This window comes from Geotrypetes seraphini, chromosome 10 (genome assembly GCF_902459505.1).
Source record: "Geotrypetes seraphini chromosome 10, aGeoSer1.1, whole genome shotgun sequence".
Taxonomy (NCBI): domain Eukaryota; kingdom Metazoa; phylum Chordata; class Amphibia; order Gymnophiona; family Dermophiidae; genus Geotrypetes; species Geotrypetes seraphini.
In genome coordinates, this window is record NC_047093.1 from 142623202 (window position 1) to 142763627 (window position 140426).

Here is a 140426-nt window from a genome sequence, read left to right on the forward strand (position 1 = left end):
TAGAGGTAGAAGGCTTAGGCTTAGGACGAACGATTTCTCATGTTCAATTGTTTAGTAGCTGCCTCGATAGAGTCATCAAACAATTCATTGCCCTAAAGTTGTCTATAATTCAATTTACAGTACTTGAGCAAAAGATGAAAACAAGAAGACATGGCTTGTATAACTGAAAAGATGTAATCTCTGATGTCCTTAGAGTACTGTGTAAAATACAGGTTTGTTGTCTGTCAAATCCAAAGAAAAAAAAGAGGGTAGGGGTGAAGGGCCACTACTCGGAATGGAGGAGTGTCACGAGTGGTGTTCCGCAGGGCTCGGTGCTCGGGCCGCTGCTATTTAATATATTCATAAATGATCTAGAAACAGGACGAAGTGTGAGATAATAAAATTTGCGGACGACACTATTTAGTGGAGCTCGGACTAAAGAGGACTGCGAAGAATTGCAAAGGGGGCTGCTGGGCACGATGGACCTCAGGTCTGACCCAGCAGAGGCATTGCTTATGTTCTTATGTATGACAAGGGATGTTGGCTAGACGATCTTGAAGATTGGGGTCTATGTCTATAGTGCGGAGCCAGGCAAGCCTGCGCATTGCCACTGAAAAGGCAGTGACCCTCGAGGAACGTTCAAATGCATCATAGGAAGATTGAAGGAGATGCATGCGGAATTGAGTCAGAGTGGTGATCATCTTCTGAAACCCTGGAAGACGGTGTTGAGGAATATATTTGAAATATTCAGGCAGTGTGTCAACCAATTGCTTGAAATAAGAAATGAAAACAAAATTGTAATTCAAAACTCTAATTGCCATCAGAGAATTTTGATACAAACGGCGACCAAACTTGTCCATGGTCCTGCCCTCTCTTCCAGGAGGAACAGTGGCATAAACTTTGGCAGGATTGGTCTTTTTCAGAGAAGACTCCAGGAATGGAATAAGGTGTCTCAAGATTTCTCTTGAAGGTTTGAGAAAGAAATCCATTGGTCATTGGTAAGGCCCCACTTGGAGTATTGTGTTCAATTTTGGAGACCGTATCTGGCGAAGGATGTAAGACTCGAGGCGGTCCAGAGGAGGGCGACGAAAATGATAGGAGGCTTGCGCCAGAAGACGTATGAGGAGAGACTGGAAGCCCTGAATATGTATACCCTAGAGGAAAGGAGAGACAGGGGAAATATGATTCAGACGTTCAAATGCTTGAAGGGTATTAACGTAGAACAAAATCTTTTTCGAGAAAGGAAAATGGTAAAACCAGAGGACATAATTTGAGGTTGAGGGGTGGTAGATTCAGGGGCAATGTTAGGAAATTCTACTTTACGGAGAGGGTAGTGGATGCCTGGAATGCGCTCCAGAGAGAGGTGGTGGAGAGTTCAAAGAAGTGTGGGATGAACACAAAGGATTTAGAATCAGAAAATAATATTAAATATTGAACTAAGGCCAGTACTGGGCAGACTTGCACGGTCTGTGTCTGTATATGGCTGTTTGGTGGAGGATGGGCTGGGGAGGGCTTCAATGGCTGGGAGGGTGTAGATGGGCTGGAGTAAATCTTAACAGAGATTTCGGCAGTTGGAACCCAAGCACAGTACAGGGTAAAGCTTTGGATTCTTGCCCAGAAATAGCTAAGAAGAAAAAATTAAAAAATTTAAATTGAATCAGGTTGGGCAGATTGGATGGACCATTCGGGTCTTTATCGGCTGTCATCTACTATGTTACTATGTTACTATTGATGGGTAATTTGAGAGACTCAGCAGGAGGACGAGACATACATAAGTACATAAGTACATAAGTAGTCGCCTCCGCCGGGGCAGACCAGAGGTCCATCCAGCCCAGCGGTCCGCTCACGTGGCGGCCCATCAGGCATATTGCCTGGTCAGCGGTCCCTGATTAATTTTATGCCTACCTCTACACTTATCTCTAAACCTTCCACTGCTCTTATCTGTACCCCTCAATCCCTTTGTCTTCCAGGAACCTATCCAGGTCATCTTTGAAACCCTGTACTGTGCTATTTCTTATCACGGCCTCCGGAAGGGTGTTCCATGTGTCCACCACCCTCTGTGTGAAAAAGAACTTCCTTGCGTTTGTTTTAAATCTGTCCCCCTTCAATTTCATCGAGTGTCCCCTTGTTCTTGTGGTTTCTTTCAAATTGAAAAATCTGTCTTTGTCAATCTTTTCGATGCCCCTCAGGATCTTGAAGGTCTCTATCATATCTCCTCTGAGTCTCCGCTTTTCCAGGGAGAACAGCCCCAGCTTCTTCAGTCTGTCAGTGTATGTAAGGTTTTCCATACCCTTAATCAGTTTAGTTGCTCTTCTCTGGACTCCCTCAAGCATTGCCATGTCCTTTTTGAGGTACGGTGACCAGTACTGTACACAGTATTCCAGATGCGGGCGCACCATAGCCCGGTACAGTGGCAGGATGACTTCCTTCGTTCTGGTCGAGATACCCTTCTTAATGATACCTAACATTTGGTTTGCTTTCCTCGAGGCTGTGGCGCATTGTGCCGACGCCTTCAATGTCGTGTCTACCATCACTCCCAAGTCTCTTTCCAGATTACTGACCCGTAGCATTGATCCCCCCATTTTGTAAGTGAACATCGGGTTCCTTCTCCCTATATGCATGACCTTGCATTTCCCTACATTGAAGCTCATTTGCCACTTTTTCGCCCATTCTTCCAATGTCGTAAGATCTCTTTGGAGATTCTCGCAGTCAACCGTGGTTTCAACCTTGCTGAATAGTTTGGTGTCATCTGCGAATTTGATGACCTCGCATTTTGTTCCCGCCTCCAGGTCGTCAATGAATATGTTAAACAGGAGCGGTCCCAGCACCGATCCTTGAGTAACCCCGCTCGTGACCTCTTGCCAGTCCGAGTAATGGCCCTTTACACCAACCCTCTGCTTCCTGTCTGCCAGCCAGTTTTTGATCCATCGGTGGACCTCCCCGTGCACCCCATGATTCCATAGCTTCCTGAGCAACCGCTCATGTGGTACCTTATCGAAGGCTTTCTGGAAGTCTAGGTAAATTATGTCTATGGGTTCTCCTTTGTCCACCTGGTTATTTACCCCCTCAAAGAAGTACAACAAGTTTGTGAGGCACGACCTACCCTTGCAGAACCCATGCTGGCTCGACCTTAGCTGTCCATTTTTTTCGATATGGTCACAGATGCTGTCCTTAATCAGTGCCTCCATCATCTTTCCCGGGACCGATGTGAGGCTTACCGGCCTATAGTTTCCCGGGTCGCCCCTCGAACCCTTCTTGAAGATGGGCGTGACATTAGCTATTTTCCAGTCCTCCGGGATCTCTCCAGTTTTTAGGGATAGGTTGCATATTTGCTGAAGTGTCTCTGCTATTTCATTCCTTAATTCCTTGAGCACCCTTGGGTGAATGCCGTCCGGACCTGGCGACTTGTCGCTCTTTAGCTTGTCTATCTGCCTGAGGACTTCCTCCTGGCTCACCTCTAATTGGACCAGCTTGCTATCTTGATCTCCATTTTCTATTTCCTCTGGTTCCGGAATGTTGGATGTGTCCTCCCTCGTGAAGACCGACGTAAAGAAGTCATTTAACTTGTCAGCTATTTCTTTTTCCTCCCTCACTACTCCCTTTCTATCCCCATCATCCAAGGGCCCCACTTCCTCCCTCGCTGGTTGCTTTCCCTTTACGTACCTGAAGAATGATTTGAAATTTTTTGCCTCTCCCGCTAGTCTCTCTTCATATTCCCTCTTTGCTCTCCTAACCACTCGGTGGCATTCCTTCTGGCTTTCCTTGTGTTTCTTCTAAATATTCCTGAGAGTATTTGGAATCAGAGTTCAAAGTAATAGTGAGGTCCTTACTCATTTGATGTAGGAAAGAAGAAAAAGATATCTGCTCCAAGGAAGGTTGACCTCGAGGAAAAGGTGACCTCAAGGCGCCTCGCAAGGCAGAGAACAAAGGTGAAGCTTCTCTGGAGTACTGATACCTGAAGTCTGAATATGCAGGTATAGATGACTCATTGAGAGAATGGATAGAATCCCTCGCGGAGAAGAAGCATAGGTATAAGGGTTTGGAAGTGGTGTCCTCGACTTGAGTTGGAGGCCTCGAAGAGTCTCGAGGTCTTAAGAGACGAGGCCTGGCTCGAGAAGAGGATCTGTTCCACAATGGATGCCTCAACTGATGTGGAGAACTGTGCCTCGAACCAGGCAGGTCTTGCTGAGAGGAACGTCGATGAGTCTTTGCACTATGCCTCAGGAAGGGTGATGCCTTATGTGAGGAGGGAGGGCTGGAGATCGAGATCAAGACACCAAAAGGGATTGAACCCCTGGTATTGAGGTATCTCGAGGAATTGACAAGGACTTGGCTCCTTCAGTAGCGTGCTTATGCTCCAGACGAGACATTCGCAAAGACTCGACTCCTTGCATAGAGTGTGTAGAATCCTGTTGAGGCACTCCCAAGGACTCAACTCCTTGTATAGACTGAGTCTGGTTCAGCTCAAGGCACAGGCAAGGATTCGACTCCTTGTGATACTGCTAAGTGCTCAGGCTGAACTGCAGGAAGCAGAGTCGAGGGAGGAGTATGTTTGGCAAGCATATTACCAAACTGGCGATCTAAAATGGTCTGGATCATAGCCTCCAAATGTGACACCGAGACTTGAGGATCTGGTATATTTGGTGTGGCTATAGTCGCCGAGGAAGAATGACTCTTCGACTTGGAGTGTTTCTTGGGTAGTTTGATAACCACTGCTGGGACCTGACCTGAGGGAGGCAGCGAGGCAAGCGTCTCATCAGGAGAAGACTTAGCCGATTTGCTCGAGGACAAGGACCCGCCGAATGAGGAAGGTTTGATTAAGGTCTAGGCCGAGGTCGAAGAAGAAGGCGGAATCTCGGTGAGAAGCTTGACCGGATTTGAGGTCGAGGTCGAGACCGGGGAAAGTTGATCCATACCATCAAAGAGTTTTACCACCTGAACTTGACGACGTTTGAGGGCTCAAGGTTGAAGAGTAGCACAGCGGGCACATGACTCCAGACGATGGTCAGGTCCCAAATATTGCACACACTACCTATATGGGTCAGTGAGGGAGATCGCACATTGACAACGGCTATACTTCTTGAAGCCTGTGAACAGCCAGGACATAAACGGAAAAATAGCCTCAGCAAGATTGTAGCCTGCAGGCTGAGGCCGCGAGGCAGGCCCTGCCATGACAGAAAAGAAAAATCAAATTGTCTTTTTTTTTTTTTAATAAAACATGGAAGAAAAACACTGCGACCCTGTAAAGAAATAAAACACAAGCCGCGGTGAGAGAACGCACAAAGTAGAACTGAGTCTAGTGCAGAGCATCGAAATAGGACTTCTCAGCTCCACGGAAAACTGAGAATTGAGAAGATGCGCGCCCTGCACTGGGCGGGAAGGCACTCGCGCATGTGCAGTGCAGCAATTGCAAATTTTCTAAAGTTCTACAAGCAAGACTGCTTGCGAAGCTGTCCGCATCCGGGCTCCATGGATAATGTCACCCACATGTTGAGAATAGGCTGCCTGCTTGTCCTGGGATAATGCAGAATCAGTGGGAGCCCTGAGCTTGATTCCCTGCAACTAGACAGTCCCATCTGGGGATGAGGGGAGACAGAGACAACTAAAGTGTGTTCCCCATGTCCACTTTACTCCTTAACCTTGTTTGAAGGTTTTGTGGCTTCGCTGGATAGCCAGTCACCACATATTATACTGAACACACTTGAAGAATGTGAATCACCTGTTGCAATGAATCCGTAATTTAAGTAGGCCTCTTGGTATTTTCTTAATGCAGTTCTCTTTTTGTTGGCAATAAATAAAATAAAACATTTTTTATTCTATGTAGCCTGGTTCGGCACAGCCCAGTAACAGTGGTTGGGGACCCCCTGCATTAGGGGATACAATTAGCGGGGATCGTAAGCTACTGGTTAGGATGGTGAGCAGAGGGGAATAGGGTTAAGAGTTGAAAGCTATCTCAAATGGTGGGTTTTCAGCTGCTCCGGGGGCCCCCGTGACCCGGGATGCCCCTCCCTTCTCCCTACCCATTCCAAAGGCCCTCCACCTCTGCACAAATATAAGGAGGCCGCCAATGTGGCAGTGATTCTCTCACGCTGCCTTTTGCCTCCTTGGCTCTGTTCCTCTGCTGCAGTCCGCCCAAGAAAAAACAGGAAGCTGCATCAGAGGGGAGCAGACCGTGGAAAAAGAACAGAACTAAAGGGAAGTGCACAAAACTGTTAGTGCCATCCCAAAATCGCAAAACAAAGGAACCGTTTATAGGAGGCATGAATCGGAACATGTAAGTAGGTCTCCGTCAGATCAAGAGAAGTCAAGAATTTCCCCGGCTGAACCGCTAGAATGACAGATCTCAGGGACTTCATGCGAAAAGAAAGCCTGTTGACCCCCTTCAGATCCCAAATGGGCCAAAAAGACTCCTCTTTCTTGGGCACTATGAAGTAAATAGAATACCTGCCGGTGCAAAACTCCTGAAGAAGCACTGGAACTATTGCTTTGAGTCCAGCAACTATTGCAGCATCTGACAAAAGGCCTGCTTCTTCCAAGCCACCTGACAAGGAATCAATCTGGCAAGGGCCAGGAAAACTCCAGAGCATATCCATCTCTAATCACCTCCAGGACCCACTGATCAGTCATGATCTTGGCCCACCCCTGGGAAAACTCCAGCAACCTTGTGCCTACCGACACTAGGGGAAGAGCCCGCATTGGGCGGGACAGGCGGCAGAAGACTCACACACACACACCCTTGGACTGCATGCGCTGAAAGAAACAGCCCTGGGGAGACCCGGTGGAAGGAAAGGCATCGGTGAAAATCATGCCAACGCCCCCGAGCAACGCCACCCCATTCAGGCAGGCGAGCATGGTCTTCAGGAAGACGGGGCACCTTAGAGTCAGTCAAGGTTTATACCAACTTGTCCAGATCCTCACCAAAAAGAAAGACCCTTGAAAGGGAAATTTTGTAAGTTTCACCTTCAATGCCGCATCCAACCAAGCCCGGAGCCACAGGGTACGACACACGGTCACACCAAGAGCCATGGACTTGGCCAAAGCCTACAAGAGATCATACATGGCATCTGAAAGATAAGAAGCACCCATCTCAATCTTAACTAACTCCTGATCCACCAAGGACCAGTCATCAGACTCCCGATCAAGGAGACACTCAGACCACCGAAAACATGCCTTAGCCAACAGACCACACATCGCCACCTGGACTGCCAGGGTGGTCACATCAAAACTCTGCTTAAGAAGGGACTCCTACCTACACTCTTCAGAGTCCCGGAACGCCGAGCCACCCTCAACTGACACCTTATGCCGTTTCGCAATGGCCGAAACCACCGAATCCAACACAGGCAACTTCAATATATCCCTATCTCCCTTCGGGATGAGATACTGACAGGCCATAGACCGCGCAAAACGAAAAGGCATTTCCAGCACCTTCCATTGTACCAGCACAATATCCTGAATATCCTGATGCATAGGAAAAGAGCAGAAGGCCGAGAGGATCCCCCAAAGCAAGGGGTCCACCACAAACGGGGGCTCCTTTCGTCCTCGAATTGCAAAACTGAAGAAACCTGAAGAATAAGCTCCTGGAACTCATCCTGCTGAAAAATGCGCACCACCGACGCATCCTAGCCAAAAGGGCGGTTCCAAGAAATCTCTGCCAGCAGCATCCATCTCCCTGAAAGAATCCTGGAGGTCCAGCAAGGGGTCCAAGTCCTCCTCAAGCAAAAACGGTTCCCCAAACAAAAACTACTCATCCCAAGAGACCCTCAGCCACTTGGACAAAAATGGGAGGGGCCGAATAGGGGTGGATGCTAAAGGAACCCCCCTCCCCCCAAAAAAAAAACCCAAGACCCCTGTGGCAGAAGCAGGACCCCCGGCCATCTAAAGATAAGCCTTGCACAAGGCTAAAGCAAAATCAGGGGGGGAACCCCCTGGTGGCTCAATGGGATTCACTGCCAAAGCAGGAGACCCAGCAGAAACATGCCCTGTATCGCCAATACAGGGGGGAAGGTCACCTGAGGCTGCAGACAAAATGGAGGAGCTTCCCGCCAAAACCGGAGCAAAACCTGCTGAAAAATTCCCAAGGCCTGCAGAAGCAGAGAGGCCAGAACCACCCCAGCTGATAAAGCAGGCAAGCTGGCAGCAGCAAGGGAGTCCCCAGCACTATTGGCGGTAAGAGAAACCTTATTTCCCTGAACCATCGGCGGTTGGGGGAATCCCTGTGTGGGCAGCAAGGGAAGCCCGGGCTTCCCCATTACCTGCTGCTGGCATGCGAGGCACTTGCGAAGGGGATCCCTGGAAACCAGCACCCAAAGCGGATGAGGACTCCCCTTCGTGGCAGCCGGCACACCGTGAGCACAGGCTGACCGAATTGACCTCACATCTGGAGCACAATAAGCATTTTTTCCCTTTAAAAGTGCTCATTGCGCCAACCGCGACCAAGCTAAAAGAAAAGTGCCGGTTAACAATAAAATTCAATTTCAGTCAATTGAAGGCTTCCCTTCAGACCAGCACTGCCTCAGGATTTTTTTTTTTTTTTTTAACAGACTCCACTGGCTCTCTAAGACATATGCCTTGCCGGTATCGGTGGCAAGGTTTACAGCTGAGGCACCTTTACAGAAAAAAATTGGGGGAGGTGGAGGAAATGGGAGGAGGGACTCGACCCATTGAGTGTAACATCCCCCAAGGTCAGAAGGACCCCCGAAATGGTCCCCCAAGCTCAGTCCGGCACCAGACGAGGACCAGAAGGCCACTAAACAACTTCCAACAGTCCTACACTAAACCAGGGAACACTGCAACAGCTTACCACACCTGCTGGTGACTGAGAACAGACTGGGGTATAGGGACTACACAGCCACTTGTACTACAGCCAAAAGTTTGTCTCAGTCTCCACCTGCTGGTCATGGTGAGCTATTACCCATCAGTGAGCTTTGCCAGTCTGGAGAGGCTCTGAAGAATGGACATTTTGCCACTGCCGACTTTGGGCAACTAGTGCTGTTTGTCCAAATTGGACTTAAGATGTATTTTTTGATTATGGCCCTCTAAGGCTCTTAGCACCTGCATTGTGAGGTCACAAAGCTTTATGGTTATAGAAACTGATAAAGGCCAAATGGCCCCTCCAGACCATCCACTATCTCCTCCTTTCCCTAAGAGATCCCACATGCCAGTCCTACGCTTTCTTGAATTCAGTCTTTGTCTCCACCACCTATAGTGGAAGACTATTCCACACATCTCTACTACCCTTTCCGTAAAAAAAGTATTTCCTTAGATTACTCCTGAGCCTTTCACCTCTTAACTTCATCCTATGCCCTCATTACAGAGTTTCCTTTCAAATGAAAGACTTGACTCATGCACATTTACATCATGTAGTTATTTAAATGTCTCTATCATATCTTCCCTCTCCCGCCTTTCCTTCAAAGTATACAGATTGAGATCTTTAAGTCTGTCCCCATACGCCTTATCACGAAGACCACACACCATTTTAGTAGCCTTCCCCATCCTTTTTATATCTTTTTGAAGGTCTCCAGAATTGTACACAATATTATAAATGAGGTCTCACCAGAGTCTTATACAGGGACATCAATACCTCCTTTTTCCTACTGGTCATACCTCTCCCTATGCAACCTCGCATCCTTCTAGCTTTCGCCATACCTTTTCAACCTGTTTTGCTACCTTAAGATCATCACATACAATCACACCCAAGTCCCGCTCTTCTGTCATGCACATAAGCTTTTCACCCCCTAAACTGTACCATTCCCTCAGGTTTTTGCAACCCAAATGCACCATCTTACATTTCTTAGCATTAAATCTTAGCTGCCAAATTCAGACCAATCTTCAAGCTTTGCTAGGTTCTTCTTCATATTATTCATACCATCAGGGATGTCTATTGCAGATTTAGGTATCATCTGTAGAGAGGCAAATCTTACCTGACAGTTAAGACCTGGCTTTTTGGAAAAGCCTATGGAACTTTAGTGTAGGGCCTTCAGCTAATTCCTTTGCTACACCTGTATTGACTGAGTGCCAGAAAGCGAAGTTTTGTCTCTATCTGAAGATGGATAGTATTGCCAATTTGTCTGAAGTATGGATGGTGGGAGGCTGCATTCCCCTGCTGTCTACGGAGAGCCCCCATTAGAGGTAAGCAACTTCACTTTCTCTGGAGACAAGCAGGGAGAGATTGCAGACACACTTGTTGGCGAGTCCCTAGCTACTTCTTGTAAAAGGGTGGTGGTGACAGATCAAGGAGCAAATAGATGTTTAATTACAGAGTGTTGAACACATGTGCAGAGAAAAAACAGTCAGCGTTTCTTTGTATTTATTTATTTATGCTTAGTATTTATATACCACTTATAGCCTGTGGGCTCACACTCTATCTAATGTAACTGGGGTAAAGGGGGATTAAGTGACTTACCCAGGATCACAAAGAGCAGCGTGGGATTTGAACCCACAACCTCAGGATGCTGAGGCTGTAGTTCTGACCACTGCTTTTGTTTGTAAGGGATCCTGAAGAACTATTTTAATTAAAAAAAAAAAAAAAAGACCTGAAATTTTTTTGCAAAAAATTATGGTTTTATCTTTATATCTAAAAGGAGAAACAATAAATATATATATATATATATATATTTAAATTTGTGTGTAAGAGAGAGGGAAGAGCTGCAACCTGACAGGAACAGCTAAGAAAAAAAACTGACAAGACAGGGGAGGTGCTACAGGAGGCATGGAAGAACTAGGGGAGAGCACTGACACACAGGATCTGTCTAGGACTTCACAAACTAGGGCTGCCGTATTTTTGATTAAAAAAAAAAAAGAGAGAGAGAGAGAGGACATGTGGCCCCCAGCCCCACACAAACCTCATCTGCACTTCTTCCTGGAGCTCGAGGCTACATCTTGAAAGCATGCAACATCAGGTCACTTCCACGCATGCTTGGAAGCCTTCCAGATGGGACCGTGCAAAACCCGGACAAAGTGCCAGGCTTGCAAAATCTATCCACACAGTCCTCTAAAAAGAGGACAGGTCCGGGTAATAAGTTGCTCTGGAGAAATTACACTTAGCTTGGATGAGTACATACTTTCCGTCTTAAGCTGTATTTCCTTTTCTCTTCTATTTTATTAGTTTGTACACCAGAAGCGGTACAGTAAGTTTGGAATAAATAAATCTTCTTGTCAAAATTCTAACAAAGGTGTTGGTCTCTAAAGCCGAGTAATTTTATAAGTGATGTGGTGCGTACAGAGCAGTTGGATTTCATCCCAGACAGAACAGCGGGAGATAGTGTTAGGAAGCTGGTACATTTCTTGGTGGCCAAGAGATATCATTCCCCACCAAAAAGACATTCAACCAGGTAAGAGCAGTACTGTGAAGGTTAGGTTTTGACTAGAGAATGACATGGTGGTTGTTACCCGCAGCTAGCTGCGGGTAACCCGCCAAAACGGTGACCAAAAAAAAAGGTCACCGCGAGTTCGAGGACAAGGCCATTCACTGCCCGTGGAGCGGTGAATGGTAGCATGGGGCGGTGAACAAGTAGTGAAAGCGCGGTGAACAAGGGTTCGATCTGGCAGCCCACTCTCTCCCGCCGGCCGTCCATGCATCTCCCTCCCTCCTTTTCCCTTACATAGTAACATAGTAGATGACGGCAGATGAAGACCCGAATGGTCCATCCAGTCTGCCCAACCTGATTTAATTTAAATTTTTTTTTATTTTTAGCTATTTCTGGGCAAGAATCCAAAGCTTTACCCGGTACTGTGCTTGGGTTCCATCTGCTGAAATCTCTGTTAAGACTTACTCCAGCCCATCTACACCCTCCCAGCCATTGAAGCCCTCCCCTGCCCATCCTCCACCAAACGGCCATACACAGACACAGACCGTGCAAGTCTGTCCAGTAACTGGCCTTAGTTCAATATTTAATATTATTTTCTTTTTTTTTTTTAGTTCAATATTTTTTATTGAGTTTTTTGAAAAAATATAAGAAACAGTTCAAGTACAAGATATCAAAAAATAAAACAAAACATTTAGTATAACAAATATTCAGTTACAGTGTGCAATGTAGAATTGAATCGTTTTATCTAAAGGACTGTTCATGAAAAAATAATAAAAGAAAAGATAAGAGGAAAGAGAAATTGAAGGAAGAAAGAAAAAGAATAAAATGAGGAAAAAGATGAATATTATTTTCTGATTCTAAATCCTCTGTGTTCATCCCACGCTTCTTTGAACTCAGTCACAGTTTTACTCTCCACCACCTCTCTCGGGAGCGCATTCCAGGCATCCACTACCCTCTCCGTAAAGTAGAATTTCCTAACATTGCCCCTGAATCTACCACCCCTCAACCTCAAATTATGTCCTCTGGTTTTACCATTTTGCTTTCTCTGGAAAAGATTTTGTTCTACGTTAATACCCTTCAAGTATCTCCCCTGTCTCTCCTTTCCTCTAGGGCAGGGGTGCCCAACACGTCGATCGCGATCGACCAGTAGTTCAGGAAGGCAACGCGAGTCGATCGCGGAGCCCATCCCGGGCTCCGTGATAGACTCGTGTTGCCGTCCTGATCTACCGGGCCGATCAGCCTTTCTCTCCAGTGTTCTCTCTAGGGCCTTTTAGCTGGGCGGTCCGCCCAGCTGTCATCTGCTGCAGCCGCCGCTGCTGAACATTTAAAAAAAAAAAAACCGGCTTGGAGATTTCAGCCCGTAGCGAACTTATGCTCCGTGGCTCTAACGTGTGCGTGCCGGCTTCCCTTCTCTTCTCTTCCCTCCGAAACCGGAAGTTATGTCCGGGGGGGGGGGAGAAGGGAAACCAGCACGCACATGTTGAGAGCCCTGAAGCAAGCGTTCGCCATGGGCTAAGGCGGGAGACAGGTTAGTGAAGTATTTGCTCTTCTTGCTGCCGGGTCCTGCCTACTTTCTGTTTCCGCGAAGGCAGGACCCGGCAGCATTTCCCCCAATAGCTCGATCACGATTTTGGGCCAATCAGCCTTCCTCTCCCCGACGGCAGAATTGACGTCGGGGAGAGGAATGCTGGTCGGCCGAAGCAGGGAGAGCCTGGGGCAGCGTCGGCTTTCGGGCCTGTTATTGGTGGCGGTTTGGGTCCTGGTCCCCGATGGCAGTGGCAGTGGCTTGGGGGAGGGCAGGGAGAAAGAAAGAAAAAGGGCAGGCAGGGAGACAGAAGGAAAGAAGAGAAACATAAAAAAAGAAAGGGAGGCAGAGAGAAAGAAAGAAAGGGCAGGGAGAGAGGAAGGAAAAGTTGGGGGAGGGAATGAAGTCTAGAGGAGAGGAAGCATACAGGCTAAAAGAAGGGAAGAAAGATTGGATGCACAGTCAGAAGAAGAAAGTGCAACCAGAGACTCATGAAATCACCAGACAAGGTAGGAAAAATGATTTTATTTTAAATTTAGTGATCAAAATGTGTCTGAATTTATATCTGCTGGCTATATTTTACACTAAGGATCCCTTTTACTAAACCGCAATAGAGTTTTTTAGCGCAGGGAGCCTATGAGCGTCGAGAGCAGCGCTGGGCATTCAGCGCAGCTCCCTGCGCTCTAAAAACTGCTATCGTGGTGTAGTAAAAAGGGAGGGGGGTATATTTGTCTATTTTTGTATGGTTGTTACTGAGGTGATAGTGCATAGAGTCATCTGCTTTGACCTCTTTAGAAAACCCTGGAATAGGAATGATAATTAATATTTTCTATGCGTACATTGTGCGTTGTGTTTTTTTTAAATTTTATTGTTGGTAGATCATTTTGACTTGGTCATTTTAAAAGTAACTCGCAAGCCCAAAAAGTGTGGGCACCCCTGCTCTAGGGTATACATATTCAGGGCTTCCAGTCTCTCCTCATACGTCTTCTGGCGCAAGCCTCCTATCATTTTCGTCGTCCTCCTCTGGACCGCCTCAAGCCTTCTTACGTCTTTCGCCAGATACGGTCTCCAAAACTGAACACAATACTCCAAGTGGGGCCTCACCAATGACCTGTACAGGGGCGTCAACACCTTCTTCCTTCTACTGACTACGCCTCTCTTTATACAGCCCAGCATCCTTCTGGCAGCAGCCACTGCCTTGTCACACTGTTTTTTCGCCTTTAGATCTTCGGACACTATAACCCCAAGGTCCCTCTCCCCGTCCGTGCATATCAGCTTCTCTCCTCCCAGCATATACGGTTCCTTCCTATTATTAATCTCCAAATGCATTACTCTGCATTTCTTTGCATTGAATTTTAGTTGCCAGGCATTAGACCATTCCTCTAACTTTTGCAGATCCTTTTTCATATTTTCCACTCCCTCTTCGGTGTCTACTCTGTTACAAATCTTGGTATCATCTGCAAAAAGGCACACTTTTCCTTCTAACCCTTCAGCAATGTCACTCACAAACATATTGAACAGGATTGGCCACAGCACCGAACCCTGAGGGACTCCATACTCACCTTTCCTTCCTTCGAGTGACTTCCATTAACCACCACCCTCTGGCGCATGTCCGACAGCCAGTTTCTGACCCAGTTCACCACTTTGGGTCCTAACTTCAGCCCTTCAAGTTTGTTCAACAGCCTCCTATGAGGAACTGTATCAAAGGCTTTGCTGAAATCCAAGTAAATTACATCTAGCATATGTCCTTGATCCAGCTCTCTGGTCACCCAATCAAAAAATTCAATCAGGTTCGTTTGGCACGATTTACCTTTTGTAAAGCCATGTTGCCTCGGATCCTGTAACCCATTAGATTCAAGGAAGTACACTATCCTTTCTTTCAGCAACACTTCCATTATTTTTCCAACAACTGAAGTGAGGCTCACCGGCCTGTAGTTTCCTGCTTCATCCCTGTGACCACTTTTATGAATAGGGACCACATCCGCTCTCCTCCAATCCCCAGGAATCACTCCCGTCTCCAGAGATTTGTTGAACAAGTCTTTAATAGGACTCGGCAGAACCTCTCTGAGCTCCCTTAGTATCCTGGGATGGATCCCGTCTGGTCTCATCACTTTGTCCACCTTCAGTTTTTCAAGTTGCTCATAAACACCCTCCTCCGTGAACGGCGCAGAATCTACTCCATTTTCTCGTGTAACTTTGCCAGACAATCTCGGTCCTTCTCCAGGATTTTCTTCTGTGAACACAGAACAAAAGTATTTGTTTAGCACATTTGCTTTCTCCTCATCACTCTCCACATATTTGTTCCCAGCATCTTTTAGCCTAGCAATTCCATTTATTATCTTCCTCCTTTCACTAATATATCTGAAAAAAATTTTATCTCCCTTTTTTACATTTTTAGCCATTTGTTCTTCCGCCTGTGCCTTCGCCAAACGTATCTCTCTCTTGGCTTCTTTCAGTTTCACCCTGTAGTCCTTTCTGCTCTCCTCTTCTTGGGTGTTTTTATATTTCATGAACGCCAACTCTTTCGCCTTTATTTTCTCAGCCACTAGGTTGGAGAACCATATTGGCTTCCTTTTTCTCTTGTTTTTATTGATTTTCTTCACATAAAGGTCCGTAGCCATATTTATCGCTCCTTTCAGCTTAGACCACTGTCTTTCCACTTCTCTTATGTCCTCCCATCCTAACAGCTCTTTCTTCAGGTACTTTCCCATTGCATTAAAGTTCGTACGTTTGAAATGTAGGACTTTTAAGTATCGTGCGGCCGCTCTCCACTTTAGCCGTTATATCAAACCAAACCGTTTGATGATCGCTACTTCCCAGGTGAGCACCCACTCGAACATTAGAGATACTCTCTCCATTTGTGAGGACCAGATCCAATATCGCTTTTTCCCTTGTGGGTTCCGTCACCATTTATCTGAGCAGAGCCTCTTGAAAGGCATCCACAATTTCCCTACTTCTTTCCGATTCCGCAGACGGAACATTCCAGTCTGCATCCGGCAGGTTGAAATCTCCCAACAGCAGAACCTCCTCTTTCCTTCCAAACTTTTGGATATCCACAATCAGATCCTTATCAATTTGCTGCGATTGAGTCGGAGGTCTGTAGATTACACCCACGTTTCTTCTTGAAACTGGCAATTTCTATAAGGCTACGAGCTGTATTACAGCCGGAGCCTTGAAGTCACGTCGAGTTGCCTGCTGGAAAAAGTCTCCTCTGAAGCAACTTCCTGTTTCTGGTTGCATCGGAGGAGACTTTTCTAGCAGGCAACCCAACGCGACTTCAAGGCTCCAGCTGTAATACAGCTCGTAGCCTTATAGAAATCGCCAGTTTCAAAAAGAAAAGGTAAGGGAAAAGGAGGGAGGGAAATGCACAGCTGGCCGGCGGGAGGGAGCTGCTGGACCGCGTGAAGGGTGCTGGGGATGGGGGGATGGAGAAGAGAAGACGCTGAAGACGGGGACGGTGACGGGGCAGTGAAAGAGACAGCGGGGATAGTGACGGGGCGGTGAAGGGGACGGCAGAAGTAGGGACGGGGCGGTGAAAGGACCAGCGGGGACGGGGCGGTGCAGAGGATGGTAGTCCGGGGGACGGGACGGTGACAGAATTTTTCCCCGTGTCATTCTCTAGTTTTGACATCTATTTTGGGGAGATAGGATCTTCAATCTAAGTACAGTGATACCTTGGATTACGAGCATAATCCGTTCCAGGAGCATGCTCGTAATCCAAAACGCTCGTTTATCAAAGCAAAGTTCCCCATAGGATATAATGGAGACTCAGACGATTCGTTGCTACGGCTACCAGCGACCGACATAAACATGACAGAACTGGGGCTCTGGGGCTCTTTCCACAGCTGAACCAAACAACCTTCTTTTTCGTTCGTTTTGTGCCGTGGGTGCCTACCTTCGTGCCGGCTTTCTCTTCTTTTTTGCCACAGTGCTCGTTTAAAGCCACGGGTAGTGATTCCCATGTGCCCCCCGCGGCCAACCCGGAAGCCCTCCTTCTGCTGCCCTTGGATGATTGCCTTCTTGCCGGCTCCCTCCTCCTTGCTGTGGTGTTCGCTTGGGGTCGCGAGTGGCAGCTCCTGCATGCCCCCCTGAGTTCGACCCAGAAGCCCTCCTTCTGCCGCCCCTGGATGATTGCCTTCTTGCCGGCTCCCTCCTCCTTGCTGTGGTGTTCGCTTGGGGCCGCGAGTGGCAGCTCCTGCATGCCCCCCCGCGGTCGACCCGGAAGCCCTCCTTCTGCCGCCCCTGGATGATTGCCTTCTTGCCGGCTCCCTCCTCCTTTCTGTAGTGTTCGCTCGGGGCCGCGGGCGGCAGCTCCTGCATGCCCCCCGCGGCCGACCCGGAAGCCCTCCCTCTGACGTTGCACCGTCAGAGGAAACGTCTCCGGGCCAGTCACAGGAGGCATGCAGGAGCTGCCGCCCGCTGCCCCGAGTGAACACCACAGCAAGGAGGAGAGAGCCGGCAAGAAGGCAATCATCCAGGGGCGGCAGAGGGAACAAACGCATTGCCCTCAAGCGGGCCGCACAGGGCCTTACTTTGGGACACGCTCGTATAGCGAGTCAAGCTCGGTTTACGAATCGCAGATTTTACAAAATGTTTTGCTCGTCTTGCAAAACATTCGTAAACCGCAGTACTCGTAAACCGAGGTTTGACTGTAGTATATTTAAAACAAACCGGAGAAAATATTTCTTCACACGTGTAATTAAAACTATGGAATTTATTGCAAGAGAATGTGGTGAAATCAGTTAGCTTAGCAGGGTTTTAAAAAGGTTTGGATAATTTCCTAAAAGAAGCCCATGGGCCATTATTGAGATGGGTTTGCGCATATCCACTGCTTATTCCTAGTATAAGCAGCATAAAATCAAGTTTCAAGTTTATTAAAATTTGATATCCCGCCAATCTGACTTCTAAGCAGTATACACTTCTCCCTCCGGATTCACGAGGGATAGGGGCAGAGCCGGACCGTGAATGGTAAAATACCGTGAATATCTTTTGGTCTGGCTGACCCACCCCCACCTCCTTCCCGCCAGCATCCCAGCCTTACTTGGTGGTCTAGCGGGCTTTCGGGGCAAGAGCGATCCTCCTACGCTCCTGCCCCGTGCAGATCGCCAATAGGAAATGGCTGCTGTGAGTTCCCGTAGTAACTCCCCACAGCCATTTCCTATTGGCAAGCTACACGGGGCAGGAGCGTAGGAAGATCACTCCTGGCCCGAAAACCCACTAGACCACCAGGTAAAGCCGGGACGCTGGGGGAAGGCTAAACTATGTTGTTGTTTTATTCTTTTTTTCCCCCTCCCCAAAAAAATCACGTATATGTAAAATTGCGATTGCCGAAACCGCGAATGGGGAGGGGAAAGTGTACATCTAATATATAAAAAATAATAAGTAAAATCAGGGAGCACAGACAATTCAACAAACATACACACTGGAACATAAAGGTGGAGGGGGAGAACTACCTGTTGGATAGGATAGAAAGACAGAAAAGGGTTACACATTTGGAAGGGGCCCTTCTGTACAAAAGTGTCTCTAAATAAATAAATAAAACCTGTTTTACTACTTGGGATCTGGCTAGGTACTTGGGACCTGGGTTGGCCACTGTTGGAAATGGAAACAGGATACTGGGCTTGATGGACCTTCGGTCTGTCTCAGTATGACAATTCTTAAGTTTTCAAGTTTTATGAAATTTTAATATACCGATCATCAACAAGTATCTAGCTGGTTTACAAATTAAGATAGGATAAAACTAATACAATAAATAAGATATTTGGAGTGGGGTTGTGAACATTCAGACTTTAACTGGACATACTAGATCAGTGGTCTCAAACTCAAACCCTTTGCAGGGCCACATTCTGGATTTGTAGGTACTTGGAGGGCCGCAGAAAAAATAGTTAATGTCTTATTAAAGAAATGACAATTTTGCATGAGGTAAAATTCTTTATAGTTCATAAATCTTTCCTTTTGGTTAAGTCTTAATAATAATATTGTAATTTATAGCTAAAGAGACATGATGAAGATACTGTTTTATTTTACTTTTGTGATTATGATAAACATACCGAGGGCCTCAAAATAGTACCTGGCGGGCCGCTTGTTTTAGACCACTGTACTAGATAGTGATGGTAAGGAAGAAAGCGGGGAAGGGAAAAGTTACATTGTTAAAAGTTGAATTAAAAAAAAACAAACAAAGGAAATGGAAAAGGGAAGGATAAAACATTAGGAATGGGATCGCTTCATGAAAGCGGTTGGAGTGTTTAAGAATAGATTATGTTCAAGAGCAAGAAAACGCGTCTTGAAATAAGAATGTTTTAAATTTGGTCTTAAATTTATCGACTGATTTCTCGTGGCGGATTTGAGATGGCAATGCGTTCCATAAAGTAGGAGCGACTACAGAAAAGTTGGTTTTCCTGGTGTAGAAAAATTCCTTAATAGAGGGAACGGAAAGCAGGTTCTGATTTGCCGGTCTAAGGGTCCGTGAGGGACAGAAAGGGATTAGAAGTTTATCTAGAAAAGAAGGTTGATTGGTAAGTTTGATTTTGAAAACTAGCATGATTGTTTTATATGTGATGTGATGAGTTAAGGGTAGCCAATGAGCTTCTTTCAGGAGAGGTGTGACATGATCAAATTTCCCTAACTTGTATATAAGTTTTATGGCCGTATTTTGTATAAGTTGTAGTCGTCATAGTTCTTTTTGAGGGATTCCATTGTAGAGAGAGTTGCAATAATCAAGATGAGAGATGACAAGTGAATGAATTAGAGTAGTAATTGCTGCAGTGTCAAGGATAGATGATAGGGAACGTATAAGCCGAAGTTTGTAGAAGCAGGTTTTTACTACTGTACTGATTTGATCATGAAAGGTAAGATCCTTATCTATGGTAACCCCAAGTAGTTTTATTTTGGTTTCCATTTTTACAGGATGAGTTTTAATAAAAATCTTTCCGATAATAGTTTCATTCTTTTTAGTAGGGAAAAGTAGGCCACATGATTTATTAATATTTAGGGAGAGTTTATTTGCGTAGAGCCAGTCACTTATTTTGTCTAGTTTCTTATCCTAGGTCGTGGGTGTAAATAAATGGGAGATAGGCCTCGATATTCCTTTTACCAGGGTTGCCCCCTGTCCTCCTTACTTTAGAAACCGAACCCTTGGCAACAGGGTTTGACTGGGATCATTTAAGATCTCTCTTCTTATATGATATTATCAGTGAGAAATCTGCAACATTCAATACGCAGCATCATGAAAGTGTCTGAGTCGGGTAGTGGAAGTTTAGAAAAATGCTTTCCTAGATATAGCGTAGGTGATCTCCTAGGATTGCACAGCAGACAGTAATGATAGGATTTGAAGAAGGAGGGGGGGTGGGGATGGGAACATCTCATTTGATGATATTTTCAGGCGGTAAAGCTAAGGGCCCCTTTGCAATGGAAAGGTCATCCTCAGCAGTGGATGCTTATGATGCAACTTTGCCTGCTAGAGTTCATTTGACTCCAGATAAGACAGCTTAAGAAGGCCCAGGGAGGAGTTTTTCATGTACAGAATTGACAAATCGAGCCTGGGTAAGGGTGTGAGGACAGAGTTTTCTGGTCATATACTTCACTCTAGGAAAGACAGGGGCTGGGAATAATCCAAATAGGATATTTAAAATATGTGCAGAACTGTGGGAGAATCATCAGATCCCCAGAGCAGATTTTTTTTTCTCTTATATGAAAAGATCTGGCAACAGTGTAATGTGCAATATTAAGACATTGTTTGGATTCTTTACTGTATGATTTTGGCAGCCTTCCAGTAGCTTTCCTAATTTTGATTTGACTCCCTTTTGAAAAAGATCCTGAAGGGAGGGGCAGAAGAGAGGAGGTTCATTTCTACTTTATACAAGGCTTTAGATTTGGACAACCAAGGAAACCCCCAAAAAGTGGGAATCAGGCCTGGAGGAAGATGCACAATTTAAACATTTGGTCAAAATCACAAAGAAGTTATTGGTGTCAGTGACTTCATACTTCAGGGGCCACTAAGGACATTCCAATCAATATCAGATCATTTTTGGAGGAGATGTGAGCAGCTGAAAACATGCAGGAGCATTTTCTATACAACATCTAAGTCTGACTTTGGACATTTTTGGGGAAAAAAAGTCCACAAATCGAGTGGAGAAAATGTCCATTTTCGAACCTGCAAGATGGTTTTTCTTTTAAAAAATGACTGTTTTTTTGTTTTGCCATTATCGAAAAAAACGTCCAAAACAAGCCAGTTTTAATTGGCTGGCCACACAGACATGCCAGCAGAGCAGTGGGGCACTGCTGTGAACTTCACATTAAGGGTGCCAGGTACACATCTCACCATAGGGCAGAGGCAGGCAGGCAAGAATTCAGCTGGGGTAGCGGCGAGAGGAAGCTCCGCCCACCCCCCCGCGTCAGAGGCAGAGTCAGCGCCCGGTCTCCCCCTTATAGGAGTCGAGCCGAGCGCGACCTGCACTCTGACCGCGTGTTGCAGGAGAGGCTCAGCGGACCAGAGGGGAGGTAGGAGAAGCCGCCGAAGGAGTCGGGCAGAGGCAGGCAGGCAAGAATTCAGCTGGGGTAGCGGCGAGAGGAAGCTCCGCCCACCCACCCCGCGTCAGAGGCAGAGTCGGCGCCCGGGCTCCCCCTTAAAGGAGTCGAGCCGAGCGCGACCTGCACTCTGACCGCGTGTTGCAGGAGAGGCTCAGCGGACCAGAGGGGAGGTAGGAGAAGCCGCCGAAGGAGTCGGGCAGAGGCAGGCAGGCAAGAATTCAGCTGGAGTAGCGGCGAGAGGAAGCTCCGCCCACCCCCCCGCGTCAGAGGCAGTCAGCGCCCGGGCTCCCCCTTAAAAGGGGGCGAGCCAACAGCGCGTGGCCGTTCGGCGCGCGTCAAAGGTGCTCGCCTTAGCGAGAGCGCCTTTGCGAAGAGCCTTAAGAAGAGCCAAACAGAACACCGTAGGGCATATCCTTCATTCTAACCACCCTATTGCTCAGATCTCTCTAACTCCTAACTCTCTAACACCTAACTCTTCAACTTTACTCCTCAGAGGCCCTAACCTCACATATTCTCATACTATCTCTCATACTCCCATACTATCTCTCATACCATCTCTCTCTCTCACATTTACTCTCTCATACTATCTCTCATACTCTTTCTCATACCATCTCTTATACTCTCACATTTACTCTCTCCCTTTTTATTGTTATGGCAGGGCGGACAAGGAGTGTGAAACCTACAAGCAAGGTCGGCATCCCCTGCACTGAGGTGATCCGGGAGATGACCTCAACCTACGTACAGACGGAGGAGAACACAGCACCAGGAAAGGACGTCTCCGTGCAGACCGAGACCATCCCACAGCAGTACATTACGGCTTCCACACAGACAGAGGAGGTCAGCCAGCAGGATGACGACATCATGCAGGAACTCAGGAGCCTCAGGGAGGAGGTGAAACGTCTGAGAGGCATTAGAGAGGATGAGGCCTATATCGATGGGATAGTGCAGGAACTGTCCCAAATCACAGAACGGGCCCGTGACGGATCTCCCATGGTGACGCCAGGGCCGTCACCACAGAAATCAACTGTTGGAGTTCAGGAGATGGATGGAGACACTGACTCCTGGCAGTTGGTGACCTCATCGACAGGTAAACGTAGGAGACCCCGCCCATTTACAAACTCTTCACCTTCTTACTCTTTCTCTCACCAGGACAGCTCCACATCGACTCCACATCTGAACCTGAAGAACAGATTCCAGGACTTGCAGGAGGAGACTACCGACGTGGAGCAAGACCAGGATCAACACATATCTCCTTCTCCGGGGACAATGGATCGACACACCCAAAAGAAGCGTAGAGTCATAGTCATTGGGGACTCCATGTTGAGGGCATGCAGTCGAGGGAAGTCTGCTGTCTTCCTGGAGCCAGAATACGAGATGTGACCACCTGTCTTGATAGACTTCTCAAGCCCCAGGACCATTTCCCCATGCTGCTCATCCACTTCGGAACGAATGACACTGCCAAGAACACCCTGGAGGACATAGCCAGAGATTTCGGAGCTCTGGGAAAGAGGCTGAAGCAGACAGGAGCACAGGTAGTATTCTCTTCAATTCTTCCTGTTAGGGGCAGAGGAAGGGACAGGGACGAACGTATCCTGAAGACGATTGAGTGGCTACAACGATGGTGCTGGGAGATGAACTTCGGATTCCTGAATCACGGAGAGACACTACAGGGACTACAGGGACCAGACGGACTCCACTTGACCAACAGAGGTAAGAACGTCTTCGGACACCGACTAGCCCACCTACTTCGAAAGGCTTTAAACTAGGTAAGTCGGGGGTGGGTACCCACTTTTACACCAGAGCAGTAACAATCCTGATGTGGCGAACCAAAACTCCGCTTCTAAGTCTAAGGTAAGTACCCTTACTGCAAAAGAATCGCTAGGAGACACTTTAACTCAAATGGGTGGCTCTCTGCATGAGCTTAGTAAACAAAAAGAGTGGCGAGCTATGTATGTTAACGCACACAGCCTAGGGAATAAATTTCTAGAACTGGAAACAGAAATAGTTAATGCAGACCTAGACGTAGTAGCAATTTCAGAAACATGGTTCACAGACTCTCATGGGTGGGATATAACTATACCAGGATACAACCTGCTTCGCCAAGACAGAGAGGGTAAGTTAGGAGGAGGGGTAGCACTTTACATCAAAGAAAACATCAAGACAACCAGAATCACGGATATCAAGTATACTGAGGAATCCATCTGGGTAAAAACCTGGCAAGAGGCGGAGAAAAATGCCTGTATCTTGGTGTGGTGTACAGACCTCCAAGACAATCGGAGCACAAGGACATTGAATTAAGAACATACATAAGAACATAAGAAGTTGCCTCCGCTGAGGCAGACCATAGGTCCATCCTGCTCAGCGGTCCGCTCCCGCGGCGGCCCATCAGGCCCATTGTCTGAGCAATGGTCTATACCTATCTATACCCCCCAATCCCTTTTTCTTCTAGGAATCTATCCAAACCTTCTTTGAAACCATTTAATGTTTTCTTGTCTACAACAGCCTCTGGAAGCGCGTTCCATGTGTCCACTACCCTCTGAGTGAAAAAGAACTTCCTAGCGTTTGTTCTAAACCTGTCTCCTTTCAATTTCTCCAAGTGCCCCCTTGTACTTGTGGTGCCCCTTAATTTAAAAAATCTGTCCCTGTCTACTTTTTCTATGCCCTTCAGGATCTTGAAGGTTTCTATCATGTCTCCTCTAAGTCTTCGCTTTTCCAGGGAGAAAAGTCCCAACTGCTTCAATCTGTCAGAATATGGGAGATTTTCCATTCCCTTTATCAGTTTGGTTGCTCTTCTTTGTACTCCCTCAAGTACCGCCATGTCTTTCTTGAGGTACGGCGACCAGTACTGGACACAGTACTCCAGATGCGGCCGTACCATTGCACGATACAGCGGCATGATGACTTCCTTCGTCCTGGTCGTAATACCCTTCTTAATGATACCCAGCATTCTGTTTGCTTTCCTAGAGGCTGTGGCGCATTGCACCTATGCCTTCAGTGTTGCGTCTACCATCACTCCCAGGTCTCTCTCCAGGTTACTAACCCCTAGTGGTGTTCCCCCCATTTTGTATGTGAACATCGGGTTCTTTTTCCCCACGTGCATGACCTTGCATTTCCCCACGTTGAAGCTCATCTGCCACTTTTCGGCCCACTTTTCCAGCCGCGTTAGATCCTTTTGTAGATCCTCGCAGTCTTCCTTGGTTTGAGCCCTGCTGTATAGTTTGGTGTCATCTGCAAATTTAATGACTTCACACTTAGTTCCCGCCTCTAGGTCATTTATGTAGATATTGAACAAGAGTGGTCCCAGCACCGACCCCTGCGGAACTCCGCTCGTGACCCCTTTCCAGTCTGAGTAGTGGCCCTTTACGCCAACCCTCTGCTTCCTGTTTGCCAGCCAGTTTTTGATCCATCGGTGGACCTCCCCTTGTACCCCGTGGTTCCATATCTTTTTAAGCAGTCTCTCGTGTGGCACCTTGTCGAAGGCTTTTTGGAAGTCAAGGTAAATGATGTCTATAGATTCCCCTTTATCTACCTGGCTGTTCACTCCCTCAAAGAAGTACAATAAGTTTGTGAGGCATGACCTACCCTTACAGAAGCCATGTTGACTCGGTTTTAGCTGCCCATTTTTTTCGATGTGCTCATAGATGCTGTCTTTAATCAGTGCCTCCATCATCTTTCCCGGGACTGAGGTCAGGCTCACCGGCCTGTAGTTTCCCGGGTCCCCCCTTGCGCCCTTCTTGAATTGAAGACATTGAGAATATCACCCTACGGGGAGACGTTGTTCTGTTGGGAGACTTTAACATGCCTGATGTAGATTGGAACACACTTTCAGCGACTACTTGTGATAGCAGGAGGATATTAACGTCCATGAAGGGAGTACGGCTCAAACAATTGGTATTAGAGCCCACTAGGGCCCAGGCCATCCTGGACCTGGTACTTACGAACGGGGAAAGCGTCTCAGAGATCTCGGTGGGAAAACCGCTAGCCACCAGTGACCATAACATGGTATGGTTCAACCTTAGGAAAGGCTACCCTAGATCACAAACAAAAACAAGGGTACTCAATTTCCGGGGCACTGACTTCACACGCATGGGAGACTTCGTCCATCAGACCCTTCAGGTTCAAGAAGTAACGGATAATGTGGAGGTTATGTGGTCAACCTTGAAATCGACCCTTCATGAGGCAACTATCCGCTACATAAAATCAGTAACTAAACAACAAAGAAAAAAGAAACCCCAATGGTTCACTGATGAGGTCTCGTACCTCGTCAAGGATAAGAAAAGAGCGTTTCTCTTGTACAAACGCACGTGGGAAAAAGAAGCAAACATTGAATACAAGACAAAGTCTGCAGCGGTCAAAACAGCAGTCAGGGAGGCCAAACTTCGAATGGAAGAAACTCTAGCGAAGAACATTCAGAAAGGGGACAAATCCTTCTTCAGGTACATTAGCGACAGGAAAAAGAACGCAGACGGGATAGTACGCCTTAGAACGCCAGACGGGAATTATGTGGAAACAGATTCTGAAAAAGCCAAACTACTGAACGATTACTTCTGTTCAGTCTTTACCTGCGAGGCACCAGGGCACGGGCCACGGCTGGAAGCAAAGGAAAGCAAGGAAGACCCATTTCTGAATTTTGAGTTCACACCAGCTGATGTTTACAGAGAACTTTCAAGACTCAAGGTGAACAAAGCCATGGGACCGGACAATTTGCACCCAAGAGTGCTCAGAGAGCTGTGCGATGTTCTGGCGGAACCGTTAGCCATGTTCTTCAATCTCTCCCTAAGTACGGGGAGAGTCCCCCTGGACTGGAAAACAGCTAACGTCGTTCCTCTGCACAAAAAGGGTTGCAGAGCAGAGGCTGCAAATTACAGACCAGTGAGTCTCACATCAATAGTGTGTAAATTCATGGAAACTCTACTTAAAGGTAGATTAGACATGATAATGGATGAAGGGAATCTAAGGGATCCCTGTCAACATGGATTCACCAGAGGCAGGTCATGCCAATTCAATCTTATAAGCTTCTTCGATTGGGTGACAGGAAAGCTAGACTTGGGAGAATCTCTGGACATAGTGTACTTGGATTTCAGTAAAGCTTTCGACAGTGTCCCACACCGTAGACTATTAAACAAGATGAAATCGATGGGTTTGGGTGAGAAACTAACTGCATGGGTCAGTGATTGGCTGAGTGGAAGACTTCAGAGGGTGGTGGTCAACGGCACCCTCTCTGAGACATCGGAGGTGACTAGCGGAGTGCTGCAGGGCTCAGTCCTGGGACCATCCCTTTTCAACATATTCATAGGGGACTTGACCCGTGGGCTTCAGGGTAAAGTAGCACTGTTCGTCGACGATGCCAAACTGTGTAACATAGTAAGTGAAAGCAACCTCCAGGATAGTATGATACAAGATCTGATCATGTTGGAAAACTGGTCCTCGACATGGCAGCTAGGCTTCAACGCTAAAAAATGTAAGGTCATGCATCTCGGCAGCGGAAATCCATGCAGAACATACTCCTTGAATGGAGAAACGCTAGCTAGGACTTCAGAGGAACGGGACTTGGGGGTAATCATCAGTGCAGACATGAAGGCTGCCAAACAAGTAGAGAAGGCCTCATCAAAGGCAAGGCAAATGATGGGATGCTTCGTCAGCCGTAAACCTGAAGTCATAATGCCACTCTACAGAACCATGGTGAGACCCGATCTGGAATACTGTGTGCAATTCTGGAGGCCACATTACCGGAAAGATGTGCTTCGAGCTGAGTCGGTCCAACGGATGGCCACTAGGATGGTCGCGGGGCTCAAGGGTCTCTCATACGAAGAAAGACTGGGCAAACTGCAGCTCTATACCCTAGAGGAGCGCAGGGAAAGGGGTGACATGATTGAGACATTTAAGTACGTCACGGGTCGTGTCGAGGTGGAAAACGATATATTCTTTCCCAAGGGACCCTCGGTCACAAGGGGGCACCCGCTCAAACTCAGAGGAGGGAAATTTAGTGGTGACACCAGGAAGCATTTCTTCACAGAAAGGATGGTAGATAACTGGAACAGACTTCCGGTGCAGGTGATCAAGGCCACCAGCGTGCTCGACTTTAAGAATAAATGGGACATCCACATGGGATCCCTACGAGGATCGAGTTAAGGAACTAGGTCATTAGCATTCAGACTTAATGGGGTGGGTCAATAGAGTGGGCAGACTTGATGGGCTGTAGCCCTTTTCTGCCGTCATCTTTCTATGTTTCTATAACTACCGTACATTAAATGGTGAGTCCTCCAAAATCTACTGTACCCACCTGTCTACAACCCCAATAGCCCTTATGCCAGCAAATGTCACCTATATGGCAGTACACTGTGATCACCTCTTCTGCCACTAGTTAGGGTGGCATGTGGGCCTGGGTCTCCTTCTCTGCAGCTCACCAGGCTACTCCAGAGACCCTGCTTGCAGCTCTGCTAGGACTGGCCATAGTATCTGCAGCTATCATAGACAGATTATGTACTGTTTCATGCAGATATTTTGGGAGTGGGAGAGGGTCAGTGACCACAAGGGAGCATGTGGGGGCCATATTTTCATCCCTCCAGCAGTCATCTGGTCAGTTTGGGTACCTTTTTGGCCCTTATTTGTTTAAAAAACAGATCTAGCCCAAATTGTGCCACGTGCTAAGCCCGCTCTAATCACACCCCCTTAAGATTTTGATGCACTGGAGACAAAACGACCAGATTAAGAGCGTGTTGTGATTTCAAGAAGAAAAATCCCTGGACATAGGAAAGGAATGGTTCTTGGAGCAACTGGTCCAGGAACTGACATAAGAAAGAGCTCTTTTAGACCTAGGAAAGCACCAGCCTTGAAATGAACATTTTCACTAATTTTACTTTAAATGGCAGATGGTGAAACCAGCTGCTTTACATAACTTGATGCTGAACAAGAGCACCAGTGCCAAGTAACAGGTATTTGGAGATGCAGCTCTCCCATAAGAGCCACAGAAGTGTTAATGTGCATTTTAGCCAAGAGAACACTTTTCTAGCAGAGTTGGTTATCGTAATAAAAGCACAATGAGATTAAACACTCCCTTTTTTTCATGCCTATGAGGAGGGATGGACAGGGGAATGAAGGCGGCAGGATGTCGCTGTGCCAGTAGGAATGATGTATTGATGCAGAACAGGTAACAAGCAAGTGGTTCAGTCTGTATTCTGGAAAGTACACACAGGAGGGCAGCACTGAGCACTCCAGCAGCTACAATGATTCTTAAAGCAAATGCGCCCTCCTGAGCCGGTATTTGAATTCCACATTCAAAATCTAGTGATAAAAAAGCACATGCTCTGAAACCACATACATAGAAAGTAATTTAAAGAAAATGATGATTAGAAGGGGTAGGGAGGGTAATGTTCTGAATGAATCTTGTAAAGTTATAAGTGATATATATTCTATGTTGTTTACACTTATTGTAAGTGTTTCAATATGAATAAAGATTATAAAAAAAAAAAGAAAAAAAGAAAATCAAAGTTCTATGAAGGCAAAGTAATTCTGTGAATAACGGCAAGCTGGGCAAAGGGATCCAACAGCAGAGCTGAACAGCGAGGCAGGAAGTAGAAGGAGAAATTAGGTTCTTATATGCTAATTTTCTTTCTGTTAGCCTGTAGACTGGTATAGTCCTTACAAATGGATTATATACCTCACTGCTGCCAGCAGGTGGAGACATTACATTACTGGCTTATATTCCGCCTGTACCTTGCAGTTCTAAGCGGATTACATCAGAAAGATAACTGGACATTTCCATAATACAATTAAAGAAGTTGGACCTAGTACAACAAAAAAGATAGCTGGACTTTTCCAGTAAAAGCAATTTTGATGAGAGGATTCTAAGAGGGGGTGAGAGGGGAAAAGGGAGGGATTAGGACGTTTGGGTGAATTTCTTGAATAGTAGGGTCTTGATTTCTTTGCGGAAAGCCTTGAGGTCAGTTGAAGCTGTCAGTAGGTTGGTGATGGTGGGATCCAATTTAGCTGCATGTGTTGCTAGTAAGTTGTCATACATCTTTTTGCATTTAGTTCCTTTAAAAGGGGGGTAGGAGAAAGGAGATTGGGTTCTCCTCTGTCTGGTTGAGAGGTTCCTGTTTAGACGGTTGTTTAGGTGGGTGGGTGCCGTTCCGTTTAATGTTTTGAATAACATGCAGTATAGTTTGAATTGGATACGGGCTTGTATTGGAAGCCAGTGTGAGTCTAGGAAGGCGTTGGTGATGTGGTCAAATTTTCCAAGGGAATAGATCATTCTGAGGGCAGTGTTCTGCACGGTCTGTAGTTGTTTTATTAGGTAGGTGGGACAAGAAAGGTAGAGGATATAGCAATAATCCAATAGACTTAGGACTAGGTATTGGACTATGAGTCTGAATTGTTCTTTTTCAAAGAATTTTCTGATTTTGCGAAGGTTGCGCATGGTGAAGAATGCTTTTTGTGTGATTTTGTTGATTTGCACCTGAAGAGTGCAACCTCTGTCTATTGTTACTCCAAGGAGTTTGAGAGTGGGTTGTAAGGGATATTTGGTGGTTTTTATTTCTAGCTCAGTTATAGAAGGGGTTTTGTCCTTTTCAAGCAGTAGAAATTTAGTTTTATCTGGGTTGAGCTTCAGTTTGTGTTCTGTCATCCGTTTTTCCACTACTTTTTTGGTCGGATATGAACCGACTCTACAACAAATACAGCCATGCCTCCAGCGAACTAAATAATTGCCCCACCTACCTGTTATCAAACGCCTCCACCACATTCAAAACCAACTTTATGTTATGGATTCAAACCACACTAACAGAAGGCCAATTCCCACAGGACTTAGGAGAGATCTTAATCACCCCAATCATGAAAGATCACAAAGGCCCAATAGATAGCCCCTCCAACTACAGACCTATCGCTTCAATTCCAATATACGTCAAAATAATAGAAGGCCTAGTCACACAATACCTCACAATCTACCTGGAAAAACATAACCTACTCCACCCCTCACAATCAGGATTTCGAACCAACCATAGTACAGAAACACTACTTGTCTCTCTTCTAGATACAGCCCGGCAACACATCAGTAAAGGAAAAAAGATGATACTAATACAACTTGACCTCTCTGCTGCATTTGACCTAGTTGACCACACCATATTACTACAGATACTCGACGCCATAGGGATCTCTGGCAAAGTTTACAACTGGTTTCAAGGGTTCCTCAAATCAAGAACCTATAGGGTAAAATACAATGATATCAAATCAGAGCCATGGGCAAATCCCTGCGGAGTTCCACAAGGATCACCTCTCTCACCTACACTCTTCAACCTCTTTATCTCCTCCCTAGGAGCCACCTTAGATAACCTAAATGTCACATCCTTTAGCTACGCAGACGACATCACCATACTCCTCCCCTTCGACCCTTCAGAGCCCACCACCACCGCAAAACTGGAAACAACCCTAGATACAGTAGAAAAATGGATGATGGATCATAAACTAAAACTAAACTCAGAAAAAACAAAATTCCTCCTGCTCGAAAAAGCCAAATCTCCTACCATCACAGAACTGACAATCAAAAATACCAAATACCCAATACAACCCGAACTAAAACTACTAGGAGTCACCATAGACAGATGTTGCACAATGCAGTCCCAAATCAACAAGACGACCCAGAAAGCTTTCCTAACCATGAGAAACCTACGCAAAATCAGAAAATTCTTCAACCAAACACAATTCAGACTAGTCGTACAATCCCTAGTCTTAGGTCTGCTGGACTATTGCAACTCCCTATATCTTCCTTGTCCAGCCATTATAATAAAGCAACTCCAGACCATACAAAACACCGCCCTCAGACTGATCTACTCACTTAGAAAATATGATCACATAACAACCGCCTTCTTAGACTCCCACTGGCTACCCATACAAGCACGAATTCAATTCAAATTCCTTTGCCTATTATTCAAAGCAATACAAGGCTCTTCCCCATCCTACCTAAACAATCGCTTAAACCAGATCTCCACCACAAGACAAAGAAGAACCCCAAATCCTTTTGCCTTCCCTCCACTCAAAGGCACACAACGCAAGAAAATGTTTGACAACCTTCTGGCAACACAAGCAGCAAAACTCAACCATTCCATCTCCAACCTGCTGACAACATCGGACGACTTCAAAACATTCCGTAAAGAAATCAAAACCCTGCTTTTTAAAAAATTCATCCAAAAACCTTAAACCACTTCACCTACCTCCAGCCAAGTTCACCTACCTCCAGAAAATTCACCTACCTCGACTGAACTCATCTACCACCAGACAATCCTCCCCCAAGTATCACACCTAATCACCCTTCATATAAACAGACCATATAAAGATTGTAATCTTGCCTACTCTAACTGTGTTCCATTTCCATTTGCTAATATCACACTGCTAGGCACTGTTCAGTTTTCTATCCAACCCATAAGATCCCCAAGAAAAAAAAAAAAAATTTTGTATCCTCACTGGAAAATGTCCAGTAAAATCCTCTGTAATGTGATCATCTCTGGAAATGTCCAGTCAAATCTTTTGTAATCCGCCTTGAACTGCAAGGTATAGGCGGAATAGAAATCCGTAATGTAATGTAATGTAATGTACTTCTAGTTTTTTCCAGGATGCCTGATTTGGTGGGGTCTTCTGTGTCAAAGGGGAGGAGTATGGTGATATCGTCTGCATAGCTGAATGAAGTTACTTTGAGTTTGTCTAACAGGGTACCGAGGGAGGAAATGTAAAGATTGAAGAGCATGGGTGACAGTGGGGAACCTTGGGGTACTCCGCAGGGATTGGTCCAAGGCTCCGATATAAGATCCTTTGTTTTTACTCTGTATGTTCTTGTTTTAAGGAATCCTTGAAACCAGTTGTATACTTCAGTTGGAGACTAAGAACAAACTTGTATATCAGGATAGCTTCCAGGATATCCAGTCTGTCAAATAGCCAAGCAGAACCTAGGAAAGTCTTCAACTGAAAACAGTAAACCACACTCCAAACAGGAGTGTAAAAACAACAAACACTGGTAAACAACTGTTGGAACATGTGTAGAACTAAACCCTGGTAAAGAAAATATCCCCACAGCTCACCAGCTAAGCCATAGCCACTGTTCTTAATTCTCCCCAGCCTTAGAAAAATTCTAGAACCCGCAGAAAACAAACAAAATCTGCACACGAGCAAAACAAAACCCCGCAATCACCAAACAAAGACAGACAGGGTGGGGGACTATACCAGTCAACAGGCTAACAGAAAGAAAATTAGCAGGTAAGAACCTAATTTCTCCTTCTGTAGCGCCTGGTAGACTGGTATAGTCCTTACGAATGGGACGTACCAAAGCAGTACCCATTAAGGGAGGGACCCCCGAAAGGCCGACACCAGAACACATTCACCGAATACCGCGTCCCAACGCTCTTGAACATCCACATGGTATTGACTGACAAAGGAATGCAGAGAAGACCAAACTGCAGCCTTGCAAATATCCACTGGAGGCGCCAGAGAAGACTCAGCCCAAGAAGCTGCCTGACCCTGAGTGGAATGAGCCTTGAGAAATTCTGGAACAGATTTTTTCTTCAGAAGATAAGCAGAAGTAATAGCCTCCTTAATCCAGCACGCAATACTAGCCGTAGATGCGCCATCCCCCATACAAGAAAGACAAATAAATGATCTGATTTCCTGATCTCCCGGGTCCTCTACAGAGAAAAGAGAAGGACCTGAATGACATCCAACTTGCACAACTGTCTCTGCTCGGAAGAACCCTCCCGGTAACCCAACACCGTGAAAACCACAGTCTGATTGACATGAAAAGGAGAAACTATCTTAGGCAGAAAAGAAGGAATAGGCCTCAAGACAACCCGCTCCCTAGAAAACTCCAAGAAGAGAGTCCAAACAAGAGAAAGCCTGCAGCTCAGAAACACATCTAGCAGAAGTAAAGGCCACCAAGAAGACCGCTTTAAGAGTAAGGTCCTTCAAAGAGCAGTTGCCCAACGGTTCAAAAGGTGGGCACACAAGAACAGCCAGAACCAGATTCAGATCCCAAGATGGAAAAGAGGGCCGCACGGGAGCCTTGAGCAATTTGGCCGCCAGCAAGAAGCGAATCAGATCAGGAATGGCAGTCAAATGCTGACCTTTCAACAACTCACGAAAGGCTGACAAGGTCACAAGCTGAACCCGGAGAGAAGTCCCCTGTCCAGGCCATCCTGCAAGAACTCTAAGATGGCAGGCAAGGAAGCACAAAAAGAGACCACTGCACATGCAGCACACCACTCATCAAACAGAGGCCAACCCTCACATAAGCCCAAGAGGTAGAAAGCCTCTGGGACCCCAAGAGAGTTATAATAATAATAATAACTTTATTCTTCTATATCGCCACAATCTTGCGACTTCTAGGCGGTTTACAGTCAAGAGAGCTGGACATTCAGCGAGTTACAATATCCAGATAGTCAGAGGAAATACAGAGTACAGAAACTTTAAGAAAGCGAAAAAATAAAATATACAGTTTGCTAAGAAATTTCCGAGAGGACCTGTTTGAGAGAGGTCACGAATTACAAAAAATACAGCAAAAATTATAATATACAGCGAAAATTACAAAAATAAAGCATAAATTACAATATACAGTTTGTTAAGGATTTTCAGAGGGGACATATTAGGTGAAAGGTCCCGAAATTACGAGATACAGTTTGATTAGGATTTCAGAGGGGGCATATTGGGAAGACGAGAAAAGAAAAAAGTGTTTGGAGAAGATTCTGTTTAGGTGATATATCTATCGAATAAGGCAGTTTTTATGAGTTTTCTAAAAGCGTTGTAGGTCAGTCTAGTTTTATGTGTGAGATAATAAAATTTACGGACGACACCAAACTATTTAGTAGAGCTCGGACAAAGGAGGACTGCGAAGAATTGCAAAGAGACTTGGACAAACTAGGGGAATGGGCAGAGAGATGGCAGATGAAATTCAATGTTGGGAAGTGTAAAGTATTGCATGTGGGAAGCAAAAACTCGAGGTATAATTATGCGATGGGAGGGATGTTTTTGAATGAGAGTACCCAAGAAAGGGACTTGGGGGTGATGGTGGACATGACAATGAAGCCGACAGCACAGTGCGCAGCTGCCACTAAGAGAGCGAATAGAATGCTAGGTATAATCAAGAAAGGTATTACAACCAGAACGAAAGAAGTTATCCTGCCGCTGTATCGGGCAATGGTGCGTCCACATCTTGAGTACTGCGTCCAGTATTGGTCACCGTACCTTAAGAAGGATATGGCATTGCTCGAGAGAGTTCAGAGGAGAGCAACACGACTGATTAAGGGGATGGAAAGCCTTTCATACGCTGAGAGATTGGAAAAACTGGGACTCTTTTCCCTAGAAAAAAGAAGATTAAGAGGGGATATGATAGAGACTTACAAGATCATGAAGGGCATAGAGAGAGTAGAGAGGGACAGATTCTTCAAACTTTCAGAAAATAAAAAAACAAGAGGGCATTCGGAAAAGTTGAAAGGAGGCAAATTCAAAACTAATGCTAGGAAGTTCTTCTTTACACAACGTGTGGTGGACACCTGGAATACAATTCCAGAGGAAGTTATAGGGCAGAGTACAGTACTGGGGTTTAAGAAAGGTTTGGACAAATTCCTGCTGGAAAAGGGGATAGAGGGGTATAGATAGAAATTTACTGCACAGGTCCTGGACCTGTTGGGCCGCCGCGTGAGCGGACTGCTGAGCGCGATGGACCTCGGGTCTGACCCAGCGGAGGCATTTCTTATGTTCTTATTAATGTAGTTGTCTAGCCAATGTTGTTGTTTGTTTGTTTGGTACGCGAAAGTTCTATCCAGAAAGGTTTTGTATTTACAATTAATAATGCTTGGGTATGCAAAAAGATAGCAGTTTCTGGTTTGTCTTATAGGGCTGTAGAATACGAAGTGAGATTGCAAGTACGTAGGTACTAAAATTTTACTCTTCCAAGATTTTTCTGCTGCTGTCTGAATGCACCCCAATGCTATAGCACTCTTTTGTAACAAATTGTATCAACGTGGGATACACATCAATCTCATGTACCCTGCCAGGGCCCGAGTGCTAATAACAATAAGGTACTTTATATGGACTCTCCTAAGGAATTGAAGCTTTTTGTCAATAGCCTCCCAGCACTCGCCTTGAAGCCCAGTGGGGCCTTAATGGCTTCTCAGAAGCCTTGACCTCTTCCACATTCATACGGCCATCTGTTTTCTTACTCGAATTATGTACCCTCTGCTTTTGAGTGACCTCATACATTAAATTACATTGGTATTTTGGTCATGCCATGGTTTTGGTAGTGCGGGCACTCACTGTTGGATTATGCATGGACTTCCTAAGAATCTCCATTCCAAATCCGCTGCTCACAACTTTTGTGGGAAGCTGCGAGATTACAGCAGAGACACGGAAGATAGCATTCTCAGAGATCCTGCCAGTACCAAGGGCAGATGTGAAGAGGCAAACCGAGCTACAAGCAATAAACGCATGGCTGAGGAGAAGGTGCGACGAGGAAGGTTTCCACTTTGTGAGGAACTGGACAACTTTTTTGGGGAAGAACAAGCTCTACAGGAGGGACGGACTACACCTGAGTTGAGATCACTTTATCCGAATATCCCTTCTTACCTAGGCAATCCCTTTCAAAAGCCAAGCCGTAAGACAGAAGGGACCCGGACTGAACATTGGAATGGGACCCCGAGTCAGAAGGTCATCCAATAGAGGCAGAGGAAGAGGATCTGCCACCCGATGCCGCACTAGATCTGTATACCAGTCGCCTGAGCCAAACCAGAGCCATCAAAACCACAAGGCCTAGATGTCGAACTATGCGGAAAAGAACTCTGCCCACTAATGGTCACGGAGGGAACACATACAATAGCCCCTCCATTAGCAATGGTTGAACCAGAGCATCCAGGCCCTTGGCATGACCGTCCCTACATCGACAGAAGAAGCAGGGTGTTTTGGCATTAACATTTGTGGCCATCAGGTCCACGAAGGGCTGACCCAAGACTGCACTATCAATTGAAAGGTCATGGGGGCATAGACACCACTCTCCGTGATATAACACGTGATGACTGAGAAAGTCCGCTTGAACATTCTCCACTCCGGCTATGTGGGACGCTGAAATGTCCTGAAGATGAGACGCCACCCAGACCATAAGCAGAGCCACCTCCTGTGCCACCAAAGTGCTCCTGGTGCCCCCCTGATGAGTGACATAGGCCACCGCCGTGGCATTGTCTGAAAGAACCCTGGCTGACTTGCTCATCAGAAAAGGCTGGAAGGCTAACGCCAGACGAATGGCTCTGGTCTGCAAGACATTGATCGACCAAGAAGCTTCTCCGTGAACCAGGTGCCATGAGCTGAGTGGCCTAGACACTGAGCTTCCCAACCGAGAAGACTGGCATCCATGTGGCTGGTCCAGACTCACCCCTTGTATAAGATGGGAGGTCTGGAGCCACCAAGAAAGACTGCACCGAGCCAAACCCAGAAGCAGAACAGGTTGATCCAGACTGTGCCTCTGAGGCGACCACCTCCGAAGAAGAGCATACTGAGGAGGATGCATGTGGACCTAAGCCAACCTCACTACATCGAGGGAAGCCGCCATCGACTTCAAGACTTGGAGGAAATCCTGCGCCCGAGGACACCGGAATGCCATAAGCAGGTGAAACAGTGCATTTTGCTTACCCGGGCCTCCGGAAGGAAGACCTTCCTCAAGGAGGTGTCGAACAGCACTCCAAGATACTCCAGGCGCTGAGATGGAGACAACCAGCTCTTGGAAAGGTTGACCACCTATCCCAGCGACTGTAGAAACTCCACCACCCGAGCCATGACCCGGGTGATTTCCTGGAACGACTTTGCATGAATCAACCAGTTGTCCAGGTAAGGATGAAATAGAATACCCTCTTTTCGGAACGCCACCATGACCACAATCACCTTGGTGAATGTCTGCAGAGCCGTGGCCAGACCAAAGGGAAGTGCACAGAACTGATAATGTTGCCCCAAGACCGCAAAGGGCAGGAAGTGATGATGGGAGGCTCAAATAGGAATGTGCAAGTAGGCCTCCGTCAGATCTAGAGAGGTCAGAAACTCCCCCGGCTGAACCGTCAGAATCACAGACCGAAGAGTTTCCATGGGGCAGGAAGATACGTGAAGAACAATGTTGACCCCCTTCAAATCTAGGAGGGGCCGAAAGGTCCCTTCTTTCTTGGGCACCACAAAGTAAATCAAGTATCAACCTGTGCCCCACTCCTGCGGGGGAACTGACTGATTGGACGTGATGTCTGCCCACTTTGGAAAAAAATCTCGCAGTCTGGCGCCCACCGGAACCAAGACAGGCGCCAGCAAGGAGACATTGGGCAGGACGGGTGGCAGGGGACCCAGCGGGAGCACTGCCTGCACCTGGCGGGCCCCACAAAAGGACTGCATGTGCTGAAAGAACCTGCCTCTAGAAAGCCCAGGAGACTGAAAGGAGGCAGCCCCTTGACCAGGGCCAAAGCGGCAGAAATCACGCCCACGCCCACCTCGAGCCAGCGACCTAGGCCGATCCTCAGGCAAACAAGGCACTTTAGAATCAGTTAGGGTCTGAACCAAATTGTCCAAGTTCTCACCAAACAAAACAGACCCTTTAAAGGGAAACTTTGTCAACTTAGTGTTGGATGCCGTATTCCCCGACAGAGCGCGAAGCCACGAGGTACAGCTTGTTGCCACTCCAAAAACCAACGACTTGGCAGAAGCTCACAAGAGGTCATACATTGCATCTGAAAGATAAGAAGCACCCAATTCAATCTTTGCCACTTCGCGCTTTAACAATTCCCAATCCTCAGATTTACTGTCAAGCACATGCTCGGCCCAGCGAAAACACGCCCGAGCCACCAACCTGCCACACATTGCCACCTGGACCGCCAGAGCTGTCACATCAAAACTCTGTTTAAGGAGAGATTCCAACTTACGCTCCTCAGGGTCCTTCAACAGGCACGGTATGTCCCTTAGAGAGGGCCGAGACCACCACGTCCACCACAGGCGACTTCAGTATGTCCCTATACCCTTCAGGAATGGGATACAGGCAGGCCATAGAGTGCGCAAAACGAAAAAGAACTTCCAGCACCTGCCACTGTGCGAGCATAATGTCCCAAATATCCTGATGCATAGGAAAAGAGCGGGAAGCAGAGTGGATCCCCTTAAGAAAGGGGTCCTCTGACAAAGTGTCCACAAATTGCAAAACCGAGGAGACCTGAAGAATTAACTCATAAAGCTCTTCCAGCTGAAAAATGCAAATCACAGACACATCCTCACCATCAGGGGGGTGCTCAAACCCCTCGCTGGCGGAATCCGGCCCCCAAGAAGATCCTAGAAATCTCCCCAAAGGTCCAGGTCCACATCAATACCATCTTGCTCCTCAGGGCAAAAATCCTCATCTCAAAAGACCCTTGAGCACTTAGATGAGAGAGGAGCAGAGGGGGGCAAAAACTGCCGCTGTATGGGGCCGCACAGGGGAAGACATCGGGGGAAGACATCGGGGGCAAACCCTCCCCCGAGACCCCTGGAGTGGATACAGAACCTCCAGCCACTGGCACATAAGCTTTACATAGTGCCAACATAAATTCAGGGAGGAAAACCCCAGGCGACCCCCCAAGGGACTCCCTGCCCCAGCAGGGGACCCTGCCATACCTTGCCCCTGTATTTCCAGAACAGGGGGAAGGTTACCTGAGGTAACAGAAATGAAGGAGGAGGTTCCCGCAGAAATTGGACCTGAACCCGCAAAATCAGAGCTCCTACAGCCTGTCCTGTCTGAAAAGCCTGGGACTTTCCTGACGCTGATGCCGAGGAACCGACCGATGTGAAAAGGGAATCCCCAGCCGCTCTAGCAGTAAGGGAATCCTTCACGAGGTGCATGCGGCAGGGTGTCCTGGCCGCCGGCCACCGTTGCCAATGAGACTCCTCCACTGCTCCGGCCTGCACAACACTTGCACATCCGAAGCACAATGAGCTGAAAAATGCCCTATCTGTAATAAAAGTGCCAGTTAGATGAGAAAAAAAACCAATACAAATGGCAGTTTTAAAGGGAATTGAGCCCTTTACACCGGCACATCTCAGGATTTCCCCTCCCCCCCCACACTTATTCAGAACAGACTCCACAGCTCTCAAAGCTGGAGGGCTGACCATGCAGGGGGCCAGGCCGCCGGCTAAGGCACCTCTACAAAAATGAGGGGAGGTGGAGAAAGGTGGGGGGAGGGACCCAGCACGAGACCTGCCGAGGTCGGACGGATCCCCAAACAGGACCCGTCCAAGCTCTATCCGGCACAAAAGGGGAACCCAGGAGTCCAAAACAAAATTCCAACAGTACTGAGAGGAGAGCCAAATTAGTCTTACCACCTGCTTTAATGGAGGCTGAGGAAGACTGGATTACAAGAGAGGAAGCTATCCTGATATACAAGTTTGTTCTCAGTCTCCACCTGCTGGTAGCAGTGAGGTATATAACCCATTCGTAAGGATTATACAAGTCTACCAGGCGCTACAGAATAAGGATTGCTAAATAGTACTGTCTTGTCTGCTTTTCGTTTAGCAACACCCAGACCATGCAGCACTGGAACAAGGTGCACAATGATTCCAAAAGCAACCCTTTTCAAACACAACTACACCACACATGAGACTGAGACAGCCTGCGTATGGAATAATCACTCAGGAGCCGTTTACTAAGGGGCTTGACTGGTGCTGCCGTTTCTGTTGTCCTTTTAATGTTACAGATTAACTAGAGCATCCACAGAGAGCATGCATGGCAAAGCATAGGCCCAATATTGAACCCTGAGCTAGCCATCTAACTTACACATTTAGTGCTGTTGCATATTGCTTGTGACTGACCAGACACAGCTGGGTTGGTGCCATGGTGGTCCGCGGATGAGCAGGATCTGGTTAGTGATGATCGTCAATCTGCTGACTGGCTAAGGACAGTAAAAAGACTGTCCTGACTTTATCCGCTGAGATAATTGGGAACATCTTTACTTATCCGCAATTGCTCACTACCTATTACATAACAAGTCCAATTTCTCTTCTGTTAGAGCCTTACATCATGATATGCCTCCTTACCTTGCTTCTTCCAACAGCGCAAGGGAAGAGGAATTCCTAGAGGCTGTGAGGGATTGCTTCATGGAACAGCTAGTCAAGGGACCAACGCGAGGGGACGCCACTCTCGACCTAATCAATGGATTAGGGGGACCTGCAAAGGAGGTGAAGTAGTAGGGCCTCTAGGCAACAGCGATCACAACATGATCCGGTATAAATTAGAAGTAGGGACCTCAAGGGTGAAGAGAACCACATCAACAGCGCTCAACTTCAGGAAAGGGAACTACGATGCTATGAGGAAAATGGTGAGAAAGAAACTCAGAAACAGCTCTAGAAAGATGGGGACCGTAGAGGAACAATGGTCCCTTCTCAGGGACACGGTGCAAGAAGCACAAAACCTGTACATCCCCAGGTTTAGGAAAGGGTGCAAAAAAAAAATCAAACAAAAGACCCGGTATGGATAACAAAAGAAGTAAAGAAGGCGATAGGTGACAAGAAAGTGTCTTTCCGAACATGGAAAAAGGACCAAACTGAGGAAAACCGGAAGGAACACAAAAAACACCAAAAGGAATGTCACCGAGTGGTTAGAAATGCTAAGAGACGATACGAAGAGAGGCTTGCTGGGGAAGCAAGGAACTTCAAAGCGTTCTTCAGATACGTGAAAGGGAAACAACCAGCAAGGGAGGAGGTGGGTCCGTTAGATGATGGAGACAGAAAGGGAGTGGTTAAAGAGGAAAAAGAGGTAGCCGATAGGCTAAACCGGTTCTTCTCGTTAATCTTCACAAGTGAGGACATCTCCAATGTACCGGAACCCGAGGAGACCATAAGTGGGGATCAGGATGAAAAATTGGAGACCTTAGAGGTAAGCTATGAAGAAGTCCTCCGACAGATAGACAGACTAAAAAGTGACAAATCACCGGGCCCGGACGGAATCCACCCAAGGGTACTAAAAGAACTGAGGACGGAAATAGCGGACACACTTTGACAAATCTGTAATCTATCCTTAAGCACTGGGAAGGTACTGGAGGACTGGAAGCTAGCGAATGTCACACCTATCTTTAAAAAGGGATCGAGGGGTGACCCGGGGAACTACAGGCCGGTGAGCTTGACTTCGGTTCCGGGCAAAATGATGGAAGCATTAATAAAGGATAGCATCTGTGAACACATAGAAAGAAATGGACAGCTGAAACCGAGCCAACATGGCTTCTGCAAGGGAAGATCATGTCAAACAAACCTACTGCACTTCTTTGAAGGGATAAACAGCCAGATGGACAAAGGGGAATCCATAGATATCATTTATCTCGACTTCCAAAAGGCCTTTGACAAGGTACCCCATGAGCGACTACTTAAGAAGCTGTGAAACCACGGGGTGGGAGGGGATGTACACAGATGGATCAGGCACTGGTTGGCCGGCAGAAAGCAAAGGGTTGGAGTGAAGGGCAAATACTCCGACTGGCAGAGAGTCACGAGCGGTGTTCCACAGGGGTCGGTGCTGGGACCACTGCTGTTCAATATATTTATCGACGACTTGGAAACGGGGACGAGGTGTGAAGTTATAAGATTTGCTGATGACACCAAACTCTGCAGCAGAGTTAGGAACACAGAGGAGTGCGAAGACCTGCAAAGTGACCTAAGCAAACTGGAAGAGTGGGCAAACAAATGGCAAATGTGCTTTAACATAGAAAAATGCAAGGTCATGCATATAGGGAAAAGAAACCCGAGGTTCAGCTACAAAATGGGGGGAACATTGCTGGGGCAGAGTAATCTTGAAAAGGGCTTGTATGGACACAACAATGAAATCATCAGCGCAATGTGCAGCGGCCTCGAAGAAAGCAAACATAATGCTGGGCATCATTAAGAAGGGAATTACAACCAGGACGAAGGAGGTCATCATGCCACTGTATCGTGCAATGGTGCGCCCGCATCTGGAGTACTGTGTCCAGTATTGGTCGCCGTACCTCAAGAAAGACATGGCGATTCTTGAGAAGGTCAAGAGAAGAGCTACAAAAATGATAATTGGTATGGAGTACTGTTCATACACTGACAGGCTGGACAAGCTGGGGCTCTTCTCCCTGGAAAAGAGGAGGCTTAGGGGAGACATGATAGAAACTTTCAAGATCATGAAAGGCATGGAGAAGGTAGACAAGGATAGATTCTTCAAACAACGGGGAACCACAAACACAAGAGGGCACTCGGAGAAACTCGAAGGGGACAAGTTTAAAACCAATGCCAGGAGGTTCTTCTTCACACTTGTGGACCTATGGAACGCGCTCCCGGAGGAAATGGTCGGGCAGAGTATGCTACGGGGATTCAAAGAGGGATTGGATGGATTCCTGAAGGATAGGAGGATTGAGGGATACAGATAGGGGTAGATATCAGCATGGAAAGAGTATAGATAAAAACAAGGGGGCTATAGGTCTAAATCATGATAACCTGATAGGTCATGGACCTGATGGGCCGTCGCAGGTGCGGACTGCTGGGCGCGATGGACCTTTGGTCTGACCCAGCGGAGGCAAATTCTTATGTTCTTATGTTCTGTTCTTATGTTCCAATGTCCCTTATGCGCCCCCAGACTTCTCCGCTCCTTGAACGATCATCGGTTACAAATTCCTTCATCTCAAATAGCAAGTTTAGATGCAACCACCTTCGATTACATTGTTTTCCCTTTGGAATTCCCTTCCCCCTCAGATTCAAGATTTTAAAAGCTTTCCTATTTCAGGCAACCTGTGGCGATTAGTTATCGTCTACTGGCGTGATGTCCTGAACTGACCGAGCCATCACATATGTGCATTTCTCTGTTGGTTTTGGGTAGGTTTTGCTGCCTGGTGTCATAGCTGTACTTAGTGGAAGTCATGATGGTGATTTCATTTTCCCTTTCAACTTAAACAAGTTGAAAGGGAAATCACCGTTCTGTAATGCTTGCAGTGCCTGGTTAACTTCCAGGTGACCAAACACACCCAGATATTCACTGCTGTTGCTGGAAATGGCCCAGCACTGAACATCTGGGGTTAATTCAGCTGAGAAATCTCTGACTGGGGGCTGAATTATCTACCCCGCCACTTTCATCCTACGAGCTCCAGCCTAAGCAAGCAGCACACACTCATCGGGGACCGTTTGTTTAAAAAGCTTTTATTCAGTATTCTTAAAAAGAACAGTTAAGGAATACAGAGTGGATCAGTGTAAGGGAACATAGCCTGAGACTGGCAGCACACTTACATTTTTTTATCTCGTTTTTATGGGCTAATGGAGGCCATATGGCTCAAAACTTATAGCCTCCTGGTCTCAGGCCAAATCTACAGTGGGTGGCCCCCTCCCACACCTCTCCTACAGCCTTCCTAACTTATGACACTTGCTCATCCTTCTAGTTGAATGTCCCTAGATGAACCCTAATGGACAGAACAAGACCAAAATCCATTGGTGCAGCTTCTTTCAGACCACGAATAGTTTTCCAAGGCAAGCTGGCATCCTCTAGCTCTGGTCCTAGCGCAAGAAGGGTGCGTTACTGAGACTGACTGCAAGTCCATGCATGGAACCAGCACGATACCCCCTGTCCAGACAGGAGCACAAAAGCAGGGCACATCCACCAGCGCATCACATCAAAGACTGTCCTATTGCTACAATTTTCTGCAACCAAAGTACAACGGAATGGAAAATTCACACTCTGAAAAAGTCATGGCACTGCAATGGCTGGAAATGTATTTAGCTTTTCCAGAAGACGTCAGTGTTTAATAAGAGAGGGGTAGTTGCAGGTCCCAAGTGCTCTACAGTGGGCACACTACAGTCATCTGGACTGTTTCACCTTAGAAAGCCCAACCTAAGAGAACCATGTGAAAATTCAAACTTAAAGACCTACTGCCAGGTCGGGAAAAGCCACTTGGGCCTTGCCAAGATTTTCTCTCTGGTAAAACCAATGACTTCATCTTTGGGTAGGAAAGAAAGATGGAATAAGAAAAAGGAGATAGGGTAAGCAAGTAAATGGCCACAGTATGGTGTAAGAATTCAGTACCGCACCTAACTGCAATGTGACATGTCTATGTTCAAGTATGCGAAATCTCGTCTTGGATTCGAAGATCAACTGTTCGTAACAAAATTCTTAGCACCCTTCCCTCCATTCAAAATGTCTCACTTTAAAGAGCATTAACCTCCACAGCGGAGGAAGGAGAGCGGCGGCTAACAGAGGAAGAAAGCAGGCAAAGGAGAGAGGGGGAGTAAACAGTGAGAAGTGGAGGACAGAGAGAGAGCTAGGGGAGGCGGCGAGAGTAATGCATGTCGGTAACAAAAATCTCATGCACAAATACAGGATGTCCGGGGCGGTACTTGGAGACACCTCCCAGGAAAGAGACTTGGGAGTTTTGATCGACAAGTCAATGAAGCCGTCCACACAATGCGCAGTGGCAGCGAAAAGGGCGAACAGAATGCTAGGAATGATAAAGAAGGGAGTCACAAACAGATCAGAGAAGGTTATCATGCCGCTGTACCGGGCCATGGTGCGCCCTCACCTGGAGTACTGCATCCAGCACTGGTCGCTATACATGAAGGAGGACACCGTACTACTCGAAAGGGTCCAGAGAAGAGCGACTAAAATGGTTAAGGGGCTGGAGGAGTTGCCGTACAGCGAGAGATTAGAGAAACTGGGTCTCTTCTTCCTTGAAAAGAGAGATTGAGAGGGGACATGATCGAAACATTCAAGATACTGAAGGGGATAGACTTAGTAGATAGACAGGTTGTTCACCCTCTCCAATGAAGAGAGAATGAGAGGGTACTTTCTAAAGTTGAAAGGGGATAGATTTCGTACAAACGTAAAGAAGTTCTTCTTCACCCAGAGAGTGGTAGAAAACCGGAACTCTCTTCCGGAGTCTGTCGTAGGGGAAAACACCCTCCAGGGATTCAAGACAAAGTTGGACAAGTTCCTGCTCAACTGGAAAGAACGCAGGTAAGGCTGGGCTCATTTAGAGCACTGGTCTTTGACCTGGGGCCGCCGCAGGAGCGGACTGCTGGGCACGATGGACCACTGGTCTGACCCAGCAGCAGCAATTCTTATGTACCACATTACATAGGCAAGGCCAGGCTTTTACAAACAATGACATGGGAGAGAGGGCAATTACTAAGTCTAGCTGTCGAACTTAACATGAAAACAAAGTGGTAGTCCCAGAGGCAGAAAGAAGCTAGCTGCAAAATCCCACCTTCAAGCTGTCAGGGATTTTGGAAATTCTCTGTGTTAAGGACAAGGATGCAAGTGGACTGCACCCAACAAGAATTATTCTTCCTTCCACTTGAAGATATAAAAGAAGATATTGGCATCAGAGATGCTCCAGCTGAATGTGCTTCTCCCACACAAAACACTCTAGCTCCATGCTTCTCAAACCTGTCTTTGGGGACCTCTGAGCCAGTCAGGGTTTAAGGATATCCCTAGTGAATATGCACGAGACAGATTTGAATACCTGTCACTTCCATTATATGCAAATCTCTCTCGTGCATATTCACTAGGGATATCCTGAAAACCCGACTGGCTGTGGATCCCCCAGGACAGGTTTAAGAACTACTGCTCTGGGATTTCAGCACAATGTCAGAAAGTTTCCATTCCCCTCCCCTGAAAAAAAAAAAAACTCTTGTGGCTCTCGAAAGTAACACCTGAAAAGAATGAATCAGTGTAGGCCAAGAAAGTTCATTTCAGGACTCAGTGAATCAAAGCAGGACTCGACATCTGCACAATTGTCAGGATAAACAATGTTAACTTTTTTTTTTTTAAAGTGCCTCTGCCCCATCTCACAGTATGAAGCAGAAGGAAGAGAAGTTTGGCCATAGCCCACCGCAGGATGGTCTCTCTGCTTGGTTGCTATGACTTTAAAATAAATCTCCCATAAAATGTTGCCACAACCAGCTTGTGCAAAGATCAGACAGTGGAAAGTAAAGTATCACTGCATCCCATCAAGCCAGTTGATAAACGAGCATGAAAACCTACGACCAGACCATTCACAGATACCACCTCAAAGTCCTGTGGCTGCAAACTTGAAACAAGTAAACGAAAGTCTCTCTCACAAGTGTACAATCCAAAAAGAAGTGCTATGTATTCCACTCCACCCCATTGAAAGTTACTCGTGTCTTTCTAAACACCTTCTCTCAGCTCCAGATTTTAGCTGGCTCTTGGGGAAGGGGTATGGACATCAAAAAAACATATGAAAGAGGGGAGGATGTTACCACCTGAGCTAAGGGAAAATCTCTCCTAGAGGCAATATTTTCCTGTGGTGGAGAAAAAGAAACATGCTCTCTCTCAACTTCAAAGCAATCTTTAAAAACAACACACAATGAGAAAATAATTTGTGGGAATAAAAAGAAGTTTTTATGCTTATTACAGCCAGAAATATTATCAGTTTGCTGAGTTCTAAAATCTGGGTTTTTTCGGGTTCATTTTCCAACAGGGGCCTTCAGCAATTAAGGTAGAAAGGAAGTCAAGGGGACCAAATGTTAATCATCATGTTTTGGCTATAATATTTCCCTTATTCAATTTCTGCTTTCAGCCAGCAGAAGGGGAGAGGGCAATGGGAAAAAATGGATTACAGAGTTGTCCTGACTATTAAAACAAAACAGTAAGGAAAATAGCGAGATGGGATATTTAGGGGGCAAAATGGTAGGATATGTGATGAAGCAGGAAAAACTGAGCCAAAATTCAAGTGCCAGAAATCCGGTCATCAGTCCTCCCTACAAGCTATTAATCCTCAGTGAGAGCCCATCAGATCACTAAAGCCCAAATGACTCTGTCACCTCCCTGTCAATGAGTGTTAGCACCATATGAGAGGGAGAGAGGACAGAGGAGAAGAAAGACAGAGAGACAGGGCAGCGATGTTTGGAGACAGTTGCTTTCCTCAAGAGGAATTGCACCCTCTTGCACCTGGAGATTGCCAGCCAATTCTTTTTCTGTATGCTGGCACACAACTCTTCCAGCAAGGACAACATGGACTGGTGTTTTCAATGTGCTTAGGAGAAAGAGAGTGCATAAAAGGACAGAGGAAAACACACACATTCTACATTTTTCAACTGAAAAAAAAAAAAAAAAGTCAATTGCATATTACTACTCAAACACACTGTCCTCCCATTTCTGATGCTGTCTCAATTTGTTCATGGCATTTTATTTAATAAGATACTCTGGGGGAGGGGCAGGCTCATGGCTCTTTGCACTCTGAAATGTTTACAACGGATGGAAAGATTAAAAATCACAAAATTAATATAAAGCACCGAGGTTTGGCCCTTCATTTAGATTCTTCGCTGGTCGTGGAGACAGTATCGAGGTCAATCGAGCCATGGCTAACCACCAGCCGCAGACGCTTGCATGGAGTGAAGGGGTTGAAAGCAACCGTTCTTTTTGTCCTGTCCTCAGGACCAGCTCGGGCCAGCTCGGGCTCTGTCCTGCCCTGGAAGTCTGCTCGGGAGCAGCTCCTCCTCCAGTTTTGCCCCACATTGAGGTTTACATAGGCTTCTGAGGTCAGCTTGGGGTCCAGCTCCATCTCTACAGTCAGCCACTTTTGGATGTTCCTAGGAGGGTCATATGGAGCTACCTTTCCTGTGGGCATATCATGCCCAGGTTGGATCTTACTATTCTGGGTCTCAGCAGCTTCCAAGGGCTTTCTCCGTGTGGCTCTCCTGGAGGGGACTATGGTATTTCTTTCCATTCGTGCTCTTAAAATGAGACGTCTGGCCTTGCAGGACATTTGGGAGGTGGGCTGGGATGCTCCTTCTGCATCTTTACCAGTTTCAAGGGAAGCCCTGGACTGCGGCATAGTCTGTATCGAGCTTTCCTCAGAGCCCACCTCCATGCTCTTTCTTGTTTCCTGAATGGCAGGAGACCTTGGCATCTCTGCAGAAGCTGCCAAAGACTTACTCAGGTCCACTCTGATGTAGTGGGTCAAGCCAAGCTGCTTAAGCAAGTCAAGATCCAGCCTTTCGAAAGAGCACCGATTCGTCTCCGAATTCACGTTAACAGGTTCTGTCGCGGCAACCAGGGGACTCCAGCTGGTTTCTGTCCATGTTACTGAAGGAGAAGCAAGCTCCTGTGACACGCAATCAGCATCTTTTAATATTAGGGACTCTGTCCCAGCAGCTGATCCCTGAGAGTCCAAAAGTGACAACACTACTGGCAGCTCGCTCACATGTGACAGGGTACCCAGGCTGTCCAATAGGAGGGCTGGGCTAGAGCTCTGAGTAAAAGCAGAACTCTCCTCTTCTGAGCTACAAACAGTAAGAACAGTTTCTTTGGTGGTCGTCGAAATCACTGCCTGATCAGAACTGGAGGCTGCTGGGGCCCAGACCTGGCTTTCAGCCACAGTGTCCTCCCTTTCCTCGTTGGGAACTGCTTGCTGCCGCACAAGGTTGACTACAGGAATCCTGATCTTACAGCAGCTACTGCGGCAAAGAGAGACCAGGGGAACCTTCTTCTGCCAGCTTCTCCCATGCTTCGAATGGTTATTCGAGCCACTCAAAGCCGCTTTACGACCTGCTCCTTTGCTGGGGATTGGCAACAGCAGATTTCCTGGGACCAGCCTCTTTCCAACTGCGGAACAGGAACATGCATAATGAGGTGTGGAGGGTGACCTGAGTCTTGGAGAACGTGCCCTGCTGCTGAATTTTGAATGTCTTTTCAGAGACAGTCCATGCTGTGCGCCTGCAAGAGAACAGCAAAGATCATCAGTGTAAAGTAAGAGGACCAGTACTGAGCTGCGTAATGCATTCAACCTGTACAGATAACCTGCTTTTAAGAGTTCAAATGATTAACTCCAAATAACAACTGAGGTTCAGCTAGGCCTCTCTTTTCCCCCTTTTCTTGGAAACAGATGCCAAAGATGGAGCTGGACAGTACTACTCTATTCCAGGAGATGTTCAAGGGGGGGAGTTGGGTAAAATGAAGCCACAGATGTTTCTTAACCAATCAAAGTCACTGGTTTTTACAACAGATGTGCAAGCTTGTTTTGATTCTGTTCTATTCTCTGCATTTGTAGTCTGCCAGCTCCCTGCATAGGTCCAAAGTGGATAAGAGGAAAAACATTGTGACAGTATCCAGTTGGGTTTTATCACAGAGCAGACTAAGCTAAGTCTGTACCCGAGGCAGTGGAAGGTTAAGATCACGAGGCTCAGCAATAGCATTTAAAGCCTGGCTTCCCTGGTACTGTCCCCTCCCTTAACTATTAAACTCCTCCTCTGCTATTCTGCTTTATAAAGACGAGTGTAAGCATTGTGCTCACTGGGATTCATGTCTCAAAAAATACCTCCCATACCCGATGCTATACTCAAAAATCCCTTCCCCAGTAGTGCAGCAATCAGCTGCCACCTTACCCTGCCTCTTGCGATTAGCACGGTGCAGGGCCTGCTTGCTGCGCTGTCCCAGCAATCTCCGCAGCCGGCTGTCTGTCTCCCGCAGCTGGTACTTCTCCTGTGAGGTAGATTCCAACTTCTCTTTTCTCCTTAGCCTGAAGGCTCCCTCACCTTTCCTTGAGACACAAAAGGCAGTGGGGACAGTGGTGAGCAGATTCTAAGAGAATCCGAGGCAAACAGTAAGAGCTGATGCACTGACAGGAACAGGTGGGAATCATATTGTGGTCAGAGGGAGGAAACAAGGGTTAAGCGTGTGAATTTATAATATAGATGAAAGAGAGGACACCAAGACAGCTGCTGCTGCCGCCAGGACGCAGTTAGGACAAGCAATTGTTTTTAAGGTGGGAATGGGGGTACAATTATCCGTGGAGGTCACGCTCCTCCTCACCTTTCACATGTGCGGCATTCACATGCCTCATTCTGCTCCCCAAAAAAGCCATCACCGTAAAAGCACGTTATCTCCTCTCCTGGTTGGATGTCCCTGAGAACTTTCACGCATGCCGCATTCCCTTCTGTCGGCACAAACTGGAATCAAAAGAGAAAGACTGGCTGATCTGGAGAGCCAATATGCGGGAAATCAGATTACAGAACAGCAGCAAAATGTCTGCAAAGTTAGGATTCGGATGGAGTGGTTTCCTTTGGTGTGCAGGGCTTCTGGACCAGCTCAGTTAGGTGGCCCTGTAACAGACCAGTCTGCCAGGAGTTTCCTGCAACCTACCTTGCAGTTTGGCCTGCAGTCTTAGGAGCCACCAGAAGGAGAAAAAGGCAGTCATCCGCAAGCAAAATGAGGAAAAAAAAAAGAGAGATGAGATCAGTTTTTAGGAAGCATCCCAGACATCCCACGATACTGAGCGGCGTTCATACCCCATACTTTATGGATGCAGCCTCTACTACCCTGCCCCCCCAACCAGTTCCTCATGCTGAGGACGAACAAGCTCTGTGCTAATGCTGATCGGGGGTGATGCAGCTGAATCTTGGGCTTGAGGCAAACACCCGTCGGCGCCTCCACTCTTGCAGCTTGTTTTAGCTTAATGCTCTCAAAAAACATTAAGGGGGAGAATCTATAAAGGGTGCTCGCCCTCACAGAATAGCGCTCGACACCATTCCAAACGTATGCCTGCTGAAACCTGAAGCCCAAAGTCAGATGCTGGGAAGCAGCATTCTATAATTATGCATGCAACTTTTCAGAACACCCCCTTTTTGAGTTACACACCATGCCTTATAGAATAGCACCAATTAGCACCTAATCACCGATAGTTAAGGGTTTCCTATGCATAACAAGAATGTATTATGGAATATGCATAGAAAGAATGTAATATGGTATAAATATGGTAAGCTTGGGTATTGTAACATTTATGTAGACCACTCTGAATTGACCATCCAGTCATTAGTAGTAGTATAGAAGCTTTCAATAAATAAATAAACAAATATATAGGATTGGGGGTAAACATCTTATCGATTTTGCTGTGCATTTATACTCGATTATCTGCGCCTACTTGCTGTCTATCCATTGGATGACGCATGTCCACGTCCTCTCTCCTTGCGCACTGCATGAAGCTCATCACCTCTCTACTCTCTTCTTCCTCCCTGAACTTTCACCACTCACCCAACTGGATGACACAGACTGATGCAGGCTAGGCTTACCGTGATTGATGAAAGCGGCAGGACCCAGCCAGAGCTGGGCACATTTCTTGCGTGTGGAGTACATGATGCTAAAGTCGTTTTCACCTAGCCGCAGCAGGCTCTCGTCTGCTTCCATCAGCTCAGCAATGCAGCCCACCAGCAGTTCGATCTTGTCATTCTTAGCCCTGTGGGAGAGGACACAAAAGAGGTGCGGGAGGAAACCTCATCAACCTATCTTCTATTGCCATCTTCGGGTATTGTGAGCTTATTCTCTACACTAACACAGACTTTTTCATTTCCATTGCCTAGGACACAAAATACAGCACTGGGATCTGGTCTCAGTTACTTAACATCCCCTGATCCATGTTCAGCTTCACACAAATACAGCACTGGGATCTGGTCACAGTTACTTAACATCCCCTGATCCATGTTCAGCTTCACACAAATACAGCACTGGGATCTGGTCTCAGTTACTTAACATCACCTGATCCACGCTCAGTTTCACACTTCATGGAGCCCTCACAGCCCTACCACATGCTCTGTGGATTTATCTTCTGCCCCGAACCCAGCTCAGCCCCCAATCCCATTTCTTCTACTGCTGGCTTCTGTATCTGCGTTGAGTGCCAGCTTAGACTTTGCCAGGCATTGGGTCACTCCAGCATCCACTGCTGTCTCATGGGAGAAGAGACTCCTTTGAGTTTCTCCCCCCCATCTTTTCACCACATGTTACAGGTCTTGGGCTCTCCACTATCCCATGGAGTTCGGCCATCCACATATGCACAAATCTTTCTTTCAAGGCTACAGTCAGAACATTTTCCCAGTCACAGCCCCTAAGATAGAAGGTCCTGGGGAGTAACTCTCATCATTATCTCCCTGGGGCTCTGTCCCCTTCTCCAGCCTGTATTCCATTCTGTACATTGCTGTTTAACCCACACAATTTATGTGTTCTAGGCTCTCCTGCTCCTTCCACTCCAAGCTCTGCCCAGTCCCGGAAGAGAAGCCCAGTTAGGCTTTAAATTTCATACCTCGATTAGTGTTAGTGTATTGGGAGTTCTGGGGGGGGGGGGGGCAAAGGGTTCTTTCTGTTTGAAGATGGAAACTTCATTCTTCATGTTTTCCATTGTTCACTGGTGTTTTCTCTTTAATAAAAAATGTTTTAATCTAAACTTCATACCTCTAGTGGCACGTGCAGGTGCCAAAGAAGAACACATAAGGAGCAGGTCATGCACCCTCAAGTGCATACCCAATAGAAGCTTGATGGCATATAAAGACCAAATGGCCCATCTAGTCTGCCCATCCACAGTAACCATGATCTTTCTCTCTCCTCCCTTTACATCTTCCTATTCCCTTCTTCCTCAACTGTGCAGCTCAGCCATGTGCTTCCCTATTGTGGTCATCTGAGGCCGCCGACCACTCTTCTCAAAATTCCGCCTACTCCCCAACTAGTTAGTCCAGACTATACTCCAAATACTGCAGGCCTTCTTAATTGTCACTCCCTCAAAAACTAGGTTCATTAAATCTCACAATCTGGATCTGTTAATCTTAACAGAAACCTGGATTACTGCCACAGACTTTGCTTATCTTCACCAAGCTATACCTCCAGCTTGCTTGAATTAATGCAGCAATAGGCCTACATGCCATGGGGACAGGCTCACTCCGATTTACTCCCCTCAAATCTCCCTTGCAGGCTTTCATTCCCACCCCAATTCCCTGGTTGAATCCCTTCAGGGCAGATTCCCTGCCTCAATTTTTTTGCTCATCTATCACCCTCGCTCTTTTGAAATGCTTCAGACTATAGTGACCAATCACTGTGTTCCCTCTTCTCACCCAATTATACTAAGAGACTTCGTTCAACTTCCATTTGGATGCTCTCTCTTCCTCCCTCACCAAAGATTTTGCTCAACTAGCAACTGATCTTGATCTAATTATATACCCCACCTGGGGACCATTTGGCTTTGGCTGAGCAGACTTGCCACAAGAACAGCAGTGTGTATGAAAGACATGTGGGCCTGATTCAACACAGCGCTGGGAAAGATAAGTGTTTATCATAACAGTATTAGTAACATTATTTACTGAAGGTAGGAATACTGAGGTAACTCTAATAGTAGCCTGAATGCTTATAAAATTAGCAAAGGCACGAGTTTGAGGCTTTTTCTCCCCCTTTATAAAAGATTCCTGAAGCATAGTAGTGGCTTTTTGAGTTTTAAGCCAACAGTGCGTTGTTGAGCCTTAGGAAGAGGTTTAAAATTATGCTATTGTAAAGGAGTACAAAGTGAAATCTCTTTTCTTGAGAACAGGATTTGCACTAATGGTATTTGAGGTTTTTGACCATATTCTGGACCACATCCTCTTTCATTCCACCTCACTATATCCATTAAGATCACTTTTCAATTCAACTTTTTGACTGTGCCACATCAGGCTCAACTTTTCCCCAACCGCATAAGTTCTCTCCAGACTCCCTCTTCTCACACTCACACAGACTCCTTTTCCTGGCTGTCACTTAATGACAAAGCTAATCTCTGGAAAGTCTCCCTGCAATCTGCCGTGGACACTTTTGCGCCCATTCTCACCTGTCCCCCAGGTTCTAACACCAGATGCTACTGACTTACGTCACCATAAGAGACAGCTCAGACAAGTTCAGTGGAAATGGAAATGGAGAGGGTTCACTCAAACCCTCTTCCAAAATCAATCTTTTAACACACAACAGTTTTGTACAAATAATCCCACTTAAATGCCAAAAAAATTATATTCGAAGAAGATCCCTAGGGTTTCCAAATCCACCACACTGTATGAGAGTCTCAAATCGCTCACCATCCCTGTAATTTAAAGGCTAATGACCCCACTTTGCCCTCTTCCTAGGACCTTGCAAATTGCTTCAGAACTAAACTAAATTGACTTGCACAAAAAGCTCCTTGCTCCCCCTATTTCACACAATCCGGACACACAAAGTCCTACCACCCTCTCCTGCTGTACCCTCACCACTTTCAACGGCCCTTCTCCCTCTGAACTCTCTGCCATAGTAGCTCAATGAAAATCTTGCTTCGCCCTGTGACCCCATCCCTTCAAGTTTCCTTAAGCAATCCTTCATACTCTATAATCCATTTCCTCTGTCTACAATTTCCACAAGTGTGAATGATGGCCATGTTCCTACTGCGCTATTGACCTTTTGAAACAAAGATTGCAAAATCTATAGCTCACACCCAGTTGCAAGACTTTCTAGACAAAACTAACAGTTGTCACCCTAATCAGACAGGATTCAGGCACCACCACAGCACCAAAACTATCCTATAAGGCACATGTATTAAATACAAGACCCAAAGCCCGAATCTGGCCCGCCTGACTGTTTTATGTGACCCATGGCAGTGTTCCCAGAACTTCCCCTTCTCACTGCCCAGCATGTCACCATCATGCTGAAAAATCTGCCAGCCTTGGCAGTGATTCAGCAAAGTTGTCTATGGCTCCCCTTCCTGTTTTCCATCTGCCGTGGTCCACCCGGACAGAAACAGAAGTTGCGACCAGGTCGGAGAGGGTTGTCATGCCGCTGTACCAGGCCATGGTGCACCCTCACCTGGAGTACTGCGTCCGGCACTGGTCGCCGTACATGAAGGACACGGTACTACTTGAAAGGGTCCAGAGAAGAGTGACTAAAATAGTAAAGGGGCTGGAGGAGTTGCCATACAGTGAGATATTAGAGAAACTGGGCCTCTTCTCCCTTGAAAATAGGAGACTGAGAGGGGACATGATAGAAACACTTAAGATACTGAAGGGAATAGACTTAGTAGATAAACACAGGTTGTTCACCCTCTCCAAGGTAGAGAGAACAAGACGGCACTCTCTAAAGTTGAAAGGGGATAGATTCCGTACAAACGTGAGGAAGTTCTTCTTCACCCAGAGTGGTGGAAAACTGGAACACTCTTCCGGAAGCTGTTATAGGGGAAAACACCCTCCAGGGATTTAAGACAAAGTTGGACGGGTTCCTGTTGAACCAGTACGTAAGCAGGTAGGGCTGGTCTTTGACCTGGGGGCCACCGCGGGAGCGGACTGCTGGGCACGATAGACCACTGGTCTGACCCAGAGCGGCAAATTCTTATGTTCTTATGTCATTGGAGACAGACCACAGCAGACGGAAAGCAGGAAGGGGAGCCGCGGACAACGTTGTTGAATCACTGCCAAGGCCAGCAGATTTTTCAGCATGATGGCAACATCGGACCGCACGGAGAGAAGGGGGAGGACATGCTGGGCCGAGGAAGCCTCCTGGACTAAATGCTTCTTTGTTTTTTGTTGTTTTTTTTAAAGTAGGAAGGGGGAGGGTATTAAAAGCAGTGCCATTGGGCAGAAGACGAGAGAGAGAGAGAGAGATGGTGGGCAATGTTCTGAAGGGAGAGAAGTTGGACCTGGAGTGGAGGAAGAGGGAAAGAGATACTTGAAGGGAGAACTGCTACGAAGAGAAATGGTGGACCTGGGGGGAGGAAGGCAGGCAGACAGAGGGAGAGATGGGATGGGGGCAGTTGGGAAGAGAAAGGAAGAGAAGTTGGATCTGGAAATGGAAGGAAGGGAGAAATGTTAGGCCTGGGGGTGGAAGGGATAGAGAGATGCATCTCTTTTTTTTCCTTCAATCTCATTGCTCAGCATCAAGGGGGGAGGGAAGTATAACAGAAAAGATAGGAAGCAAAATGTTGGACCACAGGGAGAGATGCGGTAATGGGGAGTAATAGGAGGCTAGGAAAGGAGTGAGATGGGAAGTGGGAGAGCTAGGGACTGAGAGGAGATGGAGAACTGAGAGGCAGCTGAAAATTTAAAAAGAAGGGTGAGATTTGAGTGGACAGAGACAAAAAAGAAAAGAAAAAAAGTTAAGAAAGCTGAATGGGAAAAATCAATATGTTGGAGACAGATATAAAGAGGGAATGGAAAAAATGGACAGTAGACACTGGAAAGCAGACACTGGAAAGAAAATTAGTAGAAGATAGACAAAAAGCAGAAAGAGAAACTGGGACAATGATGATGGAAAAACAAAATGACCAGACAACAAAAGGTAGAAAAAATAATTTTATTTTCTATTTTGTGATTACAGTATGTCAGATTTGAAATTTATATCCTGCCAGAGCTGGTGTTAAGACAGAAAGCGTGAACTAGGACCTAAAAAGAGAAAGGAAAAGTCTTTTTTATTTATTTTGTTTACACCACAGAGCCGACTTGGGGTTGGAAAAGTTGTAACCCTTTAACTTCTAAGAATAAGGGGTCCTTGTATTAAGATGCGCTAACCGATTTACCGCATGCTAAATGCTAAGATGCCCATAGGAATATAATGGATGCCTTAGCATTTAACGTGTGCTAAATCGATTAGTGCACCTTAATAAGGACACTTAAGTATCTTAATACTAAATTCAGCCCGCGACTTAGCCTGTGTTTTACATATTGGCCCCTTATGTGATCGAGTTTGACATCCCTGCTATAAGGTACCACATCACCTAGGTGAGGCCAAATCAGTTCTTCCTTTGTCAATTGACCTGTCCGCGCAGCCTTTTACTTTCTTGACCATTCTGCAAGAGTTTGGACTAAGAGACGCTGAATTAGACTGGCTTTTCTTTTATCTTCTAATTGCTCTTATACAGTTAAAACTGGACAAAACACATTGTCAAAAGTGACACAGACAAGAGGTCATGGACTGAAGCTGAGGGGCAGCAGGCTCAGGACAAATGTCAGGAAGTTCTGTTTCACACAGCGAGTGGTGGAAGCTTGGAACGCTCTCCCAGAGGAGGTGGTGACGGAGACTACCATTCTGGGTTTCAAGCGTAAGTTGGATGCACACCTCCTTGCAAATCACATTGAGGGATACGGGTAATCAGAGTCTCCATTTGGGAGCACCTGGCTTGGCCTCCGCGTGTGCGGGTCGCCGGAATAGATGGACCTAAGGTCTGATCCGGTGAAGGCGTTTCTTATGTTCTTATGCAATCTTTTATCCTGCCTCAGGGATCCATTTTTGTCCCAATTCTATTTAATATCTACCTAGCACCACCATTAACTCTCTTTTAGTCCCTAGACTTTACATCATATGTTTACGCTGAGGAAATTCAGGTCTTATGCACCCTTGATCCCACTGACCAAGCTCTTATCACTTCCATAAACACAAAATTAAGATGCTTAACAAACCTAGAAACATGACGGCCCATCCTTATCTCCTCCTCTCCCCATAGGCTAAGGCTCTTTCCATCTGCATTATGAGGTCTTAAAGATTTATTATAGAAACATAGAAAACACCAAAATGTCCAATAAGACAGAGAACCCATGGTATAAAACAGTACAAAAAGAAGTGGCAACGGACAATGAGCACTCCATTGAAGAACACTGATGTAAAACCAACTTGTTTATTTCATAAAAGGACACAAGCAGAAGCTGTGGACCCAAACAGAAACATAATGGTAGATAAAGGCCAGTCTGCCCATCCATAGCATCCACTATCTCCTCCTCTCCCTAAGAGATCCCACGTGCTTTCTTGAATTCAGACACAGTCTCTGTCCCACCACCTCTGGGAATCTATTCCACACATCTACCACCCTTTCTGTAAAAAAGTATTTGCTTAGATTACTCCGGAGCCTATCACCTCTTCACTTCATCCTATGCCCTCTCATTCCGGAGCTTCTTTTCAACTGAAAGAGATTCGCTCATGCATATTTATGACATGGCTGGCTGATAATAAGACTACTTCTTAATCCTAAGAAATCCAAATCATTACTTTTCTCCAAACATCATAACGCGACACTCTCCTTCCCCAAGTTCCTGGAGGAAAAGTCCACAGTCTGCTGTTGAGACAGACATAATAATAATAATAATAATAGATCCAAGATGGCTGCTGCCTGAACGATCGGGTTAATGCTCCGAGTACCTGGCTTTCTTGCCGGTGACGGTTGTTTCCAGCCGGGTTTCACTTTTTTCTTTGGAGCGATGCCAAAGAGGAGAGGCAGGAGCGTTGCTGGTGCCTCGTGGCTCTCCAAGGGTCCCTCCCTCGGCAACATCGAGGAGCTGCTAAGGAGGATGCAGGGAGCTGCGCCGCAGAGTCCGGAAGCCAGTCCGCTGAGGATCCCGCGAGTGAGTGAGACCGACGGGATACCTCTTGGGCCAGATACCACTCTGAGCCCGGATGTCAGAGTACCGCCTCCTCCACCACAGTTGGCTAGCTCTCCCAGGGGTCAGGAAACCCCGGAAGAAGGGGTAGTACTCTCCCTGGAGGCAGGAGATTTAACATCGTAGAGCCTGAAAACGGAGATCCCAGTTCGGACTATCTCCGGAGAAGAAACCGTGGGGAATTTAACAGCTGGCGGAGGATTGAAACAGAGAGAACAGAAACCAGAATACCTTAAGGAAGGTGAGAGATTCTGCACTCCTGTGCAAGCTTCTTTCTGGGATAGGCCTCCTCAGGTGACCCTAGAAGCCCTTTGGGACTTGGTGGCAAATTTAAGGAAAGTAATTAGTACTAAATTTCCAAAAGATTGAAAATAAACTTATTTGCCATTCAGAAGAATTGGAAAAATTAAAAGTGGATATGACTTCTTCAAAAAATTTACTTCAAAAGACTCAGCAGGATATGGTTTCAGCAAAACAACTCCAGGAAACCATAATTAAAGATAATTTGAATCTTAGAAGAAAAGCGAAGCTATTAGAGAATCAGGCACGTAGTAATAACTTGCGACTGATAAATTTTCCGAGAATAACTACGATTACACCTAGAGATATGCTTAGGAGATATCTAATAGAAATATTGGGAGTTCCGGAAGATAATCTTCCACCATTTTCTCAAGTCTTATTATCTTCCCAGTAAAAAGTCGCATCAACAGCAACCTGCTCCTACTGAAGGACAAATATTGAATATTTCTGAGATATTGGAGAAGTCAGACAAAGAAGTGGTAACACCTGCAACATTAGTAGCTACTTTAGATAAAAATTGGTTATTGAGACTATTCTTTAAGAATAAACAGAAGGAATTTCTTGGTTGTAAAATTCAAATGTTCCCTGATGTTTCAAGGGAAACTCAAAAATGTAGATGTGATTTTCTTCTTTTGAAACCGGGGGTCACCTCGTTGGGGGCTACCTTTTATTTAAACATCCTTGTAAGTGCATTGTCTGTTATCATTCCATTAAATATGTATTCTTTGAGCCTCAACATTTGATTAATTTTCTGGCTATGTCCCCTCTGGACAAGGAGAAAATTCAACTTGAGCTCCAAAGAAAATAGTAACTCCCAACCCGATCTATAGGCACACTTTTACTTCTTTTGGTTGTTTTCTTGTTTTTTCTCGCAAACTAATTCTTGGACCTAAAGAGGACTTGAGCTAATTTCACCATAATAGTTTTTCTTGTAAACTACTTAATTTGTTAAGTATGGATTTATATGATTGTAGTATGTTTGGTTAAATTTGCTTTCTGTATAAGTTTTACTTGATATATTGAAATCTTTAAAAAGGGATCAAGAGGTGACCCTACAGACCAGTGAGTCTGACCTCGGTTCCGGGGAAAATGGCGGAAGCCCTGATTAAACAACACATCGATGAACATTTGGAAAGAAACGAACTTCTGATAACAAGCCAACATGGTTTCTGCAGGGGGAGGATCATGCCTAACGAACTTATTGCACTTCTTCGAAGGAATTAACAAACGGATGGACAGAGGAGACCCCATAGACATCATATACCTTGATTTCCAAAAAGCCTTTGACAAGGTGCCTCACGAGCTTCTACTCCGGAAACTGAAGAACCATGGAGTGGACGGAGACGTACATAGATGGATCAGAAACTGGTTGGCGGGTAGGAAACAGAGGGTAGGGGTAAAGGGCCACTACTCGGACTGGATGAGTGTCACGAGTGGTGTTCCGCAGGGCTCGGTGCTCGGGCCGCTGCTATTTAATATATTCATAAATGATCTAGAAACAGGCATGAAGTGTGAGATAATAAAATTTGCGGACGATACAAAACTATTTAGTGGAGCTGGGACTAAAGAGGAATGTGAAGAATTGCAAAGGGACTTTAACAAACTGGGGGAATGGGCGGCGAGATGGCAGATGAAGTTCAACGTTGAGAAATGTAAAGTATTGCATGTGGGAAGCGGAAACCCGAGGTACAACCATACAATGGGAGGGATATTATTGAATGAGAGTAGCCAAGAAAGGAACTTGGGGGTAATGGTGGACATGACAATGAAGCCGACGGCACAGTGCGCAGCGGCCGCTAAGAAAGCAAATAGAATGCTAGGCATAATCAAGAAGGGTATTACAACAAGGACGGTAGAAGTTATCCTGCCATTGTATCGGGTGATGGTGCGCCCGCATCTGGAATACTGCGTCCAATATTGGTCGCCGTACCTTAAGAAGGATATGGTGTTACTCGAGAGGGTTCAGAGGAGAGTGACACGTTTGATAAAAGGGATGGAAAACCTCTCATACGCTGAGAGATTGGAGAAACTGGGTCTCTTTTCCCTGGAGAAGAGGAGACTTAGAGGGGATATGATAGAGACTTATAAGATCATGAAGGGCATAGAGAGAGTAGAGAGGGACAGATTCTTCAAACTTTCAGAAAATGAAAAAACAAGAGGACATTCGGAAAAGTTGAAAGGGGACAGATTCAAAACTAATGCTAGGAAGTTCTTCTTTACCCAACGTGTGGGGGATATCTGGAATGCACTTCCAGAGGACGTTATAGGGCAGAGTACAGTACTTGGGTTTAAGAAAGGATTGGACAATTTCCTGCTGAAAAGGGGATAGAAGGGTATAGATAGAGGTTTACTGCACAGGTCCTGGACCTGTTGGGCCGCCGCGTGAGAGGACTGCTGGGCATGATGGACCTCAGGTCTGACCCAGCGGAGGCATTGCTTATGTTCTTATGTTCTTAATAAAATACTTAAATATAAAAAATAATAATAACAGTTTATATACCGCAGGACCGTGAAGTTCTATGCGGTTTACAATGATTATAAAAAATGTTACAAATTGAGTAGAATTGACATAGTTAATATCTATTGTTTAGCAGTTCTAGAGATCTGGTATTGAGAGAGAGATTGTGCGAATCAGTTTCCTATGTACTTTAGGAACAGATATGTTTTCAGTTGTCTCCTAAATTCCCTATATGTATTGGCAAGCGTAAGTAGTTGTTTCAGATCGTTGCCCCATAATCGTTGCTTGATAAGAGAGAAGATGTTGGTGATGAATTTTGAATTTACATCCTCAAACAAGGGGGGGAAACAAAATTCAAGTTTGAGCTTCTTTTATGTCTATTAGTTGAAAAGGAGAATAGGTCAGTTATGTATTTAGGGACTAGACCGAATAGAACCTTGAAGCAAAAGCAGCCAAACTTAAACCTCACGCGCGCCTCCATCGGTAGGAGGGAGTTATGTGATCGAACTTCTTCAACCCGAAGATCAGCCTGACTGCTGCATTCTGCACCAGTTGCAATCGCCACATATTCTTCTGGGAAATTGACGGGCGATATTGCAGTAATCCAGTTTGCTCAGTATGAGGGATTGTACCAGGATTTTAAATGACGGTGCGTCAAAATATGCTCTAATGGACCAAAGCTTCCAGAGAGTAAAAAAAAACTTTTTTGACCAAAGAGTCTACCTGGTCTTTCATGGTTAGGCCCTGGTCCAGCGTTACGCCCAGAACCTTCAGAGTGGGTTGAATGGGGTAACTAAGATTGTTGATGCATAGTAGAGTTTTAGTATCTAGTGGGTGTAGCGAAGCTATGAATAATTTTGTTTTTTCTGAATTGAGCTTCAGTCTAAATTCAGTCATCCATTGTTCCATCGAGTTTAGTGCTTCTGTTGCCATGGGAGTAACTTCTGAGAGAGAGGTGGCGAATGGGATGATGATCGTAAAGTCGTCTGCATAACTGAATAATTTTATTCCTAGTTGGGACAGTTGTGCACCTAATGTTGACATGTAAACACTGAAAAGTAATGGAGATACTGGTGACCCCTGTGGGACGCCAGATGGGTTACTCCAGGTATCCAAGAGATTGCAATCAAAACGAACTTGATAGGTGCAGGATATAAGGAAGCCTCGGAACCAGTCTAACATCTCTCCTCTGATACCAATTGCATCTAAGCATTGTAGCAATTTCCCATGGTCTACTAAGTCAAAGGTGGAACTCGTATCAAATTGCATAATCAGGTCATTGAGGCTTCTACTAAACAAGGAGCGTAAGTTATCTAATAAGGCTGCAATTACTGTCTCAGTGCTAAATAAAGGTCTGAAACCACATTGGGTTTCATGTAGGAGAGAGAACTGGTCAAGATATTCCATCAATTGGGTGTGCACTAATCCTTCCATGATTTTTCCATCATGGAAGGATTAGTGCACACCCAATTGATGGAATATCTTGACCAGTTCTCTCACCTACATGAAACCCAATCTGGTTTCAGACCTTTATTTAGCACTGAGACAGTAATTGCAGCCTTATTAAATAACTTACGCTCCTTGCTACTGGTCTGCAGTTGGTTACTAATGCTAGTGATTCTTTACGATTTTTTAGAATTGGGGTTATTATAATGTGACCATTATTAGTAGGGAATTTTCCATTTTTTAAATTTTCGGACAAATAATTCAACAATGTTAGTTTAAAGTCTAATGGGGCTGTTTTCATAATTTCTGGGAGACAGGAGTCCAAAACGCAGTACGATTTTGTGTACTTGTATAATTTGATGTAATTATTCCATTCTAAATTTTGAAAGGAGCTCCAGATCATATCCACTGGCATTTCATTTTCTTGTCTGTTAACTATTTGATGTTCATGTATGTCATTTGCTGAGCAGTTATTCCTTAAGTTTTTAATTTTTGAGTCAAAGTGTTGTGCTAGATCGTTTGCTGAAGGTAACTTAATGTTATGCATGGGTTGAGTGTGGCGTGTGGTTTCAAATAAATTTGTAACCAAGTTGAACAATTCTTTTGTATTGGTTCCTGTCGAGCTAGTATTGGATGGGTCAATTTTGGATGAGTAGAATGCTTTGAGTTTATCTTTTATCAATTGTTTGTAACTTTTTATGTTGATCTCCAGATATTCCGGTCTGACAGTTTTCCTGATTTTTTCCAGATCCTTTCAAAGGTGTCTTACTACTTGTTTCATTTTTTTTTTTTTAATTCTTTATTCATTTTTAATCTTACATCAAGTGTACAAATAATAAAACATTTGATATTAAATACATCACTTGAATTTCTTTCTAATATAACATCAAATATATAAATTTATTCCCTTCCCACCCCCCCTTTCCTTTAACATTTAATCAAAAATATACAATATAAATATTCTTTTTCTTTTGATTAAACCCACAGTAAACTATAAACCACTCTCCTCCCCCCATTTGCAAATATACTTTCACTTGTTTCATTTTTAAAAGTTCAGCGTCAAACCATTTATTATGTTTATTTGGGCGGCGTTCACTATTACTTTTAGGGGCAATATTATCTAGGATGGCTGTACTCGTTTTCATCCAGTGATCCCAGAAATCAACCCCCTCTTCTATTTCTGCTCGCAGTTCATATTGAGACCAATATTCCTCTGGGTTGATATGGCCCCTTGAGAGATGGTATTTTTAATCTTTGGTTGTGTTTTAGAATTTAGATGAGTCCAGGATAGGGTAAAATAGTAAGTGAAATGATCAGACTAGATGTCACGACGCCAGGTGCCCTGGATCGGTAGCATGGAATCTTGCAACTCTTTGGGGATTCCCCATGGCATGTTGCTACTATGTGGGATTCCAGAACCGTGCTACTCTTTGGGGTTCTGGAATGTTCCTACGATCTGGTTTTTTGCCAGGTACTTGTGACCTAGATTGGCCTCCATGAAGACGGGATACTGGGCTGGATGGACCATTGGTCTGCCCCAGTAAGCTATTCTTATGCTACTTTGCTCCATGCTGTCCCTTTGGTAACCATTGCCCAAGTATTGAAGGTTACTCTTGACTCGACCCTCTCTTTCACACTCCCAATTTCAGTGATTACTTTACAAATTATGGCTGACCTGCTCCACATCCTGCTGCTCTTATATCCTCCTACTCCATATCCTGACCTGCTCTTACATCCTTTTGCCTTCAATGTACTGCACCAGAAAGAAAGATTGCAAAACTCTTCCAGATCTTACAGAATATTGCCACTAAATTAATCGCCAGCCATTGCAAATTCGATCAATTTACTCCGCTGCTTAAGTCTGTTCATTGGCTCCCCACCTCTCATCATATTACATAAGATTTTACTTCTCATCTTTAAGGTCTGCACTGCCAAAGCATAGAAACATAGAAAAAGAAAGGCAGATAAGGAGAAATTAGGTTTTTACCTACTAATTTACTTTCTTTTAGCTTCTCCAGAGGTTAAATCTTACAAGTGGGTATATATCTCATCATGACCAGCAGGTGGAGACTGAAACAAAACTGTGGAATAGAACATAAAAGATACCTTCCCCTATTCCTATCAGTCTACCGAATAGCCAAGCAGAACTAAGAACTGGAAACAGAAATAAACAATACTCCGAACAGGAGTAATAACTAACATACCCAAATGCTGTTGGAAAATGCAGAGGAGAGATAACACAAAGAAAATGTCCCCACAGCTCGCCAGCTAAGCCAGACGAGCCACAGCCACTGTTCTTCAATTCTCTCCAGCCCTAGAAAACTACTAGAACCCGCAGCAAAAAACAAAAACTGCCCGCGCCATAACAACAACAACACAACAAACAGGGTGGGGACCAGTGTTCCCTCTAAGCGGGCGGGTGTTGTGAGCAAACTTTTTTCACTGTGAGCTAAAAATATCGGGCGCCAGCAAGTTATGAGCCAAATAAATATGTTGCTTTCTACCACAGAACTTCCTTACGTTTGTATGGAATCTATCCCCTTTCAACTTTAGAGAGTGCCCTCTCGTTCTCCCTGCCTTAGCTACTAAGTCTATTCCCTTCAGTACCTTGAATGTTTCTATCATGTCCCCTCTCAATCTCCTCTGCTCAAGGGAGAAGAGGCCCAGTTTCTCTAATCTTTCGCTGTACGGCAACTCCTCCAGCCCCTTAACCATTTTAGTTGCTCTTCTCTGGATCCTTTCGAGTAGTACCGTGTCCTTCTTAAAGTACCAGTGCTGGACGCAGTACTCCAGGTGAGGGCGTACCATGGCCCGGTACAGCAGCATGATAACCTTCTCTGTCTCTTCAGTCCAGCATCTGCCCCTTCCATTCACTGTCTGTCTTTCCCTGCCATCTCTCCTCCTGCCCCCCCCCACCCCCCAATTTGGTCTAGCATCCATCATCTTCCTTCTGTTCCCCTCATGGTCTGGCATCTCTATCCTTCCCTCCCCCCTGTGGTTTTTAGCATATCTCTCTTCTCATTTCCTCCACTCAGATCTGATCATTCTCTGCTCTCTCTTCCCTTTTCTTCTCTGGTCTTCCTTCTCTATTTTCTGCCTCCATCTAAATTAAATTCTTTCTTACTATTTAGTCCCGTTTCCCTCTTTTCACTGTGTCTACACACAGCTTGTCACCCCTTTCCCTCACCCCTCCATTATCTTACTATTTTCTTCCCCCTTTATTTATCTCCTCCTTCCATCCAGTATGTGTTCTTTCCCCACTTCCATTCAGCATCTGCTCTCCCTTCTCAACTGACATCTATCTGCCTTCTGCTCTCTCTCCCTTCTTCTCACTTCCATCATCTGTCCCCTTCTCTCTCTCTCTCATCTCCTCCATTCCATCATCTGCCCCTTCTCTCTCTCTCTCTCTCCCCCCCCCCAACTTCCATCATCTGCCCCCCTTCCCCTCACCTTTGTGGGTCACTTTCTTTCCCCTGAGGGTGGCTCATGTCACAGGGGAAGCTTTGGCCGAGCAGAACCGCTTGATTGACAGTGGAACTTACTTGATTGATGTCGATGCTGGGGCCCGTTGCCGTTTGAAGGAAAAAAAAAAGGTGGAAAAAAGGAACCTGTAAAGGCGAGAGGAAGGGAAACCTCCAGGACAGCTGCTTTTTGCCCTCCTTCAGCGGCCCAAGAGTTAAGACCAGCAGCGGCAGCTCTGTATGCTTTTAACTTCGGCACAGAGCTGCCCCTAATCAATAGTTTAGCGCGGTTTCATGAGGCAGCCTCGGGGCCTTTGATAGCCGGCCCGCTTCGATGATGCGATGTGGGCCGGCCTAGCAAAGGCCCCGAGGCTGCCTTATGAAACCGCGCTAAACTATTGATTAGGGGCAGCTCTGTGCCGAAGTTAAAAGCATACACAGCTGCCGCTGCTGGTCTGGAGGTGCGGAGACAAGGCAGGAGGCAAACGCGGTGGAAGGCAGGAGTCCCGGCGAAGGCAGGAGTCCCGGCACAGCGACTGCAACAGGAAGTTGCAAGTCAGCTGACGCCGGCCTTTCGTTGCGGCGGGGACCGAATCCTTCGCGGACCGGCAAGATTTTGTTTGCGGACCGGCGGTTGAAGAACTGTGCTCTACACTGTGTGCGCTGTGACGAGAAACTTGTGCGCTGCGAGGTGATATTTTGTGCGTCAGCGCACCCCAGCGCAGCTTAGCGGGAACACTGGTGGGGACCTCTACCGGTCTGAAGAAGCTAAAAGAAAGTAAATTAGCAGGTAAAAACCTAATTTCTCCTTCTTTTGGACTCTCCAGACCAGTAGAGATTAAATCTTACAAGTGGGACGTAAACAAAGCAGTCCCCATCATGGGCGGGACCTCCGAAAGGCCGACACCAGAACACGCTCACCGAACACCGCATCCCAATGCGCTTGAATGTCTACCCGGTAATGTCTGACAAATGAAAGCAAGGAAAAACTGCAGCCTTACAAATACCCACTGGAGGCACGAGCGAAGACTCAGCCCAAGAAGCTGCCTGACTCCGAGTGGAGTGAGCCTTGAGAAACTCTAGAACAGGCTTTTTCTGAAGTAGATACGTGGAAGAAGTGCTGTGGAGTCTGAGTCGGAGTCGATGAGTCGGAGGAAATTTCGGGTACCTGGAGTCGGAGTTGCCAAACAATGCACCGACTCCAACTAAATTTAGATTGGAACTTAAAAAAAGCAAGTTTAAATGTCCCAATTCACAAAAAGTTATAATTAATGACTTCTCTACTGTAAGAATAAAGACCAATGCATGCAGTGCCTCACGTAACCGCAAAACAAACACGTGCTTCACTATATGGCACGCAATGCACAATTCGGAGCACCAATACTTATAAATGTATTCTCCCTTGTTGTTGTTTACAACTTATTTCCAACGTTCAACAAGGTTTTCAATACCTCGTTGGTAGAAATCACCTGGTGTAGACTCGAAAAATTCATCCAACCAAGCTCTCCCACCATACGCACAACATCTTTTTACGCGGATGAAGATCTTGTTTCACGCGCGGGGTCGTTTGTTTACCGGGGCTAAGCCATTCCTTACGCTGCTTCATATTGATGTACAGGCACCATTTTTCGTCGCCAGTAATGATTCGGTAAAGAAATCGTTCTTTGTATCCATGAGTTGAACGGTGACGAGCAAGCAAACCAGCGGAGATTGTGGCTCGTTGATTTTTGTTGTCGTCACTTAAAGCATGCGGAACTCATACTCCACACTTCTGAACCTTTCCCATCGAGTGAAGATTCTTCTCTATAGCAGTGTGAAAGCATTCCATTTTCTCTGCCAGTTCCCTTGTCGTTTGACGCGGATTTTCGTGCAAAAGTTGGTTTAATCGCTCTTCATCGAACTCAACTGGACGGCCAGAACGAGGTGCGTCTTTTGAGGTCAAAATTTCCATTTTTGAACTTGGCATACCAATCACGAGCGATTCGTTCAGCTATAGCACCCACTATATACACAGCACAAATGTTTTACAGAGTTTGATTTTGGTTCATATAGATAAGCTTTGTTTTTGTTCCCAAAACAACCAAATAATGTGGTTTTTATCTTTGAACTGGTAAAGTTCCTGTTCCTGATGTTTATGTCTACAGCCATTTGATTAATTAATAACAAAATTAATAAAACTTTGTTTTCATTGTGTTTGTCTTTTGCTTAAACTGTTCAATACAGTAGACTGTTGGCTTCCCAGCCAGTAGTTTCTGTGGTCATGTCATGTATGTTGCCTTTCTTTCCTTCAAGGAATGTATAAAATACATTCACATATTAATACAGAGGAGTGGGAGTCGGAGTCAGAGTCAGAAGTACAAAAAACTGAGGAGTCGGAACATTTATCTACCGACTCCACAGCCCTGCGTGGAAGCAATAGTCTCCTTGATCCAGTGTACAATAGTAGCCTTATAAGCACCATCCCCCTTACGAGGACCCGCTAGAAGGACAAAGATGATCTGATTTCCTGATCTCCTCGGTCCTCTGCACATAAGAGCGAAGAATCCAATCAAAATCCAATTTGCACAACTGCTTCTGCTCAGAAGAGCCCTCCCAACTACCCAACACCAGAAAGACCACTGCCTGATTGACATGAAAAGGAGAAACTACCTTTGGCAGAAAGGAAGGAACAGGCCTCAAGACAACCTGCTCCCTAGAAAACTCCAAGAAGGGAGCCCTACAAGAGAAAGCCTGCACTTCACGTCTAGCAGAAGTAAAGGCCACCAAGAAGACCGTTTTAAGAGTTAGGTCCTTCAAAGAGCAGGCGCCCAACGGTTCAAAGGGAGGGTGCACTAGCACTGAAAGAACCAGATTCAGATCCCAAGATGGAACAGAGGGTCATACAGGAGGCTTGAGCAATTTGGCCGCCCACAAGAAGCGAATCACATCAGGAATGGCAGTCAAACGTTGACCTTTCAACAACCCAGGAAAGGCTTACAAGGCCGCAAGCTGAACCCGGAGAGAAGACCAAGCCAGTCCCCTATCCAGGCCATCCTGCAAGAACTCTAAGATGTTAGGCAGGGAAGCGCGAAAGAAGACCACTCCACGCGCAGCACACCACTCCACATAAGCCCGAGAGGTAGAAAGCCTCCAGGACTCCAAGAAAGGCGAGATCACTTTATCTGAATACCCATTCTTACTTAGGCGACTCTTTTCAAGAGCCAAGCTGTAAGACAGAAGGGACCTGGATCGAACATGGGAATGGGACCCTGTGTCAGTAGGTCGTCCAAGAGAGGCAGAGGAAGAGGATCCGCCACCAGATGCCTCACCAGATCCACATACCATGGATGTCGAGGCCAATCCGGAAACACCAGAACCACAAGACCCTGATGGCGAATGATATGGAGAAGAACTCTGCTCACTAATGGCCACAGAGGGAACACATACAACAGCTCCACATACAACATCCCACAGAGGGAACACATACAACATACAACAGAGGGAACACATACAACATACAACAGAGGGAACACATACAACAGACCATAGTTGAACCAGAGTATCCAGACCCTCAGCCCAACCATCTCTGCGATGACTGAATAAGAGGGGCAGTTTGGCGTTGCCACTCATGGCCATCAGGGGCTGACCCCCAAGCCTGCACTATCAACTGAAAGGCCCCGGGGATTAGACACCACTCTCCGAGATTTAATGTGTGACGACTGAGGAAGTCCGCTTGAACATTCTCCACTCCGGCTATATGGGAGGCCAAGATGTCCTGAAGATGCGACTCTACCCAGAGCATGAGTCCTTCGCTACCTGAGTGTTCTTGGTGCCTCCCCTACGACTGACATAAGCCACCGCCGTGGCAATGTCCGACAGAACTCTGACTGACTTGCCCAACAAGAAGGAGCGGAAGGCTAACAGCGCCAGAGGGACGGCTCTGGTCTCCAACACACTGATCAACCAGAACACCTCCTCTGTGGACCAGGTGCCCTGAGCTGAGTGACCTAGACACTGAGCTCCCCCAACCGAGGAGACTGGCATCCATGAGAAGCACTGTCCACTGTGGTTGATCCAGACTCGTTCCCCCGAATAAGATGAGAGGTCTGGAGCCACCAACGAAGACTGCAGCGTGCCAAGCCTTGCAGAGGAACAGGGAGATCCAAACTGTGCCTCTAGGGCGACCACCTCACTACTTCTAGGGAATCCGCCATCGACCCCAAGACTTGGAGGAAATCCTGCACCCGAGGACACCGTGACGCCAAAAGTAGGCGAATCTGAGATTTGTTTACCCAGGCCTCCGGAAGGAAGACCTTCCCCAAGGAGGTGTCGAACAGCACCCCAAGGTACTCCAGACGCTGAGATGGGACCAACCGACTCTTGGCAAGGTTGACCACCCATCCCAGCGACTGTAGAAACTCCACCACCTGAGCAGTAACCCGAGTGCTCTCCTGCAATGACCTCGCCCGAATCAACCAGTCATCCAGGTAGGGATGCACCAGAATGCCCTCCGACCTCAAGGCTGCCGCAACGACCACCATCACCTTAGTGAACGTCCGGGGCCGGGGCCAGGCCAAAGGGAAGTACTGACCCAAGATCGCAAAGCAAAGAAAGCGCTGATGGGAAGCCCGAATGGGAACATGCAAGTAGGCCTCCATTAGATCGAGAGAAGTCAGGAACTCCCCTGGCTGAACCGCTAGAATGACAAACCGCAGTGTCTCCATGCGAAAAGAGGGAATTCTGAGAGCCCTGTTGACCCCTTTTAAATCTAGGATGGGCCGAAAGGTCCCCTCCTTCTTGGGCACCACAAAGTAAATCGAGTACCTACTGGTGCCACACTCCTGAGGAGGCACTGAAACAACCAATTTGAGATCTAGCAAGCGTTGAAGAGTCTGGCGAAAGGCCTGTGTCTTCCATGCCGCCTGACATGGAGAGGCTAGAAAATGATCTGGCAGAGAGCGGGCAAACTCCAGAGCATAATCGTCCCGTACCACCTCCAGGACCCACTGATCGGTCATGATCTCGGCCCACTTTGGAAAAAATTTGTGTAGCCAGCCACCGGAACCAAAGGGGGCACCAGCAATAAGCCAGCGGAGGAATTCTCAGCCCCCCGATGGGCCTCCCGAAAGGACTGCATGCGCTGATAAAACCGACCCCGAAAACCCCCAAAGCCTAGAAAGAAGCAGCCCCACGCCCAGGGCGATACTAGCAAAACTCCTGCAGACGCCCACAAGCAGTGCCACCCCGAAACGCCGGGTGGGCACGATCCTCAGGCAGGCGGGGCACCTTAGAGTCCATCAGAGTCTGAACCAACTTATCTAAGTCCTCTCCAAACAAAACGACTTCTGAAAGGGAAATTTGGTAAGCTTAGTCTTAGACGCGGCATCTGCCAAACAAACGAGAAGCCATAAGGTACGCCGCACGGCCACTCCAAAGGCCATAGATTTAGCCAAGGTCCGCAACAAGTCATAAAGAGCATCCGAGAGGAATAAGGCAGCCATCTCAATCTTTGCCACCTCCTGATCCGCCAAGAATCAGTCATCAGATTCACGATCCAGGAACGCTCAGCCCACCGAAATATGACGCGAGCCACCAGCCACCCCCCTCCCCCAAATAGCCACCTGGAACCCCAAGACAGAGACAACAAAATTCTGCTTAAAAATGGTCTCCACCTTACGCTCCTCAGAGTCCTGTAAAGCAGAACCACCCTCAACAGGCACAGTATGCCGCTTAGCTATCGCTGAGACCACCGCATCCACAACTGGTGACTTTAAAAAGTAACCCTATCCCCCTCCGGGATGGTTGTACAAGAATGCTTTTGAGATCTAATTATTGGAGTCTCTATTGATCCCATTCTTTGCTTAAACTCATTAGTCCTCTGTCTTAGGCTCTGAGAAAATGAATTAAAAAAAAAAAAATTCTTAAATTTCTATTATACTTTAAAAGTTTTTTACCCTCCATTTGTATTTTCCTTGTATGTTTCCTTTACTATACTTATTGTAATTCTCCCTACTTCCCTTATGTATTGGTACGTCAGATCCGTTTGTGTTGGTTTTAGTTAATAATTAAGACCCTGTTTTAAATTGTAAATCGCTTTGAATTAATGATATTTGAGATATATCAAAATTTTAATAAAACTTTAAACTTGATACAAACAAGCCAAGGCGCTCACTAACTGAAACCTAATTTGATATCTTGGAATGTGGGGGGGATACACTCACCGATTAAACGGTATAAAATTTTGCAAGCCTTGAATCGTAGGAGGGCCTCTATTGCTTTTCTCCAGGAGACCTGGTTGTCCTCTGTGGAGCATGCTAAGCTCTGTTCTTAGTGGGTGGGTACACACTTGGAGGCTCCGGCTCTGGGGGGGGAGGGAGGGGTGGTGATACTTTTTCGCAAGGGCCTTCACCTCCAAACTCGCAAGGTGCTTCGGGATCCTGAAGGTCGGTACCTTATTGCTTCGGTCTCTCTAAACAATAAACCCTTATTGCTATGTAATCTGTATGCTCCTAACAATCCCTCTGCCAAATTTTTTCAGAAGTTGCGTAACCTTTTGTTGCAGTTTGGGGATATTCCTTTGATTCTCGGGGGTGACTTCAACGAGGTCCCTGATCCACGGCTGGATCGTTCTTCTTCGGTGGGACGGGAATCATTGAGGGCCTGTACTGGGGCTGGCCTGCTTGCTTCCTCTTTGAACTTATTGGATGTTTGGAGGGTTCTTCACCCGGTGGAGCGGGATTATTCCCATCTGTCTCGCGCACATGGGACGCTTTCACGCATTGATCTTATTCTCCTTTCCAGGGATCTCCTTCCTATGGTTCGGGAAGCCATCTTGGGTCCGATTGAGATCTCGGATCATGCATGGGTGGGCTTGCGTTGGCTTTGGGGAGCGCCTCGGGGGGGAGGTGTTTCTTGGCGGTTCCCCTGTCATTTATACCGTAATACCCGCTTTCACGACTTTTTGTTGGCTAAATGGAGGGATTTCCAAACCACAAATCTGCAGCATCGAGAGGATCCCATCCTCTATTGGGAGGCTGCGAAGGCCGTGTTGCGTGGGGAAATCATGTCGTTTGTTGCCTTTGAGGCTAGAGCGCGTCATAGAGAGATTCTGGCCTGGGAGCATAGGGTTCGGATTCTGCGGCGCCGTTTTGCTAGCGCCGCCACATTGGCGCTTAAGACGCAGCTTTTGGAGGTGCAACAGGCCTTGAATGAACTTCTGCATAGGGGGGCTCAGAGATCTCGGGAACATTATCATTTTCAGCTTTTCCGGTTCGCCAATAAGAGTAGCAGGATGTTGACGCGTTTAGCTCGCTCCTCTCGTGGGTCCGCGGGGGTCACAGCTTTGCGCGATGCACAGGGCACGCTTCACCATAAGACTGAGGATCTTAGTCGTATTTTGCGGGACTTTTTCGCTGACTTGTATGCTTCGCCGGGCCCGGATGATCTTGCTGGGGAGGTCTATTTGGACAGCTTGGATTTGCCCCATCTCTCTCCTGCTGACGCGGCGTTGTTGGAGCGCCCTGTGGGGGCGGAGGAAGTGGCGTGGGTGATTCGTGCTAGCCCGTTGGGCAAGGCTCCGGGACCCGATGGTTACCGTGGTGAATTTTATAAGTTGCTGGTGGATGAGGTCGCTCCGTTGTTGTCTGAAATCTTTAATTTGAATGTGGCAAAGGGGTTTTTGCCCCGTTACTTGAACTCAGCTCAGATCATTGTTCTTCCTAAGCCGGGTAGGGACCCCACTCTGCCGGACTCCTATAGACCCATTTCCCTGCTGAACTTTGAGACGAAATTGATGGCTAAGGTGTTGGCGAATCGCTTGGCCCGTGTGCTGCCTTCCTTAGTGTCGGACCAGCAGGTAGGTTTTGTGCGTGCTCGGCCGGTATCTAAGAACCTTCGTCGTATCTTGCTGGCCCTGGAGAAGTCTGGAGTGGATGGCACCCCCGCTTTACTTGTAAGTTTTGATGCCGAAAAGGCTTTTGACCGGGTGCGGTGGGGGTTCCTCTTTGCTACGCTGCAGGCATATGGTTTTGGCCCTTTTTTTCTTAACGCCCTTTTAGCGCTTTATAGTGATCCGGTGGCGAGGATCTCGGTGAATGGGGGCTTTTCGGAGCCCTTTTCCATTAATAGGGGGACCCGTCAGGGCTGTCCCCTGTAGCCTTTGCTGTTTGTGCTTTCCTTGGATCCCTTGATCAGGGAGCTGCAATCCAATGTAGACATTAGTGGTCTTCATATGGGTGCCTCTCATTTTAAGATTGCGGCCTTCGCCGATGATCTTTTGGTCTTTCTGACTGACCCGCAGCATTCGTTATCTACTCTCTTGGAGAGTGTTCGGGAGTATGGGGATTTTTCCGGGTTCACCTTAAATTTAAAGAAATCGGAGGCGTTGGCCTCTGACGAGGGTCTGCGGCGTTCTTGGAGGGGGGCCTTTCCCTTGCACTGGGCGGATTCCTCCTTTCGCTATTTGGGCGTTCAGCTGTCTATGGATGTTCGGGAGCTTTACTGGTTGAACGTCGCTCGTTTGCTCTCCACTACAGGTTCCGTGTTGGCCGCCTGGCGTAATCTGCCTCTTTATTTGATGGGGAGGGTGCAACTTTTTCGGATGGTTTTATTCCCTAAGTGGCTTTATGTTTTACAGACTTTACCTTTGTTTCTCTTGCGTAAGGATATCCGGGCTCTCTCCTCCTTGTTGTCCAGGTTCTTTTGGGGAGGTCGGAGACCTAAGTTGCGGTGGCAGTTGCTGGTGGGCTCCTGGGGCCGGGGTGGTTTTGGGGTGCCAGATATTGCTCTTTATAATCAGGCGTGTCTTTTACGCCACGTCAGGGACTGGGTCTTGGGTACTGCCCTTTATACTGATGTTTTCCTGGAGCGAGATTATTTTTATCCTTCTCATCTTCTCTCTCTATTGCAGTCTCGGTTGGCGGCTCTGCCGGTTTTCTGTCGCCGTAGTGTTTTGTTTCGCCCCCTTTGGGAAGTGTGGCGACAGGTGCTGCCTTTTTGGCGGCAGGATCCTCATGTTAGTGTGTTATTGCCTCTGACCGGTAATCCTTCCTTTCTTCCAGGGCTCCTTCCCTCTGTCTTCGGGCGCTGGCGGGCTCGCGGGTTTGAGTTTCTTTTTCATATGATGCGGGATGATGGGACATTGCTCTCTTGCAATGAGTTGCTGCGTTGTGGTTTGCCTTCTTCGGGTCTTATCTTTGCTCATTGTCAACTCCGGCATTATGTACAGTCCCTTCCTCGGAGTTCTCTTTCTTTGGATTTTGGGATTAGTTTTCGCGCCTTTTTGGAGGGGGGGGAGGACTCTGTCTCGGGGATCTCGGTCTCCTTATATCATAAACAGCTTGGGGCTCTTGGGCCTCTGAGGGATTTTACCTTGGTGCTGAGGGCTTGGCAGAGGGATTTGGGGCGGGAGCTCGGGGTGGGTTTTTTGCTTCGGGCTATTCGCCGTATTCCTACTTTGGTGTATAGTGCGGAGCTTCGAGAGTGCCACTTCAGGACCTTGTTGAGAGCGTATGCCTCCCAGAGCCGGGCCTACCATATGGGATGTGTTGATACCCAATACTGTCTCACCTGTCATGTGGAGGTGAACTCTTATTTTCATGGTCTCTGGGAGTGTGAGAGTATTCAGAGCTTTTGGGGAGCTCTGGCTTCCTTTCTTCAGGGTCTCCTACAGGTTTCTGTTCCTGTCTCTGCATACCATATGCTGTTCGCTCATTTTTCTTTGTTTTCTGTGTATACCTCTGCGGAAAAACTGTTTTTGAGCAAATGTTATATTTTGGGGAAAAAGTGTATATTGAATTTCTGGCTGGCGGATGTCCCTCCCTCCTTCTGGTACTGGAGGAATAAACTACATGCTCTTCTAGGATGGGAGGCCGCGCTGGCTTCTTCCTCCCGTCGACGGAGCAGAGACTTTGTTCATATTTGGACAGTTTGTCTCCCCGGGTTCGTAGTCGTATCTTAAATAGACTGCAGTTGTATTCCCTTTCACCTGTCTGAGCTGGGGGGTGGGGGGGTTTGGGGGTGTTGGGAGGGGTCTGCTTTTGGGGGGGATTAGGGGGGTGGGGCGTTTTGTAACCTGAGAGGACATAAGAGTCCAGTTCTCTTGGGGGAGGGGAGCCCTGTTTTTACATATGACTTTGCCTGCTGTTTGTACCTGTTGTGGTTTGTTGCTTAATAAAAAACAGATTTCACCTAAAAAAAAGACAGGCAGGCCTGTCAAAAACCTGCATTTGACAATAATTGTTAGAATGTCAAGTGATTTGTACGAATTATCTGATTGAATTTTGTACACTTGTTGCAAGAGTTAAAACTGAATAAAGAATTTTAAAAAACAACAATAAAAACGTGCAGACCTGACAGTAACTCAGTTACCAACAGGTCTGCAGCAGTCAGGTTTGCTACTAGTAAAACCTGACTCAAAATAGCCAGCTGACCTGAACAACCGGCTGAGACACGCTGACCTGAACAACCGGCTGAAAAGCAGGCAGAAGGCAGAGAGGAGGTAAGAAGACCTCAGGAGAGAGACAGGAGACAAAAGGCAGGGAATAAAAGCGATCTACAGCAGGGGCAGCGGCGAGAATTAGCTCCGCCCACCCCCAAGCGTCAGCGAGGTCAGAGCCCGAACTCCCCCTTGAAAGGGGGCGGAGCCAACGGCGCCCAGCACACGCTGACCTGAACAACCGGCTGAAAAGCAGGCAGAAGGCAGAGAGGAGGTAAGAAGACCTCAGGAGAGAGACAGGAGACAAAAGGCAGGGAATAAAAGCGATCTACAGCAGGGGCAGCGGCGAGAGTTAGCTCCGCCCACCCCCAAGCGTCAGCGAGGTCAGAGCCCGAACTCCCCCTTGAAAGGGGGCGGAGCCAACGGCGCCCAGCACACGCTGACTTGAACAACCGGCTGAAAAGCAGGCAGAAGGCAGAGAGGAGGTAAGAAGACCTCAGGAGAGAGACAGGAGACAAAAGGCAGGGAATAAAAGCGATCTACAGCAGGGGCAGCGGCGAGAGTTAGCTCCGCCCACCCCCAAGCGTCAGCGAGGTCAGAACCCGAACTCCCCCTTGAAAGGGGGAGGAGCCAACGGCGCCCAGCCGTTCGGCGAGCGGCGCCTTTGCGAAGGGCCTTGCAAGGGACGAGTATCTACTATCAAGTATCTACTATCAAGAACACCGAGGAGGACTGAACGGTAAGGAAGCGACAAACACAGAAGGTAAGGAAGAGACAGACGCCAAGGGAACAAACCCACACATACAATCAAGGTGAGGTAGAGCGGAGACAGCACACACAAAAGACACAGCAAGGCAAGCAACATAAGGAAGCAGCAGGCAAGGGACACAAGCACACACGAGGGAAGCAAGAAATGGAAGCCCAAGGAAGTCAGAAGGTGAGCTTTCCGGTCTTCTGTATCGGCTGCAATATGTATGACTACCTCCCTTCGGGGATCCAGGCATACATTTGCAATCGATGCATGGAGATGGATAGCTTGAAATGCCAGGTAAGACTATTGGAAGGAACAGTGATGGAACTCGAAGACAGAATCCGAGCACAGGAGAAGATTCTAGTGGAGTACAGCCCAAACGACGAGGTCAAGGAACTAGAAATGTTCATAGAGGAAGCTCATCAGCACCACGTAGAGATCCCAGGGCTGGAAAACTGTACTCAGGAAACCCATGTGAGGAGAGAAGACACCCATGCAAACACAGAAGAAACCGAAGACGAGGTAGGAGACAACCGCACACCAGGAGGAATAGTGAGAGCACAGGAAGACATCCCCCCACCCGAAGAACAGGAAACAATTTCAAGAGTATCATTGGAGGAAGAAGACTGGCCCTACTCCAAGGACGTGGACCTACGCCCCCCAAGGAACTCCCAAATAAAGAAGATGGGGATCATCGTAGGCGACTCCATTATACGACATGTGGACAGCCACACCGCAGGAGGAAGAGAGGACAGAGTCGTCACCTGTCTGCCTGGAGCAAGAGTGAAGGATGTGACCAACAGGATCACCAGGATCATAGATGGCGCAGGGGGAGAGGACACCGCTGTGCTTATCCACGTGGGAACAAATGATGTGAGCGGGCGGAAGTATGACAGGGAAGAGCTGAAGGGCCAGCTCCGCTCACTCGGAAGACAACTGAAGATCAGGGAGGTGAAGGTAGCCTTCTCTGAGATCCTCCCAGTACCAAGAGCGGATGGAAAGAGACAAGGGGAATTGCAAGTAATCAACGCCTGGATGAGACGATGGTGCGAAGAAGAAGGCTTCGACTTCGTGCGCAACTGGACGGCGTTCTGGGGAAAAAGCAAGTACTAATAAGAACATAAGAAGTTGCCTCCGCTGAGGCAGACCATAGGTCCATCCTGCTCAGCGGTCTGCTCCCGTGGCGGCCCATCAGGCCCATTGCCTGAGCAATGGTCTATACCTATCTATACCCCCCAATCCCTTTTTCTTCTAGGAATCTATCCAAACCTTCTTTGAAACCATTTAGTGTTTTCTTGTCTACAACAGCCTCTGGAAGCGCATTCCATGTATCTACCACCCTCTGAGTGAAAAAGTACTTCCTAGCGTTTGTTCTAAACCTGTCCCCTTTCAATTTCTACAGAAGGGACGGACTACACCTCAACAAGGAAGGAGCACGAGTTTTGGCAGGCAACATGAAGAAGGCAATCGAGAAGGCTTTAAACTGAAAGATAGGGGAAAGCCGACAGTCGACCACCGGTCGATGGCACGGATAGCAGGATGCCCCGACGAAGAAGCCAAGGACTACTACTCCTACACAAGAGAAGACGACCTCACAGCCAATAAGGGAGAAAAAGCAGGAAGGGACAACTCAGACACAGGAGAGGACGACCACACAGCAAACAAGGGTGATAACACAGGAGCAGTAAAGGATACCGTAATTGAAACTATAGGGACGGCCAAAAGTAGAAGGTCCAAAAAGGTAACACGAAGGGAACTTAGATGTATGTATACGAATGCTAGAAGTCTAGGTAACAAAATGGGGGAACTAGAGACAATAGCGAGACATGACATATTGGATATCATTGGCATAACAGAAACATGGTGGAATGAAGAAAACAAATGGGACACAGTACTACAGGGATACAAACTGTATAGAAGAGATCGAGTAGGGCAGAAAGGTGGAGGTATTGCTCTATATGTTAAGGAGGGAATAGATTCTGTTGAAATGGTTACAACAGAAATGAAAGAGAAGCTTGAGTCACTCTGGATCAAAATTCCTGGTCAATATGGCGCAGATACGAAAATTGGCCTTTACTATCGTCCCCCAGGACAGGCGGAGGAAACTGACTCAGAAATGATGGAGGAAATCAAACAAGAATGCAAGACGGGCAATGTAATTATATTGGGAGACTTCAATTTCTCAGGGATAGACTGGAAACTAGCAACTAGAGAATGACACGGTGACGGTTTACCCGCGGCCACCGCATTTAAGCCGCGGGTCACCGCCGAAAACGGGGAAGAAAACTAGCAGTCGCTGCGGTGACGGGGACAAGGCCATTCACCGACCGCGGAAACGGTGAACAGGTTTGTCCCCGCGGGCCAATGTACCCCCTTCTAGGAACCGCTATTTACCTGTGTTTCACCGTGCTCCTCATTTGTCAGATCAACCCTTCCTGCCAATCGCAGCAGAAGGGTACCCAACCCCTCCTGCCGGTCCTCCCAATGGCCTCCCCTAAGATCGCCGGCAGGAGGGTACCCAACCCCTCCTGCTGGACCCCCCCCCAACGAACCCTCCCACCCCGGAACCCCCTTGGTCTTACTTTCCAAGTTGGACCGGACAGCTCCTCGCTCGTCTGGCCAGCAGGCCTGCCTCCGTCCAAATGAGGCGGGCCCGCCCCTCCCCTCCCCTGCCTCCCAATGGCCTCCCCTAAGATCGCCGGCAGGAGGGTACCCAACCCCTCCTGCTGGACCCCCCCCAACGAACCCTCCCACCCCGGAACCCCCTTAGTCTTACTTTCCAAGTTGGACCGGACAGCTCCTCGCTCGTCTGGCCAGCAGGCCTGCCTCCGTCCAAATGAGGCGGGCCCGCCCCTCCCCTCCCCTGCCTAACCCACAGGATCCTAGGGCCTGATTGGCCCAAGCACCTAAGGCCCCTCCTATAGCGGGAGTGGCTTTAGGTGCCTAGACCAATCAGGCCCTAGGATCCTGTGGGTTGGGCAGGGTAGGGGCGGGCCCGCCTCATTTGGACGGAGGCAAGCCTGCTGGCCATACGTGTGAGGAGCCGTCCGGTCCAACTTGGAAAGTAAGACTAAGGGGGTTCCGGGGTGGGAGGGTTCGTTGGGGGGGGGGTCCAGCAGGAGGGGTTGGGTACCCTCCTGCCGGCGATCTTAGGGGAGGCCATTGGGAGGACCGGCAGGAGGGGTTGGGTACCCTTCTGCTGCGATTGTCGGGAGGGCCGTTGGGGGGGTCTACAGGAGGGGTTGGGTGCCCTCCTGCCGTGATCGCTGGGGGGAGGGGAGACTTGCAGCCGTAGCCGCGGTCACTATGCTAATCACGGCAGCATTTAAAGTACATGTCGTGTTTGTTTTTGCATTGCTAGCCCCAGGGGTGGTGGAAGATTAGTGATTGGGATTGCAGTGGCGGTGACGGGGCGGTGAATGGGGTGGCAGTGGCGGTGACGGGGCGGTGAAGAGGATGGTGAGACGGGGACGGGGCGGTGACGGGGATGGTGAGACGGGGACGGGGCGGTGACGGGGACCAATTTTTTCACCGTGTCATTCTCTACTAGCAACCTCCAACTGCGGCAAGGAGGCCAAGTTCCTGGAGGTGCTAGGGGATTGCTTCCTGGAACAAATGGTAAAAGAGCCGACAAGAGGCAACGCCACCTTGGACTTGGTCCTAAATGGCCTCACGGGACCGATAACAGAAGTGGAAGTCGTGGTTCCACTGGGAACGAGTGATCACAATGTAATCAACTTTAAACTTGACATCGGGAAAGGGAAACATGCCAAAACCTTAACCACCACCTTAAACTTTAAAAAGGGTAAATACGATCGCATGAGGGCCATGGTAGAAAAACGACTAGAGAAGATGGTGGACAAACTTGAAACGGTAGATCAGGCATGGTCCCTACTGAAAAATACTATCACAGAAGCACAAGATCTCTACATTCCGAGGATTTCCAAAGATCGGAGAACAAAGAGCAAAAGAGAACCGGCATGGCTTACCATACAGGTGAAGGAAGCCATAAAAGAAAAGAAGGACTCTTTCAAAAAATGGAAATGCATAATGACAACCGAAGCCTGGAACAAACATAAAGATGATCAGAAGAAATGTCACAAGGCGGTGAGGGATGCCAAACAGGATTATGAGGAAAAAATAGCCCAGGAGGCCAAAAACTTCAAGCCCTTCTTTAGATACGTGAAAGGGAAAAAACCTGCAAAAGAGGCAGTGGGACCCCTGGACGACCAGGGAAGAAAAGGGTACATCAAGGAAGATAAACAAATCGCAGACAAACTAAATTCCTTCTTTGCGTCTGTCTTTACGAAGGAAGACACCTCAACAATACCTGAAGCGGAGAAAGTGTTCCCAGGAGAAATAGAAGACAGCCTCACCACAGTTGAAGTGGACTTAGACCAGATATACTATCAGATCGACAAACTTAAAAGTGACAAATCCCCTGGACTGGATGGAATTCACCCGAGAGTCTTAAAGGAATTGAAGGTTGAAATCGGAGAGTTATTGCAAAAACTTGCAAACCTGACAATCAGAACTGGACAGATACCGGACGACTGGAGGATAGCGAACGTCACGCCAATTTTCAAAAAAGGATCGAGAGGGGAACTGGGCAACTATAGGCCTGTGAGTCTTACGTCAGTCCCCGGCAAGATGGTTGAAGCACTGATCAAGGATAGCATAGTCCGGCACTTGGACGCACACGACTTGATGAAACCCAGTCAACATGGATTCAGGAAAGGGAAATCATGTTTGACGAATTTACTCCAATTTTTTGAGACCGTAAACAAGCAAATTGATAGTGGGAAGCCTGTGGACATAATATACTTGGACTTCCAGAAAGCGTTCGACAAAGTTCCACACGAAAGACTTCTCAGGAAACTACAAAGCCATGGCATAGAGGGAGATATACAAAGATGGATAGGCAAATGGCTGGAAAACCGAAAGCAGAGAGTGGGCATAAATGGGAAGTTCACCGATTGGGAGAAAGTGACTAGTGGTGTACCCCAGGGCTCGGTACTTGGGTCGATCCTTTTTAATATTTATATCAATGACCTGGAGGAAGGAACATTCAGTGAGATCATCAAGTTTGCAGACGATACAAAACTATGCCGGGCAATCAGATCGCAGGAGGATAGAGAGGAACTCCAGAGCGACTTGTGTCGGTTAGAAACATGGGCGGAGAAATGGCAGATGAAGTTCAATGTGGAGAAATGCAAGGTAATGCATTTAGGCAATAAAAATAAGGAATACGAGTATACAATGTCAGGTGCAACTCTGGGGAAGAGTGAACAAGAAAAGGACCTGGGTGTACTGATAGATAGGACCCTGAAGCCGTCGGCACAATGCGCGGCAGCGGCAAAGAAGGCAAATAGAATGTTGGGCATGATAAAGAAAGGAATCTCGAGTAGATCGGAGAAAGTTATAATGCCGCTTTATAGGGTCAGACCACACTTGGAATACTGCGTCCAACATTGGTCTCCCTACCTAAAGAAGGATATAAAACTGCTGGAGAGGGTGCAGAGACGAGCAACAAAACTGGTGAAGGGTATGGAGAGACTGGAATATGAGGATAGACTTATAACACTAGGATTGTTCTCCCTTGAGAAAAGGAGACTGCGTGGGGATATGATCGAGACCTTCAAAATACTGAAAGGAATCGACAAAATAGAGCAGAGAAGATTATTTACACTGTCCAAATTGACACAGACTAGAGGACATGTAATGAAGCTAAGGGGGGACAGGTTCAGGACTAATGTCAGGAAGTTCTGCTTCACTCAGAGAGTGGTTGACACCTGGAATGCCCTCCCAGAGGAGATTATTGCGGAATCGACCGTCCTAGGCTTCAAGAGCAAACTAGATGCATATCTCCTTAAGAGAGGCATATAAAGATATGGTGGACTATAAACTACGCCAGGTGTACACCTGGCAGGGCCTCCGCGTGTGCGGATCGCTGGACTTGATGGACCGAAGGTCTGATCCGGAGATGGCAGTTCTTATGTTCTTATGAGATTTTGCTAATTTGCATGGGAGGGTCGAGATCGGATTGCTACAGGCATTAGTGAATGGGGTTGGAGGGAAATTTGGTTGCAAAGGGCTCGCAAACCGATCGGTACATGATCGGTTTGCTTAGTGAATCTGGGCCTTTATCACCACTAAACCCTGCTCCACTTGCTGGTTTTTTTCTCCAGACAACATCACTGCAAACATCTTCCACCTTTCTCTTTACCACTCTTACAACACTGGTCTCCCGTAATTTCGCATGCCCTTGCTCTTTCTTTCAGAACTTGCTATCTAGAGTAAGCTCTCTCGACCTTAAAAATGCCAAACACCATTTCTTCCAACTGAAGTACCTCAATGACTAACTTCCCTCAGCTTCTGCACCACTTCCCTTTCAGCTCTTTCCATTTACTGACCTTCACAGTTGTAAGATGCCAAATTTAAAAAAAAATTAACACACATTCCTAATAAGGAAACATGGTTGAACATCAATCTCCAGGTGCAGATCCACTTGTCTTTTGAACGTACCATGACTTTGATGAGATGACCTTGGCCCCGTTGGTTTCAAGAGAGTAGCGGCCACAAGGCAGGATCATGAAGCCGCTCTCTGGCAAGAACATGCGCAGGTATCTAAAAATCTGGGGTGGGGGTTGGAATTAAAAGCAAGAGAAGAACAGGTCAGATCTACGCTGCACTAGGTCAAGGTAATAATAAACTTGAAGGACTGGAAGGGAGATGAGGAGGAGTTGGGAATAGGAAGGAGCTTTCTTCCTTCCATAGCAGAGGTCTAAGAGAAAAGGGGTGGGGTGCACGGCCTGCATTCCACAGAAGGGGACTTCAAAGCCCCAGTCATTTTAACATAACCAACAAAGCTAACAGTATGCTCAAGCACAGCAGGAGAAGTAACAAGGAGTCAGCAGTCAGGCTCTACCTTAAGTGCTATGGTCAATTCTTTGTAATCATTTTGAGAACACAGCAGGAATTTAGAGAACGGCCACTAAAATGATACAAGGCCTACTATGCAAACCCTAGATAACACAGTTACTTACCGTAAAGCACAGTTACTTACCGTAACAGGTGTTATCCAGGAACAGCAGGCAGATATTCTCAACACTTGCTTGAAGATCTTTTAAGAGCCCATGAGTGCTGCACCGCGCATGCGCGAGTGCCCTCCCGCCCGAGTTAGGGCACGCGTCTCCTGTGAGGTACCTCAGTTCAGATAGCTAGCTAAGAAGCCAACCAGGGGAGGTGGGTGGGTTGTGAGAATATCTGCCTGCTGTCCCTGGATAACAACTGTTACGGTAAGAAGGGGGGAGGCATAGCACTATATATAAAGGACTCTATCCACTCGGTCGGGATGGATATGGCAACGAAGGCAGAGGGGCTGGAATCGCTATGGGTCAAATTGCTGGGAAACAAGGGTGCAGGCATAAAACTGGGGCTGTACTATCGCCCACCTGGTACACCTGAAGGAGTCGGACACAACTTGGAAGCGGAACTGAGACAGGAATGCAGGACTGGAAGTGTAACAGTGATGGGGGACTTCAAATACCCGGGAATAGACTGGAGTACGGGTCACTCAACTGCACTAGGGAAACAGGATTTGTAGAAGCTGTGAGGGACTGCTTCATGGAGCAAATAGTCAAAGAACCGACACGAAGGGGTGCTACTCTTGACCTCATCCTAAACGGATTAGGGGGGCCTGCAAGAGGGGTAGAAGTGGGAGGACCACTAGGCAACAGTGATCACAACGCGATCAGATTCACATTAGAAAGGGGGACACCCATAGTAAGGAGGACCGCAACAACTGCGCTCAACTTCAAGAAAGGGAACTATGTTGCTATGAGGGAAATGGTGGGGAGGAAGCTCAGAAACATCTTTAGGATGGGGACTGTGGGAAGCACCTGGACCCTATTCAGGGACACCCTGCAGGAAGCACAAAGAATGTACGTCCCCAGTTTCAGGAAAGGCTGCAAGAACAAGCGATCAAAGGACCCGGTTTGGATGTCAACTGAAGTAAAGAGGGCAATAAATGACAAAAAAGTATCCTTCCGGAGATGGAAAAAGGACCCAACGGAGGAAAATCACCAGGCGCACAGGAAATGCCAAAAGGAATGCCACCGAGAGGTTAGAAAAGCGAAAGGGGAATACGAAGAGGGGCTGGTCAGGGAGGTGAAAAACTTCAAGGCATTTTTCAGTTATGTAAAGGGGAAGCGACCAGCGAGAGAGGAGGTGGGGCCGTTGGACGATGGGGATAGGAAGGGAGTGATTAAGGAGGATAAAGAGGTAGCTGAGAGGTTGAACACGTTCTTCTCGTCGGTTTTCACGAGTGAAGACACATCTAATATACCGGACTCAGAGGAGCTCATGAGTGGGGAACAGGCCGAAAAATTGGAGCACATAGAGGTAAGTAAGGAGGATGTCCTCAAACAGATAGACAGGTTAAAATGCGGTAAATCACCGGGCCCGGATGGGATCCACCCAAGGGTTCTGAAGGAACTAAGACAAGAAATAGCGGGCACAATCCAGCATGTTTGCAACCTATCCTTGAAAACTGGTGAGGTACCAGAGGACTGGAAATTGGCGAATGTCACACCTATCTTCAAGAAGGGATCGAGGGGTGATCCCGGGAACTACAGGCCGGTGAGCCTGACTTCAATTATAGGGAAGATGGTGGAAGCTATGATCAAGGACGGCATTTGCGAGCACATCGAGAGAAATGGCCTACTGAGAACAAGCCAGCACGGATTCTGTAAGGGAAGGTCGTGCCTAACGAACCTTCTGTACTTCTTTGAGGGAATAAGCAGTCGGGTGGACAATGGGGAACCCATAGACATCATTTACCTCGATTTTCAAAAGGCTTTCGACAAGGTGCCACATGAAAGGCTGCTTAGGAAGCTGTGGAACCACGGGGTGGGAGGGGATGTGCACAGATAGATCAAGCACTGGTTGTCGGGTAGACTGCAGAGGGTCGGAGTGAAGGGCCAATATTCTGACTGGCGGGGAGTCACAAGCGGTGCTGGGGCCGTTACTCTTCAACATATTTATCAATGACCTGGAAAAGGAGGCAAAGTGCGAGGTTATAAAATTTACAGACGATACCAAACTGTGCAGCAGAGTTAGGTCCAGGGAGGAGTGTGAGGACCTGCAAAGGGACCTGGACAAGCTGGAAGACTGGGCAAACAAATGGCAAATGCGCTTTAACGTGGAAAAATGCAAGGTCATGCATATAGGGAACAAGAACCCATTGTTCAACTACAAATTGGGGGGGGCATTGTTGGGAGACAGCAGACTTGAGAGAGACTTGGGTGTGCTGGTGGATGCATCACTGAAGCCATCTGCACAGTGTGCAGCAGCCTCGAAAAAATCCAACAGGATGCTGGGCATCATAAAGAGGGGCATAACAACCAGGAAGCGGGAAGTCATCATGCCATTGTATCAAGCGATGGTGCGTCCACATCTGGAATACTGCATTCAGTATTGGTCGCCGCACCTCAAGAAGGACATGGCGGTACTTGAGAGAGTCCAAAGGAGAGCAACGAAACTGGTAAAAGGGCTGGAACACTGCCCATACGCCGAGAGGTTGGATAGGCTGGGGCTCTTCTCTCTGGAAAAAAGGAGGCTCAGGGGAGATATGATAGAGACCTTCAAGATCATGAGGGGCATAGAGAGGGTGGATAGGGACAGATTCTTCAGACTGAAGGGGACAACAAGTACGAGGGGGCATTCGGAGAAACTGAAGGGAGATAGGTTCAAAACAAATGCAAGGAAGTTTTTTTTCACCCAAAGGGTCGTGGACACTTGGAATGCGCTACCGGAGGAAGTGATCAGGCAGAGTACAGGGATTCAAACAGGGATTGGACGGATTCCTGAGGGATAAAGGGATCGTGGGATACTGAGGGAGGAGCTGGGATGTAACACAAGTATAGAAAGCTAACCAGGTGATAAGTATAGAAACCCAACCAGGTCGTGCATGTGCAAGACCGGAGGGTTAGGACTTCGATGGGAAGATAGGACTTCAATGAGAAACCAAGGTGGCAAGGGAGCCCCTTCTGGTGATTCAGACAGGTCGTGACCTGTTTGGGCCGCCGCGGGAGCGGACTGCCGGGCAGGATGGACCTATGATCTGACCCGGCGGAGGCACTGCTTATGTTCTTAAGTAACTGTGCTTTATCCCAGGAGAAGCAGGCAGCATATTCTCAACATGTGGGTGACCTCCAAGCTAAGCATAATGGGATGAAGGGAGTGTTGGCAAGTTAGGAGAACAAATTTTATAAAACGGACTGGCCAAAATGGCTGTCCCTTCTGGAGAAAGTATCCAGACAATAATGAGAGGTGAATGTATGAACCGAGGACCAAGTGGCAGCCTTGCAGATTTTCTCAATAGGAGTTGATCTGAGGAAAGCTACAGACGCCGCCATAGCTCTAACTCTGTGGCCCGTGACTCGACCCTACAGAGAGAGATCAGCCTGAGCGTAGCAGAAAGAGATGCAAGCAGCCATCCAGTTGGAGATAGTTCGCTTCAAGACAGGATGCCCCAACTTATTGTTCAATATATTTTTATTGAGCACAACAGAAGAGCCAAAAAAAACCAAACAAACAGAGATACAAAACACAAGATCCCCCCCTAATCTACCCCGCCCCCCATCCCTCAATCCCCTCACATAAGAGGTACTCCATACAAAGAAAACAAGGAATCATAGACAAAAGGATACTAAACAAAACAGAGTTACACAGTTAACAAGGCTAACAATTCAACAGATGGCTACGGGCCACCGGTGTCATAGTAGAAACATAGAAAGATGACGGCAGAAAAGGGCTATAGCCAATCAAGTCTGCCCACTCTAATGACCCACCCCATTAAGTCTGAGTACTAATGACCTATTTCCTAAATTCGACCCTCGTAAGGGATCCCACTAGGGCATCCCATTTATTCTTAAAGTCAAGCATGCTGGTGGCCTTGATCACCTGCTCTGGAAGCTTGTTCCAGTGATCTACAACCCTTTCTGTGAAGAAATACTTCCTTACGTCACTATCGAATTTCCCTCCTCTGAGTTTGAGCGGATGCCCCCTTGTGATCGAGGGTCCTTTGAGAAAGAAGATGTCTTCTTCCACCTCGACACGTCCCGTGATGTATTTAAATGTCTCAATCATGTCCCCCCTCTCCCTGCGTTCCTCCAGAGTGTAGAGCTGCAATTTATTTAGTCTTTCTTCATACGAGAGACCCTTGAGCCCCAAGATCATCCTAGTGGCCATCCGCTGAACCGACTCAATTCTAAGCACGTCTTTACGGTAATGTGGCCTCCAGAATTGCACACAGTACTCCAGATGAGGTATCACCATGGTTCTGTACAGTGGCATTATGACTTCAGATTTGCGGCTAACGAAGCTTCTATTGATACATCCCATAAGTTGCCTTGCTTTGGATGAGGCCTTCTCCACTTGTTTGGCTGCCTTCATGTCTGCACTGATGATTACTCCCAAGTCTCTTTCTTCTGAAGTCCTAGCTAGTGTTTCTCCATTTAAGGTGTAAGGTTTGCATGGATTTCTGCTACCGAAATGCATAACCTTACATTTCTTAGCGTTGAAGCCCAGCTGCCATGTCGAGGACCAGTTTTCCAACGTAAGCAGATCCTGCATCATACTATCCTGCAGATTGCTTTCACTTACTATATTACATAGTTTGGCGTCATCAGCGAATAGAGTTACTTTACCCTGAAGCCCTCGGGTCAAGTCCCTTATGAATATGTTAAAAAGGAGTGGACCCAGGACCGAGCCCTGTGGCACTCCGCTGGTCACCTCCGATGTCTCAGAGAAGGTGCCGTTGACCACCACCCTCTGACGTCTTCCACTCAGCCAATCATTGACCAGTAGACCAAAAGGGTTCTCAAGTGCGCTGGAAGACCCGTCCAGGTAAAGAAGAAATATCTTGCACTCCCATGAGAGGAGCGTAATCAGGCGACAGGGCCAAAGTGAATAGTCCGGGGCCTCCACCTCCATCCACTTAAGCAAGATACACTGTATTGCTGTCAAAACAGTCCAACGAAGGAATGCTGCTGCCCCAGGTCGACAGGGATGAAAGTGTGGGGAGGCACCCAACAGCACCAAAGCACAGCGCTGTACAGTAATGTTCCAAATGCGATCCACAAAGAGAAAAATAGAATCCCAAAAGGCTTGCACTGCAGGACAAGGCCAGAACATGTGGCCTAGACCAGCTTCAGGGGCGTGACAGCGCTGGCAAGCTGCATCTGGGCGAAGACCCGCCAAATGAGCTTGCCGTGGAGATATATACAATCGGAGAACTAATTTATAATGTTGTTCCCAAAATACAGTATATTTGCCATATATATATTTGCCAGTATATTTTTTATTGCATTCAATAGCACATCCTCAGACAATTCCACATTTAAATCACGAGCCCAAGCATCCTGTAATCTAATATAGTTAAGCAAAGGGGGCTCGTCTTTCAAATGTCTATGGAAAAATTTTAAGGGTACCGGCTATTTGGAGCCAAATGTGGATGCCGTAGACAATAACTCTCTATTGGAAGTCGAAAGATGAGTACAAGGCAGAGAGGAGATATAATGATGGATCTGCAGATAGGCAAAGCCATCTGTAGGAGGAAGAACAAATTCCTCACCTAGTTGGTCAAAAGATTTTATCCGGCCTTCATCATCGACTAGATGAAACAAATAACGAATCCCCTTTGCTTCCCAACACACAAAACTAGCATTATCAATCCCAGGTGGAAAATGCACATTAAAGCGTAGCGGTAAAAAGGGAGATATAGTGGGGCTGAGTGAGTGAAATTTTCAAACCCAGTGCCAAACCCGCCGTAGTGGGCAGTGCAACAAGGCACTGGGTGCAGGCCCCCAGTTAGAAAGTAAAGCAGAGTGAAGAAAGGCACTAAAGTGAGTAGCAGTAAAACTAGAAAGTTCTAAGGAAGTATTAGTAAATGTGGAGGTGCCACAAAAAAGATCATTAATATGATGCATGCCACAAGCAATCGTCAAGAAACGAAGATTTAACAACTCCAATCCTCCCTTATACCAAGGGGAGGCTGCTCTCCGATAGGTAATGCGAGCACGTCGTCCCGTCTAGAGAAACCGCTGAACCATACGCTCAAGCCGTTTTTCATCACGGGGAGACAGATAGAGAGACGTTTACAGTCCAAAGTATGAAGTGCTATTTCTCCGGGGTGAGAATGAGGCTTTAGAAAAAATACTGGAAGAACAATAGATTGATTAATATGAAATTCTGAAACAACTTTAGGTAAGAATTTAGGAGGAGTACGGAGGACCACCTTATCATGGTGGAAAACTGTGAAGGGTGGATCCGCAACTAAAGCTTGTAACTCACTGACTCTTCGAGCAGACGTGAGGGCAATGAGGAACACCACTTTCCAAGTGAGATACTTTAGATGAGCCCTATCATTTGGTTCATATGGAGGCTTCATCAATTGAGCCAGGATGACATTGAGATCCCAGACCACTGGAGGCGGTTTGAGCGGTGGGTTAACATTGAAAAGTTCTTTCATGAAGCGGGAAACCACCGGATATGCAGACAGGGGTTGCCCATCAAGAGGCTGATGGAAAGCAGCAATCGCACTGAGATGGACTCGGATAGATGTGGACTTGAAGCCAGAGTGCGATAAGTGAAGTAAATAATCCAAAACTGAAGACAAGGAGGTAGACATTGGCTCCATGTGGTGAGTAGTACACCAAGCAGAAAATCTAGCCCATTTCTGGTCGTAACACTGCTTAGTGGACGGCTTTCTAGAAGCCTCCAAAATGTCCTGTACAGACTGGGAAAACTGTAGAGAGGCCATTAGGTTGAAAGGTACCAAGTTGTTAAGTGTAGAGACTGCAGGTTTGGATGAAGCAAAGACCCCTGACTCTGCGTAAGCAGAGAGGGAAAAACTGGTAGAAGCAGAGGCTCTCTGGTGCTGAGTTGAAGTAGAAGGGAGTACCACTGTTGTTTGGGCCAGCGAGGAGCTATCAGAATCAAGGTGGCATGTTCTGTCTTGAGCTTGACAAGAGTCTTGAGAATCAGAGGGAATGGAGGGAAGGCATAGAGAAACCGATCTGACCATTCCAGAAGGAATGCATTTGCCTCAAGACAATGAGGAGAGTATATCCTGGAGCAGAACTGAGGCAGCTTGTGGTTGAGGGGAGACGCAAAGAGGTCTATCTGAGGAGTTCCCCATTGAGCAAACACATGACGTAGAGGCGAGAAATTGAGTGTCCATTCGTAAGGTTGTAGAAGACGACTCAAGTTGTCTGCTAGACAGTTTTGTTGACCGTGAATGTATACAGCTCTGAGAAAGATGTTGTACAGAACTGCCCAATTCCACAGTTTCAGAGCTTCTTGGCAAAGGGAGAGGGATCCCGTGCCTCCCTGCTTGTTGACATAGTACAAACTGCACGTCCAGCATGTCATAGATTGTTATAAACTGCACCTATAGCCTATTACCGCATGTAAAACCACATGTATAGCCAATATACGCCTGACCCTGACCCTTTTCTAAGTTCTCCTTTAGGACACTATTCAGTTGCTAAGTGCCTGTCCTTGTTCAAAGTTTCTTATTTGACACTATTTAGTTGCTAAGTGCCTGTCCTTGTCCACAGCTTCTTATAGGACACCATCCAGTTGCTAAGTGCTTTCAATGTTAAGGGACGAGCACAATATTTAAGCCCTCTCCTTTACCTCTGTACTAGTTCCATCAAGGTATGCTAAGTCTGTCTAGTCCTCTCTCTACCTAGTTGTCTAGATTCTCTTCTTGCTTAGATACCAAGTTGCCTAGCTTTTCCCCCCCAAAAAAAAAAAAAAATATATATATATATCTAATATAATAAAGAGCTAGCCGCGCATGCGCACTCCTATTTGCGTGTTCTGTGCGCTGTAGGTCTGTGGCCGAAAGAGTGCGCATGCGCACTAATATGTCACCAGCCTATCGCCTCCACAAGCCGGACCGCAGCCAGACGACGTTCTCCGTTCCTCCTGCTGCCGCCGCCGATCACCGTTTCTCCTTTGCCGCCCACCCACTTCTCTTCCCGCGGACCCGAATGGCGATTCCAGCAACGTGTGCATCAGTCTTCACACGCTGCTTCGGGCCCTTCTACTGCCCTGATTTGCTCTGCCGCGTCTCTGATGATGTCATCAGGAACGTGCCAGAGTAAATCAGGGCAGTAGAAGGGCCCGAAGCAGCGTGTGCAGATGCTGCTGGAATCACCACCTTTGTAGTCCGGACCGCAGGAAGGGAAAGGGGGGGGGGTAGAGGAAACGCTAATGCTGCTGCACAGGGAACTGGTGGGGGGGAGGGAAATGGAGGGGAAGGGAATGCTGCTTTGGACAGACAGACAGAGAGAGGAAGGGAAACACAAAGAAAATAAGAAAGACACAGGGGCAGGTGCACAGGGAACTGGTGTGGGGGGAGGGAAATGGAGGGGATGGAATGCTGCTTTGGACAGACAGACAGAGGGAGGAAGGGAGACAGAAACGAAAGAAGAAAGACACAGGGTCAGGGAGATACACAGAAAGACAGACAGACAAAGGGGGCCAGGGACAAAGACAGACAGAAAGGACAGCGGGAGCCGCGTCAGGAGGGGTGCGGGATGCGGCAGTGGGAACTTTTCCAATGGGTGCAACTGGGCAGCTGTCGGGAACCTCTGATCAGGGGCAGAGCAAGGTAAGAGTATCATAGGGATAAGAAGGAGGAGGGAGGATAAAAAAGGAAGGGATGCCTACTGCTGGACAGGGGGAGAAGGAAAGAGATGCTGATGGACAGGGGAGGTGAAGAAAAAGGAACGGAGGACTAATGTTGGACAGGGGGAGAAGGAAAGAGGTGCTGCTGGACGGGGGGGAGGTAAAACAAAGGGAGAAGAGCTGCTGCTGCATAAGGAGAGCAGTGAAGGGGTGGTGGTGGACACAGTGGAGGTAAAAGGAAGGGAAAATGGACAGGGGGAGCAGGCAAGGGGTGGTGATGGACAAGAAAGCGGCTAAGGAGAGAGAGAGAGAAAGAAAGACAGACACACACACATATGTTCTAGCACCCGTTAATGTAACGTGCTTAAAGACTAGTATATATATATTTTCACAACCCAAAAGCTCACCAAAGGCTCACCAACCTCTCACCATGAAGCCACCCTCGTGGCCCTTTCTCCTCCTACTTTGCTTTTCCCTCAACTCCACCCTCTGCGTAATACCTCCTTCTCTTGATCTTCTCAATTCCGCAAATACCAATATCATCTGCCCTGACCTCAAAATCCCCACACTGATTCGCACCAGACCACATCCTCCCCAAAAAAAACCCCGAAGAATCAACCATGCTTCTTTAAAGTCTGTTTCCCCTGCCAATCTCCCCAACCTTGCCTCTGACTTGCTCACCCCAGTCCCAATGCTTTATTGCAACGCAAGATCTGCTTGCAACAAGATTCAAATTCTGAAGGACCTACTTGAAGATTCTGACCCTGGTTTCCTATGCATCAAGGAATCATAGATTAAAAAAGATGACCTATTTACACAAAATGAACTCTGCTCCCATGGCTACCAAAGTCTCTTTTCACCTAGATCTAACCGTAAAGGAGGTGGCCTGGCAATTCTCTACAAATCCTTTTTCGATGTTCAGCTCCTCGAAAGGGGTTGCCACACCTCACTAGAATACATGCTTGCTTCCGTCAACGATGAACTTCACCCTCACCCACTGGGCATCCTGCTCCTATACTGCCCACCTACCCCTTGGAACAACTCCTCCGAACTCGTCCTTGAGACTATAACAAACGCCTTCCTCAAGTTCCAAAGATTATTGATCATCGGAGACATCAATCTCCACCTAGACGACATCACCAGCAAGGATACGATTGAACTTATTAGCTTCCTCACCTCCCTTGGCCTCACCCCCCCCCGCACCATCCCCAACCCATGAAAAGGGGCACACACTAGACCTCATTAGCTTCCTCGACCTTACCGCTCACAAGACGTCAATTGACGACACTCGCTGGGAACATGTCCCCTGGTCTGACCATTTCCTAGGGGCTTTCTGTCTCCCCATCTTTATGTCGCACCTTGGGGCTCCACCCCGCACTTCCAACCCCATTACCTTCCGCAAAAAAATCACAAGCGACCTGTTCTGGTCTAAATTTCTCAATCTATTCTCCTCTGCCCCTAAGCCTGCAGATTCAGGTACTAATTGGCATAACTGGGTCGCTCTCTCCAAATCCACCTATCTTTCCCTCGCCCCCCTTTCCACTAAATCCATCTCCTATCCCCGCAAGGCCCCTTGGTTCCTCCCATATCACAGAGAGCTAAAACAGAAATGTCGAACTCTGGAGCGCATATGGAAAAAATCAAAAAGTCCTATATAGACAGACAGTCCTGGAGAGTCAATATCAAGCTGTACAATACAGCACTAAAAAAAGCAAGAAAGAACTTCTATGGTGACAAAATCTCCAGGTCCAACAATCAAAGCAGTACTCTATTCAACATCTGGCGCTCCCTAACCTCCAAAAGAGACCCCACCATGCTCCCCTCCTCTCCCTCAGCCGATGTTCTAGCAAAATTCTTCAATGATAAGGTTTCTTCCTTGAGATGATCTTTCCCTCCTTCAGTCTCTTACAACTCCCTAGTGCCCACCGATTCCACTCCTACCCTAATGGTCTCCAACCCTATCCCAGCTGACAGATCCTGGACCACCTTTGAGCGCATATCTGAATCCCTGGTCCTCAATCTCTGCCTCAAACTGAAATCCTGTAATTGCTCCTTGGACCCATTCCCCTCCTACCTATACGAGAACATTCCCGCTCAGGCTATTTCTTCTATCACCATTCTCATAAACTCCGCCCTTCAGTCGGGCCATTTCTCCCCAGAAATGGGTCATATCGCCTTGACTCCACTACTGAAAAAATCTGACCTTGACCCTTCCATACCATCCAGCTATCGCCCAATTGCAAATATCCCTCTCCTAACCAAGATGCTAGAGTCCATCATTTCTTCCCAACTCTCATCATACTTAGAGAGATTCTCTATTCTTTTACCCTATCAATATGGCTTTCGTCCTAACTTCAGCACCGAATCCCTACTGTCTTCCCTGATTTCAAGGGTTCAACAACTTCACTCTCGAAACAAGTTCGCCGTCCTCCTACAATTTGACCTTTCCGCTGCTTTCGACGTTGTTCACCATGATATTCTTGTTTACCAACTCTCTGAGATAGGTATCAACTCCACAGTCCTAGGTTGGTTCTCTAAATTCCTCAGCTCTCGTTCTTACATTGTTAACATGAATGGCACCTCATCCTCTCCCTGGAAACCGAATTGTGGAGTCCCGCAAGGCTCTCCACTATCCCCTATCCTTTTCAACATCTATATGTCCTCCCTAAAACTCCTCCACCTATCCCCGCTTGAAACAATTTACACTTATGCAGACGACATCCTCGTCCTCCTCGAGACCGATTCGAACCTCACCGACCTGTCTAAGAACATATCCTCTTGTATAATGAACCTACAATCCTGGGCTCACACTGTGCAAATGAAATTGAATGAGTCCAAAACAAGACTTCTTTGGCTCGGTCCAAAACTAGATCACCTACCCACCTCCATCCCACTACCCTCTGGCTCCTCTCTGCAGCTTGAGTTCTCGAGCAAGGTCTTGGGCATCATCATTGATTCTACATTGTCCTTCAATGACCACCTCCAATCCTTGGTAAAAAAAAAATGCTTTTTCAGTCTTCACATGCTGAGGAAAGTTAGATCCTGCTTCCATCAAAAACATTTTACCCTCCTTGTCCAATCCATCATCCTCTCCAGATTGGACTATTGCAACTCTATCTACTTAAGCCTAACTAAGAAAAACCTCCACAGACTCCAACGGATTCAGAATGCCGTGGCCAAGCTCATCTTTGCTAAAAGTAAATTTGACCATGTCTCCCCGCTCCTGGCCAAGCTCCACTGGCTTCCGATAATCGCCAGGGTCCACTATAATTGCGCCTGTTTAACTTTCAAAATCCTATATGGTATCCTCCCTTCTTTTATCCCTCTTTCTTGGAATTCCTCAAACCCTAATGCCACCAGATCCTCCCACAAATTAAAACTATCCTTCCCCTCGCTAAAAGGCATTTCCCACACAGGAAAGCAAGGGACCTCCCTTCACTTCAAAATCACTGAGCTCTGGAACAACCTTACCTCCCCTCTTCGGAACTTGAGCTCTCTCCAAGTTTTCCGCAAACATCTGAAAACCTGGCTTTTCTCAAAAAATTTAAGTCTCCCTCCAACTTAGGAATCAAAGAAACTCTTATATCTTGGCATCCCAAGTCCTCTAAATTTTCTTCACACTTCTACCTCTAACCCTCTGTTGTAGTTCCTTCCTATTTCTCCTACTGTAAACCGCGTCAAGCTCTACGAACGTGGAGATGATGTGGTATACAAACCTAAGGATTAGATTAGATTAGATTAGTACATGGCGACTTGGTTGTCCGTCCAGACAAGGACTACTTGGTCGTGATGAAGATGCTGAAAAGCTTTGAGAGCATTGAAAATCGCTCTGAGTTCCAACAGATTGATGTGACAAGAGACGGTCTGTGCTGGAACAATGGCTTTGAGTACGGAGACCGTCGATGTGGGCTTCCCAAGCGTAGGTTGAAGAGTCTGTTGCGAGAACTTTCCGATGAGGGAGAGCGTGGAAAAGCAAACCTCTGGAAAGACTGGAAGAGAGCATCCACCAGTGGAAAGACTGTCTCAACAAAGGAGTTACTGCGATGTGTTGAGAGAGTGGGTCGGAAGCTTGCTGCCACTGAGATGCCAGAGTCCACTGAGGTATTCGAAGGTGAAGTCTGGCAAAAGGAGTCATGTGAACTGTAGAGGCCATGTGACCGAGTAGAATCATCATTTGTCTCGCTGAAATTGATGTGCGGGAAGACACTTGATGACAAAGGCGAATGAGAGCATCTTGGCGTGGTTGAGGCAGGAACACTCTGAGCCGGATAGTGTCCATGACAGCCCCGATAAATTGAAGAGTTTGAGAGGGGTGCAACTGAGATTTTTGGAAAATTGACTTTGAACCCCAGACATTGAAGAAACGTAATAGTTTGTCGGGCCGCTGCAATAACCTCTTGTTAAGAGGGAACTTTGATGAGCCAGTCATCGAGGTATGGAAATACTTGAAGACCCTGGGTACGCAGGGCTTCAGCCACCACCACCAGACACTTCATGAAAACTCTGGGGGATGATGCGAGTCCGAAAGGGAGAACTCTATATTGAAGATGAAGATTCTCCACCCAAAATCTTAAGAATCTGCGAGAGGCTGGATGAATTGGGATATGAGTGGAAGCCTCTTTGATATCCATAGAGCATAACCAATCCCATCAGGTGGTACAGAGTTGGTAATGAAAGCATCTGAAACTTGAGGGCTCTGAAATCCAGAATAGGTCACAAATCTCCCTTCTTCTTTGGGACTAGAAAATAACGGGAATAGAACCCCGTGTCCCATTGGTTCAAAGGAACCTCCTCGACAGCTCAAAGGCAAAGAAGAGCCTGAGCTTTCTGAAGGAGAAGGGGAAGTTGTGACAAACTGGAAGGAAACTCTCTTGGAGGGAGATCTGGAGGTACTTGAAGGAAGTGAAGTGAGTATCCCTCCCGAAGGATGTTGAGAACCCAGAGATCTGAGGTAATCAGCTGCCACTGGTGATAAAATTGGTGAAGCCGACCTCCTATGGGCAGAAGAGAAGTCTGATGAATGGTGGTTGATATACTCAGACTGAGAATGTCAAAAAGACTGAGCCGGCTTAGCCACAGCAGGAGTCTGAGGTTTTTGATGTCTCTGCTGCTGTGGCAGTCGTTTAGGCGGAGGCCTGGAGAAAGCTGGAGGATAACAACGTGGTGGAGGCTTGTCAGGCCGAGCAGGTGGAGTCTTAGCCTTTGGCCAGATCAAGGAGGCAAAGGAGTGCTCATGTTCAGAGAGACGCTTAATAGCAGCCTCGATAGAATCATCAAAAAGTTCATATCCTTGGCAAGGCAATTTCGTTAGACGGTCCTCCAAATTGGGGTCCATGTCCACAATGCAGAGCCAAGCGAGGCGACGCATAGCCACAGCAAAAGCAGTAACTCTGGATGATAACTCAAAGGCATCGTATGTGGCTTGTAGCATGAAGAGGCGAATTTGTGACAGAATGTGAAGAATCTTTTTGAACTCTGGAAGACATTGCTCCTCAAGAGCAGGAAAAAAAACTTAGGCATTATTTTGAGGTAGTGATTAAAATAAGAGGTGAAGATGTAATTGTAGTTGAGAATTCGATTTTCCATCATGGAATTCTGATGAAGCCTGCGGCCAAACTTGTCCATGGTGCGGCCTTCCCTGCTGGAGGCACTGCAGCGTAGATCTTAGAGGGTTGAGCTTTCTTTAATGAAGATTCCACCACTAAGGATTGGTGAGATAACTGCGGTTTTTCAAACCCCTTGCAAGGAACCGTGCGATACCTAGATTCTGATCGACAAATCGATGAAGCCATCCACACAATGTGCGGTGGCGGCGAAGGTTCCCTCGCAGATGGTCTCGATGGAGGGGACCTCGACCTGGATGGGCTTCAAGGTGAAGCAACAGGTGTAGAAGACTTGCAAGACCGAGGCTTGCGTTTAGGTCTCTAAGGAGTCTCGACGGCCCTCGATAAACAAGGCATAGAAGACTCAGTACTATGAGGAGGCAAGTCCTTTTGTTTGAGAGAAGACTCCTGACTCCGCTTGGAAGCAAGGTGCTTCGAGGTTGAGGTGTGCTTCGAGTGGTGCCTCGATCGAGGTGCAGGAGACTCTGACCTGGAAGGATGAGGCGAAGAGTCACTGGAGGATAATTGATGAGACTTTCGAGGCTTGCCTCGAGGTGCTTCGACAGGAGGCTCAGGCTGGCTCATAGGAAGCAGGGTCGAGGCAGGGACAAGTTGAATCAGGACCGAGGTAATCTGAGTGGTCAAAATGGCTTTTAACATGTCCTCGAACATAGGCACCGAGACCAAGGGATCAGGTCCAGAAGGTGCAGCAGTGTGCTCCAAGGACGGCGACCTCAAGGTTGAGTATCCCCTATGTTTAGAGGCACGCTTAGCTGGAGGTCTCGTAGAGGCTGGCAGGACTCCACTCACTGCCTGAAATGCCTGCGACTCTGGAGGCTTTTTAGGAAGGGTACCTGAAGGAGAAACAGGAGACTTACCCATAGACGAAACCTTAGAAGGGACCACAGACGAGGCCTTCGAGGACGAGGTTGTCGAGGCCGAGGTCGAGGCCACTACGGGGGTCGAAGTCGCCCCCAAGGCCGAGGCCTTATCCGCAGACTGTTCCATAGTGCCAAACAGTTGAAGAATTTTAGCACGGCGTCTGCGAAGGGCTCAAAGTTGAAGGGTAGCACAGCGTGGACAAGTCTCGGGACAATGTTCTGGTCCCAAGCAGACAATACACCAATGATGAGGGTCTGTGATTGAAATGACCCGGCCGCACTTACTACACTTTTTAAAACCAGTAAGAGGCCGGGACGTAGAAAAAATAGAAACCAGCGAATAAACGAGGTTCGGCGGCAGGGCCTAAGCCCAGAGGCTGCTGGCCGAAAAATATGGAGGAAAAGTTTTATTATTTATTTTTTTTTTTTTTACAAGTAAAACTTACAAGACGCGCAGGCACAGCAACTTCGAGAAAATAACAAAGCCGCGGTGCGAGAAGGCAACAAAGAAACTGCAGAGCAAACGGGACTTCTCGGCTCCGCAGAAAACGTTGAACTGAGGCACCTCACAGGAGACGCGCGCCCTAACTCGGGCGGGAGGGCACTCGCGCATGCGCGGTGCAGCACTCGTTGGCTCTTAAAAGATCTTCAAGCAAGTCTGCTTGCGAGGCTATCCGCTGCAGGGCTCCATTGGTGACATCACCCACATGTTTAGAATATGCTGCCTGCTTGTCCTGGGATAAAGAAAGGTTTCAAACACTGAAAGCACACCTGCTGCAGGAAGGAAGAGAAAGGAAGGTAACAAATGTTCAAGTAATTTTGTTTCCATTAGTCCCACCAGATCAATACAGAACCTATGTGTTATGTCCACCACTAGTTAACAGACATAACCTGCATGTTTTGGTCTAGGTGTTAAGGAAGGAAAACAATCTTCCTTCCTTAGCATCCACACCAGACCAATCCAGAACCTGTAGGTTCTGTCTATCAACCAGCAACAGACATAACTCACAGGTTTTGAACTGGTCTGGTGTGGATGTTAAGGAAAAGGGCAGTTATGGCAGAATCTTCTAAAGAGATCCAGTAGTTAATCAGAAGGATATTAAATTAGTCCAGTGTGAAAGTCTAAGTTTTGCTTCAATCCCATTCTCTTGCTACACTGGAATTCTCTATCTTTATGCCATAATTTTTTTAACTTTTGCATGGAGAACTAAACAGAGAGAAACAGAAAGGAAAAGGTGATGAGAGAAAAATGGAGAGGAAAGAAAGGAGATAACTGGGAGGTTTAGTCTAGGAAATATTCTTGGCCTATATTGTGCATTTTATTTATTTATTTATTCAATTTTCTATACTGTTCTCCCAGGAGAGCTCACAACCGTTTACAAAATTTTTTTATTCAGGTACTCAAGCATTTTTCCCTGTCTGTCACAGTGGGCTCACAATCTATCTAATGTACCTGGGGCAACTGGGGGATTAAGTGACTTGCCCAGGGTCACAAGGAGCAGCGTGGGTTTGAACCCACAACCCCAGGGTGCTGAGGCTGTAGCTTTAACCATTGGTCCACTCTCTCCCCCCACATTCTCGTAACCCTAGCCCTCTCTTCATAAAGAAAGAGACTAAGAAATTAAGTTGTATTGTAAACCGCTTTTTTCCTTTTTTGGCTATATGGGCGGTATAGAAAGATTTTAATAAACATAAACTTACGTGTGCCTTCAGCATGGCCTCTTGTTGGCTTGTGCGATTCTGGAAGTACTGGCATGCCCACTCGCCTATAGTCAGTGCCCGGTAGGCGCCCTCCAGGTCCCGCCTCTTCCGAAAGGTCTGCAGTGCCTCCCTTAAGTGATGCCTCCTCCGAATTGCAGGAAGGAGACTGCGGAAAGGAAAAAAACCCAAAAATGAAAGACAGACAAGTAAAGCAACAAACACCTGCTATGTGACACTAAGCCCTTCTGAACCCCCTTCAAACTTACATGAAGGTTAAGAGTATGAATATCTAATTCTGCCTTTCAATGTCATATTAAAACAAGACCGTTATCATGAAACGTGAGAGTGAAATAAAACATTTCAGCATTAGGAATTTTTCAGAAAAATAAAAATTAGACTGGAGATTTAAAAAATAAAAAACAAGACTGTCATAGAGCAAATGTAATCTACTAAGAGAGACAATAATTCTATTGGAGAAAAATAGTATCAAGTTTAAAAATATATTACTTTATCCACCCCATTTTTTTTTTTTTTAATCTATTGAAAGATACACCATCTAATGTTGGGAGGGTCACATTTTGTTGTTTATCTCAGAAAAGAATAATGGGTAGGGGGGAATGGGATGAGGGTTAATTATAATTATACATATTATTAGATACTGTAATAAGAGTTGCAAGTGCTGTACTTTAATGTTGTTTATTTAATGCCTGTACACTTGATGAAAGTTTGAAAATGAATAAAGATTTAAAAAAAAAATATATATATATATATATATATATTACTAATGTTCCTCTATTATTAATATTTTTAAACTTATTCCCTACCTCCCTGTTATAAAGCCACATTAGAGGCTGCCGCACAGCAAAAGACCCGATGCCCAAATGGGTTTCAGGGCAGTTACTGCAGTGGCCCACACTATCAGGTTTTTTATAAGAAAAGGTTTGTGTTCTCATGCCGTATATGGTCATTCATTTGAGGATGGGCTGGGAAGGGCTTCGACAGCTTGGATGGTTTAGATGGGATGATGTGGCTTTGACGGAGACTCCGGTAGATAGAACCTAAGCACACTACTGAGCAGAGCTCTGGGTTTCTGGCCCAGAAATATCTAAGAAAAAGAACAATTGAAATTAAATCATTAATTTCTAGAGAGTGTATGGTTGGGCAGACTGGACAAACCATTTGGGTCCTTATCTGCCATCATTTACAATGGGGTCCTTTTATTAAGGTACGCTAACCGATTTAGCACGTGCTAAATGCTAAGATGCCCATAGGAATATAATAGATGTCTTAGCATTTAGCACATGCTGAGCTGGTTAGTGCACCTTAATAAAAGGACCACTATGTTACATTATAGACCAAGTTATTCTTCGTGAAATGAGAAGTAGTTTTTAATTATGTACCATGAGGCTGTACATTCATGCAATGTTTAATTTGGGGGGGGGAGGTAAATGCCATTAATCCATTCATAATGTCACAGGCAATTTTTCTATCTAGAAGATATTATCACAGATGCTTGGTTTTGAATTTCTCAACAGTGAATTTGTGTTTGCAGAATACTTGTTAGGATTTGTATATATATATCTCGTATCTTTCTTTATCTCTACCTTTCCTATTTGATTATATTCTATGGAGTTCCTTTCTGGTTTTAATTGTTACATTGTAAACCGCTTAGGTCATGAAAATGCAAGAGCAGTATATCAAATTTCTAATAAACATAACATGCTTCTTCACAACAAAAAATGTTATAAAATATACAGAATAGAGAACAAGACCTTAGTCCCATCGTTCCTTTGCAAATCGATGTACCTCTTAAGTGCTAAGTTTATATATCTTCAGAAATTGCTAACGCTGGCTTTTACAAAGCTGCGGTAGAGGTTTCTACCGATTGTCGGCAAAGTAAATACTCTGACACTCATAGAATTTCTATGAGCATTGGAGCATTTAGTTCACCAGTCCATGGTACAAACCTCTACCGCAACTTTGTAAAAGGAGTTCTAAATGTGCAGACAGGAAGGCAAGCAGTAACAATAAAAAGTGAAACCTTTTGAGCAGAGTATTCCACAAGTCTTGGGATCTTTGTGGATACAGCCTGAGATTTATCATATTATTCTGTCCTTGGAGGAGAAAACCTATAATGAAGAAGACCCTAAAAGAGACCCAGTTTGGGAATATTTTAATGGCGTTTCTCTACCTATGGGTAAGATATCATTTAAATCAAATCTTTCTGACTAGTCATTTAAATTGATTTAAATCAAATCCACCCCGATGGCCTATAACCTAACCTCTCCAACAAAGAGATTATATCATAAATAAGGACTGCCCTTTTCCCTCACAAACCCAATATGTCTATTTGTGTCTGCATAAGCCATAAAAGGAAGGGTGCCTTTAGGTAGCTGTACACAGTCATTTTACATAGTTGAACTCTTGTGAAGTATACAGAGCAACTTTCTTACACCCCCCTCCTCAGTGTTTCCAGGTATCTCATTGAAAACATAAGTTACATTTCATGCCACTTTTGGTGATACGAGGATTCTTCAAAAAGGCTCCACGCTCTCATATTTTCGTGCTCAACCAAAAACATTTTTTCTGTTGGCAACATTCTTTTCTGATGGCATTAAGAAGTTAGTAGGACGCAGGGGAAAATGTATCACAAAACAGGGTGATTATATGGAAAAGTGATGTGTTTACAAAAATAAAAGTGCAGAAACGTTTTGAAGATCCCCTCGTATTTCAACACGCAGGGGAAGCATCCAGCACAACTAGTGCTGTGCTGCTGCCAAGCCTCCAAATCTCCAATTGGTGTGAAAATACTATTATATTTTAAAACACAACATCAGTGGCAGAATTAAACAAGATGAGATGCTAACGCCAGAACCCCTTTTCCCGTGATCTCCGCAACGACACGGTTCCCAAAGGGCCTCTTCCCACCTAATGCCCATCTTGTGCGTCCTAAAGCCCAGGCAGGGGTCCAGCGCCAGACTGGTGGCAAGGTCATCGTTTTCACACAGCTCCCTGGCTGTCATCCGAGCTGAACCCATGGCACCTTTGGGCCTGGGACCATGCTGCAGCCACCTGCACGCCCTGGGGAGAGAAAACAAATTAATGGAGAAGGTACAAGGCCTGGGCTCTGCTCTCAAGCTACACCCTGACCCCCCCCCCCCATTACTTGCCTTGCTCTCCTCCCTCCCACCCCGACCTACTCCAACCCCACCTCTCACCCCAGGACGGCCCATCCCCCTCATGGCTCCGCCCACCTACTCCAACCCCACCCACGGAATGCCCCTCCCCCACCTGCTCCAACCTCACCCATCCCCCACCTCTCACTCCACGGAATACCCCTCCCCCCCACCCGCTCCAACCCCGCCCATCCCCCTCCTCTCCCACGCAGGTCACCCTCCTGACCGCCCTCGCCCTCACCTCGCCTCACCCCCCACACCCAGACGCCGCTGCCGTCGCCTCCAGCGCCATCACCAACGGCCGCAGTAGAATGACGCAGGCGCGTCGCCCTCCCGCCTCCGCGGGCGGCGCGGTGACGTCAGACAGCTGCGATTTGTGGGAGCGGGCGGGCGTCTGAGGCCGCTCGTGTCTTTGTTCCAGGCGCTCGCCCTCCCTTCTGGCTGCTCTGCGGCGCTCGGGTTTGGCCTCATTCAGCTTTTCTCCGTCACGTTCGAGCGGAGATCGGCCCCGCCCCTCTCACCTGTGCCCTTCCTCCCGGCATGCCCCGCGCTGCCTGGCCAGCAAGGGGCGTGTCTCCGTGACAGGCGGGCAGAGGCTAGAACGGGAAGGCTAGGGCTGCAGTAGAGTGGGAGGGGCGTGGCTTCTGATAGAGGGGCGGAGCTTACTTTCCGGACAGACGCGTGTTTCCCTCTTGGTCCTTTCTGTGTCCGCGAAGAGGGCGGCGCTCGTTCTCATATTGGGCTGCAGGCGAGGCTTTGCGCCTCGAGGGAGTGGTGGGCGGGGCTTGTCCCTCAGAAAGCGCCGAGGGGAGGGGCGGTGTGCCTCTGGGTTGCGCGCGAACTTAGCCGCCCAAATGAGCTCTGTCTGGATCTTTTCCAGATAAGCCCCGCCGGCACTAATGGAAAAAGTTGTTGCGCCGAAAGTTAAGCCCCGCCACCTTTTGCCAGTGCACGCAACCTTAACCAGTGAAGTTCTCCCACGCCCCCCCCCCCCCGTCGGAGCACCCAAAAAAGATTATAAAAAAGAGGATATGAAACTTAACATTATAAAAAAATAGGATAAACTGTCGACCATTTTTTTAAGGGCTCCGACGGGGGGGGCGTAGGGGGGAACCCCCCCACTTTACTTTCTACAGATCGCGCCTCTTTTTTATAATTTTTTTTTGGGCGGCGGGGGTTAACTTTTTGGCGGGGCTTATCTGGAAAAGATCCCTCTGTCTCTTCAATAGGCGGCCAGTGGCCCCTCGTGCCCGTCTAAGTTCTCACCCAGACTTTGGTTTTCAGGATATCCACAAAGAATGAGCATGAGAGAGAAATGCATGCAATTTTACCTTTATTTGCAATTTGATATACCGCTGTGGCATTGACTGATATAAGCAGTCTACAAATCTGCCTCTGGAGCCATCTTGGTGGGGGCACTGACACCCATCCTCCTCTGCGTACCTCTTTAACGTTCCCGGTGCCACCACCATCCCCAATCTGCTGCTCGCGCCAGCGTTGGCTCTTTCTCTGATGTCACTTCCTGGACCCGCACCCAGGAAGTGATGTCAGAGCTGATGCTGTTGCGAGCAGCAGGATGGGGTTGCTGCTTGTGCCGGGAATGTTAAAGAGGTACAGGGAAGGGGGTGTGCGCGCAGCAGGAGGGGGCAGAGAAGGAGCGGATGGCAGTGGAGGGCCACCGCCCCGGGCGCCTTTCACCCTCGCTACATAAAACTATACATAAAAACTGAAAATGGATTTGGAAATCTCATGCACATTTGTTGTGGACATCCTGAAAACCTGGTTGGCGAAGCGAGAACCTGTGGTTCAAACTGTCTCTCCTAACCTCCCACACCAGAGAAATAGCCCCGACTTGGGCAAACCAAAGTCTGTAGTTGGAAGTAAATGATAAGCTCTAGGAGGAAGAGATTGGCTCCCACAGGAAGAGGTGGGGATTTGTCTGTATCGTAGCTTTCTACAACATAGGAAATTGCCCAGACGTAGCACAAAAATCATGTGTATTCCATCTGCCTGCATACAAAGAATTCTTGGCATCATCATAAGGACCTTATTACCAGTGAGGAGATTCTGAGAAAAAGTGACTCATGAAGGCCACAAAAATGTTGTGGGATTTACTCTAAAAGACTCAAAGACCTGAATATGCATTCCCTAGATCCTTGTTTCTCAACTCGGTCCTGGCGTACCCCCTTGCCAGTCAGGTTTTCAGAATATCCACAAAGAATATGCATAAACTTGATTTGTATACACTGCCTCCATTATATGCAAATTTTGTTCATATTCATTTTGGACAGTGGCATAGCGAGGGTGAGCATCACCCGAGGCAGTGGCGCCCCAGCCATGCGCATGTGCTCCCCTTCCCCGTACCTTTTTAACTTCGGCGCAAGCAACTACCAACTTACTGCCCGTGTCAGCATGGGCGCTCTCTCTGGCATCATTTCCTAGGCGCGGGTCCCGGAAGTGACGGAGCGCCGATCTGGCTTTCAGGTTATTCACAATGAATATTCACGAGATATATTTGCATTCTTTGCTTCTGGTGTATGGCCTGAGAAGCTTTTCTCTGGAGGGATACGGTATAGGTGTTTAAATATTTGAAAGATGTCAGTCTATAAACAAAACTTTTTCAGAGACAGACAGGAAAGTGGTAGAACTAGAGGATATCTAATCTAATATTTGTGTGTCGCACAAACCTAAAAAAGCTCTAGGCGACTTGTAAGAGAAGAAGGGTAGCTAGGTCAAGGGGGAGGAGAGAAGGAAAGAAAGGGGGAAGAGCCTAGTCATCTAATATAATCAAATGCTAGGCCGCGCATGCGCAGTTCCTAAGTGTGTGCTGCTTTTCCGTGAGCTGTAGCGACACATAGGAAGTGCGCATGCGCGGCTTCTGGTCCGTCCTGCTCCTGCGTGTTCGTGCATCACAAAAGCTTCCCTGCTCTCTACCTACTGGCCGAAGCGCGCGCGAGCTGCGGAAGTGGTGGTGGTCGGCCTCAGGTATCAGTTTGACGTTAGGATGGTGGGGTGGGGAGGCCTGCGGAGCCCAGCAACTTTCCGTTGTCCGGGACCCGAGTCATTTGCCGCCACCCCCCCCCCCCTTCCGTTCCCGCAGGCCCGACTGGCGATTTAAGCAGCGTGTGCATCAGTCTTCACACGCTGCTTCGGGCCCTTCTACTGCCCTGATTTGCTCCGGACGTGCCTGAGTAAATCAGGGCAGTAGAAGGACCCGAAGCAGCGTGTGAACACTGATGCACACGCTGCTTAAATCGCCAGTCAGGCCCGTGGGAACGGAAGGGGGGGGCAGCAAATGACTCGGACCCGCGTTTGTAGTCGCCACTGTGGGAAGGGAAAGAGGGTAGAGGAAACGCTAATGCTGCTGTATAGGGAACTGGTGTGGGGGGAGGGAAATGGAAGGGGGAGGGAATGCTGCTTTGCACAGACAGAGGGAGGAAGGGAGACAGAAAGACAAGAAGAAAGACACAGGGGCAGGTGCACAGGGAACTGGTGTGGGGGGAGGGAAATGGAAGGGGGAGGGAATGCTGCTTTTGACAGACAGACAGAGGGAGGAAGGGAGACAGAAAGAAAAGAAGAAAGACACAGGGCCAGGGAGATATACAGAAAGACAAACAGACAAAGGGGGACAGAGACAGAAAGAAAGACAGCGGGAGTCGCGTCAGGAGGGGTGCGGGATGGTAGTGGACAGCCAAGGAAAAAGAAAGACAGAAATACAGAAAGCGGCTAAGGAGAGAGAGAGAAAGAAAGAAAGACAGACACACACACATATATTCTAGCACCCGTTAATGTAACGGGCTATAAGACTAGTACTAAATAAAAGAACATGGGTGAGGGAGATATGTAGAAATTAATTGTCAAAGAGTAGAGTTTTCAGTTTCTTCCGGAAAAGGGTGTGGTTGGATTCTGTTCTTCTGTGAAATCATTCCAAATCTTGACTCCTAAGAAGGTGAACATGGATTGAAAACTTCTTCTGTCACAGATGGTAGACTTGGAGAGGGTGGTGGATTCCCAGAATATCCTTCTGGTGGGAGTGGAAAAAGTCGGATCAAAACCAGTGACAGCATTCAAAAATGCTTGGGATAGAGGATTCCTATATAGAAAATAGATGAAATCAAAGCAAAACTCAAATATCTTTCACACCTCAAAACAGCACAGAGGGGTGCAACCAACATGGAGTGACAAGAACTTCTCTAACCACCTTATTGGATACACCAGATGGACCACATAGGTCTGTGTCTGCTGTCATACTAGGTTAATATATTTTAACTGAAGAAAAGGTCCTGCTGTCTGGACATATTCTAAGACTGCATAATTACTGACTTCCCAAAATCATAATGTGACGGATACCAGCAGGTGGGAGGAGAGGGAGACAAAACAGACCTGGTGTTGCACATTGCAAGAAGGTTTTCAGTACTTTGGTAGTGACCAGGAAGATGGATCAAAGTCTAGGAAAGCTCCATACATTTGGAATAAACTCCCAACATATAGATCTCCTCATACTTCTGCTTCCGAAAGACATTTAAGACATATCTATTTTCCTTATAAGATAATACGACTCCGGTTTGTATAGATGTCTTTATCAATCTCTCGTGCATCAGGCATTGTTCCTACTCAATGCTGTACCAAAGTCTTTTTCTAGCCACATTGAATCTTTGAAGAAAAATTGCGGAATATAAGACCTGTGTAGTATAGTATAGTCTTCAAATTCTCTTTTTTTATTAAGTTTTAAAAATATGAGCATAACAATCAGAGACAAAGTTTAGAGAAATGTAAGACACCTCTATCAAAGTTGACGTTTCTTAGCATTGATAACAGCAAATATAAACAGCATTAAAAAAAACCAGGCATTGTGCAGAGTATAAGGGCAAGACTGTTGCAATTAAAAACTCTGGCAGTTGAGATTACTCAAACAAATGAAAAAGCTCCCTCCCTTTTTACTTTGTCCTTCATTATTAAACACACTGGCTGGACAGTTAAGTATTTCTAAACAGGATCAGATCATCAAATGTTCATTTTCCCCAGTATTTTATCAGAATAGAATTTCTTTCTCCATTTCATTTTTCATTTGATAAGTGGTATTTTTACCCCCATTATATCTATCTATCTTCTATATATATAAAATCAGATGTATGTGTGTGTGTGTGTGTGTATTTATATATGTATGTTCCAGCATAACTCTGAAATGCATGGACAGATTTCAACCAAACTTGGTATACATATTGCTTACTATCTGGGGGAAAATGCTGTAGGGGTGGGAAGGGGGCGACATGTAAAAATGATCAAAAACAACAGATATTAGTGTCTAAACCCATAGTTTTTGGGCTCGCTGAAATGAATACTGACACTCCCAATGACATTTAAGTCCAAGTTCAGCCCCATACAGAGGGCCATTCTTGCTGCTAAAAACGAAGATGTCTACGAAATTAACAATCAAATACTTCCCGTTTTACCAGGCGTAATCACTGAGTACAAGTCTATCGATTCCGGAAGATTGGGATTAATAAATATCCGGGTGATCAGCTAGTAAATATATAATAGAATTTGCATGCTGAAATTTATATAGTGAAAAAATTACTTGGGCGGTGACCTCAATTCGATACCTGGGTGTTTGGATTCCTAGAGACCTTAAGACTCTTTATGATAGTAATATCTCCCCACTGCTGCATGACACTCTGCAAAACTTACAAAACTGGTCCACCTTCTCCCTTTCCGTAGCGGGACGGGTGACCCTCTTTAATATGGTGCTCTTTCCCAAATGGTTGTATCGTTTTCAGGTCCTACCGCTGCTATTATCTTATACTTTTTTAAGTTTATTAAGTTTATTAGGTTTTTATATACCGCCTATCAAGATTATCTAAGCGGTTTTACAATCAGGTACTTAAGCACGTCTAATCAAAGGTCTCCAATGTTTTCTATGGGGGGGCAAACGACCCCGAATGCAATTTCTTAAGAACATAAGCAGTGCCTCCGCCGGGTCAGACCATAGGTCCATCCTGCCCGGCAGTCCGCTCCCGCGGCGGCCCAAACAGGTCACGACCTGTCTGCATCACCAGAAGGGGCTCCCTTGCCACCTTGGTTTCTCATTTAAGTCCTATCTTCCCATCGTAGTCCTAACCCTCTGGTCTTGCACATGCACGACCTATTGGCTTTCTATACCTGTGTTACATCCCATCACCTCTCTCAGTATCCCACGATCCCTTTATCCCTCAGGAATCCGTCCAATCCCTGTTTGAATCCCTGTACCGTACTCTTCCTGATCACTTCCTCCGGTAGCGCATTCCAAGTGTCCACGACCCTTTGGGTGAAAAAAAACTTTCTTGCATTTGTTTTGAACCTATCTCCCTTCAGTTTCTCCGAATGCCCCCTCGTACTTGTTGTCCCCTTCAGTCTGAAGAATCTGTCCCTATCCACCCTCTCTATGCCCCTCATGATCTTGAAGGTCTCTATCATATCTCCCCTGAGCCTCCTTTTTTCCAGAGAGAAGAGCCCCAGCCTATCCAATCTCTCGGCATATGGGCAGTGTTCCAGGCCCTTTACCAGTTTCGTTGCTCTCCTTTGGACTCTCTCAAGTACCGCCATGTCCTTCTTGAGGTGCGGCGACCAATACTGAACGCAGTATTCCAGATGTGGACGCACCATCGCTCGATACAATGGCATGATGACTTCCCGCTTCCTGGTTGTTATGCCCCTCTTTATGATGCCCAGCATCCTGTTGGCTTTTTTCGAGGCCGCTGCGCACTGTGCAGATGGCTTCAGTGATGCATCCACCAGCACACCCAAGTCTCTCTCAAGTCTGCTGTCTCCCAACAATGCCCCCCCCAATTTGTAGTTGAACAACGGGTTCTTTTTCCCTATATGCATGACCTTGCATTTTTCCACGTTAAAGCGCATTTGCCATTTGTTTGCCCAGTCTTCCAGCTTGTCCAGGTCCCTTTGCAAGTCTTCACACTCCTCCCTGGACCCAACTCTACCGCACAGTTTGGTATCGTCTGCAAATTTTATAACCTCGCACTTTGCCTCCTTTTCCAGGTCATTGAAAAATATGTTGAAGAGTATCGGCCCCAGCACCGATCCCTGTGGCACACCGCTCGTGACTCCCTGCCAGTCAGAATATTGGCCCTTCACTCCGACCCTTTGCAGTCTACCCGACAACCAGTGCTTGATCCATCTGTGCACATCCCCTCCCACCCCGTGGTTCCACAGCTTCCTAAGCAGCCTTTCGTGTGGCACCTTGTCGAAAGCCTTTTGAAAATCGAGGTAAATGATGTCTATAGGTTCCCCATTGTCCACCCGACTGCTTATTCCCTCGAAGAAGTACAGAAGGTTCGTTAAGCATGACCTTCCCTTACAGAATCCATGCTGGCTTGTTCTCAGTAGGCCATTTCTCTCGATGTGCTCGCAAATACTGTCCTTGATCATAGCTTCCACCATCTTCCCTGTAATTGAAGTCAGGCTCACCGGCCTGTAGTTCCCGGGGTCACCCCTCGATCCCTTCTTGAAGATAGGTGTGACATTCGCCAATTTCCAGTCCTCTGGTACCTCTCCAGTTTTCAAGGTTAGGTTGCAAACATGCTGGATTGTGCCCGCTATTTCTTGTCTTAGTTCCTTCAGAACCCTTGGGTGGATCCCGTCCGGGCTCGGCGATTTGCCGCATTTTAACCTGTCTATCTGTTTGAGGACGTCCTCCTTACTTACCTCTATGTGTTCCAATTTTTCAGCCTGTTCCCCGCTCATGAGTTCCTCTGAGTCCGGTATATTAGATGTGTCTTCTCTCGTGAAAACCGACGAGAAGAACGTGTTCAACCTCTCAGCTACCTGTTTATCCTCCTTATTCACTCCCTTCCTATCCCCATCGTCCAACGGCCCCACCTCCTCTCTCGCTGGTCGCTTCCCCTTTACGTAACTGAAGAATGCCTTGAAATTTTTCGCCTCCCTGGCCAGCCCCTCTTCGTATTTCCCTTTTGCTTTTCTAACCTCTCGGTGGCATTCCTTTTGGCATTTCCTGAGCGCCTGGTGATTTTCCTCCGTTGGGTCCTTTTTCCATCGCCGGAAGGATACTTTTTTGTCATTTATTGCCCTCTTTACTTCTGTTGAGATCCAAACCGGGTCCTTTGACCGCTTGTTCTTGCCGCCTTTTCTGAAACTGGGGACGTACTTTCTTTGTGCTTCCTGCAGGGTGTCCCTGAATAGGGTCCAGGCGCTTCCTACAGTCTCCATCCTAAGGATGTTTCTGAGCTTCCTCCCCACCATTTCCCTCATAGCAACATAGTTCCCTTTCCTGAAATTGAGCGCAGTCGTTGCGGTCCTCCTTCCTGTGGGTGTCCCCCTTTCTAATGTGAATCTGATCGCGTTGTGGTCACTGTTGCCTAGTGGTCCTCCCACTTCTACCCCTCTTGCAGGCCCCCCTAATCCGTTTAGGATGAGGTCAAGAGTAGCACTCCCTCGCATCGGTTCCCTGACTAGTTGCTCCATGAAGCAGTCCCTCACAGCTTCTACAAATCCTGTTTCCCTAGTGCAGTTGGAGTGGCCCATACTCCAGTCAATCCCTGGGTAGTTGAAGTCCCCCATCACTGTTACACTTCCAGTCCTGCATTCTTGTCTCAGTTCAGCTTCCAAGTCGTGTCCGACTCCTTCCGGTGTACCAGGTGGGCGATAGTATAGCCTCAGTTTTATGACTGCACCCTTGTTTCCCGGCAATTTGACCCATAGCGATTCCAGCCCCTCTGCCTTCTTTGCCAAGATGTGTTTGCCCGGGGACAGGGGGGATATGGATTGTTAAATGTACGTTGGTATGCTATGGCCTGTCAGATGAGACACATTAATGACTGGTTTAGGGGGACATCTGATTTTTCTGCCACGCCACTGGAGTTATCTTTGTTGGCTCCGTACCATGTAAGTTATTTTTTGCATGTGGCGGATCCGCAGATACGTCCTTTGGTGTCACACTATCCGATATTTACGCCGGCACGGCAAACCTGGAAATGGGTGTGTAAAACTGCCAAGCTGTCTTCTGGGGTCTCCTTATATTTACCCATTCAGGGCAATGGAGCCTTTCAGCCTGGATTACAAAATACCTCCTTTCAGAGGTGGAGTATGCAGGGACTTCAATATCTTTTCCACCTGTTTTTGGAGGAGGGGAGAATAGCAATTTTTGCGGAATTACGTCAGACTTTTGATTTACAGTGTGGCCGGACCCGTCCCCGAGTAGGTGGGAAACACCGGCCCGGACCACAAGCAAGAATTTTAGTACGCCTTTTATATGGTGGTGAAAGGAAGACCCGGATACCGGATTCCTTGAAAAACAGTACCAGGTTTATTAGTGTCCCAAAGTACAAAGAAAAGAAAACAGAAGCAAAAAGAAAACATTCACGGTTGGTTACAATCCTTTGGGTGCATCCTGCACACTATTATATTCCAGTCCAGGCAAGTCTCAGGTGTTTTACTGAGGAGCTGGATTGCACCTCCTTATCAAAACAAAAATACTATAATATCAAAATATTATATCAGTTCAGTGCCTTCCTTGGCTTGTATCCCCACTGGGATTTATTGATCTCTCTGGACCTTAACACCTTCTGGCTTTACTAGCTGAGCACGGCTTGCTTCAAGCCTTTTCCCCTCTCAGCTCTCTTTATCTTCTTAACACGTTTTTATCACCTCATTAGCTTTGCCAGCCCTGCTCTGGCTTTCGGGTGAAACAAATAAACAATGGGAGAATGTTCTTCTTGAGATTAGCTGAGGACTTTCAAATACTGTATTCCCCCAGGTCCATGTCCTCTTCACTTATATTATCACTCAGGACACTGCACATTTCTCATTCACCCTCATGGGAACTCTGGCTTAACGTTTCCTCATTTCTCCCAGGCTGTGCTTCCCATCCCCCTCTCTGCAAGTCTGCCAAAATACCTGCAGCCTTTCCCTGGGGATAATTTCCCAGCCTTTCTCTCTGGGGTTTAAGCTGCCAGTCACTGTACCTCCCAAGTACTGTCCCACCTTTCCTTAGGTGTTGACCTCCTGCCATAAGCTCATGATGTGATTTAGGCACCCTCTGTGACCTGGAAACTCCTTCCGTGATTTGGCTTTTCTCATCAGAGACAGCTGTGTCCTCCACTGCTTGCTCTCTCCTTCTCCTCCCTGTTCTTCCGTTCCCCTTGTCTGCAAACTTACTTTGCCTATAAGGCAAACTCTCGGGTCTGACTCCACCCCTCTCTAAATTGATATCAGGTTTCTCCCTGACCTCTGGAAAGGAGTGATAGGGGTAATTAGTGGTTCTCAGAGCCCTCCCTAATTGGCTCTTCAGCTGTGCAGGGACCTGCCTTGACTTGCATTCTTTTGTCTGAGCCAGCTGTCCTGGCTCCATGCCGGGTTTTACAGGGCCCTGTGCTGCATTCTGAGGAGTTTTAGCAGTAGTTTTCACTGTGACAGGAGCTGTCACAACAGCCTAATGACTTGTTTGCCTATTACCAGATCCGACATTATATACAATCTCTACCGGTGGCCCACCTTACTGAGGACAATAGAGATGCCCTTTCGGAACTCTACAGCCTTTCTGCGCAACAGAGGATTCCTCTTCGTTTTCACATTGTGGGGGTCCGGGATTGCCAACCTGGCCCTAACTTGGACATTTTAGCGACAACATGGGCAGAGGACTTGCAATGTACACTCACTGCCCACCAGTTACAATGGGTCTTGAAACATATTCAAAAGGTATCTCCTAATATCACCCACTGGGAAATGCAACTGAAAATTGTTATGAGACTCTATATTCCGCCGAAACGTGCAGCCCGGATGGGGATTACGCCGTCTCATTCATGCCCGAAATGTGACCATGCTCATGCCTCTTTGGGTCATATGCTTTGGGCCTGCCCTAAAATTTCACAGTTTTGAAGTCACCTGGGACAATATATAACGCTGCTTTGGGGGAGGCATTGGTTATCGCAACCGAGAGCATTATTTGGGTATTACACTAGGTAATAATTAGTCCGTAGGTTTCATTAATATGATATACATCATGTGATCTTTTGACGGCCTTTTTAAGGCGTCACGTTTGAACGTCAAACGTAGGTTCGGCTCACTGGCTGAAAAATCCCAGACGGTGTGTTCCCTCTCTTTGGAAGCCCGAAGGTAATTTATCATTAGTTTTTTCTAAATTTATTTTCTAAATACTTTTATGACATTTGACAACTATAATATATTCATTACTATGTTTTCTTTTACGTTTAGTTTTTTCCTCCTGATGACGCTATTCGTAGCGAAACACGATCGGTGTTGAGGAAATGAGGAGTTATTGGACATTTCATTTCAATTTTTAGATTAAGACATTTTAGTCACACATATATTTTTCATTTTTGTGGTTGTAGTGGAGACTCACTTTATTTTGACATTATTTCCTAACCAGCGGTATCAATATGAAGTAACAACTTGGAACAATCCATTGCACTCACTAGTTTTCATCAACGATCAGCCTTCAAAGATGTCTCTGTTTGAGCAATCTCATTCATGAGCGGTGGACTTATTAACATCTTGTGAATTCAGCTAAGTACTCATCTTTATACATCGTTTATCATAAACTTGTTAGAACAGTTTATTTTTTACAAGATATGTAGGGCTGGTAGGGAGGTGAGTGCGATGATGCAATGATTATACATCTTTATTCCATTAACCTGTTGGTTATGAATAAGATATCACACTGAGCACTCTTAAAATCATTTTTAATGATTGATTAATATTGTTTATTATTCAAATTCACTTCATTAGTGGTATTACAATATAGCCACGCCTAAACCCAAGGGTATGTCCACTTTCATAACCAGAGTACTCTTGATGGGGAAGAAAGCCATTCTCACCAACTGGCTGTCTAGTACTCCCCCGACTTATGCCCAATGGAGATCCTTGATGATAATCCACGCAACGCTAGAGCGGAGAATGGTAGGAGACTTGGATTGTGGTCCGGGTCGTAAATTTCGTCAGACCTGGGAATGTTTCTGGCAGGATCTCACCCCACATGCACGTAATAGACTATTGAATATTTAAGTTTGACTCGGACTATCAGTTTTTTGATATGGCACTGGACTCCTGGGGTGGGGAGGGGGGGAGGGATAGTTGCATTGTTATTTACTGAACTATGCTGCTGATTGTGTTGAGTGTTTACTGTTGAAACAATAAAAAACATTTGAACATATATAGTGAAAAAAGTTAGCATGCAAATTCTATAGGGCCATGCAGTAATATGGCATTCACTAAATGTCGACAAACATACAACACTTCACTCTATCATGCTGATATATTATATATCACAATGGGGATTCTCAGAACGCCACCCTATCCAAACAGGAACAGCGTGGCAACACTCTTCACAGAATCCACCCACTATAGTGATATGAATTAATTTTGTACATTTTTTTTATAATTTTTTGTTTTGTTATAAATTTATCTTAATTTCATATTAAATACTAAATTCTCAATTTCATTTCTTTTTGAACTGCTTAGCTCATTTCATTTCATTTCCTAAAAACTAAGGGGCTCATAATAATAATAAAAAAAAAGTGGCATAAATCGGTACTTGGACAATCAAAAAGCCAGATTGTCCAAGTACCGATAATCAAAGCTGGTTTTAGATGTATCTAAAACCAGCTTAGGCCCTGCCTCTAAATGCCTAGAGCAAAAGATGCATTTTTAGAGGAGGGGAAAGGGCGAGAGGTGGGCTGGCCTAGACTTAGGGCTCCTTTTACGAAGGTGCACTATAGCGCACGCTAGCCGAAAAAGTACCGCCTGCTCAAGTGGAGGCAATAGTGGCTAGCGCGTGTGGCATTTTAGCGAGCGCTATTCTGTGCATTAAGGCCCTTCATAAAAGGAGCCCTTAGTCATACAGCAAGTATAACCAAAAACTTTAGCAGGTTGCCCAGTCGGAACTTATACGTTTTGACTTAGACCAGGTCAAAACAGGTCTAAGTTCCGAATAGGGGCCGCTGAGCTGATCACAGCTGCCGCGATCAGCTCAGCAGCCACAGCAACCTGCCCACCCCCCACCGCAACGATCACGACAGGAGAGATGCTTCATGGCCCCTGCAGCGATCACGATCCCCCCCCCCCCCCCCGAACTGCCTCGAACCGCAGCAGGAGAGATTGGGCATCTCTCCTGCCGCGGTTTGTGGCAGTTCGGGGGGGGGGAACGCGATCACGGCAGGGGAGATGTGGCAACTCTCCTGCTGCGATCATTGAGGAGGGATTCTGTAACCGGTGTTGTTTTTGACAGACACCAGTTACAGAATCTAGCTTTTAGACAAAGGACTGGCCCCTCCTTCGCCTAAAAGGTCTTGTTTTGGGCGTTTGGGACTTGGGCAATTTTTTGGTTGATAATGGGTTCTAATGGGCGATTAGACTGCTGAACGTAGAGGTAGGCCATTCTTTAAAAAAATCTCATTTTGGATGGGTTTTTTTTTTGAGAATGGACATTTCCCTGCTGCTACTTTCAGCATTTAGGGCCTTAGGCCTAAAGGGAACGTAGACTTTTTTTTTTTTTATTATTATGCCCCTCCAATCGTATTTAAACTTAGCTTTATGCTGTTGTTGCACCCACCAACAACAGCATAAAGCTAAGTTTAAATACAATTAGCTTTTAGGAAATGAAAAGAAATGAAATGAGCTAAGCAACTCTCAGCACATCTTTTTGGTAATGTGGCCTCCAGAATTGTACACAATATTCCAGATGAGGTCTCACCATGGCATTATGACTTCCGGCTTTCGGCTGACGAAACCTCTACGGATACAACCCATCATTTGTCCGCAATGAATACGCATAAACTAGATTTGCATACACTGCCTCCATTATATGCAAATTTCTTTCATGCTTATTCATTGCGGATATCCTGAACGTTGAGAAACACTGCGGGTTATAGGGCATACCTGCAAAGGAGTGTGGGCATGGGAGGGGCACGAGTGGGTCAGGCCGTGCCCAAATCTTTCGCACCAAGGTTTTAGAAAACTGACAGTTATATAAGCAACTATAACGTGCAGTCATAATCATTTGCAGCAGCCCTTGACATGGCGTAAGCAGCTGCGCCTAAATGTCACATGACTGCAGACTCATGCACGTAATTGCAGATATCGAATTTGAGCATATAGCATCCCAACACCTAACTTTTGTCAACTGGTAGAGAGTTACTCCCTACGGGCTCAGTTATACACAAAAGGAAACGCCATCCTTATGTCATCTGTTTGCTTGAATTTTTTTCCTCGTTTTTGCAATTAAATGGAAAATACACAAAGAGGGGCATTTTCGATATGATGTCTAAATCCAAAGATAGACGTCGCTGGAAGAAGTGATAATCAAAAAATGCATAAAATATATGGCGTGATTTTAAAATTGCCAAGATAAATGTCACCAAGCATTGAAAATACCCCACGATAAACATCTGTTGTATTACCAGGTATGGAGAATGTCATCAGTACAGTACCACAGTGGTGAAATGATGTTCCTCGGACATGCTGAATGTGTATATACAGCACTACACTTGGAGAAATGGGAGGAGGGGTAGCACTAAATCCACCACACTGACCAAGGTCCTCAAATTCAAGGACACAAACTTCCAAAACATGAGCGAATTTGTTCACCAGGTGCTACAAAGCCAAGCAGAAACCGATAGCGTAGAAGAAATGTGGTCGACTCTGAAAGCCACCATACAGGAAGCGACAAACCGCTATGTTAAATTAGTAAGTAAACGGTGTAGGAACAATAAGCCGCAGTGGTTCACTGCGGAGATCTCAGACCTCATCAAGGAAAAGAAAAAAGCATTCATCTCTTACAAACAATCAGGGAAACAAGACTCTAGAGCAGAGTACCTGACCAAGTCAAAAGCTGTCAAAACTGCAGTCAGGGAGGCTAAATTCCAAATGGAGGAGTCTCTAGCAAAGAACATCTAGAAGGGAGATAAATCATTCTTCAGGTACATCAGTGACAGAAGTAAAAACTCGGGAGGGATAGTACGTCTTAGGAAACCAGACTGAGAATATGTGGAAAAGGACTCAGAAAAGGCACAACTATTAAATGAATATTTCTGCTCAGTCTTCACCCGAGAAGCGCCGGGGCAAGGTCCTCAGCTACAGACAAGGGTTAACTCGACTGACCCATTTAGTAATTTCAAGTTTACACCCAGCAGTGTCTACGGTGAACTGTCAAGGCTCAAGGTTAACAAGGCTATGGGGCCTGACAACCTACACCCCAGGGTGCTCAGGGAGTTGAGTGATGTCTTGGCGGAACCGCTGTCCGCGCTCTTCAACCTCTCCCTTAGTACAGGCAGCGTCCCGTTGGACTGGAGGACGGCTAACGTCATTCCACTCCACAAGAAAGGCTCAAAAATAGAGGCAGCAAACTACAGACCGGTGAGTCTCACATCAATAGTGAGCAAACTAATGGAAACCCTAATCAAACACCAATTAGACACGATCCTTAATGAGGAGAATCTACGGGATCCCCGTAAACATGGATTTACCAAGGGGAGATCCTGCCAATCCAACCTGATCAGCTTCTTTGACTGGGTGACGAGGAAGCTAGATGTTGGGGAGTCCCTGGACATCGTATACCTGGACTTTAGCAAAGCATTCGATAGCGTACCACACCGCAGGTTGCTAAGCAAGATGAGTTCTATAGGATTGGGCGAGACATTGACAAAATGGGTTGGGAACTGGCTTGGAGGTAGGCTTCAAAGGGTAATGGTGAATGGCACCCCCTCTGAAATGACGGAGGTGATCAGTGGAGTGCCCCAAGGCTCGGTCTTGGGCCCAATCCTATTCAATATCTTCATAAGTGACTTGGCAGAAGGGCTCCAAGGTAAAATAACATTATTTGCCGATGACGCCAAGCTAAGCAATGTAGTGGGCAAAAGTACAACGGACAAAAACTCAATGCCCGACAACATGATGCACAATCTACTCCTACTGGAGTGCTGGTCTAGGACCTGGCAACTCAGTTTCAATGCCAAAAAATGCAAAGTTATGCACCTGGGTAGCCAAAATCCATGCAGGACTTATACCCTTAATGGTGAGATCCTAACAAGAACGGTAGCAGAGCGAGACTTAGGGGTGATTGTCAGTGAGGACATGAAGGCTGCCAATCAAGTGGAGAAAGCTTCATCCAAGGCAAGACAAATCATGGGTTGCATACAGAGGGGTTTCGTCAGCCATAAGCCGGAGGTCATTATGCCTTTGTATTGATCTATGGTGAGGCCCCACCTGGAATACTGTGTGCAATTCTGGAGGCCGCATTATCGCAAGGATGTGCTGAGGATGGAGTCGGTCCAGAGAATGTCTCGGATGGTCTCGGGACTCAAGGATCTCCCGTACGAGGAACGGTTAGAAAAATTACAGCTATACTCGCTCGAAGAGCGCAGAGAGAGGGGAGACATGATCGAGACGTTCAAATATTTCACGGGCCGCATCGAGGCAGAGGAAGATGTCTTCTTTTTCAAGGGTCCCTCAGCAACAAGAGGGCATCCGTGGAAAATCAGGGGCGGGAAACTGCGAGGTGACACCAGGAAGTTCTATTTTACTGAAAGGGTAGTTGATCGCTGGAATAGTCTTCCACTTCAGGTGATTGAGGCCAGCTGCGTGCCTGATTTTAAGGCCAAATGGGATCGACACGTGGGATCTATTCACAAGGTAAAGGTAGGGGAGGGTCATTAGGGTGGGCAGACTGGATGGGCTGTGGCCCTTATCTGCCGTCTATTTCTATGTTTCTATGTTTCACTATACACTAAAGAGGACATCAAAGTTACCAAAATCGCAGATGTCAAGTACACCGGGGAATCCCTCTGGGTGAATTTAGCTAGGGGAAAGGACAAATGCCTGTATCTTGGTGTAGTATACAGACCTCCAAGACAACAGGAGGACATAGATATAGAATTAGTCGAAGACATTGAGAATATCACTTTGCGTGGAGACACAGTATTTTTAGGAGACTTCAATATGCCTGATGTGGATTGGAACAATCTTTCCGCTACGACCAGCGGCAGCAGGAAGCTATTAACCTCTATAAAGGGGGCGAGACTCAGACAAATGGTATTAGAGCCCACTAGGGTCGGGCGATACTAGACCTAATACTCACCAACGGAGAAAGCGTCACAGAGGTTTCGGTAGGCGATACGTTGGCCTCCAGTGACCACAACATGATATTTTTCAACCTCAGGAAAGGTTTCACTAAGTCAAGCACATCAACCAAGGTCCTCAACTTTAAGGGCACAAACTTCGAAAGCATGGGAAATTTTGTCCATCGGGCACTGCAAAACCATGCCGAAACAGATAATGTAGAGGTAATGTGGTCAACTCTGAAATCAACCTTACACGAAGCAACCAATCACTACGTCAAATCAGTAAGTAAACGGCGAAGAAACAATAGACCACATTTGTTATCTGCGGAGATCTCAGACCTCATAAAAAAGAAGAAAAGAGCATTCATCATCTACAAACAATCAGGGAAGCGAGAATCCAAGGAAGACTATCTGGTCAAGTCAAAAGCGGTCAAAATGGCAGTCAGGGAGGCCAAACTCCGAATGGAGGAGAACCTTGCGAAGAACATCAAGAAAGGTGATAAATCCTTCTTCCGGTATATTAGTGACAGAAAAAAACCCACAGATGGGATAGTACGCCCTAGGAAACCCGACGGGAACTATGTAAAATCGGACTCCGACAAAGCCAAACTTTTAAATGAATACTTCTGCTCGGTCTTCACTTGCGAGGCACCGGGATCCAGCCCTCAGCTGCTGACGAGGGAAAACTCGGAAGACCCGTTTTGAAATTTCGAGTTTACGCCCAGCAGTGTCTACGAGGAGCTATCAAGACTCAAAGTGAACAAAGCTATGGGACCGTACAAACTACACCCCAGGGTGCTCAGGGAGTTGAGTGACGTCCTGGCGGAACCGTTATCCGCGCTCTTCAATCTTTCCCTAAGTACAGGAAGAGTCCCGTTGGATCGGAAAATGGCTAACGTCATTCCACTCCACAAAAAGGGATGCAGGATGGAGGCTGAGAATTATAGACCGGTGAGTCTCACATCGATAGTGAGTAAACTTAAGGAAACACTAATCAAACGCCAATTGGATACGATCCTGAACGAGGAGAATCTACAAGATCCCCATCAACATGGTTTTACGAAGGGATCAGCTTCTTTGACTGGATAACAAGAAAGCTGGATATAGGGGAGTCCCTGGACGTCATGTACTTGGACTTCAGCAAAGCGTCCCACACCGCAGGTTATTGAGCAAGATGTGTTCGATGGGACTGGGTAAAACATTAACCGCATGGGTTAGGGACTGGCTTAGAGGTAGACTTCAGAGGGTAGTGGTAAACGGTACCCTCTCCGATACGCCGGAGGTGATCAGCGGAGTACAGCAGGGCTCAGTCTTGGGCCCGATCCTATTTAACATCTTCGTAAGAGACTTGGCTGAGGGGCTTCAAGGTAAAATTACATTATTCACCGATGACGCCAAACTATGCAACATGGTAAGCAACCGCACAACAAATGAAAGCACAGTGCCCGACAAAAGCTCAATGCCCGACAGTATGATACAGGACCTACTCCTGCTGGGGCATTGGTCAAAGACATGGTAACTAAGTTTCAATGCCAATAAATGCAAGGTCATGCACCTTGGCACCAAAAATCCATGCAGGACTTACACCCTAAATGGTGAGATCCTAGCAAGGACTGTAGCAGAACGTGACTTGGGGGTGATCATTAGGGAAAACATGAAGACTGCCAATCAAGTGGAGAAAGCTTCATCCAGGGCTAGACAAATCATGGGCTGTATCTGTAGAAGTTTCATCAGCCGTAAGCCCGAGGTCATAATGCCATTGTACAGATCCATGGTGAGACACCATCTGGAATACTGTGTACAATTCTGGAGGCCGCATTATCAAAAAAATGTGCGGAGAGTTGAGTTGGTTCAGTGAATGGCCACCAGGATGGTCTCAGGACTCAAGGATCTCCCGTATGAGGAACGGCTGGATAAGTTGCAGCTATACTCACTCGAGGAACGCAGAGAGAGGGGAGACATGATCGAGACGTTCAAATATGTCACAGGCCATATAGAGGTGGAAGAGGATCTCTTTTTCCTTAAAGGACCCACGGCAACAAGAGGGCATCCGTTGAAAATCAGGGGTGAGAAATTTCATGGCGACACCAGAAAATATTTCTTCACCGAAAGGGTGGTTGTTCGCTGGAATAATCTTCCACAACAGGTAATTGAGGCAAGCAGCGTGTCAGATTTTAAGAAAAGATGGGATTGGCATGTGGGATCTCTCCATGGAGGTAGTTAGGGGTGGGCCATTAGTGTGGGCACACTAGATAGGCCGTGGCCCTTTTCTGCCGTCATGTTCTATTTTTCTTTGTGGGAGTTAGTAGTTACAGACAGGAGGAGAGGAGGTGAAGATAGAGGAGAGACAAAGAAAGATAGCAAGGAGAGAGTGAGAGAGAAAGAAAGGCAGGAGAGAGTGTGACAAGATATAGTAGCATAGCCATCAGGAGGGAGCCCAATTACAACCCCCCCCCCCCCCAGGACACTGAGGCCCTGGCCTTGCAGCTCTTTACGACCTTGGACCCTCCATTGCCCCTGGGTACAAAAACTTAGATTGTGAGCCCACTAGGGACAGAAAAAGGACCTGTATATGCATATATATATATATATATATATATACAGTATTCCTCTGAAAATTTGCGGTTCGCAAATCACGGACTCACTAATTCGCGGTTTGCTCTGATCGCCTCTTCCTGTACTAAAATCAGGCTACACCAATCAGGAGCTGCGTGTCATAGCAGCTCCTGATTGGTTTAGCCTGACTTTAGTAACAGGAAGAGGCGGTCAGAGCAAACCGCAAGTGACTTCCTGCACCCGCTGGTGCCCCAGCTGCCCTCTCCTGCCTTTTGACAGGTGAAAAACCGTATTCATGTATTTTTTTAAATTCGAGGGGGTTCCTGGAACAGACAATCCCCCCCCCCCCCCGAATTTCAGGGGAGTACTTTATATCCTCTATAATAAAACCCTAAGCGCGCATGCACACTAAGGAGGCCATGATCCCTGCCGCCATGCTGTGTGCTTCCATGGCCGTGTTCGATTTTCATCACGTGCGGCGTGTGGCGGCTTGCAGCGTGTGCAGAGGTTTGAGTGGCGCCGAGAGCAACGGCAAAAGGGTGTCCAACTTGGACGAAGCGGACAGGGTGTGGGTGCTGCGAGGTGTCCGGCTGCTACTGCTGCACAGGGAAGTGGAGGGGGAGAGGGAAAGGGGGCTGCTTTGTGGGAGGGGTGTGCTGGGGGCAGGCAGCAATCTTGGTTTGCTCGGGGGGAAGATAGAAGGGGGCCACAGAGAGACAGGCAGGCATGGCGCAACAGAGAGAGACAGACAGAAAGACAGACAGACAGACAAGGGGCCAGGGAGAGACACAGACAGAAAGAATGACAGACAGACACATCTATTCTAGCACCTGTTAATGTAACGGGCTTAAAGACTAGTATATATATATATATATATATATATATATATATATGTGTGTGTGTGTGTGTGTGTGTGTGTGTGCTCATGTCCTAACAAAGAAAAATAATACCACTCCACCTGATTCCCCTCTGTACATGATAACATGTTAGCCTCACCTTGTACCTAAATCTTATGCCAACGGAATTTGTACATTGTTCCTTTAATTCTGTAATTGTTAGCCTTTAATATTGTACCTAGGTCCCCCTGTTATTCTGTTACCCTCCCGGTTTTCCTGTAAGCTCGTTCTCAGAATCTATGTTTGTTCTTCTGTTACCCGCCCTGAGCTTTCTGGGAGTGTGGGAAATAAATCAAAATAAAAAAAATAAAAGCACAATCCACAGAACAAGGCATGAGGAGCTCACTTAGTCGTCTCCTCCTCCCCACTATCCCACCACTGCCCTGCTAACATGAGGGGCCCCCCCAAATATAAGACCCCCTTCCCCCCTCCTCCTGCCCCTCACCTACATAGTCATAGCAATGTTGAGAGCAGCTCACTAAAGTACACTGAGCCACCTGCCTGTCCCCAAAGTTCATCCCCAACAGTGTAAATGCTCCATACAAAGGTCACCATGCCACCCTCAGGCCCCATGCTTACCCCAGCTCACCACTTGCCTGGGTCGAGTTGGCTATTCCCTCCAGCCCTTCCTGCAAGCAGCCCGTTGCCCTCTGTCCCAGGCAACATGAGGAGCACTGCACAGAGTGTCGGTGAAGCCAGGAAGGCCCATCACCCGACCCCCTTCTCCAACAACTTTTGCATCACAGGCGCAGAGACCTGGAGCTGCTGCAGCATTGCTACAGGCGAATGCGCCGGGAGGATAACATAACATCGTACATATAAACCGCATTGCAGTGAACAAAAGATTAAAAATAACATAACCTAAGCACATCCAGCGCAAGAGACTATGCCTCAGAGTTGCATGTAAGTACCCCCCACACAGCACCCCTGCAACCTCCCTGTCTTCATTCTTATTTTCTAGACGTGTCTCAAATATAGACTCGTATATTTTTTATTATTTTTTTTAGTCATGCACTACTGTTCACATGAGCATGTGGACCTTCTAAAATGTTAAAAAACAAAAAAAAACCCCAACATTTCAGGATCCTCCTGTTAAAGTAACTGCGGTAACTCCAAGTTAGTGCATTTGAATTAGTGTACACTCACTGGCTATCTGGATTAACACTTCCCCACTCATGACACCCACCCTCCAGTAAAACAAATTATGTACAATTAGCATGTGCTGACAGGCAATGCATAAGTGCTTTTTGTTGTTTATTGAAAGCTTTTATACCGCTGCTAATGGCTGGTGTTACAATACATGAGCTTCTGTAAAGGTGTTACAATACAGAGTTGGTGTTTCCTGGGATGGTTTCAGTACAGACATTATTAACCATAATCAATACATTATTAAACTGTAATCAATACTTGTGCTCTTGTAAAGGTGTTACAATACACAGCATTTTCTGAGTTGGTTCTCAATGCACCCCTCTTAAACCATAATCAATCCTTTTTATTCCCGCCTATAATATATAATCAATCTACCTGCTTATACACACCTATATAAAATATATCATATATTTATTCATATCATATCATTTGACTTCTTTTTGCATGTTGGTGCTTAACATTGTTTAGTAAATCAGCTCCTTTATTCTGAACCGGTCCTTATCAGTCCTTTCTTGGTCCTTGAAAATGAAAATATTTACCAGTGTATTTGTGTGTTGGGAAGGAATTACTTGCTCTGTCTTTCTTTCTATTTCCTGTTCAGTTCTCCACTTTGCCCTCCCTCTAGCTGCTTGCGGTCTCTACCCCTTCTTCGAGTTCCTCTTTATCCCATCTCCCTCCTTTCAGGCTTCCCTCACCCCTTCCGCTTCTGCTATCCTGAGACACCGCTAAAACCCTGCATGAGTCCTGGCAGAGTGCTGTGAACAACACTGTGTATGAATACAGAAAGTGTGCAGTCGATCCTAATGGAGAGATCCAATCTGATCCCTGCACCTCACGGCCAGAGAAAGAGGGGTGATTCTCATGTCCACCTGGCTAAAATGAAATGCATTTGACTTCTATAAACTTGTCCAAAGCTCTACCACAGCAGGTCTTCTAAACTTTCTCTCTTACTGCCACCAGGGAAGGGCGAAGGAGAGGGGAGCAGGGTTGTTGAGGTGGCCCAGACACACTTTATTCTTCACCTCAGCTGCATTGGAGCGGAAGTGCTGGTTCAAGGTACCCGTAACTCTCAGCTAAAGCCCTGGTCCCACAATCCCCATGTTATGCCTAGAGAAAAAGTTACTTCCACCAAGAAGCAAATCCTTATATAGAACAGGGCTGACAAAAATGTTAAAAGGGATGGGATGACTTCCTTTTGAGGAAAGGCTAAAGCAGCTTAGAGAAGAGATGGCTCAGGGGAGATATGATAGAGGTCTATAAAACAATGAGTGGAATGGAAAGGGTAGATGTGAATCGCTTGTTCACTTTTTCCCAAAATACTAGGACTAGGGGACGTGGGATGAAGCTACTAAGTACAGGCAGTCCTTGAGTTACAGACACCCGACTTAAGTATGACTTCGTACTTAAGAATGCAGTTGAGATTTCATTTGATTTCACTGAGCAGTATTTCCAGTGGCACAGACTCCTACGCTTCTCCTGTAGCAGATTCTGGAATGATGCCTGGCCACATTAAGAGCAGTGTGTGGTTGTGCATGCTGTACCTTAGAGGGAACACTGGTAGGGACATTTGGCCCTTTTGTCAGCTGGGAGGAGAGGTAAGCAGCAAGAATGTTAAAATCTACAAATTCTGAGTTACATTCAAATCCGACTTAAGAACAGCTTTAAAAACATTAACTCGTTCTTAACCTGGGGACTACCTGTAGTAGACTTAAAACAAACCAGAGAAAATATTTCTTCACATAATGTGTAATTAAATTCTGTAATTCATTGCCAGAGAATGTGGTGAAATCAGTTAGCTTAGCAGGGTTTAAAAAAAAAAGGCTTGGATAATTTCCTAAAAGAGAAATTCTTGGGCCATTATTGAGATGGCTTGGGGAAATCCTCTGCTTATTCCTAGGATAAGCAGCATAAACTCTGCTTTACTCCTTGGGATCTAGCTAGGTACTTGGTGTCAGCCTAGAGGCCTCTGGGAGATTATATCAATCTGACCCTGGCATGGGAAGGCAGATAGACCCTTAGGAGTAAATTCTCTATTACTGCGTTTAACTTAGGCGTGCTTTGGACGTCGGATGTAAGTGAATAATCACGAAGTTAATGGTCTTAATTAATGTTAATTGGGAAATTAACGACACATAGACGTCCCTATGAAGTACTTGACGAACTGACGTCTATCGAAAGCATAGTCCCGTCTCCAGCTCTGGACGTGGGCGTTCCGTGGGCGTGCCAAATGGGGACGTTAGATAGGCGCTACTTGAGCGAATGCCTGCGTCTAAATATCGTGAATTATGTAGACGTAAGAAACCCTGGTCTAACTTGGATTTCAATGCCGTTTCAACTATCGTAATTGCGGCTCTTTGTTACACGCGAGGCAGACGTCCGCTGTGTTTTTTCATCAATAATTCCAATAGTGAATTTCAATAGGTAATTTTCATCTTTTCTCTGTCCTAATAAATATAACGACACCATAACAATGGAACACATTATATTGCATGGATAACAAACCACATTTCAGTCCAAACCATAATATAATTTTCACATGGCTTTTACAACCCCCCTTTTTTGTCTCAACAAACAGCACTGCAATCGGCTCTCTTTTAAAAGCAAAGAAAAACCAGCATACATTATCAGCACTTAAAAAGAGAATTAACAGATACATTCCAGCTTCCCTCATTGCAAAATGGAGGTCTTCAGTTGCACAAAACTGACCTCATTGTGACCTCATCAATCTGCATCTTCCAAAGTAATATGCCACAATTAAAAGATGTGCCGGGTGTAGAACCCACAACCTCTGGATGTTAGGAGCAAAGGCTGGCTCCTAACCCATAGTGCTACAGCTGCTTGACTGAGCTGTCGGTGCTTCATTAGGTATCATATCAGGATGAGCTCAAATAAGTTTAAGCAAAGGAATGCCTAAAGATTTGGAACGTTTTCAAGTAGAAAACAAATATCAAATATGTATTAAAGAATTGCAGCACAAATAACGCCTAAACGGAACAGATTATTTACAGTCCTATATGCATTAGTACAGTGCTTAGAATGAAGATTAGCGTGTGAGAAAAACGGAGCTCCACCTCACATGCATTCAAGCACACTTGGGAATATGGGTTTGGGGCTCAGTGAAAGCAGCGCTTTTAACCATTGAGCTACCACTTTTTTTGTTTCAGTCTACTATGACATTATAGTTAAACTCCTTTTCCCTTAGCACTTCACTAAGATATGATATGACAAGGGAGCCAGAGACATTGGAGCTGTAGATCAGTGAGGAAAGGCACTCTCTACCATTCGTCCAGCCTTTGAGGGTTCAAATCCCAGCCTGTATTTTACTTGTGGCGTATCTGCCTTCCAGGTGCACTTTGATGATGCTTTCCACTTCTTATAGGAGTTGAATATAACATTTCTCCATTTAAACATGGCATACGTTGTTAGTTTTTATCGTGGTAAAGTATACATTTCTGAAATGGTGAAGAAACAATAATATACAACTGCAGTAAGCGGTATAAGCAAATCCAAACTGCTATAAGCACAAGAAAGCATTTGTAGCTCAACATGGTAATTCTCCTGTTCTGAGCTCTGACCTCTGAAACTCCCTGGTTCGACTCCCACCTTTGCTCATTTTAATAAGGTCCTAGTTTTTTCCTATTAGCTCTTATAACATTTCCCTTTGCAGGCAAACCTATTTTCAACTTACCATGGCTCGGACATCCTAAGCAGTGATGAGAGGAAACCTTTCCTCTGACAGCAAGATGACATTTGTGGATCGCCTGGTTAATGTGCTCTCATCACTGCTTAGAATGTCCGAGCCATGGTAAGTTGAAAATAGGTTTGCCTGCAAAGGGAAATGTTATAAGAGCTAATAGTATGTAAAGGCAAGGCTAAAGAGTTACCAGGTGTCCTGGCTGAGAAATGAATATAACCTATTTGCTAACCTTACTCAAGACTTGAACCCCCTGATGTATGGAAGATGAAAAAGCCTTAAGGCATAGAGCTATAGAGGTAACTTTGTTTAGAACATAGAGCTTAGAGATGTGAAGGAAATTACTACAACGTCACTACAGCTGTATATTGCAAAACCACATCCAATGCACATCCAATTAGATTTGAATCCTAACGGTTCCTATGACGTCAGCCGCTAATTAGGCGTGCTTAGTATATAGAAAGTTTTGGCACAGCCATTTTTCCTATGTAAGACCCCCTCATGTGAGTTGGTGTTTGTGGTGTTCCGTTTCCTCAATGATGAAACTTTGTGCTATGACTTGCCTGTTCTCCTTTATACTCCCTTCTGCCTTTGACACTCCTCCCCACCCCCATTATCTGTATTTCTTTAGTTTATGGATTTTTCTGGGTGTTGGTGTGAGGGATTGTTGAGGACTTAGGTTTTGTGTTAAGTGTGGAGGGGAATCAATTGTTAGGGAAAAGAAGGGGCCAGGCCAGGTTACACACAGATGCCTACACCCACCACTCTCCCTGCTTTCATAATGTCATGGTCTGCCCCACTTCCATTTTCCATATCTGCAACTCTCCATGCAAGAAATTCGATTTCCGTTTTGGAGCCATGTTGTAAGGTGAAGATATCTTTTCAGGCTACTTGTAGAACACGTTCAAACACACCCCCATAGGATAGCCAATGAGGTGTGATGGGCGTGGTTAGGAAGCGGGCCAAGGAACCGCACCCGAACAGTGCCCAATAGGCATTGAGAAACTTTTCCCGTCCTACTCACGTCAGACGCTAATTAGGCGTGCATGGGTATAAGAAAGTCCAGGTGAGCAGTATTTCTTTTCTATTCTGTCCTATTCCTTATGCAGATGTTTGAGACTTTACTCTGTCTTAGTCTTTTACTTTTTTTTTCCTATCTCTGCCTCCCATTTCTCTCTATTCCACAGAGCCATTAACAATCTACATGTCATTCTAATATGTTGTTTTATCTTTTCTAGAAGCAGCTCAGATAGTAAGTCCAGGTGAGAATGATATTTTGTAAGCTACTTAGGTGTCCTTATCATAGAACTAAAGAAACCAACCAGCAAAAACTGACTTCTCTTTATGGGCTTTCATTGTGTGCAATTGTTTATAATAGTTATTTTATTTCTGATATCTCTTACTCTCCATTCCACAGGGCTGACAAAAATGACTGAGAAGACTGATAAAGACCATGCTGGTAGATATTTTACTGGTAGAAATATGGATATGTAAGTAAAATGGATGTGTTCATACATCTGAGAGGGTTTACTCATAGAGCTAAAGTTAATTCTTTGTAGAATCAAATTACAGGCAAGTTAAAATCAGGTGAGGAATGGTTCTGTGTACTAACTCATTGATAAGAATAGGTTGGGTGTGTTGGGGGGGGGGGAAACACTGCCATTCAGTGGACATCCAATCAGTGTACATGGTTCAGGTGGAAAATTCCTAATGAGTGGCTAATGGCTGCCATTTTTAATAAGGAGTCTAAAGGTATGTTAGCACCTCTGTTACTTCTAGGTGTGTGTTCTGCCACAACTTCAGTGTTTCATTTTGGAGATATAGGTCTTTGTTAACAGTTTCTCTATTCTTCATTTCAGGTTAACTATGCTCATCAGCTCAGCACACCAGCTTGCATCTAGCCAAACAGTTGTAGGTGAGAATGATACTCTACTATTCTTCACTTGAGTCACTCTTCTGATGAGTGAAATAAATGTTTCACACTTCTATTGTTCTCTTCACACAGGTATCCTTGATGACTTTCAGGAACAATAGTAAATTGATAATGTTGGCCTCATAGAACACCATGGCACGCATTCCTGCTGTTATATGCACACAAACTTTTTGTTTTCAGTTAGTCTATTCCCTCACATGAGTTCTAAACAGTAGCAGTGGAGGATTACAGGTGATATTAACCCACACCATCAGCGAGTTAAGGCTTTAACAATTCTACCACGGTGACATCTAAGCAGCTCAACATAAATGAGGTTAACACATTGCTTCAGGGAAGGGAGGACAGATATGGACCTTGGGGGTTGAACCCCCTGTTTGTGAACCTTGTGTAAACCAGCTTCTCCTCTTTTCTGTTTTCAGGTGTCTTAGACAGGCAACTGCAGTATTGTCAGATGGAGTTTTGTATTACTGAGAGCAGTGCAGCTGTGAGCATCTTTGTGGTTTCCACACCTGCTTTACCAAAATAGTGCAGCTCAAGAACCAGGAGGATAAATTGAGGTATGTGGCCTTTACTTCCATCACCTTCCGTGAAAGGAAGAAAAACCCACATGTCTCATTTGGATTCTCCTGGTGTGGAGCCAACTCTTAGTAGCAGTAACCCTATTCCTTAACAACAAATCTACCACAGTGACTTATATTCTCTTCCTTATGTAGCCATTTACTTTGGAACAGGGACTGCCTTATTTTGCATATCATAGCTGAGATGTCGTCATCTATCTACAGTTGCATATACCCTTGCATTCACTTACTTTTTTCCTAGATTCTGCAATGATTTGACATCAGAGTGGCTAGCAGGTAATAGAATGAATGACAGACCCCAATAAAGATTGTCAAACTTTCTATATGTCACCTTGTTATATTGAAAAGGGCCCATTCAGCAGTCCCTCCTGAACCCCTATCTACCTTGGACTCTGTCCACTAAACTGCTGATGCTACAAGGTTAAAACCACACAGGAAAGTTTAAACTATAAAAATTTTTTTTATTAAAATAGAAAACTTTTTTTAAAATGTAAACTTTAGAAAAATATAACTATTTACATAATACATAACGCAGGGAAAGAGGGTGGGTGCCCCCCAAGAGCAGCTTGAGCTACCTCAGGTGAGGGGGGTAGAAGAGGTGCAGTTATTGAGAGGGTGTATGGCTGCTGGCACCATGCCCTCTTTCGGCTACCAGCCGCAAGAGGGCATGTTCCATCCTGTCAACACACCCTCTCAATACCTGCACCTCTTCCAAGATGGAAGAGTAGGCCTCCATCTCCCTGCCTGCCCCCTCCTGAGGCTGCTCGGGCTGCTCCTGGGGGGGAACAGCAAGGAAAGGGGGTGGGATGGGAACAGGAAGGGCAGGAGAGTGAGGGGAAGGGCTATGGGTGGGGGAAGGGGAAGGTCCAACAGGGGATGGTGGTGGTGGTCCTGGAGGTAGTGGTGGGGCAGGCGGTGGGGGTCCAGGGGGCAGTGGTGGGGCAGGCAGTCCAGGGGGCAGTGGTGGGGCAGGCGGTGGAGGTCCAGGGGGCAGTGGTGGAGGTCCAGGGGGCAGTGGTGGGGCAGGCGGTGTGGGTGGTCCTGAGGACTGCCAGGTCTCTTCCTCCTCCTCCTCCTCCTCCTCCATCTCCTCCGCTGAGGACCAGGGTGGGGCTCCCTCCATTATTTGCGGGGCTTCCTGAGGGGGTGCCTGCGCTGCTGCTTGACAAGAGAGAAATAGGATCCAGTCGGATATGTCCACAACACTTTTGAACATGACAGTCTTTACTACGTTATTTTCTTCAAATGCTAATAACAGGATGCAAAGCACCTACTCCACTGTAAACATCAAAATGTAGCGTAAGTAAGTGAGGCAAGTAGAATACCATAACGCCATTGTGACATGATATCACAATAGCAGCTTTACTGCAGATTTTATGATTAAGAATGGTTTACAGCTACTCAAGCATTTTCATCTATTTATTCTGGTAGGCTGATCACAAAGAAACATACGCTGGACTCATTACTCACCGGCTTCAGCGCCCAATTCCTCCCTCACCCCCTCAAGGAAGGCCCGCTCCTGGCGCCTCAGCAGCCGCCCCCTTTTCCTGAGATCCTCAACCTGGATAATAGAGAGAGAGAGAAAGAACAGAAAGGGAGGGATATGATGAGTGCCATCTAACACTGTGGCATAACATGTTTACTTAAGTATTGACCTCTATAAGCACATAAAAATGGAGTATACTGCCCTCCAAGAGCCCCTATCCGCTTTGCTGCCTGCCTCCACCCCCTTCTGCCACATGTTTTACATGAATGTATTCACGTACTCCAGCATTTTCCCCTTTCTGTGCTGGAGGCATCGCTATCTCTCTACTGTACCTGGGACAGTGGGGGGGGGGGGGGGGTTTGAGGTGACATGGGCAGCATCACAAGGAGGAGTGTGGGATTGAACTCACAACCCCAGGGTGCTGAGACTGTAGCCTATCAGCACTGCCCCACATTACAGCATGTCCTGGTGAGCTTACAATCATGCAGCAGGGGCAATAAAATAGTTTGGTCAGAAGGAGCAGCGTGGCTTGAAACCCCTGACGTCAGGGTACTGACGCTGTCAATTTAAACGTCATGCCACTATCTCCCTAGACCAGCAGATTGATACAGGAAAGGTGAAGGTATTTGTTTTCCTTTGGCAAAGTTGATTTCAAGATGTTTCTATTACAAATGCGAAGCTTGTGACCCAAAAATTAGTTGTGTGCATGTTGTGAATGGAATAGATGCCTTCTAGGAGCTGAATTTGTCATTTGAAATCCTACTACTGCTCCTTTGGGATGTGCTTTTATTTCAGTATTCAATGTAAAAGATTTATTATGCACAATTGTAGTTTTTAAAAGGAATCAAGATTTACCCAGAAAAACATGACAATTTGATTGAGACAGGTTTCCATCATCATTACATTTGACATGATTATTTGTGAGGGCCTGACTTGGAATACTTACATCCCTGGGAAATGAGGCTCTTTGATTGTACCGCCGGGTCAGGCGGGTCCAGGACTCTCTATATTGCAGGTATGTCCTGCGATGTCCCGGTATCACAAAATAATGGTGCTCGCGCACCAAAAACAGCCTTGCCAGGAGTTTACTGTCAGCAGTGCTGAAGTTGGGCTGTCTTCTGGCAGCCATTTTAGGAGAAATAACTGCGTATGAAGAACGGGTGATTCTATGACGTCACAACGCAAAACAACGCGATGACGTTTTTGTGCCGCTTGGGCGTGCTTGCAGCGGCCGATCCGCGCTACAGCAACACTGTGGATTATATCCTAAACCACGCCGATCTCGCTGTTATACAAAAAAGTATAGCAGAACGCTTAGAAGCTTACCATGTAAACCTAATGAAACCTCACCTCCCCCAAACACAATGACAAGTTTAGCTTAGCTATGCATGTTTGGGTGGGTGGAAAAAAAAAATATTATGTCTTTGGTAACCTTAGTCAGGACTTGAACCCCTGACCTTTGGAAGATACATGCAGTGCTTTTAAGCACTGAGCTATGTTGGGGACTTGGGAATGGGAGTCTCCAGAAATGGCTTTAGGTACAAGCTTAGAAGCTTACCATGTAAACCTAATGAAACTTCACCTCCCCCAAACACAATGACAAGTTATAAATTAAATAAGTGAAGATTGGGAAGTGAGGTTCACATGCTTAGCTATGCATGTTTGGGTGGGTGGAAAAAAAAAGAATATTATGTCTTTGGTAACCTTAGTCAGGACTTGAACCCCTGACCTTTGGAAGATACATGCAGGTCTTTTAAGCACTGAGCTATGTTGGGGATTTGGGAATGGGAGTCTCCAGAAATGGCTTTAGGTACAAGCTATGATGTCAGACGCTACTTTATGGTTAGGGTTAGGGCTAGAGTTAAGTAGCTCAGTAGCTCAGTGAATAAAATGCGCTGTACCAATCATCCGTAGGTTGTGAGTTTAACTCCCGGCTTGTCTTTTACTTGATTATAACATGAGGGGTTTATGCTGCAGGAGTGTGTTGTTGGGGTGTTGCAGGGGTGTCTAGGATGACAGAGAACAGTCACTTGCGTTTTCAACAACGCATTTGAATTTCTTAAGACGAAACCTTAGTGAGCCGGGGGAGGGAGGTCACCGCAGCCTCGCGCCTCAGATGAAAAGGTTCAATTTTTTAGGGACCGTGTAAGCTGATCTGGGACAGTCTTCAGCGACTCGGAGCCCTCCTCCCGGCTGGGCAGAAGGAGGAGGTTTTGGCGGTGGTGGTTTTGGTGGTGAGTGAGGGCGGGAGGGGGGATTCGCCTGGCTGCTGCATCTGCACTCCTGCTGGCCACAGACCTACTGATCACAGAGCAGAGATCACAGAAGCACGCAGGTATGTGCGCATGCGCGGCTAGGGTTTTATTATATAGGATATACACCTATCGCATCTCATTTTCATCACAAACACATTAGCGAGACTATACACAATACATTACAAAGTTGAGCTTGGGTTTGATAAAATAAACAGCATAATTTTGACTCTGTATTACATTTATTGAACCATACTTAAGAATATGGGTATTGCATCCGTGACAACAGTGCTTTACACCATTGAGCTACAAGTCTTTTGCCTCAACTGACTGTGATATGATAGCTAAGTAGAGTATACTTTAGCACATCACTAGGGTATGCTATGACAGGGGAACCAGAGACACAGGTGTAGGTCAGTGTGTAAAAGCACTATATCGATCATCTGTAGGTTGTGAGTTCAACTCCCGGCTTGTCTTTTACTTGTGGCATATCTACATTCCAGGTGCACCTTGATGATGTCACAATGAGATCAGCATTGTGCTGCTTACTACTTCCTCTTCCTGTGAACTGGAAGCCACATTCAGGTTTAATCTGTGTTTTTGATTCTGTTTCTTGTGAGGAATGAGCTGATTGTTGCAATGTTTTAAGACCAGGAGAGTGTTCTTTCGAGCAAGATATCACTTCTAAACTATCCTCTCTGAAATAATGTCTCTGTGAAATCGAGAGAAAGCTTATTGGATGACTTAGGGTGCCTTTCCTGCCAGTCTTTGTGGAAGTTAAACGAAGTTTATAAAAAGTCTATATGGTGTTCAAAGTCCTATCCTTTCCACTTCTAATAGGAGGTGAGTATGACATTCCTGTACAGCTTTCTGTGTAGCACACATCTACCGGTTCCCACCTTCCATACTGATAATGTAAGTTCAACACCCACTCGGTACGTTTCATCTTCTAGTTCTCCTTTGAAACATTTTATTTTATTTCCTTGTATTAATGGTAAACTGTACAATTCTGATACTGTGTTTTAGTTATGTTTTTCATCATCCTATACTTACAATGCTGAATGTGTGATAATAAAGAGTATAAATAAAGTATAATTTAAAAAAAACCAAACAAACAAAAAAAAAACGGACTCACGTCCAGTGTTCCCTCTAAGGATTGATGAGGTGTGTGCAAAAAAAAATATGCATGAGCGACAAATTACATACTCCACAAATTTATGAGCAGGCGCAGAGGACGCATTTTTAAACAAATGTAGTTTATCCTTGTACTCCTTATGTAATTTTAATCATCTATGGATATGTTTGTATGTTTATTGTTCAAATGGTTTTATTTATTTCCCAAAATTTATTTTTGTTATACACATTGAAAATATTTGATATTGCGTTTAAATCAAAATCTCAATAAACTTGAAACTTGAAACGAGTGCCCATGAGATTGTGGGAGGGTTAAATACTCAAAACTTAGAAGAATAACAATTTACTTAAAGTTTTTGCTTCGCCAGCTTTCTGGTATCTTTACATAATGCAGTGGTGTACCTAGCATATGTAACACCCGGGGCCCATCATTTTTTGGCACCCCCCCCCCCCCCATCTGTACGAAAAACGTGATTTTTAGTAACAAGCCACACGTCACACATGAGTACCTAGGAAAAGGCAGCATCTTACATATTGCAGTGAACAGTACATCAATACACCCATTGTAAAACTAAACAAGCCAGACCAGCACAGATCAATCCTACACCGTCAATCCTAACAGAAAACCATGTCTTTCGAACACACAGAACACAGAAAACACCTTCGCCTAGTAAGGAATATGTAATCACAAACTAACCCCTCCCTCTTTTACAAAACTGTAGTGTGGATTTTAGCTACGGAGGTAACAGCTCTGATGCTCATAAAATTCTGAGCATCAGAGCTGCTACCACCAAGGCTGGTGCTAAAAACGCTTCACAGTTTTGTAAAAGGGGGGATAAAATAAAAATACATAGACAAAGGTTAAATTGAACCAGCAAGAAGCTGGACTCTGCATACAATGCTTCACAGAAACAGTGACACATGTCTCCTAAAGCAATAAATAAATAGAAATTTTTTTCTACCTTTGTCTTCTGTGGTTTCTCCTTTCCTCATCTTCTTGTAACTCTCTTCCTTCCATCCACTGTCTGCCGTCTCTCTTCCCCTATATGGCATCTTCTCTCCTTCTATGCCCCTTCCAGAAACTGTATGCCTCCCCCTTCCATCTCTCCTTTCACCCCATTGGTCTGGCATCTCTCTCCTCGCCTTCCCTCTCCCACACCTCTCCTCATAGTCTGGTATCTCCCCTTCCCTGATTCTCTGGCATCTCTCTCCTTTCCTTTTCTTCCATCTTTCGCTCCCCCTCCATGCTCTCACATCTCCCCCTTCCTTTTCCCTTAGACTGGCATACCTTCCTCCTACGCTCCAAGCCCTGGCATCTCCTTTAATTCCCTCCCTCATCTTCCTTCTCCCTCCAGCTGGGTACCGCAACACTCTTCCCTGCAGCTCTGCACTTCCCCACAATTGCCATGCTTCGGTTCCTCTTCTTCCTTCCTTCCTCCCCCCCCCCCCCGCGGGACCCTGCGGCACCATCAACTCTTACTCCCTCTAATGTCGGCCCTGCAGCTCCAGACTTCCTCGCACCTTCTCCCCTCCCCCTTTGGATCGCTATTATTTTAAATGTTATAGCCGCGGAGCTGTATCCATCAGTGGAGATGTCTAACCTCGGCCTGCCCCGGAACTCTTACTGCAGCAGCCGCCCGTCTAGGCAGGAACAGGAAGTCACTGTTGCAGTAAGAGTTCCGGGGCAGGCCGAGGTTAGACATCTCCACTGATGGACACAGCTCCGCGGCTATAACATTTAAAATAATAGCGATCCAAAGGGGGAGGGGAGAAGGTGCGAGGAAGTCTGGAGCTGCAGGGCCGACATTAGAGGGAGTAAGAGTTGATGGTGCCGCAGGGTCCCGCAGGGGGGGGGGGAGGAAGGAAGGAAGAAGAGGAACCAAAGCATGGCAATTGTGGGGAAGTGCAATCCCCCCAATGCGTCCCCTTACCTTACCTCCCCTTACCTTTGCGACGCGTGTGTGCGCTGTGAAGAGAAACTTGTGCGCTGCGATGTAATATTTTGTGCGCCAGCGCAGGCCAGCACAGCTTAGCGGGAACACTGCTCACGTCTATCACGGGTCCATTGGAGACGTTTCAGAAACCTGCGTCTAATTTGCGCGAAGGGGTTATAGGGACGTCTACCGCACGCCTAAATACCGTTAATTGGCACGCACGTTTACCGGACGTCCAAAGCACGCCTAAGTTAAACGTAGTAATAGAGAATTTATTCCTCAGTGCCATCAGCTGTCCAAAGACTTAGATGAGGCACAAATTAATATATCCATGCTAAGAACCCAAATTGTTCAGGCCACAAATACCTTTTTAACTGTAAATGAACAATTAGAAGAGGCCAAGGCAGAATTAAAGTATTTAAAGTCAAAATGTGCCTTACAGATTCTGCCGTCTGCACCTATGCCACCATCACCATATAATCCATGTAGTCAGTTTATAGAGAAACAGAAAACCATTTTTGTAGCAGGTTAGAGAAAGGGTAAACTAGCTACAGATGTAGAACAGGAAGAAGACCCGACAAACGAAAGTGAGGAAAATTCATTACCAGGCCAGAGCAATACCAATAGTACCCCTATAAGTGACACAGCTCCAGTAACTGTAGTGCTGCAGGGACATATGAAAGATAGTGACATTGAAAGAATAGTGGAGAAAGTGGGCCCTATGCCTTTTAACATAAATGAATGGTGCAAATGGGCTATTGACATACTGATTTACTGGGGTCTAGGGAAATACAAAAGGAACAATGCAGATTTTGATAAGCTTATGCACCTAGCCCTGGGTCCACATTATTATAAATTTGGATCTCTTGTTCATCCATACCAATTTGTAAAGATGGGCATTGAACAACTATTTCGCTGCACCTCTTTGCAAGTACTTAGAACTCTTTCACCCCTGCCAAGTGATACACCAGAGCAGTTTGCATATAGAGTGTGGGTAATCAATGCGGTACTTAACGAACATGAACATTGGCCCATTTCCTCAGATTATGGCCAGAGAGAACATAAAGAATTCCTATTAGAATTATTATCTCCCGAGATTACTAAACACCTTCTGTTGTTCTCGGAGGACCCTAAAACTACGCCTTTTGACACTTTACTGCTCAGGATTGGGTCTGTGTGGAAGACCCAGCCAGCTCAAATTGTTTCAGTCTCAGAAGCTAGAAGGTGGCGTGCTGAGGGTGCACCCCAATACAAGAACACACCACACACAGAAAATAGAGGGCATGGCAGAGGTAGTTACAGAAATTCCTCCACTTACATTCCCTTCCATGAACTCAGAGACCAAAAGGAAAAATTAG

The 140426-nt window shown here is 46.5% G+C and overlaps 1 protein-coding gene across 3 annotated transcripts; it reads right to left on the minus strand.

The window, feature by feature from the left end:
• Positions 1-45295: 45295 nt before the first annotated feature.
• On the minus strand, positions 45296-104966 carry KMT5C (lysine methyltransferase 5C). Of its 3 annotated transcripts, none has more exons than XM_033961510.1 (9): positions 104894-104966; positions 104125-104277; positions 101197-101362; positions 83835-83944; positions 51379-51542; positions 50453-50472; positions 50123-50259; positions 49696-49850; positions 45296-49027 (listed from the first exon to the last, which is right to left on the minus strand). In XM_033961510.1, exons 2-9 carry the CDS (start codon positions 104232-104234, stop codon positions 47619-47621), a joined length of 2271 nt encoding a protein of 756 aa, XP_033817401.1. In that variant the 5' UTR covers positions 104235-104277; positions 104894-104966; the 3' UTR covers positions 45296-47618. The 3 variants fall into 3 exon arrangements, with proteins under 3 accessions (XP_033817401.1, XP_033817400.1, XP_033817402.1); XM_033961509.1 differs by lacking the exon at positions 104894-104966 and adding an exon at positions 104614-104881; XM_033961511.1 differs by lacking the exons at positions 83835-83944; positions 104125-104277; positions 104894-104966 and having other exon boundaries at positions 101197-101297.
• Between the last annotated feature and the right edge of the window lie 35460 nt (positions 104967-140426).

Coding starts and splice junctions, on each gene's coding strand:
- KMT5C (XM_033961510.1), bottom strand. CDS start 104,234: ATGGGTTCAGCTCGGATGACAGCCAGGGAGCTGTGTGAAAACGATGAC. Junction 101,363..104,124: donor ACGCACAAGATGGGCATTAG/GTGGGAAGAGGC, acceptor TCCTTTCCGCAG/TCTCCTTCCTGCAATTCGGA. Junction 49,851..50,122: donor GAATGCCGCACATGTGAAAG/GTGAGGAGGAGC, acceptor TTGTGTCTCAAG/GAAAGGTGAGGGAGCCTTCA.